This window comes from Mesocricetus auratus, unplaced genomic scaffold (genome assembly GCF_017639785.1).
Source record: "Mesocricetus auratus isolate SY011 unplaced genomic scaffold, BCM_Maur_2.0 Super-Scaffold_100007, whole genome shotgun sequence".
Taxonomy (NCBI): Eukaryota; Metazoa; Chordata; class Mammalia; order Rodentia; family Cricetidae; genus Mesocricetus; species Mesocricetus auratus.
Window position 1 is genome coordinate 29,178,222 of NW_024429191.1, and position 143,860 is coordinate 29,322,081.

General features: G+C 45.2%; 3 protein-coding genes, 1 long non-coding RNA gene and 1 pseudogene across 7 annotated transcripts; 4 read left to right on the forward strand and 1 right to left on the reverse strand.

The window, feature by feature from the left end:
• Window positions 1-7,597: 7,597 nt before the first annotated feature.
• Flt4 (fms related receptor tyrosine kinase 4) lies at window positions 7,598-50,881 on the forward strand. Its single transcript, XM_013114807.3, has 30 exons — window positions 7,598-7,731; window positions 22,443-22,539; window positions 23,033-23,277; window positions 23,518-23,630; window positions 23,721-23,883; window positions 24,083-24,222; window positions 24,508-24,676; window positions 24,959-25,076; window positions 28,459-28,613; window positions 28,707-28,869; window positions 30,030-30,156; window positions 31,143-31,251; window positions 32,101-32,463; window positions 32,758-32,904; window positions 32,991-33,122; window positions 33,271-33,377; window positions 33,680-33,815; window positions 34,309-34,413; window positions 34,737-34,850; window positions 35,050-35,138; window positions 35,267-35,417; window positions 35,831-35,925; window positions 36,277-36,399; window positions 37,772-37,883; window positions 39,570-39,669; window positions 40,677-40,782; window positions 41,535-41,683; window positions 43,048-43,168; window positions 44,850-44,935; window positions 49,104-50,881. The coding sequence occupies exons 1-30, from the start codon at window positions 7,674-7,676 to the stop codon at window positions 49,294-49,296; spliced, it is 4,086 nt and encodes a 1,361-aa protein (XP_012970261.2). The 5' UTR covers window positions 7,598-7,673; the 3' UTR covers window positions 49,297-50,881.
• Window positions 50,882-60,225: 9,344 nt separating this feature from the next.
• On the forward strand, window positions 60,226-61,706 carry Scgb3a1 (secretoglobin family 3A member 1). Of its 2 annotated transcripts, none has more exons than XM_040748515.1 (3): window positions 60,226-60,382; window positions 60,976-61,247; window positions 61,579-61,706. In XM_040748515.1, the coding sequence occupies exons 1-3, from the start codon at window positions 60,262-60,264 to the stop codon at window positions 61,600-61,602; spliced, it is 417 nt and encodes a 138-aa protein (XP_040604449.1). In that variant the 5' UTR covers window positions 60,226-60,261; the 3' UTR covers window positions 61,603-61,706. The 2 variants fall into 2 exon arrangements, with proteins under 2 accessions (XP_040604449.1, XP_005071932.2); XM_005071875.4 differs by having other exon boundaries at window positions 60,227-60,382; window positions 60,976-61,211.
• A 7,893-nt stretch (window positions 61,707-69,599) lies between these two features.
• On the reverse strand, window positions 69,600-113,809 carry Cnot6 (CCR4-NOT transcription complex subunit 6). 3 transcript variants are annotated; one of them, XM_013114789.3, is made up of 12 exons: window positions 113,677-113,809; window positions 103,750-103,863; window positions 85,960-86,146; window positions 83,631-83,716; window positions 83,078-83,167; window positions 82,901-82,969; window positions 81,525-81,682; window positions 80,638-80,792; window positions 79,793-79,947; window positions 78,465-78,695; window positions 76,543-76,745; window positions 69,600-73,484 (listed from the first exon to the last, which is right to left on the reverse strand). In XM_013114789.3, exons 2-12 carry the CDS (start codon window positions 103,859-103,861, stop codon window positions 73,272-73,274), a joined length of 1,659 nt encoding a protein of 552 aa, XP_012970243.1. In that variant the 5' UTR covers window positions 103,862-103,863; window positions 113,677-113,809; the 3' UTR covers window positions 69,600-73,271. The 3 variants fall into 3 exon arrangements, with proteins under 3 accessions (XP_012970243.1, XP_005071931.1, XP_012970244.1); XM_005071874.4 differs by having other exon boundaries at window positions 83,063-83,167; XM_013114790.3 differs by lacking the exon at window positions 113,677-113,809 and having other exon boundaries at window positions 83,063-83,167; window positions 85,960-86,053; window positions 86,142-86,146.
• Window positions 94,905-95,408, forward strand: LOC106021280 (annotated as a pseudogene).
• A 7,936-nt stretch (window positions 113,810-121,745) lies between the features above and the next one.
• On the forward strand, window positions 121,746-124,524 carry LOC121141314. Its single transcript, XR_005878187.1, has 2 exons — window positions 121,746-122,773; window positions 124,078-124,524. It is a non-coding gene; the product is annotated as an uncharacterized LOC121141314 (long non-coding RNA).
• Window positions 124,525-143,860: the final 19,336 nt, after the last annotated feature.

A 143,860-nucleotide genomic window follows, 5' to 3' on the forward strand; every position in this document is an offset into this window, starting at 1 on the left:
TGCCTCTTTTCCCCCCTAAGTAACCTAAAATAAGTTACATTGAACATTTCCTTTTGTCACTTGCTTTTTTTCATGGATATATCATGTCATTAGTACATGAAAGTCTAATCACATCCCATTACTAGACTCTCTGGTATTCCACTCTGGGTGGCTGTTCTAGCTCTCATTCTGTTGCTGTCATAAAATGCCCTGATTTTTTTAAAAAAAGCAACTTAGGAAAGAAAGTCTTTATTCAGCTTACAATTGTAGATCAAAGTTCCTCATAACAGGAAGTCAAGGCAGTGGGAATCTACAACAGTTAGTCAATCCACAGTCAAGGGCAGAGAGAAATGAATGTGTGCTTGCTTGTTCCTAGGCTAGCTGTCTCTACTCCCATGCATTCCAGGTGTCCCCAAACCAAGAAATGGTACTCATGTTCAAGCTGGGTTCTCCCACATCAGGGTTAACAATCAAGATAATCCCTAACAGACATGCACACTGGCCAGCCTAATCTAGACAATCCTCATTTGTCAAGTTGACAATTGGGACGAACAATTACAGTGACTTGATTAAGTTATTCAGACAAATCCTGTTTCAGAGCTTCACACACACACACACACACACACACCAATGGAAGGTTTGGATATTTACACACTATAATTCATAGGCACAGGATTACTCATTTCTACCCATAACTGAATGAAATGACAGCCAGGAACCGTTTCCCCATTTGTGAAGACTGTGTGAGGCAACAATCTATGCCTATATATTGTCCAGCTGTTCATATATTAAATCTGGTCCTGTCTGGCTGACTCTGGCTCTCTTTGGTAAATGTTTGGTCTTCCAAACGCCACCCCCATCTCCCCGCTTCCATCCCATGTGGATGCCGTAAAGGCTACATAAAGTTCCTCCTGCAACCTCAGCAGTACCCCACAGCCTGAGCTCTCCTCTGTTTTTGACCACTGGTATGCAGCTGACTGATTGGAGCTATGCTCTGCTGAAGCTTCCCATGGTGACTGTGGCTCTTCTAAGCCACATCTGCTGGGATACTGTGGGAACTGGTCCAGAGACTTCTCCTCAGCCTTCCTAGCTTGTACTGAGCAGGGCCCTCTCTGGGAAGCTGCTTTGGGCATGTCACTCTGAGCCCATTCCACAGGCTAGCTGGTTCTGTGGTCTTCCCTACAGGGCCCACATTATTCCTGACAACTCCCTCAGAGGTTGACTGCTGCCTCCACACCTTGAGGTATCCTCCCATGACCGCTCCTGCTCTGTCTCTTCATGAGCCAGGGACTGGCCACTGAGAACCCCCAGCCTCTTTGAAAGTGCAGGCCTCACTAGCTCCTGTTCAGTTCCTGCCTCATTCTCTTCCTCCTACCTGCCTGTGATACGCACCACTCTCCTTGGGGCTGGGGTGGAAACAGCTTCTTAGGTAGTAACTGCTTGCTTCCCTACTCCTTTGTGGCTTCATTTTATAAACACTGTGGTCTGGTCCTTCCAAGCTTGACTTTTCCCAAAGGTCAAACCAAAACTATTTAGCACCCCCAGCAAGCTCCAATCAAAATGCTCTTAGCATTTAGGGTATTTACTTGCTTTTGTGTTCTAAAACATTTCATCTGAAATTCTTGGCTGGTTGATGTCTTCATGGAGGTCCACTTCCCCTTCCAAACTTCCAACACGCTGCCATAGGCGTGTACACAGGCATGTACATCTCATGTTGGCTGCTGAGCTGCAAGAGTACTGAGAGAAAGTCTTCTTTGTGCCACGTGTGCTGAATTGGCACAGCTAAAGTAGGATGGCAGTCCAACTCATCATCAAAGAAAACACACTTGGCAGGACACTGCAAAAAAAATCATCAGTGAGTGGCCATGGACGAAGGAAGGAGTGTTAGTGGCCATCTTTGAAATCTACCACATGAACAGAAGAGAAAACACAATAAATTCCCTTTTAATATAAATAATATATACTACATATTCATTTAATATATAAATATATACCATATATTCATTTAGTATATATTTTATCATTTCATCATCTATGTTCCTTTAGAGAAAGCTGATTGACCCATTTTCAATTAATATTTGTGGATCGTGTGAGCTAAAGGTCCAACTAACTGTTCATGACTGCCCATTGGCACCAATCCCATTCACTGAAGAGGCCATTTCATCCCACAGTTAATGACCTTGGAAGTCTTGTCCAAGGATTTTATGGAGATGGATAATAGAGAAGCATCAGAAATCTGCCTCCCTGCCTAGATGACTGCACGGGCAGAGCTTGGCTGATGTCACTATTTTGGCTCTCTGGAGTCTATAGAAGACATCCAAAGGAAGGCCTGAATGGAAAATTGTGGGCCTCTTCGGTTCCTAGCTCAGCCACAGGGTGGCCAGCTACGCGCATGTTCCTGGAGTAGCAACCTACCGGCAGTTCTGGGAGCCAAGGTGAGCACGAATATGAATGTTTGGTCAGACAGCTGAAAACTCTATCTGATCAGGGATGCAGATGGAGAAGTGGCAGCCATCTTTGCTCCTCCTTCCACTGTTATAAACCCCACATCCTTGCTGAATCAACTTCTAGGATGTTTAAAGGAAGGTGGCATTTTTCCCTCCTTCGGTTTCTTAATTTTCCTCCCGTTTAAGCCGTTTAAGCCACTTAAGACCAGGACATGCAAAAGCAATTGCTTATATAGACGAAATTAGAAAGTCACCATATACCCCCAAGGGAAAGAAATCTACCACACAACCATACATGCAGAGGTATAACTGTCACAGTTCCATGAAGTACATGATGCTCAACAGTGATACAAAAGGGCTGTTAGCTTCTCGTCACTGTGGTGCGTTCCTTCGATATCTTAGTTCTCATCTCCGTTGCTGTGACAAACGCCATGACCAAAAGCAACTTTGGGGACAGGGTTTATTTCACTTTACAGGCTAGAGTCCACTGTCCAGGTAAGCCAGGAAGTGATGGCAGGAACTGGAAGCAGAAAACACAAAGGAATGAGCTTGCTTCCCCTGGCTTGTTCAACTACCTTTCTTATAGAGCCCAGGTCCATATACCTAGGAATGGTACTACCCATAGTGTTCTCGGTCCTCTTACATTAGTTAAAAACAAAGTGCTCCCATAGACATGTCCACAGGCCAATCTAATAGAGGTGATTCTTCAATTGAGGGTCCTTCTTCCCAGCTATGACCTGTTGACAATAAAGATTAGCCACCCCACACCTGTGTGTTGGCTAGTCTTATGTCAACTTGACACACAAACTAGAGTTATCTGAAAGGTGGGGACCTCAACTGAGAAAATGTTTCCATAGAATCCAGCAATAAGGCATTTTCTTGATTAGGGATTGATGGAAAGGCCCAGCCCATTGTGGGTGGTGCCATCCCTGGACTGGTGGTCCTGAGTTCTATAAGAAAGCAAGCTAAGCGAGCCATGGAAAGCAAGGCAGGAAGCAGCACCCCTCCATGGCCTCTGCATCAGCTCCAGCCTCCAGGTTCCTGCCCTGCTTGAGTTTCTATCCTGACTTCCTTTGATGAAGAACTGTGATAAGGAAATGCAAGAGGAACAAACCCTTTTCTCCACAAGTTGCTTTGGTCAAGGTGTTTCATCACAGCAATAGAAACCCTAACTAAGACAACCTGTAAAAGCATTTACCACGAGACAGTGAATGAGCCACAGCGAGCCAGCAACAGATACATGATTTTGCGTTTCTCGCATGAGTTTCTTATGCTTGATTTAATCTTGTTGTTTTGGTATCACGACCAGAGGAGAAATAAACTGTACCTTGTACGCATCCTAGACCCTAGATGTGAGGTTCGTGTAAGTATATGACAAAAGTCACTTGACAACAAGCTGCTTGGAGCACCCTCCCATCATTAAGTGATGCACGGCTGAGTGAGGAGCCTTTACAGATTCGCGGCAGAATGACGAGGGAGAAACAGGACGGCAGTACATGGCAGAGCATGTAACAATAACTAGCACATGTGTCAATACATGGCAGAGCATGTAACAATAACTAGCACATGTGTCAATACATGGCAGAGCATGTAACAATAACTAGCACATGTGTCAATACAAATAAAGCCAAGTGAAATGATTCCCACTTTGACTAGAATACATTTTCCTTTCTACCATGAACAGTTAAAAAGCAAGCCCTTTTACATGCTGGGTAGCAAATCAAGTAAGGCCTATAAATATCTCAACTTTCTGTCTAAGGGTGCTATCTGGATCAAGGAGATGAAACCTATGTGAAATCATGGTCCAGAACTTAACAAACCAACGAATTAAACTTCATATAAGCCAAAAACTGCTACATTACATATTTTTTAAATTTATTTATCTTTGGGATTGGAGAGATGGAGCAGTAGTTAAGAGCAGGAGTTGCTCTTCTAGAAGGCTCAGATTCAATTCTCGGAATCCACATGGCAGCTCACAACCACCTGTAACTCTAGTCTCCGTGGATCTGACCCTTGGCCTCCTCTCGAACTACATGCAGGTGGTACACAGACACACATGGAAACACTCAGACACATAAAATAAAAACACAGCTTTTAACAGTTTAAGAATCATTTTAATTTTATGTGTTTGAGTGATTTGACTATATGTATATATGCATATGTGTGCATCACACATACACAGCGCCACGGAGGTCAGAAGCTGGAGCTATAGGTGGTTGAAAGCTGCAGGTGGATGCTGGGAATTGAACCCACGTCTCCTGCAAGAGCAGCAGGTGCTGTTAACCACTGAGCCATCCCTCCAGCTCCCCCAAAAGACAGAAACTCTTAAGAGAATAGCAAGACATGCAGTTAGCGTTTATAAACCATATTTCTGAGTAATTATATTTTTGTGTCTGAATGTCCAATGAGCTCTTATTATCACTGACAAGAAAACAAACCACTTTTAAAACAGCAAGTGTTTTCAGATAAAAGTAGCAAATAATTAGATAACAAAATGTCCATGTATGTTTATCCGTGCAGATGCACAATGATGTTAACTATCTGAAGATAAGCCTAACAGTGTTCAAGAGCTCGACACCCAAAACTGTGAAAGGTGACTGACAGATGAATCTCAAAATGGGGCAATATTCGATGCTTGTGGGTTGGAAGGAAATCAGCTTTCCCAAATTGGTGATAGACAAGCTACTTAAATCAGCATCCCAGGATACCAAAAGTGTCTAGAAACTGACAGAAATGAGTCTGAAATATGATGAACAGAGATGTAACTTGCAGAGAATTGCAGTCACTTTGAAAAAGTCAGTTAGGAGGATTTATGCCTCCAGATATGAAGCAAAAGTTCAAACAGTGGATCAGTACAAAACTGGACAGCAAGACAAAAAGCCCAGAAACAGTCTGTTCCAAACAGATGCTCTGTTTGCAGTCAAGGTAGAAGCAAAGTGCAATGCAGAAATAATGATCTCTTCACAGCCGGTTGTGGAGAGAAAGAAGGTGAGCTTGATTGACCCTTCTCTACTTCACACCATTACGGTGCCTGGGGGTCCAAATGTAAAAGAAAACAATGAGAATTTGTCAGTGACAAAGGCAGTAAATGTCTTTGTGATACTGAGACAGAAAAAGATGTCTTTGAATGAATAATGACACTAGCCAAAAGGAAAGTGATTTACTTGTAAGGGTGCTGTGTTAAACTAATACCACTGCTGTCTCTCCAGTTCTAAGATACTATTAAAGGAGTGAGCTGGAGTCGTGGCATGCATCAGGAGACTTCGGCAGAAGGACTGTTTGAACCCAAGAGTTTGGGGACAGCCTAGGCAACAGAGTGAGATTCTATCTCAAAAAGAGTGAAAATAAGAAGCTGAATGGGTAAGGGGATTTGTTACCCCAGACACCAAGCGTGTTTCCCAAAGATGGCTTCCACAGTATCCTCCACCCCACACTTCTTGCTTTGCCCTGTCAAGAGGCAGGGAGAATGTCTTTCCCTCGGGCTCTATTTCTTCAGGACCACGTCATAAACTCATTTGGGGAAGCCACTGCTACATGTGAGACTGTCACACGGGAAAGGCCGTGAGTGGGTATACCAGTTAACATCCTCAGGTGAACTTCCTGCTTCGACCTCTGAAGCCTCCCCCTTCAATGGTAAGAGTCACAAAAATGCCCCCTTGCTGGCTCCTGCTTTCCCCAAACAGGAATAGAGACTCCCCCATGGAGGGCTTTACCCTCCCTGGGGAATTGGTGTGGGGTTGGGAGGGCTGGGTGGGGAGTGGGTGTGGAGGGGAGAGAGAGGGAACTGGGACTGACATGGGAAGCAAGCTTGTTTCTAATTTAAATATATAATAAAAAAGTGTTTTTAAAAAAAGAGTTGCCATTTCAAAGCCGGGTGTGGTGACGTATAACCTTCCCTTTAATCCCAGCATTCAGGAAGCAGAGGCAGACAGATCCCTGAGTTTAAGGATAGCCTGGTCTACAAAGCTAGTTCCAGGATAGCAAGGTCTACACGAAGGAAGCCCTGTCTCATAAATTCAAGGAAATAAAAGCAAAACCCAAAGAATTGACATTTTGTGCCTCACATTTTGAGGTAAATTGTTACACAGTCACAGCAAACAGGGCTGACCAAGGACTTACACACAGAATTTATTTAAAAAAAAAAAACCTCCTTGGAGATCGATAAGAAAAACGACAGGCACTAGAGCAAATGATTTGAAATCCAAATGGCCAGTTATTTAAAAATAAAAATGTGTTCAACCTCAGTGGCAGTTAGAGAAAAGCCAATTAATACCATAATGGAATTCCAGTACAAACTAAATAAAATGAATGTAGGTGCTCACGTTGAAGACATAACATATGTAGCATTTTCATTCCTATTCAGTTTTCTCGTGCTTGCGTGTGGGAGACTTTAAAACGGTCATCATCATCATCAGTCTGGCCTTGATTTTTGGCAAGGATGACCGGGGGCTGTGAGGTTGGGAGCGTGGGAACAGATTAAATAAAAGCAAGAGAAGTTGAAATCGTCATTGTCGTTCAAATTCGTTTTGAAATAGGAAAATCCTAGCAAAAGACCACAAAGAGAAAGGAAGTCTGTGCGAGAGCGTTTGCCAAAACAGAAAGTGAAGTGTCACCTGATAAAAAAGACTTATGAATGAGCTCAGAGCAAAAGTATTTGGTGGGGAAGCTAAAGCAAAAGCCAGTCCTCCAGGGTCGGAGGGCGTGGGGAGGCATTTTCTCAGGTGCCTGGTTCCATTCACACTGGAGAAAGCGAGAGGCTTTGGCAAGGTGCTCCCTGAGACTTAGCGAACAGCTGTCTTAACCTTATGTTTGCTGCCACTTTGCTCATTGATTGAAGGGAAATGCAAGGAAACACCACTGTCGGGTTTTGTTCACTCCCGGGCGCCACAGCGCGCACAAGGGATCCTGCAGTCACCTGCGCGCATCACCCGCTCGCAGTGGCCCTGGAGAGGGTGCTTGGTGGCTGTTACCTTGGAACTGGGCGCCCTTGGAGTAGGCTGTACCAAGTGGGCGCTCGCTCTGCTTACCGGGGCTGAATTCTGCCAGGGCGGCCAGCAAGGGACAGAGAGGGGTGAAAGGCGGGCTGCGGCTACGGTGACCCTCCTCCCCCCGAGCCCCGCCCCAATCGCCTCAGCCCCGCCCCCGAGCCGCTGCCCGGTCCGCGCCCCGTCGGCGCCTCGGCGCGCGCTCTCACTCCCAGCCCAGAGCTGCGGCCGCGCAGGACCCACCCGCGCCCAGGGGCCGGAGATGCAGCCGGGCGCCGCATTGAGCCTACGCCTGTGGCTCTACCTCGGATTCCTCCACGGTGAGCGCCCGGGCCACAACCCAAACCCCGGCATCGCTTAATAGCCCGGGGGCTGCCGCGCGCCAGGGACCAGTGGTGAGACCGCACCGACGGGGCGGGAGGAGGAACGGGCAGCTTGGGAGCCTGGGTTTGCGGACGCCCTCTGGAGCCTGGAGAGCCAGGAGGGAGTTGGGAGTCCGGACCGCGGGGAGCAGGAAAGAACGGGCGGGGACTGCAGCCGGGTCACGGACAGGGTGGCGGGGCTGTGACTAGGTCCCAGTCTTCGGTCTACGGTCCGGGGTGAACTGCATCCTTAGCCGGGCTTAGCGTGCCCTTGCTCGCTCCCCATGGAGTCTGGGGCGCACCACCTCTGGGTCCCGATCCTCCAGCGTGAATCATTTCCCCATTGATCCCCGCCCGACCCCGCACTGGGTGCGCACTTCCCGACGCCTTACGTCTGCGCTGGAGGTTGGTCCCCCGAGGTCCCCCAGAGGGCGCTCCTTCTCCTAGACTAGGACTGAGGACTCTGGACACCCCACCCCGTACCCCACTTCAGGCACCCGACACTAGCGCCATCCCGGGTGATCCTAGGTGCAAGTTGAAACCTCAGGCGAATCTGGAGTCCGGAACTCCAGACCGATCCGCATCGAGGCGAAAGGCCTGGGTTTCTGGGCTTTGATAGAAGGGACAGGAGACCTGAACCATAAAGCAGAGGCTGCAAAGAAGGAGTCTTGGGCAGGTTCAAGTTTGTATTGAGATCTTGGCTCTGCGGTGTTGAAGAGTAGCGGAGTGATTGCGAGGAGGGGACAGGAAGGAAACACTGGGGATAAGGCATGGGATGAGGGGGCATCCGCTCAGGATCCGCTGTCCCTGGAAATCCAGGGTGGTGGGGTCATTTCAGAGCCCCTGACGCTTGGTGGAGGAGTGCTGAGAAGCCTCGGAGAGAGAGAGAAATTTCTCCGTGCCACAGAAATTGACTTTTTGTGATTCATCTCTTACTCCCACAGAGTGTGAGACCTGTTTTATATATGGGGAAACGTATAACCTTACAAGGGTCCTCAGGCATGGGCAGGATGGGAACTAATCAATGCCAGTTTGGCTATCAGAGCCTTGCTCTCAGCTCCCACTCTGTACCTCAGATAGAGAAGTCGAGGGAGATGTGATTGGACCTGTGTGTAGACAATGAAGGATGACTGGCCTTGGGCTGTTTCTGGCTCCACTGCCCCAACCCTGGACCAGGCTTTTCACCGACGTTCTGAATGTGTTTGTGAAGTGAAGAGTGTGTGGGAGAAACAAACAGGGCTCTGGCTGGACAAGAAGGGTGAAGAATGAGACTTCCCTGTACCCAGGAGCCCCCCCCCCACCCATTCAGCCAAGTGAGGTATCTGAGACTCTGGGAGGTTAGGTTAGCTGGAATGTAAGCTGTGCAAATTCTTCTCCTTCCCACTGCTGGGATCCTGGGGCAAGAGGCCTAAAAGGAAGAGGGTGTCTTGGCAGACAGGTACTTTGTAAAGATGTGAGGACCAGTAGAGTCCAGTAGGAACGGGGAGGGGTGATGCTGTTCATTGAAGGAGCACCCATGACTCTGACCATCGAGGCTGTGAAGAGAAGGAGAGGAGATGACTCAATAGGATGTCCTAGGATAGATGGGAGTGTAGGAGGGGGCTGCCAGAGGAAATAGAGACCAAGCCTCCCTGAGCCCTGAGCCTAGTTCCTCCCACTGCTGGGTCAGGGAGGATCCAGGAGCTCCCAGCCTGGTGGGAAATGCTACTGCAAAACTATGTGCAGAGGACAGAGTAGACAAGTCAGTGGTATAGAAAGAAAATCCCCTAAGAGCAAGCAAGCCAGAGTGGGAGACCTGTGTGAAGCCTGGGAACCCTAGAATGAAGACCTCAAAGGCACTAGACTAGCACTTTTGTCTTATCTGTGCCCCGAAGTCCTCAGCCCACCTTCCCCCACTCAGCACCAATGTTTTTGCGTGCATTGTGGGCACATAAGTAGACATGAAAGGGCTCCTTGGACTTGGATGCTTGGTGTCCTGATCCAGTCCCTTAAGGCTGACCCCAGCAGTGTCCCTGTAGAAATGGCAGAGAGCATTTTCAAGAAACATCATCCCAGGACTTCAGCCTAGACGGAAGCTAGCTGGGGGCCAGGAGACTCTGGGCAGCTGTGCTGGCTTCACCTAAGGATCCTCTCTCTGCCTTGCCATGGCCATATCAAACATGGCCACCTATCTCTCTGATGTCCCTGCTCTTAGGTATGACCCAGGTCCAGGAAAGTGAAGTCTGCAAGTTCCCATGGCCTTTTGAGCCCAGCTTAGAGCTCTGGGAGCTGAAATGCAAGTGTCTCTCAGAACCAGTGTAGCAGAAAGGGCCCTGATCCCTCATCAGAGCCAGGCCTGTGATAGCATGGTGGACAGTCTGGCGAACTCCCCAGGTTCTCAGGGAGAGAGACTGTAGCTCTGTGAAGCCACGGCCATACATCACCAGCTCAGCATGGTGGAAAGGACAGGGACATGACGCCATCCTGCAGGGGTTTCCCAAGTGCCAGACTGGTAGGAACTCTGATGTGGCACTGGGTATCCATAATGTGGGGGTGAAAGTACTCAGAGAGACCCAGCTGCTGCCTGTGGGCTGCACAGGAAGACGATATCACTTCCATCTAGGGCAGTGGTTCGCAACCTTCCAAATGCTGTGATCCCTAAACATAGTTCCTCTTGTCGTGGTGACCCCAACCATAAAATTATTTTCGAGACTACTTCATAACGGTAATTTGCTACTGGTATGAATCAAAGCATCTCATATGCTGATGGTCTTAGGCGATCTCTGTGGAACCTTATAAGGGGTGGGGACCCACATGTTCAGAACCACTTATCTAGGGACTTCTAGGCAGGATCTAATGCCAGGAAAGGGGATTCTAAGCAGGGAGAGGAGTCCAGAGATAGGAATGCCCAGATGAAGACAAGTGAATGGTCAGCCGAGGCTAGCCAGAGCTTGGGGCGGCTGGGTATAGAGTGACAGAAGAGATGACAGGAGGCATCAACAACAGATGACTGTCCAGGTGAGGCAGTGACCTACCCATGAATGGGACATTAGTAAGTGGGAGGGGAGAGGGGGTGCTCCAGGACTCTGGCTTAAGCAAACAGGTGAAAGGCAAGGTCATCCATCTGAGGGGGACCCCAGGAGGAGGAAAAGGCATGGAGAAACATAGTCTCCAGATAGAAGCATCCAGCTGACTTTCTGGAAGATGCCAGTTCATGCAGCCAGATCAGAGAAGGAAGGAAAGTTGGGAGAACCTGAGTGCAACAGAGGAGGGAGGAAAGAAAGTTCTCTGTGTCTAGCTAATTGTTCCGTGTTTTCCTCTACCGGTCAGGTGTCTCTCCACCATGGCCTGGCTTGCACCCACACAACTTCTGGGAAGCTTCTGGGAGTGAAAGGCGGGTGGGAAGATGTGTCCAAACACCCTCTTGCCCTCCGTCAGGACATCTCTGATAGAGAAGCAGCCGGCATGTCCCAGCCAGAGCCAGGGATTGCTGAGTTTTGATCCTTTTCAGACACTGGCTTCCTCTGGGATCTCAGTTTTCCGGTCACACTGTGGGGACATGTCTGGGAGCAGGAAGGTGCGGGCACTCTACTGGAGACAACTCCAAGGCTCAGGGCTCTTGCCCTACCCCTCTGGGCGGTGCCAATAGCAGTCACACCCCCCTCCCCATGCTCCTTGACTGCCACCCTGTCCCTGATGGCCAGGCCTGGGCAGGCGCAGGTTCTGGTGGCAAGTCGGGGAGCCCCCTGCCACGTGGCCGGCAAGGTCAGCAGGGGTTCATGGGAAAGGACTTGTCGGCCACAAGAGAGGACATCCTGCCTGCATTTCCCTCTTCCTGAGGCAGGAGCTGGTGGCCCCGATTTAGCAGCGCTGGGGAGCCACCTCTGAGCCAGCTGGACTGTGTGATAAAGTGACTTGTCTTACCAGCCACTGAGCAGAGACCTGGCCCCAGGGGTGTCCAGGACAACTGGCTGGCACAGCTGGCAACACCACAGCCACCCAGTGCTCAGAGCTCAGGACTTGCTAGAGTCCCCTCCATCTTCTTCAGCACCCTAACAGAATATAGAGACAGCCTGTACTCCCAATCTCATCCCTGACTCTTGATATCCAGCACCTCCCAGATGTCTGCCATGGTGATTTCCCAAGGAACATCTCTGAAACATAAATCTAAATCTCCCAGAAGCCCCCAAATATAAGCACCAGCTCATGCCAGGGGAGCAGACCCTTCCTTCTGGATTCCAAGGGCACCTGGCCCAAGAGACATCCAGCCTTCACCCACCCAGCCCCACAGATCCCAGCCCACACCCACCCAGCTCCGCAGGTATCCTATACCTACCTAACCCTGCAGGCAACCAGACTGCACTCATTGCTTCCCTAACCCAATACTGATGATCCTTTCCTGCTCCAGACAGGCCCCTAGAGGGCTACTGCAATCTCCAGGAAGACAGGGGTCCATCAGGGTGGCAGATTCATTCCTATTCTCTGTGTGCCCAGGAGGACAGATTCCAGGCTGCCAGGTGGGGCTTAGAAAGAGCCCGAGTGCCAGCTTCAAAGCTTCCATAGCTTCTCCCAAGTGGAGGTTCATCTGTATTAAGCCACATGCCAATTGCACGTGAGTGTGCCCAAACACATACACACACACACACACACACACACACACACACACACACGTACATCTAGGAGTGTCTAGGAGTGATCTATACTAATACACCTAGGAATAAAATGATTCATCAAATCACTTCACATCAGAGCGTGTGGAGAGCTTACCCTTGTGATGTAGGCATCAAGGCAACCATTTTGGAGATTTGGAAGTTAAGGGTACAAGGGTGAAATGGCTCACTAAATGCTAGATGCCAGGAGTGAATTGGTTACAAGAAAGTGACAGGTATCTGGTCCCAGATGGCATGGAGGTCAAAGAGATAAGGGGAAAGCAGGGCAGGTAGGACAGCCTTGGAGAGGAGGGCTGTTGGACTCCTAAGCATCTGTCCTCTCAGACATTGCCATTTTGATATCCTCAGCATGTTCCCACAAACAGTGCTGGGGATTATATTTCCCGCAGGTCTAGCTCTGGTCTGAGGTGCACACCTCAGTGCATGGCGTCTCCACTTTGCCAGGTGCCGCCTCCCTCTCCTCTGCATGTACCCACATTTTACACAGTGTCCCCCAAAGCCAGCCATGGGTTAGCCATTCAGAAAGTACATTTCATCTCACAGGAACACTCTGAGGCTGCCACAATGAAGACAAATGAGAGCCCCCAATCTTGAACTAAGGAATTGTCAAGTGTGAGAAATCAAACTTTCCAAGAAGCTGCAAATGAGTGTGGGGACCCTGAAGGGAGCCTGAGGGGGGGTGGTGGGGGCATTGGGCTAATACATCAGAGTAGAGGAAGAGATTGTCACACAAAGATGACACAGGGAAGACAGCATCTCTGGGGCTGGAGAGAGATGGTGTGGGTGACTGGGGAGCCAAGAGCATCCATATTGCACCCAAGCAATAGGGAGGCACGAGATAGTTTTATCTGGAAAGGGAGTTGTGCTCCAGAAAGATCCTCTGGCTACAGGGAAGATGAGAATACGCTGATCCAGAGCGGGTGCCCTGAGCTAGTCCAGACTGCATAGTGGACAGGAGAGAGGATGGAGAGGTCAGCCCTACAGGCATCTGAACTCTGAGTGAAAACTTCAATGTCAGCATAAAGGGAGGAGGGAGCGGGACCTGGTGTTCCTGTCACGCTATCTTTGGTGTCCTCTTCCTGGTCTACAAAGCCTCTGAGAACAGGTGTGGTATGGAGATCCATTAGCCTTGGGAGATGTGTGGTTACCGACAACTGGTGGAATGACCGTCTTTGGGCCACCACCTAAGCAGAGGATGAGTAGTGACGCCACGGTTGACGGGAGAAAGCTGGTTCTCTCCGACAAACTGCAGAAGTGCAAGTAACACAGACATCCATGAAAGTTGGCATAATCCGGTCCCCAACGGCAATCAGTCACTAGCTATGAAATTTCAGGCAAGTGCCCCAGCTTTCCCTCTGTGATAGCCGTACCTAATGGCATGGGGCGCGTATAAATGGGAATACGGTGTGTGAGCAGTACGGTGCGGCACGGGTGCACAGAAAGGACAAAATGCGCATCTGCTTTTATTGTTGTAACAGGATGTGTTGGTATAAGCAGAATCTGGGGTCAGGGTGTGTGAACATTTATTATTGCTGTGTGAGCCGCTGCTTCTTCACATCCTTGCCACCCCAGGAAACGTGGGCCTTCAGCCCTTGTTCATCACATGAGTGGACACTCACGTGTTCCCAGGCTCCTGTGTATTACACGTGGCCTGGGGCTGATGGCTGGAGGTCCCACTAGGACAGAAACGCAGGAGAGCTGTCAGGGAGAGTAGGGGAACACAGAACAGGGTTGATGTCCCCAAGGTATTCCATTGTCCAGAGGACAGGGTGTATCCAGTAAGCAGGGCTGGGACCTGGGCCTTTTTCTATGGCCTCATCATACTCTCTGTCTCCCTCCCATCCACCTGATTTTCAAAGTGGGCCAATAATTTCCTCTTAGGTCAGCAAATTGCAGATGAGCTCACACAAACACCCTCCCTGGCCCCCATTGAGCAAGGCTGTGCCTAGCCCCTCCCATTGAGCAAGGCTGTGCCTAGCCCCCTCCCTGTGGGCTCCAACTCAACCCAGAGTGACGGGTAGGCATAGCAACCATAAGCCAAGCACTCAGCAGGCAGATGGTAGTAATGAGTCAGTCACTATTTATTCTAAACTTGTAGTGGTTCTGGGCATGTATTTCAATATTTGTGGTCTGCCACTCACAGTAATCTTAAGAGGAATCCACATCTCACAGGGGTATAATTTGGAGCTTGGAGAAGGGAAGTGCAATTTGGTCCAGGCCATTGTGGTAAAGAACCAGCCAGCTCCACATACCCAGTTCAGTACCTTCCAGCCCGGGCAGCTCCAGTCTTACAGGTGGGGAATGGGTGACTGATGGCAACTCGACCCTTGAGCTCAGAAGGCAAAAGATGTCAGCGAGCTCAGGAGGGCTCCAGGATGGAATATTCCTGCCATCTCTTTGCCAGGTGTCGGCAGTGTCAGGAGGAATGCAGGGGCAGCTCTGAGAGCAATGTCTAGTACCTGAGCTCCACCCGGCCAGATGTGCCCCTTTACATTGTCAGTGCTCAACAGCCTGGCCATTTTTGTCCTCCTGGGCATAGCTGCATAAGAGAATGCGTGTCACTCTGACATGGACAAACCTGTTTTCTAAGTCAGTCCAGGGGCAGAGATCCTGATATTGATCCATGTCAGTCATACTGGACATGAGGACGTACATCCACAGCTCCAGATGGCCTGTGGAAGCCAGGGACAGGGCCCTGAAGCAGCGGCGTCCCTCTGTGCTTAGAAGGAGGCTGCTGGGTATGGAGGAGCACCAGGCCAGGGCTCAGAGTGACAAGAGAAAGAGGGCAGAGGTTTGAGGAGGAGCATTGAAGGTGTGCCCATTGGTACCAAATTCCATCATGCCAACTTTCCTTGGCCGCATCCCAGGACCTGTGCAGCAGTTCCCCCAAAACCCCTCCAACCCCAAAAGCCCCTGTAAAGAAGACCAACACTTTTCACACTCTGGAGTCCTAGCGTAGCTCCTGGCACATTCATCCAGTGAATTACTGCCCCCCTCCCTTGCCTCCAGACTTCTTTGTCTCATTACCCTTCTTATAGACCTTAGCATCCTTCGGGTTTTCCAATCATTCTCTCTCTGGGCCCGCCTGGGCAGAACTCAGGGATATCCCCAGCCCAGGGACAACCACAGTTGAAGAAGAATCCCCACTAGCTCTCAGCAGTTCTTGTGTTTGATTGAGTTTCTCCTGACCCTCTGGGCAGGTGCTTTTGAAAACGTGTCTTGGCCAGGGATGAAGGTACACGCTGTAATCAGCAACATCTGGGAGGCCAAGGCTAGAGGACAGAGAACTTAAGACTAGACTTGGCTCCTCAAAGCCCTGTCTGAAAAGGAAGGGGAGGGAGCAGCTGGTGACTTAAAGGGATTCGCTGGCCATAAACTGGGTTGAGAAAGTAAAGAAGTAGATGAACAGAAAGCAGGAAAAAAGAGTGAGGGAGAGCTGTCAGCACAGGACCACAGGCTTCCTGCAGAGGCTTTCCTATGAAGGGGTCTCTAAGGCTTTAGGTGAGGGCTTCGGGGGAAGGAAAAGCTCTAACTAGTTTCTGGCCAAAGGATCCTTGCTGAATGCCTTAGGCTCCAAAGCAGGGATGGCCCTAGGCTCAGCCAGATTTGGGCTACCTTAAAACTGTTACCTGCTACCTCAGTCTCCTCTGTCTCCTCATTACCGACTGGATTCAGGATCCTCCCCTCCCTCTCTAAGGCTGTTGTGAGTACTAAGTGAGATGCAGATAGACAGGCCAGCTGCCCGTTTGCCTAGTCAGTGCCCAGAACTCATCTACTGGAAGATTTCCATACCACCTGCTTGACCCTCAGCTAGATGCCAGCTTTGCCCTGGGAGTGGCCGCACCACAGTCTCTGGAGCCTGACGCCAGGGTCTCCGTTGACCCAAGGCTGGAGGGTGCCCCCAGGACTGCTGACAGCACAGGGAAGAGGAGGTATGCACTCTGGCCTTGCTGACCCCTGTCTGGCATCTGCCTCTACTGCTCTGCTGCAGCCTTGGAGGCCAGGGACCTGCTGGCCAGGGAGGAAGAAGCCAGTTCCCGAGTCAGGAACAGGAAGGCAGGGGGAGCGCAGCAGAGGCCAGGATGACAGTGCTTCCTGCTGCGGGAAAGGAAGGACAGCAGAGACTGACAACAGCCAAGCAGGAAGGATGCACCCTTGTCAGGGTTGCATGTGGGGGTTGGGTAGCCACAGAGCCTCTGGACACAGCAGCAGTCCTCAGGCCCAAATGGGCCCAGGTGCTGAGTAATCTGGCTTCTCTTACCCCTTCAAACCTGGAAGCACCTCTTACAAAAGAACAGCAAGGTCCTACATAGTTCCAGCCCAAAAGAATAAAGCTGAGATCTGTTTAGTCATCTTCCATTCACCCATCCACCCACCCATCCTTCCATCAACACACCCATATTCACCTTTTCAACTATGCCTTTCAATCCATCTACCAGGCCATCTCTCCATCAACCTGTCCATCCTCCCATTCATAAGTTCACCCACTCATCTATTCCCACAACAAACTATGTCCTTCTGTCTATGTATAATCCATCCATCTACTCACCCACCTACCCTCACTTTTGGCTGGTTGTCTGTTCATCCGTCTGTCCCTCTATTCACCCATCCTTCCTTCCACCCATCCACTTAGTCACTCAGGAAGTGTTTATTTTGCCAGGAGCTGAACTAGGCATGGGGAGGGATGGAAAAGAGAACTATCTTGTTCCTCACCCATTGAAACTTATTGCAAATGGAGGACAATGGAAAGCAGGGACAAACAAATGTTCACAATTTGTCATAAGCAAGCACAGGGCTGAAATGGAACTTGGAGAAGGAACTCGGGGTTTGTAAAAGTGGGGAGATCACATCCAATCTGTGACCTGGAGATAAGCAGAGCATGAAGAGAAAACTTGTGTCGAGGACAGACACGGCCCTAAGGTAGAAATGAGCATGGCGGGCTGCTGAACAGCGCGGTGGCTGGAAATGTGGGTGTGGGCAGGGATGCGGTGTGAGATCATGAAGCCGGGTGTTGGTGGCGCACGCCTTTAATCCCAGCACTTGGGAGGCAGAAGCAGGTGGATCTCTGTGAGTTCGAGGCCAGCCTGGTCTACAAGAGCTAGTACCAGGACAGCCTTCAAAGCCACAGAGAAACCCTGTCTCGAAAAACCAAAAAAAAAAAAAAAAAAAAAAAAAAAAAAAAAAAGATCATGAGTGTGTGCAGAGGTGAGCAGGCGCCAGGCAGGCCTCCGTCAGGAGTTTGGATTTCCCCAGAAAGGCAGTGGGAAGTCACAGAAAAGATTCAAGGGCAGGTGTAGTATGACTTCATTGTGATACACACACACACACACACACACACACACACACACCAGACATGTGTTATTATATATTATAAAGTATATTTCACATTAAATTTAATCTATGTAATTTTTATGTGGTGAGTGTTTTGTACCACTTGCTTGCCTGGTTCCACAGAGGGCAGAAGAAGGTATCAGATCTCCTGGAATTGGAGTTACGGATGGCCGTGAGCCAACATGTGGGTGCTGGGAATCAAACCCAGTACTCTGAAAGAATAGCCAGTGCTCTTAATCACTGAGTCATCTCTCCAGCCCCTCGTTATATGCATTTTTTAATATTACTAACAAATGCATGGAAAAAATCTTGAGAAAAACAAGAGCATGCCCAGGAGGCCACTTTGGGGCAAGTGTAGCTGGCAGGCCCCCAGAAGGTGAGCATAGACCAAATATGTAATGCATGGAAACTACCAGGCATTATGGTGTATGAAGTAGAAAACAGGAGGTGGCCATCCATGATGAATCCCACTTGGAGACACCAAGACTTTAGAAGAAGGAGTCTTTGGCAGGGATAGAGGAGTCTGAGTCTAGCCTTTAGATGAGGAACATGAAAGTTGGAATGTCTGTGGGGCCAAATCCAATGCTCATCTAGATACCTTTAGCTGAGTTGAGAGAGGTGATCTGAGCTGAAGATAAAGATTTTTTTAATTACCTGGAGAGTAAAAGCAGGCAGTGGTAGGCAGAGGAGACCAAAGAAGATGAGGAGGGGTCAGGGGAGCCAGCAAGTATCCTGAGTGACAACTGGATCTGAGGTATGGGACTCCTAAGTGGTGGGGCTTCTCCCCAGAAGTGCATAAGAGGGTATGAGGGGAGCTTTGGCCACAAAGGGAAATATAAAAAGGAACAGTAGCCAGAAGCAAGTGGAGAATTGCTTCACTGTTTCTTGTATGAAGGCGGAAGGTGTTCCCATTGACAAAGACTAGTGATCAGAAGAAAAAGGAATTATCTGTGAGTTTTGGGTCCAGGGACTCAGAGCTTGGAACACACCAGTGAGTGTGGTTTGAGAGCAGGAGTTCCTGAAGCCCTTCCTTGAGGCGGGTTGGGCTTCTGATGGACAGTAAAGCATTCCATCTGATGTCTTGTTTGTGGATGCTGAGAGTGGGGGAGGAAGGGACATTGTAGACATATTAATCTGCTTACTCCGCAAAAAGTAAAATCAAGGGGGCATAGCCAGTATGAGGGGCTTCACTAAGCAGGGTTGAGTTTCTCTGGAATGTGGTATCTTGGCTTGGAAGAGAGGATTATAAGCAAAAGGACAATCAGAGTGATAGGCTATGAACAGGGGCAGAGCTAGGACAGGAGATGAAGACAAGAATTTATTAATGATAGATAAGAACACCTGAGCAAGAAAGAAAAGAAGTAAAACAATGGAAACCTAAGGTAACAGGCATTCGGAGATGGTGCGGTTCCTGGTGGTGACCACATCCAGGGTGTGCCCCCTGGAAGCCAGTGGCTGAGGGGGAGAGGAGGAGAGGATCTCAAAGTTGAGGGAGGGTGTGGATGAGTCATCCTGTGGATGTTGAAGTCATGGAGAATGGCATGACTTGGGGTGGGGAGGAGGATGGTGAGCCAGGAGCTATAGTCAACAGAGAATGAAAGGAAGTGAGCAAGAGAGAAGCCGATGATAGCTTTAGTGGGGAGAACATGCTGCCATCAAAAGCATGAGCCCCCAGCGGTAGCTACAGGGAGGGGAAATGGCCAAAAGGCATTCTCCATCTGGAATGTGGGGTGAGGAGAAGAATCCAGCAGAGGAAGTGGTGTCCTCAATCAGGTTTCACATAAGCAAGAGGAAACAGGATAGATAATCTTAATTAGGATGAGTTCCTACTCTGGGGGACACAGTATGATGGGGAGGAGGCTCTTTCAGGCTCTCTTCTTTCCTTCCATCTATCTAGCCAGGCTGCCCCCATTCATCCATTCATTTATCCACTCATCAATCTATGTACATCATCCATCCATGGGCCCAATCTCCCAATCCATCCCATTTATTCACCTGATGGTCCATCATTTGTCTTACCCTCTTTCCATCTGTTACCCACCAACTACTCTTACATCTATCTTCTGAATCTTTGCTTAGATAAGTTTAGGAAGATGAAAGCCACAATTCAGGCTAATTACTATTCTAACAGCAGGAGCCTCGAGGAGGACAAGGCGGAAGCCTGAATGATGATGACCGCTCCCTGGGGAAGGGACATATTGAACTCAACTAAAGAGGGATATCCCCAGAAGGGAAGGAAATGGGAATGTCCTAGACTGCAGGACAGACTAGCTGCAGTGCCTGTGCTTCTTAGGAGATGAAGCCAGAGGCACAAGGAGTAGCCAGCATGTTGGCTGCTCCTGTGCTGTGTCTCAGAAGCAAACACACACACACACACACACACACACACACACACACAAAAGAAAGCTGAGCTTTCCAGCTGCCACAGTCCTGCAGCTGGCAATTGCCAGGAGTGTGCACAGATGTGCACTCCCAATGTCACCGGGGGAATGTCCTCTCTCTGAAATGGGGTTGAGGTAGATGGGCACTGGCCATGGTAGCTCTCTTCATATGCCACATGTCACCTCAACCCTGACCTCCATCAGGGCCATCATAAGGGGACAATTCCCTCACTCCCACAGGTCAAGCCCCTTGCCCATCACGCCACCTCCTTCTGTAGCGCAGATTATAGACCACTGTCCACTCAGTCGTCTACGTGTTTGCCCAGCTGTTTACCTACTACGGCCTTATCCACTTTTCAGTGCTTAGCAGGGGGGAAAATCTACTTCAAAGCCTAGCTCCACAAAGCCCCTCTTGGATTCCTTCAAGCCCCGAAGTTGAGCCTTCTACAAGCTGTCTCCCCAGCACAGTAGACATCCCCTCAGACTCAGGCCCAGCTGACATGTACAGAATATCAGGTACCCACTCGTTTAGAGAGCAATCTGCAGATTCCAGACCCTTCTCGCCTCAGAACCACAAAGAAAGCTTTGTCCCAAGGCCAGGGCTGCAGGTCTTCCTATCAGGAGCTGAGCACAAAAGGAAGGAGGCCTTGGCAGCAGTCACAGCAGTTGGCAAACGGGCAAGCAGCTACCTTCATAGGACAGAACTTCAGTCCAGCTGAGGACTTAGTTACCCTGACTGCACCATGGGGCTAGATACTTAATAAGGTCCCAGGCAAGTTTGGCTGGGAGGTGATGGGGATAGAAGAGGGAAAATAGTTCCAAATTGTAACCAGAAGGGAAGGACCAGCAGGTACTGACTGGTGGCCCTGCTGTCTGTGTGATGCTGAAATGAGACCATGGTGTGTGGAGCATGTTTTCCTGGTACCATACCACTGGGTCAGGTGGCTTGTCGTCAGGGTGTGTAGAACCATCCAGGTGGGATGCTCCAGGCTCTCTTCCCCCTCCCCGCTAGCTATAAGGCAGGAATCTGGGACTACAGAACCAGCTGAGGAACAAAACTGTCTGAGTTACTGCTCCAAACCCCAAGGGCCTGTAGAACTAAAAGGGGCTAGGGGCAGGAGAGTGGACCTTGACCACCATCCCAGGAGGACAGGGAATAGGGGGAAGGGACAGGACACAGCCCTGGGCCTCCAGCCATGCAGTCCTCCCTTCCTGTTGTCTCAGGATGATCCTGGCAGGATGCATCTGCCAAAGTTCCAGGGCCAGACCTCCCCCAGGCCATGCTCCCCACTGCCCCCATCAGGAATTCACTCCCTCAAGTGCATGTATATGCAGCTGAGCTCCTGTCAGAGATGCACAACCACGCACATCACTCAGAGATATGCACAGCTGCACACCCAGGCCCACAGATACAAACAGATGTGTTTACACAGCAGACCCCATTTGTACACATGTGCAGACACATATATGTGCATGCGCACACACGCATCCTCCTAGAAGGTGGATTATGGATACAGAACTGTGTGAGCCACAGAGGTGGGATCCTGTAGAGCAGAGAGCCCTCACCTAATCAGCCCAGCCATGGAAGGCAGAAGGTGGGCTCACAGGCCAAAGCAGGTTCACTTGTGTATCCGGAGTGGAGCACCATGGGAAGGCCTGAGGATGTGGAAGAGACCTGGGCAGGCAAAACCCAGAGGAGGCTCAGTCAGGCAGGCAGAGTGGAGAGAAGCTGGTAGAGCCCAGAAACTGTGAAGAAAGGAACCTGGGAAAGGGCAAGGTCACGGGCAGAGCATGGATCTAGGATACATGAACCCCTCATTAGCAGCAGGTATGGATGTGGGATTCAGGACGGAATGGGATCTCAGACAAAACTGGGGGGTGGGTTTCCTCACTCTTCCCCAGTCCTCTGCTACCCCCATCCCATAGGAGGAGACCTGGCCTGGAGGTTCCTCCCCTTCCTGCTTCCTGCTCGAAGCTTAGCTCATTTAGGGTCAGAGGTCAGGGCAGCAGTCAAAGTTACTTGGGATTGGGCTCCATTTGTGGACAGAGACAGGGCTCTGGTGGGGACCGGTGGCCTTGACTAGAGCAAGGGACAGTTTGGGGCGGAGATTGACAGTTGTCGTGAGCCCTTTGGGTTGATGCTGCAGTCAGGCCACCCATGGGGAGACAAGGCTGTGCTGGCTGAAAACCACGCTGCTAGCCCTGCCTTAGGGAAACATCCCAGAAGACCCAGCTGTGCCTGGACAGTGTGGGAGCTGTCACGTTACCCCATGATGTAGCACCCCTATAACCTTGTCTTTCACCCCAGGCCTGGCAAATGGCTATTCCATGACCCCTCCAACCCTGAACATCACAGAGGAGTCGTATGTCATTGACACCGGGGACAGCCTATCGATATCCTGCAGGTATAGCTCCTCCCTACCTGGCAGTCCATGAAGGCTGCCCTAGACTGGGACAAGAGGTGGTTGGATGAAGAACCAGAAGGCCCCTTCTCCCCCAAACAGAGGCCTAGAGATGTGGTCTCCCAAAAGCCCTCAGAGAGGCACCCTGCACTCATCCAGCCTCCCCTAAAACCTCCTCCAGGTCACCTACATCCATTCCCAGCCACCTGTCACTAGCCTCAGGCCTCCCACTGAGGTCCCAGAGCCTCCTTACAGTACCAGCTGTTGAAGAAAGCTTGTGTTACCAGTCTGCCCGTTTATAACTCCAAGAATTATGCAGGAAGTCAAGGGCGAGGGAGTGGATCTGTAAAATATACCGCAAGCCACTGGGTTGCCCCGCTTCGGGAAGAGATAATGATGGGCAAAGCTCTTAGCACTTGAGGGAGGCTCCTTGGAGTCTATGGCCCTAGATTAAAACTGGGGCCGAGAGATCCTTACTTCTACTATCCTCTGCTAGGGGGCAGCACCCCCTTGAGTGGACCTGGCCAGGGGCCCAAGAAGTACTGACCACAGGTGGGAAGGACGGTGAGGAGACACAGGCTGTGCAAGACTGTGACGGCACCGAAGCTAAGCCCTACTGCAAGGTGCTGCTGCTGGCCCACACCCACGCCAACAACACAGGCAGCTACCACTGCTACTACAAGTACATCAAGGCCAGAATCGAGGGCACCACGGCTGCCAGCACCTATGTGTTCGTAAGAGGTGAGGCCTGTCTTGGGCAGGGTCCTGGAGAGAGCAGCTGGTGCCTGTGTCCCGCCTCTAGCCTGCTGACGCCAGGCTAGAGTGAATGTGGGACCGTAGTGTGCTCCGCACAGAAGCAGGATGCTAGAGCTTCACCACCCTGACCTATGGGGCTCCCCTAAACTCTCTCACCCCAGCCCTAGCCAGACACACCCCGGGCAGGCGCTACTGCCTTACCCAACTCCTACTCCATCTCCTCAGACTTTGAGCAGCCCTTCATCAACAAACCGGATACGCTACTGGTCAACAGGAAGGACTCGATGTGGGTGCCCTGCCTGGTGTCCATCCCCGGCCTCAACATCACACTGCGCTCGGTACTGTCCCCTTCCCCAGCCTCACCCCAGGCTCTCGCCCTCCTGTGCCATACCTGGGAGAGGCAGCTGACAGTCGCTGTGTCCCTCCAGCAAAGCTCCGTGCTGCACCCTGATGGGCGGGAGGTGCTGTGGGATGACCGCCGGGGCATGCGGGTACCCACACTACTGCTGCGCGACGCCCTGTACCTGCAATGCGAGACCAGCTGGGGTGACCAGGACTTCCTTTCCAACCCCTTCCTCGTGCATATCACAGGTAAGGGGCACCACTTCCATCTCATCCCAGTCACCGCTCTCTGCGCCCCCAGAGCAGGGCGGGCATCCTGTAGCCCTGCCCCACTAGCTCCCAGCCAAAGGGCTATTGGTATCACAGGTGGTCTTGTCACCCACTGCTCTGCACTCTGTGCGTGTTGTCCTATGAGAAGTGTGGGAGGTGACACTGTGTGTGTCACCAGGCAATGAGCTCTATGACATCCAGCTGTTCCCCAAGAAGTCACTGGAGCTGTTGGTTGGAGAGAAGCTGGTTTTGAACTGTACGGTGTGGGCTGAGTTCAACTCGGGTGTCACCTTCGACTGGGATTACCCAGGGAAGCAGGTAAGGTCAGCAGGTCCTCCGGGTAGCTTCTTCCCACTGCCCTGTCCTCCACACCACCCCCAAGACTCACCATGCCCATGCTACCTATACCTGGCAATACTGGGCCCCTGTGTGGAGGAGATACAGACCAGGAACCCAAATGTGATGGGGAAGCTTTCCATCCCAAAGCCAACTCAGAGGCTGGGCATCCAGAGCTACTTGTGTTTGGGCAGGGGTGTGTGCCTTTGCTGGGTTGGGTCTGCCCCTGCCTGCCTGCTGATCCTGGGCTTCCCCTGGGTGTGGCAGGCAGAGCGGGGTAAGTGGGTACCTGAGCGGCGTTCCCAGCAGACTCACACAGAACTCTCCAGCATCCTGACCATCCACAATGTCAGCCAGCATGACCTGGGTCCCTACGTGTGTGAGGCCAACAATGGCATTCAGCGATTCCGGGAAAGCACAGAGGTCATTGTGCATGGTATGACCTGGGAGGCTGAGGTCATTGTGCCCAGCATGAGGTGGGATGGGTCTAGTATCATAGAGCTTGGAGAACAAGGGTCCTTGTGTGGTGTGGGTCAGAGGTCATGATGCACCTGAGCAGCAGGGGCCAGCCGAAAGGAAGGAAGGGCTGTGAGGGGAAGCCCTACCCAGCTTCTACCAGCTGGACAGCAAGGCAAGCTCCAGTCTGCAGGGGGAGGCTGGGAAGCCTGGTGGGTGGTAACTCAGCCCCATGTTTACACTCTTGCCTCCTGTTTGGCAGAAAAGCCCTTCATCAGTGTCGATTGGCTCAAAGGACCCATCCTGGAAGCCACTGCCGGTGACGAGCTGGTGAAGCTGCCTGTGAAGCTGGCAGCTTATCCCCCACCGGAGTTCCAATGGTAACAGTCTGGGCCCCCTCCCCTTGCTGCCCTGCCAGGACCGGCCAAAGAGTGAGAAGGACATGTCCTTCCCCATCAGATCATTAGCCCTGGGTCTCAGAAGGGGCTCTGTCCCTGCCCAGCAGGCCCTGCATACTCTAAAACCCAGGTGGAACCCTTACAGAACAGGACCCCTAAAGGGAATGCACATATTCAGCTAGAAGGAAGGATTGCCCAGGAGCTGCTAAACCTCAGAGTGTTTAAATATCAGGTTCTGGTATGTGGAGTGTAATGGACACTATGGGGTTTTATATACCTGCTTCCTGCATTCCCCCAGACTTCTCCAAGGGCCAGCCAACTGGACCTGCCCTGTAGTGGCTTGATCTTTGACCTCCCTTCCTATAAGAGTTCCTCTCTGAGGACCTTCTGGACCACAAATTTGAGACGTCATGAGACCGATAAACTGTTATGGAGCCTGGCTCTGAGATACACGGTAGTGAGAGGCCTGCAGGAGAACTAAGAGTTAGGCTTTCCCTACAGAGTGTGCCCAGGGTACAGAAAGGCCCCTCAGTGATGGCTGCGTCCTTCTAGATGCTCCCAGGAGACTACAGCATCTTCCCAATCCTCCCTTACGCTCTGAGCTATGGCCTTGATCCAATCATGATAGATCCTACTCCAGCCTCCATCTACATTGTGCAGATAACATGGGCCAGAAGAGGGACAAGCATTCCCACCTGAGCCCCAGGGCTCCTGGGAGGAGTCCCTGTTCTGTCTTTTCTTGTCATCCCAGAGCAGCTCTGCCCTTCCAAGCCTGAGGCACCCGACACCTGGTAAGATTCTCAGGACAAGCAGAGGCCCCAAGGCCATGGGCAAGAAGCTGACTTCTGGGAAGGCTCAGGGTGTCCCAGTCATGAGCCTTGTGACCCTGAATCCTCCTCCACCTAAGGCTGCAGCTTCGAGCCATGTAGTACCAGAAGCCTCGAGGGGAGGTCCTGAAGCACAACAAAGTGAGGAGCATGTCTTGCATAAATGCAACTTTTAGAGTCCCCTGAACTCCAGGGCCAGCAGGACGGCGCCTGCCCTCAGTGTAGCTTTTCCACAGGAACAAGCTACCTCCTCCGACTTTTCTGTCTCCACTTAGCCAGCACCGTCCTCTCAGAAGTGTGCAGCTGTCCCGGAGCACTTGTGTTCGCCCACAGGTCACCACTGTTCAAGTGGCATAATGATGGAATGTCTAGGTCAGTGAATGATGGATGGTCCAGTAGACAGACGACAGACAGACAGACAGACAGACAGGCTGGGTCTTTGGCCTAAGGTGCCCAGCAAGGTGCTGGCACTGCTTCAGTGAGCCTTTGAAATTCTTGCAAGTGTACTGCTCCAGTTTCCAGATGAAGACACTGGGGTTTGGGACAGTTAAGGGATCTTCCCAGGGTCACACACCTGACAAGCTAAAAAACCTGGGGTGCCAGAAGCCTTCTGCACCACAACAAGGAAGCTAGCATGGCCTTGAATCTGTCCCTGTCCTACTTGTCCTGCTATGTGATCCCAGGCAAATCATATGCCTCTCTGTGCCCTGTTTGCTGTCACAGTTGAGGGTGGGATCCCTAAATCTACCTTACCTCAGGTCTTTCCCTAGGAGGCATGCCTTTTCAGGGCTGTAGAGTCGTGGCTTAGCTATCCAGAGGGGAGGGGCCTTGGAGAACCAGTTCCAAGCCCAAGACTCGGGCTGCAGGAAAAAGTCCAGAGTGTGAGGCATTTGCTGGCACGTGCAGCAGAGGTCTGGAGTGACCACACATGCCCAGTGGGGCATTGCGTAAACAGGATACAGCAATGGGTTGTCACTGTCCTCACCAAAGCCCACAGCTCAGTGAGAGGAGAGTCGACCAACAGGTGGCTCATGCCTTCAATCCCAGCACTCAGGAGGCAGAGGCAGGTGGATCTCTGTGAGTTGGAGACCAGTCTGGTCTACAGAGGGAGTTTCAGGACAGCTAGGGCTGTTACACAGAGAAACCCTGTCTCTAAAATCAAAAAGAAACAAACAAACAAAAGAAAAAAGAAAATCTCAGTGTGCCAGATAGGAGTGTAACTAAGTGACAGAACTCTGGCATGGGATGTGGAGGTCCTGGGTTTGATGTAGAGGAGAAAAGGAAGGAAGGATGGAAGGATGGAAGGAAGGAAGGAAGGAAGGAAGGAAGGAAGGAAGGAAGGAAGGAAGGAAGGAAGGAAGGGCAGGGCCAGATGACAATCATCTTTGAAGAACCAGTACCCCAGCCCCAGTGAAGGAAGGAGAGAGCCATGCAAGTTGTCATCTACAGAAAGACCATTCAAACTAATGTAATAGTAAAGCCAAAAGCCCTGTGAAAGCTCCGGTCTGGAGAACCCCTGGAAGCATCCAGAGCCAGGTGTCAGAGAAGCAGGCAATTGCCACTCGTGTGCTGGGTTGTCGCTGTCCCTTCACTCATCGACACGCACTGTGAGAAAGCGGAGGAGCCCACCGAGGACATCGAGTCTCTGATGCTCAAGGCCAGCAGATGTGGAGGAACGTCATGGAATGAACCAGCAAACTGCCTTCCTCGCCCCTAGGCCAAGCTCGCAGACAGGATGGAGAGAGAGTAGCTGCCCTAAGCAGAAACTGGGTGCTGGGTGCTGGGGGGATGTCAGAGGACTTAAGGGTGAGTCCAAAAGTGCCACTGCAGATCACATAAAGATCGCTGGCATTGCTGAGCTGGCCACATAAGTTGTGACGATGGGTTGATTCGGCCTAGTCCAGAGCTTTTGTCGCCTCTCCTGAGATCAGGGACTTCTGTGTACGCCATACTCCGGCTGCCCACCTTGGTCTGGTACAGGAGAGGCCTCTTGCTCTAGTCTGACCTATCAAGGCAGGCCACTTGGCCTTCTCTTTCCACATCTAGCTGTATGTGCGGGCCCTTCGTATATGTGTATTCTGCAGCCACGGAGTCAATGAACCTCGGATGGAAAATATCTCAATATCAAATGTGTAACAAGCATACAGACAGTCTGGACCTTTTGTTTTTGTCATAGTCCCTGAGCACGTGAATATCACAACCTTTTCTGTAACACAGTGTCTTGAGTAAATCATCTTAAGATGATTTACAGTGTGTGGAGGGGTGCTATAGCTTATGTGCAAATTCTATGCCACTTTACAGAAGAGTCTTAAGCTTTGGTTATTTTTTGTTTTATTTTGTCTTGTTTTATATATTTTTAATTAACATATACAAAGTATAGGATTCATTATGGAATCCTCAGACAAAATTTTATTCTTGTTGATGCGATCAGGTATTTTAGATTGATCATGTGAGAACCCCTCTGGTTGGAGGGCCTGCAAATGCTGACAGAGCTGGCATGGGGTCCACAGAGCTTCTGAATTCCCTTCCTTTGCCAGGTACAAGGACAGAAAGGCAGTGACTGGACGCCACAGTCCGCATGCTCTGGTGCTCAAAGAGGTGACAGAGGCCAGTGCCGGCATCTACACTCTCGCCCTGTGGAACTCTGCAGCTGGTCTGAGGCAAAACATCAGCCTGGAGCTGGTGGTGAATGGTACAGGCTGGAAAGATGGGAGAAGGGATGAGTCCCAGGGTGTGTGGGGTGGTGATGGGAGCCAGCCGACCGACTGACTGCCTATTCCCCCAGTGCCTCCCCACATCCATGAAAAGGAAGCCTCCTCACCTAGCATCTACTCCCGCCACAGCCGCCAGACCCTCACCTGCACTGCCTATGGGGTACCCCAACCTCTCAGTGTCCAGTGGCACTGGAGGCCCTGGACACCGTGCAAGACATTTGCCCAGCGCAGCCTGTGAGTATGTTCCCCCGCCACACCCATTCTCCTCTACTACACGCAAAATCTTGGCTCATCCATGTCATCCCTTTATAGGCGAGGAAACAGGACCAGTGAAGGGAGACAAATTTCCCAAGGTCAAAGCTGTAAGCAACAGAGCCTGCCCAAATGCTGAGCCATGCTCCCTACACCCAGCTCAATGTCAAAAGGACAAGAGGAGCTGGGTGGGTGTGGTGGCACATGCCTGTATCCCAACACTTGGGACGATCAGGAACTGAAGGTCATCCTTGGCTCCGTAGTGAGCTCCAAGCCAGAATAACAGAAAATGAAATGGACAGGGGAGCCTGGAAGCACATCCCGGGCAGAGACAAATTAGACACACAAAGAACAGGAGAGGAGGAAGGTACCACATAAACAAAAACTTCGAAGTCGTTAGGGAGCCAGTGAAGGGCATTCGGCAGGAGAATGGCAAGTCAGATTTGCCATTTAGTGAAAGATTCTGTGGTCACATGCTAGGGAATGAGCAGAAGCCAGGAACCCAGGCAGGAAAGGAGTCTAGCCCCACCTGCTGGCCCAGTGGCTGTGGCTCCAGAGCAGTCAGTGGGGAGCCCAGAAGTGGCCTGTGGGCCTGGAAGAGCCTGGCATATGCAAGGCTGGGACTCCCGTGAACCGCACGGCCTGCAGCTCACCCTGGTACCTCCACCTTGGCCTCTTTAGTAAGCCACTGTTATGCTCCGTGTCAAAATGGCATAGTCCTAGGATGCTCCCTCCCCGCTCTTCAGATAGGGGCACACAAGATCTCCCTTTGCCCCGCCCCCCCTCATCTCACAGAAGACTGAAGCACTGGGCATGCCTAGGAGGAGAGAGGAGGAGATGCAGCTGGGATGGGGTCCGTGGGACTGAGTGGTGAATTGTGGTCCTCCTGGAAGCGGGCTGAGCACATGGCCTCTGGGGAAGTAGAAGTAGGACAGAGCGGTGTCTGTGTGAGGGAAGATTTGCAGGGCTGCAACAGTGGTTCAGCCCCTCATTGCCCTCATTTCCAGGCCCGAGGGCCGCCTCCTAGCCCACTGTGGCGGGAGACAATGTCTGAGGATGACAAAGGTGTAGCCCCCATGCCCAACTTAGGTCTTCCCTGTCCTTATTCCTGATCTGCCCTTGTCCCTCTTGGTCCACGGCAGCCGGAGGCGGCAGCAGCGGGATCGCATGCCACAGTGCCGAGACTGGAGGGAGGTGACCACTCAGGATGCTGTGAACCCCATTGAGAGTCTGGACACCTGGACCGAGTTCGTGGAGGGGAAAAATAAGGTACAGACCATACGGAGAGACAGCCCCGGGTGCTGGTACTGAGAGCAGACAAAGAGGAGGGAGGCTGGGCGAGCTCCTTCTGCTTGGGCTCAGTTTCCACCTGACCAGCTGCAGCTGCCAGCCAGGTGACTTTTCTGCCCTCTCTGGGCCCCAGCATGTGAGCCAGGCCTTCCTAGACAAGGAAACTGAGATCCAGGAGGAGAACCCAGCTGCCCACAAGTCCCAAGGCTGGAAGGGGATGGGGTTGGGGGCTGACTAGATCTCCATAGAAGGCTGGTGAGCTGCTGACCAGGAGGGGGAGGGGGACTGAACAAAGGCACCCACTTCCTATGGTCACTTCCTGTTTTCCTACACACCTCCAGAGCCTCTTCCTGTTCCAGGCCTGGCCAGGAAGTGCCCGGCTTGGGGTGGGGGTGGGGGTCTTTGGATGGTAGGCAGGGCCTATGGACCTCTCTCCTGCCCTACTTTTCAAACTTCGTACTCCCTGAGGGCAGATTTTTTCTAGAATCCTGGGATACCTTCATACACACATATATACGTGCCTCCTCTACTACCCTGGACCTTGAAAAATGTTATGTGCCTTGGGACTAATGTGGGCACACCACGAAGACCTTGAACAGTGACCAGATACTAACCTTAGGCCATAATGTAGAAGCTGGCCGTGTTGTGACTCATTAAAGTTTGAATTTTAACTCTTGCTTAGAGAGGCCCAGTCACCGAACTGGCTTTTGACCCCTCAACATAGCCTCAATCTGAGACAAAGAAGTTCCTCTACTCCGACCAGCTGTCTACACACTGTGTCTTGGCTTTTCTGAGGTGACACCTGTCTACTGCCAAAGGACCTTGCCTTATCCTTTGGGCTGTCTCTAGACTTTGGCTACTGTCAGCCCAAGCTTGTTTCCCCATTACCATTGGGCACAATAGCCTTTTTGAAGAGGAGGAGGGTCTGGGTAGGCAATGAAGCCTTCTGCCTCTGTTCTGGGTAGACGGTGAGCAAGCTGGTCATCCAGGATGCCAACGTGTCAGCCATGTACAAGTGTGTTGTCTTCAACAAAGTGGGCCAGGACGAGCGTCTCATCTACTTCTATGTGACCAGTGAGTAACCAGACTGTCCCCAGGGAGTACCACTTCATCTAGACAGGCCTGGGTGCCAGGAATGAGCTTACTGAGTTTCTGGTGACCATGGGAGCACCCAGCCCATGGGACAACCACCTCCACCACGACACAGAGTGGAAGAGATACATTTAGGGATGCTCAGCCTACAGACTGGGGGCTGGTGTAGTGGGATGGAATGGTACCCTCTACCCTCAGCAAAGAGAAATCCCACCCTTCGTCAGTTTTAGAGCCCTGTGATTCATGTGTGCATCTTGGAAAAATCCCCATCATTGACTCAGATTTTCAAATGGGTTAGTGACCTCTAGGAAGAAAGAGGTCACAGGAGGTGGCACTTACTGGGTTCGGGAGTATGGGTGAAGCCACCTGAAAGGGCAGGTGGAAATGGAGAGAATGGTGCTGGCAAAAGCTAATGAAACCATTCCGAGGAAAAGCCAGGCTCAACGTGTAGTCAGTAGCAAAAGAGAGCGAGGTCCACTGGGTCTGGTGATAAAGAGTTTGAGGACCCGGGCTCCTCCGGGAAGTGTGTAGACAGCTCCCTGTTTGAAGCATAGCTAGAAGAGTCCAAAAGGTAGAGATGCTGGAGGAGCCTAACCCCGAGGGGTGGGGCTGACTTCCAAGACTTGGTGGCTCCTTTGATCAAGGAGGGGAAGAAAAAGGAAGGGAAGTGGGTTCTAGACAGTGTGAAACCCTGAATACGCATTGTGTACACCCTGGATTGAGAACTGATTGCGTTGCAAGGTCAGTGGCGAAGAAGGAGACCCACACTATAGTTGATGTAGGTGAGCAAACACAGAGTCGGTGTCTCTAGGGCTCCTCTCTCCTCCCCAGCCATCCCGGACGGCTTCAGTATCGAATCAGAACCTTCCGAGGATCCTTTAGAAGGCCAGTCCGTGCGCCTCAGCTGCCGGGCGGACAACTACACTTACGAGCATCTGCGCTGGTACCGGCTCAACCTTTCCACACTACACGATGCTCAAGGGAACCCCCTACTGCTCGACTGCAAGAATGTGCACCTGTATGCCACGCCCCTAGCGGCCAATTTAGAGGAGGCGGAGCCTGGGGCCCGCCACGCCACCCTCAGCTTGAATATCCCCCGAGTGGCGCCCGAGCATGAGGGTGACTACGTGTGTGAGGTGCAGGATAGGCGCAGCCAGGACAAGCACTGCCACAAGAAGTACCTGTCCGTACAGGGTGAGGTGGGCGTGGCAAGCCGGAGAGGGTGGGGCCACACTTCTCAGCCTTTGTCCCTTCTACCTTTGCAACCTGGTCCAGCACAAGCCTGGATCTTCAGGAGCACCCCTGCCGCCCAATCTAGCCATAGAAGTGCTCAGTCCTTCGCATGCTCAGTCCCTCAGCGCCATACCGTCCATCTCACCCTTGCATCTGCCACTACCCCTTCCCTACTTCCACCCCCGCAATGCACCATCCCGAGGTACCTTCTTAGTTTCTGAGCCCTCATTTAGTTCCCCCTCTACCCTGCCTCAGCCCTGGAAGCTCCTCGACTCACGCAGAACTTGACCGACCTCTTGGTGAACGTGAGCGACTCTCTGGAGATGCGATGCCCAGTGGCCGGAGCGCACGTGCCCAGTATTGTGTGGTACAAAGATGAAAGACTCCTGGAGAAAGAGTCTGGTATGGGGAGGTAGCCTTGGATGCCGGGCAGGGTCCGGAGGTCCCTATACCAACCTGAGCTGGAACCTTCATCCTACCGCTTGCAGGAATCGACCTGGCAGACTCGAATCAGAGGTTGAGCATCCAGCGCGTGCGCGAGGAGGATGCGGGTCGTTATCTGTGCAGTGTGTGCAATGCTAAGGGCTGCGTGAATTCCTCTGCCAGTGTGGCAGTGGAAGGTGCGTCCCGGCCTGGCTCTGTTCAACCCACCTCACACACCCAACTGGCACTTTCCTGTGGCCGCTTAGTGAAGCGGTATCCAAGCACGAGGGGCGCTTCCTGTTGGGTACACCCTCCCTCTCACCCAGCCACTGTCTACCCACTCAGGCTCCGAAGATAAAGGCAGCATGGAGATTGTGATACTTATTGGCACTGGCGTCATCGCTGTCTTCTTCTGGGTCCTCCTCCTCCTCATCTTCTGTAACATGAAAAGGGTGAGGGTCTTCCCCCCTACTGAGGTCCCTCTCCATTACCTAACGGGGTTTCCTGTTTCCCCATTCCAATCTCATCCCAGCAAACCCTTAAGATTCCCATCCTGGTTCATCTGTCAATGCCCTGCCCTGGGAATCCTCCCCACCCTTCCATGCTGGGCTCCAAACCGAGCAGAAGTTGTCCGTTGGCTTGTCCCCCTCCTTGATTGAGAGCTTAGAAGAAAGTGTCATTTGTCCTAGGTAAAATATATCCAAACCACAGTGGTATGTCCAAATCAATGAGCTGTCTCCACCCCCACCCCCAGCCTGCCCACGCAGACATCAAGACGGGCTACCTGTCCATCATCATGGACCCCGGGGAGGTGCCTTTGGAGGAGCAGTGTGAATACCTGTCCTATGACGCCAGCCAGTGGGAGTTCCCCAGGGAAAGGTTACACCTCGGTGAGGCCAGCAACCCAGCTTGCCCCACCCAGCATGCACTGCTTGGCAGAGACAGTGTCCGCTGCCATGGGGGTCAAGCAGGCTGAAGTGACAGAAATCCTTCCATTCTTAGAACTTGTGCCAGGATGACCCTCCTGGTCCCCACCTGGCCTCCACCTGGCCTGACCAGTTCCAGTTGGGCCTGAGTCCCCAGAACCACAGCCAGGGCTCCCAGTTCCCAGGCCCCCGGAGGTCATTTCCTGCTGCTCTGAGCAGGGTGGACCTGTCCCACCTGCCTGGAGAGGATGCTGGGGCCTTCCTGTCTGCCTCCTCTGTTCTCCAGCTTTCCCTCTCTGAGACTCCACTCCCTATTCCCTTCCTGTTTGGCAAAGAGGCTTCCATTTTCCTCCTGCCCCAAATTCTTGGGACAGGCCACCCCTGCTGTCCACCCTTCTCCATCCTCATCCCTCACCCCCCGTACAGCTCACCTGGAACTGGCCCCCTGCTTCCACAGGGAGAGTGCTAGGCCACGGGGCTTTCGGGAAGGTGGTGGAAGCCTCAGCTTTTGGCATCAATAAAGGCAGCAGCTGTGACACCGTGGCCGTGAAGATGCTGAAAGGTGTGGGGGCTGGTGGGCAGAAGGGGTTCCACAGCTAGGGGGAGGGGCAGGAGCTCTGGGAGGGGCGGTAATGCAAGAGCAAGAAGGAAAACACTGAGCTACAATCCCAGCCACGATTTGATAGAAAGGCATAGGGAATCAGATCCAAGCCTCTACCTCTGTAGGGTCAGCAGCATGTTCTAGGGACCCAGCGCAGACCGCACTCCCAGCACCAGTGCTGAACATGTCTTTGCTAAGTCAGTGTCTCTGGGGGGTTGAGCAAATTGGGAAAATACCACGGCAATTTGGCATCGTGTGCACTGTGCCCCCTTTGCCTCCTCCAGAGGGCGCTACTGCCAGCGAGCACCGTGCCCTGATGTCAGAGCTCAAGATACTAATTCACATCGGTAACCACCTCAATGTGGTCAACCTCCTGGGAGCGTGCACCAAGCCCAATGGTATGGAAATGAGATACCCTGGTGAAAGCCTGGGCAGTGGGCGCTGGCACTCTCACTATGGGTGGGAGGAGCCATGTGGGTTCTGGGGTGGGCCCACGTTGGAGCTTGGCAGGGTGCAGGAAGGATGGACCACAGAGACGCTGTGCCGCTGCTCTGCTGGCATCACCAAGTGTCTGGTTTCTGCTCCGCCGTGTCATAGGCCCTCTCATGGTGATCGTGGAATTTTGCAAGTACGGCAATCTCTCCAACTTCTTGCGTGCCAAACGAGAGGCATTCAGCCCCTACGCGGTAAGTGGGCACACCAGCCTGTTGCTGGAGCGCAGTTAGAGTGGGTGGACACCAGGGTTGACTAGGGATGGAAGTCCCAGAAGCAGTTGGGATGAGAGGCAGGCCAGCTTTGTACTTCGCTTTGGCAGGAGAAGTCTCCTGAGCAACGCAGGCGCTTCCGCGCGATGGTAGAAGGTGCCAAGGCTGATCGAAGGAGACCTGGAAGCAGCGACAGAGCCCTGTTCACTCGGTTCCTGATGGGCAAGGGAGGCGCACGAAGGGCTCCCCTTGTCCAAGAAAGTAAGAACCCGGCTTCCTCTTGCCAGATCTGTCTGGCCCAGTTAAAGTCTTGCAATTGGCACCCAGAAATAACCTAACCTGCCTCCCTCGGTGCAGGGGCTTCAATAGGAGAACTGTAATACACTCTGCTCTACAAGGGGGAGACACCCAAGAGTCAGGCAATGAAATATAACTTGCATCACAGGATAAACAGCAATGCATTGCAGACAGGGTCGGGGGTGGGGATACAAAGCCAAATAGCAGATGCAAAAGTGGGTGCCCCAGAGAACTTGAAGGTAAAAGGTATAAACAGGGGGCATGGTGCCTGGGGTCTCCGGGGCCTGGCCAGGAGAGCCGCGGCCAGGGGTGAGTGCACAAACGTTAATTTGGAGCTACTGTAGAAGCATCTTCTGAGCTCCCCTCCTTCTGTGCAGCTGAGGACCTGTGGCTGAGCCCACTGACCATGGAAGACCTTGTCTGCTACAGTTTTCAGGTGGCCCGGGGAATGGAATTCCTGGCTTCACGCAAGGTGGGTCCCCATAACACCCCTTGGAATAGATGTGCCCGATCGTAATTTTACTCCACAGTGGCCTTGGGATCCATTCAGATCTGTCTCATTTTGGAGGAAATTCAGTCTAAAGCAAGGAATTCCCTGCCCCAGGTCTCGATGCTAAGCACTGGCCATGGAATCAGCATGTCTGAGTCCCTAACTCACTGTACTGTTCTCAATTCATATGTCTTCTTCCATTAATATCTCTCCAAATGAGCAAGATGCAGGCAAGGCAGGGTATACCCTAGGATGCCTCAGAGCGCTATGCCGAGATGTCATCCTGAGAGTGGAAGCTAAAGTCATTGTCACCCCCGCTCCCTTCACCCCTAGTGCATTCACAGAGACCTGGCTGCTCGGAACATCTTATTGTCAGAAAGTGACATAGTGAAGATCTGTGATTTTGGTCTTGCCCGGGACATCTACAAAGACCCTGACTATGTTCGAAAAGGCAGTGTGAGTACAGATGAGGAGGGGCAGAGGACTTGGGGTGGGTGGGGCAAGGGAAACCACGGACCAACTGTCCACTTGGTCTGCCAGGCTCCATGCCCAGCTGCTGGGAGACTCGCTGTTCCTAGGCGCTCACCGAGTGTGCTGGTTGCTTGACTTATGACTTAGATAAAACACTTGATGAAAGCTTCAGGGGCTACAGTATATCATGGCATGGATGGCACAGTGTCGAGAATAGGCTGCTGCTCACGCGGTGTCAGTCAGGAAAGAGGTGGACACGCTGGTGCCCAGCTCAGCTCAGCCTCCTTCCACTCCTCAGTGTCTGCCTGGCTTCTCTCTTCTCCTCTTATTCAGCTTGAGACCCAAGCACACAGAATAGCACAGCCCCCATTTAGGCTGGGTCTTCCTGTCTCAACCTATTCTACAGGTCCAGACACAGTGGCGGGGCTAGAGCTCAGAGAAGGGTGCTTGAATGAGTGAGGGTTTAATGCTGGGGAGAGGAAGGATGACTGGAGAGAGAAAAGATCAGAGTGAGTCCAGGGTGTGGTGTGATCGCCACTCTACCCAGAGTGGTCACCCTACAGAGGGCTTTTGTCCTTCATGCTGACTCACAGGGGTGGGAAATGAATGCAGGTAGGGAGAAGGTGTGTATTTCTGATCCCACCCATAAGCTGTTGGGAGAAGGGACTAGGTTGGAAGCAGAGGTCAGTCTGGAAGGGCTCCCAGATGAGGCCATAAGACGGAGTGAGTCAGATGATGGGGAAGCATCATTAAGAGCTTGAGGGCAGGAGAGGGAATGAGAACTCTGCTTCTAGTGTGGAGACAAACGGAGTTGATGAGCGGGATGCTGAGTTAAGTCTCTGCAATTAGAGGAGCAGGTCCAAGATTCACCCTCAGGAGCAGGAGGTAGGGATGCATGTCTGAGCTAAAGAGGATGGGGCAGGAGGATCACAAGTTCAAGGCCAGCCTGGGATGTACAAGAAAAGAAGAGGTAGGGAGAGAGAGGAGAGGAGAGAGAAAGAACAGGAGAGGAGAGGAGAGGAGAGGAGAGGAGAGGAGAGGAGAGGAGAGGAGAGGAGAGGAGAGGAGAGGAGAGGAGAGGAGAGGAGAGAGAAAGAACAGGAGAGGAAGAGTTAGGGACAAAGATAAGAAAGGTAGAGGGAGAGATGTAGAAAAGGAAGGGAGAGTGGGGGAGAAGAGAGAGGATGAGGGAGGAGGAGATGGAGAAGGAGATGGAGAGGGAGATCTGGGCACCCAGGACAACTACAGGGAAGACACTTTGAATCCTCACAGAAGGAACTTGGGATTTTGGGTATCCTGGTGTCTGGCCTTAGCCCTCTCTCCTCCACCACCAGACATATCTCTTTCTGCCACTCAGGCTCGCCTGCCTCTGAAATGGATGGCCCCTGAGAGCATCTTTGATAAGGTGTACACCACGCAGAGCGATGTGTGGTCCTTTGGAGTGCTTCTGTGGGAGATTTTCTCCCTGGGTGAGTAAGGGCAAGGTGTCCATCCAAGAGGGGACCTGCCTCTGGGGGCTGGTCACACAACTGTAGCTGTGTATAGATGTATTAACCCAGGGCCTTCTGCGGCAAATGATGGGTCACGAGAGCCCACCCACTCACCTGCCTCCGCCCAGCCTGGCCTGACCTTCCAGAGGACTTTGCCCCAAAAGGGGCTCCTTTGGCACCACTTTGGTGCTGAGCAAGGCAAAACCTCATTCACATGGCAGCTTCCTCACCATGGATCCCAATGGGAGTTCAGCACTCATTCAGTCTTAATCACTGTTCTGTTGCTATAGAGAGAAACCATGGCCAAGGCAGTTCTTATAAAGGAAAGCATTTAATTAGGGGCTTGCTTACAGTTTTAGATGGTTAGTCCATTACTATCATGGCAAGGAGCCATGGCATGGCACTGGAAAACTAACTGAGCACTACACCCTGATCCTTATGCAGCAGACAGAGAAAGAGTGGCAGGGCTTTTGAAACCTCAAAGGCAACCCCCAGTGACACACTTCCTCCAACAAGGCCACGCCTCCTAATCCTTGTAATCCTTTCAAACAGCTCCACTCCCTACTGACCAAGCACTCAGATCTACGAGCCTTTGTGGGACATTCTCATTCAAAGCACCCCATTCGCACCTGCTTACACAAATCCCACACAGAAACAGGATGAAGGCCTAATGAAGGGAGAAGAAGACAATGAACAAAACATAAATGTTGCCAAATGGCAGCCATGAAAAACAATTACTAAAAACGGGGCACAGGAAGATCCTAGGAAGTTCAGGGGCCCGTGAGCCAGAGGACGGGGAAGGAGCCAGGCCACGTGAAGAGGGGCTGGAGTGTAGCTCAGTGGGTTTAGCATGCATTAAGGGATTCTATTTCTAGCAACACAAACAATTCACAAATAAACAGTAGACAGGTGGGGTAGAGGCAGGTGGCCTAGGAAGGTCAAGGGGACACCAAGACAGTGGTCCTTGTGAGCTGGAAGTGAGCAACTTATGAGCAGGATGATCAAGAGATGCAAACTGACTTTGTTGGACAGGCTCTACAAGGCTGTACCACTGTCCCAGGAACTAGTCTCACAAATGCACATTGACTATGTGGGTGCTCGAGGTACCCTAGCAAATGAGCAACCTCACCAATCCTATTTTAAAGATATATATTTTTAAATTGGTGTGTCTGTGTGTGTATGTGAGAGAGAGACAGAGACAGGGAGAGAGAGGATTTGCCCAGCTGTGCATGGCGTACATCTGCCTGTGTACACACACTTGGAGACCAGAAAATGGTGTTGGGTGCTCTGGCAGGGTATCTCCCAGAACTGGGGCTGCCATTTTCTTGGCTATTCTAGAAGCCAGCAATCCTCAGTGATTCTCCTGTCTCTGCCCTGATGGGATCTGGGGTTACAGACATGTGCCAGATGCCCAGCTTGTCACATAGGTGTTGGGACGGGAATTCTTGTCCTGACTGCACAGCAAGTGTTCTTAACGGCTGAGACATCTCCCCAGCCCCATTCATCCTCATTTAATTAGATGAAGAACTAAAATGGTGGGGGGGGGCAGCCCTGGGTAGTGACATCATACTGACACTGATAGCAATGCAGAAGAGAAGGGACAAGTTAGGCTGGGCCGAGCACAGAACAGGCTGTTCCCACCACCCCACACCTTTCTTCCATCAGGGGCCTCTCCATACCCTGGGGTGCAGATCAACGAGGAGTTCTGCCAGCGGCTGAAGGATGGTACTCGAATGAGGGCCCCAGAGCTGGCCAGTCCTGCCATGTGAGTCTCCGGGCTTGCCACACAATTGTTGGGGGACAGGCATCGAGAGATAAGTGTGCAGTCCCAGGGAATAGGGAGAGTTGGTGCAGAGCACGAGATGGAAGGCAGAAAGCGAAGTCTATGTGCATGGAAGAGGGTCTCAGGGCAGGCATGGGGACACCCAAGGGAAGGGGGTCATGGAGTTGTGGGGCAGGCAGTGGTATTCAAGCAGGCAGGAGATGACACAGGGGCATAACATCTCAGGTAGACACTGTCTCACTCCTCCACTGACACGCCCCTGACACGCCCCTGATCTGGACCTCACTGCTGTGCCAGCCTCAGGAAAGCCAGAGCCCATACAGCAGGCCAGGTCCAAGCCGCTAAGTGTACACGCAGATGGTAGTCACATAAAGTCAGGTGATCAGGGGACCAGAGGCCATGGAAGTGGCACCGGAGGGACTGGAGACAGCTGGAGAAGGATGGGGACAGGCAGGAGAGACAGCGGCCGGTACTAAATCTGAAGTGGGAACAGCAGAATGTATGAGGGACAGAGTTTTAGTCCATTTTGTGTTACTGTAGCACAATGGACACAGGATGCTTTATGGGGAAAGTTTGTTTAGCTCAATTTCAGAAGTTCAAGAACAGACACCCTCCTCTGTCTACGCAGTCCTAGGGAAGATCTTCTGTTTTATAGCAGATGTCATCATGTTGAGAGCACATGAAAGGGACAGACCACATAGTAAGACAGGAAACAAGGGAATTTATATACAACAGCCTCCTCTCAAAAGACCCCACCCCTCAAGGTCAGCATTAATCCAGTCATAAGCCCCTTTGACCTGTCAGTGGGCCCCATCTCTCAACAGTGGCCAACCACTCTGGGGACCGAGTTCCCATCGCATGAACCTTAGGGAACACACTGCCTACCCAAACTGCCATAGTGATACAGGGATACTGGAGTGATAGGGTCGGCTGGTGGGAGGGTCATGGTGCACTCAAACCAAAGGTCAACAGCCAGCTGCACCCCACAGACGCCACATCATGCAGAGTTGCTGGTCCGGAGACCCTAAAGCGAGGCCTGCTTTCTCTGAGCTAGTGGAGATCCTGGGAGACCTGCTTCAGGGCGGAGGCTGGCAGGTGAGCCCCATCTTTGTCCTTGCCTGCTGCAACCCATGGCCCAATCCTGGGTTCCTGCCTTGTTTGTCTTTCCAAGTCCCTTCAAGTGCTGGTCACCTGTCAGCTACCAAGCAAGGATCACACGTGTCTGACCCCTAGCCCACGAGCCTAACCTCCCACTGCCCATACTCCATCTCACTCAGTATGAAGCTGGGCAAACACTACCAGTGTCTACTCTAGCTGCCATACAGATGCTCAGAGGTCACCTTTACCCACAAGGAGTCCCAGGCTAGCCCACGCTGAGCCCGTAAGGCAATGCTGTCCTCAAACAAGATAGCAGTACATTCTTTTCCCTTCCACACCGCTGAGAACAAAAACGTTGGACTTGTGCATCTTCCATGCCTCCCTTCCCAGGGGTACTTCCTGAGGGTAGTGGCTTGGGGCTGATACCTCACGCTTTAGGACCTGAATTGAGGATGCTCAGCTGAGGCCTGTCCTGTCTCACTTGTCAAGACCTGATAGGATGGTTAGAAGAACTGAACAAGTCCAGCCCAACCGGCATTTAGCAACCTCCATGCTTGGCCTGCTGTGAACATTAAAGTGTGCTAAGGCCCGCCGTGGGCCCACTAAATTCTCAGAGTCCTGGGTCACACACACAACCCATCCCAACCCTGCGCCAGGGTCAGGACCAGAGTAGTCCTGAGTGCAGCATTAAGACCGAGTGCGGGCATGTGGTAGCCTCTGATGCTGAAAACTTCTCCCATTCTGGCCAGGAGGAGGAAGAGGAGAGCATGGCCCTGCACAGCTCTCAGAGCTCAGAGGACGGTGACTTCATGCAGGCGTCCACCACGGCTCTGCACATCACGGAAGCTGACGCCGAGAGTAGTCCACCCAGTGTGAACTGCCACAGCCTGGCAGCCAGGTCAGTTTCCCCCTCTCCAGGCCTGGGCACAGGTCTGATGGTGACAGCAGTTGGGAGATGGCATCTTTTATGAGTCCTCAGGGAAAAGCAAGTTACTGTGACTTGAGAGATCTCTCCCCGGGAGTGTCTTAGTCCACTGCTATAACAAAATACCTGAGGCTGAGAGCTTTATAACGAAAAGAGGTCCATTCAGTTCATATCAGTGGAGATTCAAGGGCATGGCATCAGCATTCGCTTATCTCTGGGGAGAGTATTGTGGCAGGTGGCATTATGATAGCAGAGGCACATGAAGAAGAAAGCATATGGTGAGAACAGAAGCCAGAAGAAGCCAGAGGCCCTCACTACTCTTCTTACATCTCAGTCTCTTGAGAACCAACCAGGATCATTAGTCCATTCTGGGACAGATGCTCCCATCCACTAAGACTCAGCTCAGTGTCCCCACAAGGGGGATGAGGCTTCTAGAACACGGACCTTGGGCACACTCCAACCATATCCAAACCACAGCAACTGGCCTCCTGCAAATCTCTGTGCTTCTCTCTCCTTCACTCGACTTTCAAGGGCATACCCATCCTTAGCGTTTTTTCCTTTGGGGACACAAAGTAGGGTGGGCTGTGTTTGGGCCAAGACCCCTCCCAGTGTCAATCGCTGTTCTACCTCCAGAGCGTGTCCCCAGGACCACAGGCAAGGCCCTAAGAGCAGTGAAGACCACACACTCACCATAGTCAGGAGTGAAACATCCTGTTTCTAAAATTCTGGATCCAGGGCTCTTACCCTTGGCAGTTTACACATCTAATACATTATACCATCCACGTTCTCACCAGCATGACAGAGGGGCTGGAGCTTCAGGGTTCCTGTCCCATGTGCTCTGGGCAGTGGCATGCCTGGGACAGAACTGCAAGCTGGTCCTGGCCAGGCTGCTTTCACCAAGCCCCCAACACACTGTGCACATTGACAACACTGCCCACACATGCATATATGGGCAGGCCAGTCAGTGGTTAATAGCAGGAAAATGGCTAGCCTTGTCTCAGTGGCCTATCCTGAGGAGAAGGTCATACCTGCCACTCTGCTCCATACCCCATGCCATGCTCAGCCTGGGGATAGCTACTCCACTCTCCTGCCACTGCGGAGCCCCAGCAGTGAATTCATAGTTCTCTTATGCAGCAGAGAAAATTCAGTGCAGGTTAGGAGTGAGGAGAGGCATACCAAGGTCAGCTAAGCTGTGTGATGGACACCAACCTTGGACCCAGGCCCCACCCATACTTTGCCACCCGGCTAGAAGACCTCCCTCATCAGGAAGAGAAGCAGCCTGAGAGGTAGGGGAGGTTAGGATGAATCCATCAGAGCCTTCTGTATCCTCCCCACAGATATTACAATTGTGTGTCCTTTCCCGGGTGCCTGACCAGAGGGACTCAGACTCCAGGTTCCTCCAGGATGAAGACATTTGAAGAATTCCCCATGACCCCTACAACCTACAAAGCCTCTGTGGTAAGAGAAGGTGGGGGGAGGAGGGATGTCCCTGGTAGACGGGGCCAAGGGAAGCTAGGAGGTGGGGCATGGTATCAGGTATTCCAACACACGTAACAGAAAAGCAAGCCAAACTTCTAAAATGTTTTATTTAATTTTTATTAATGTGTAAATTGTACATATTAATGGATGCAATGATATTTCAAGACATGCATCTAGAATGCACTAATAAAACCCAGCCTCCCTTTATCCACTTCCCCTCCCCCTTCCCAGCCTCTACTAATGGCTGTTCTACTTCCAGGTCAGCCATCTTTTAGCTTCCGCATGAGAGACCATACCATACTCATGTTTCCATGAGGCTTATTCACTTAATGTGGTGTCCTCCAATTCTATACATTCTCTGCAAAGAACAGTGTTTGATTCTTCTCTGCAGCCAAATAAAACCCCATTGTGTGCATACACCACATTTTCCTGTTCCATCCTCTGTTGACGGCACCTAGGCTGGTAGTAGCTCACCTACCGTGAACACAGTACAGAGTACCTACTGTAGGCCACAATACACAGGCATGAAGATGTAGCCTTGGGAAAGTCCTTGAAAATATCAAGTCCTGGGAACACCTTAAGCTCTTTTGCATCTCGGTGATCACTCCAAGCTATCCTCTCTCAGCTGCTGGTCATTCTCACACGTGGCCTCCCTGCCCATTTTATCCCAGCTGTATAGAAACTGTAGCTCATAAGGAAAGAGATGGAGAGAGGGAGGGAGGAAGGGAGAAAGAGAGAGACAGAGACAGAGAGAGACAGAGAGAGACAGAGAGAGACAGAGAACTTGGAGCCAATGAGACAGCTCAGTGGATAAGCTTACAAACTGAATTCAGTCCCTTCCACATGGTGGAAGGAGCTTAGTCCCAGTTGTTCTCTGATCTCCAGCACACACTGTGACATTCATGTATATTCATATATATGCATATATATGAATGAGTGCGTGCGTGAGAGTGTGCTCACATTCCAAGCCACAGTTGACCCTGAGGGTGGTGTTTGGTATCACCAACCTGGAGAGTACAAGTGTCACTCAAAGAGTTGGGAACAGGAAGCTTGCAGGATCCACTCAGTTGCGGACCCCTTATGTCCTCAGATCAGGTCACACACAAGGAAGCTTAGTGAAGCTCAGCAAGTGTGTCTGTTTGTAAGTGGTGAGACTGGCTCCCCAGGCCTGAGCTCTGGTGGAGTCAATGACGTGGAGTCAATGCTATAACTTCAGACCTAAGTCCACCCAATAGGGGGCATTGATACTAGACTCAGTTAGTGAGCTGTGGCCCAAGGAGGGTGGGTGATAAGGTCATTGGGGAGGAGCCCTTGAGCAGACCACAGATACCTAGGCTTATGTCTCCAGCACTCAATAAAGACCTTTGGGAACTGGAATCTCAGAGCCTATTGCCTTCCAGTCTGGAGTGTTCCATGGCCAGACACAGCTCCTCCCCTCCAGACCTCCACCATCAAGCCATAGTGTCTCCCTTTGTGTAAGAGATGTGGCCCTCTCTGCACATTCTGATGGGCTGGAACCCACTCCTCTCCTAACTCGGTCCGCATGGGTATAAGGCCAGCAAGGCTCAGGTTCCTCACCACCTGACCAGGCTGGGACACAGCTGCCCTGCAGGAGAACCTCACATGTGGCCCACAAACTTGGCTGGTTTTCTCCCCACAGGATAACCAGACAGACAGCGGAATGGTGCTGGCCTCGGAGGAGTTTGAGCAGATAGAGAGCAGGCATAGACATGAAGGCAGCTTCAGGTAAGGGCCTCCAGAAGTGGACACACCATCCTCGGGAGGGCCCTGAGCGGGAGCCTGTGGATGCAGCTGGGGCCTGGCACTCAGAAGAGTTTGTGCCTTCCTGTTTTCTCTGTGTGTTCAAAGTGAGCTTCCCCACCCAGTGCTCTGCCCCATTCCCCACCACCCACCATGCACCACCAAAGGTAATGATGACTGCTATGGAAACCCAAATCTCTACTCTTCCTTAAAAAACAGTTCCTTGAGGAGCTAGAATGATGACACTCAGCTCATGCCTGTGATGCACCTGAGGGTGTAGAGTGTGTGTGTGTGTGTGTGTGTGTGTGTGTGTCTATGTGTCTGTGTGTCTGTGTGTCTGTGTGTGTCTCTCTCTGTGTGTTTGTGTGTGTCTCTCTGTGTCTCTATGTATGTCTCTGTGTGTGTCTGTGTGTGTCTCTGTGTGTCTGTGTATATGTCTGTGTATCTGTATCTACGTGTCTGTGTCTCTATGTGTATGTGTATGTGTGTCTATGTCTATGCATCTGTGTGTGTGTCTATGTGTCTGTGCATCTGTGTCTGTGTGTGTGTGTCTCTATGTGTCTGTGTATGTGTGTCTGTATCTATGTGTCTATGTGTACGTGTGTCTGTGCATATGTGTCTGTCTCTGTGTATCTATGTCTATGTGTGTATGTGTGTGTATTCTTGACATATTGTGCTGAGCAGAACCAAGCCTGAGCCACAGCAGAATTAGTTGGGGATAGTCCCAAGAAAGCAATGTGTCACACAGTAGGTAAACAATGGAGAAAGCTAAGCTTACAGAGAAGGGCTAAGATGCTGGCACAAGTCTGCTGCTCCAGAGGCAGTTATCTTGGGAAGGAATTGTTTCTGACAGACTGGTGAGCTGGTAGGGGTTGCTGCGTGGTGATGCGGAAAGAAGGAAGTTCTAGAAGCTAATGACCCTACAGAAATAAGATAATGTCCATAATTCAGAGAAAGTTAAGGAGAGGGAGAGGCTAGAAGAGAAGGAGGAGGAGAAAGCATTTGTTCATTGCAGAAACAGCACCTCACCAGGACAGCAGCAGCGGGTGGTACTGTTTGCACAGGTTTCTCTGGAAATGCACCATGAGAAGCCATTGAAAGGAGCAGCAAATCACGGGGCAGATGCTGATGAATGACAGACTGTGGATGAGCAGAGTCTATAGGGGGAAGAGGGAGTTAACTTGCCCAGGTCCTTCCCCTCTCTTTTAACCCTTGGGCCACACTCTTCCCCTGGGACATCACCTCTTCCTCATTTCTAATTATATCATTTTTTCAAGCAACCATTCAGGATGCAGACCTCACACTCTGCAGAGCCATGTTCCTCCAAGCCTGTGTGTGGAAGGGGATCTTGAACAATGTAGGTTTGGATTGGGCAGCAAGACTGCAGGGAAAGTGACAGGTTGGCTGTGGGTGTTGGTATAAAGCAGGACAGGGTAGAGGCTTTGGAAGGGATGTGATCAAGGGGACCAGAGGTGACACCAAAGATGTGGGTCTGAAATGACGCTTTGGGACGAGGAAACCTAGGAAGCCACCAGCATTAGTTTACCATTAGTTTACCTTCTGCTGCTGTCACAGCAAACCTGAGCCCAGGTGACTTAGAGTGAGCAAAAGTGTAGTTGACTTGTGTCTCTCAAGGCTGAGAAGTCTGGAAGTAAGGTGGGGGGGGGGTCTGGAGGAGCATGGCCTCACAGCAATGGTAAGAGCAGGGTGGAAAGGTCCGGTTCTTATGACATCATTTCATTACATGAACCTCATCCCCTTGCCACACGGCTGCACTGACCACTGAGCTTGCAACAGAGGAACTGTTGAATCCATAACCCTTGTAGAGGGTAAACCTGCTACTTCTGACATAGGAAGTTCCAGCATGAGTCATCACAAAGAGAGAAACACATTCTCTCCATACAAAATTACTGCAAAAAACTAAAACAGGAACACAGCAGGATCCCCATTAAGAAATGAATGCTGAGGCTGGAGAGATGGCTCGGTGCAAGAACTCTTTCTGCTCTTGCAGGGGACCCAGTGGGGTCCCAGCACCCACACACTGGCTCACAGTCATCTGTAAATCAGTTCCAGAGAATCTGACACCCTCTTCTGGCCTCTATGAACACTTCACACGCATGGTATACACATACATGCAGGAAAAACACTCATACACATTAAATAAAATAAATAAATCTTAAAGGAGTAAATCAAACACAATATGTCAATGAGAATGAAATATGCAAAGAAGCAAACACTACACCAAGAATCAGAAGTTCTATACAAGTGGGTAACACAGGAAAAAAGTAAAAGATAAATCCTCTTAAAATGAAGACCAAGGCACTCCAGGACAATATAAGTGACCAGGTACATAATGGAAGAAATAAAAAGAACCAATAATCCAGGCAGTGATGGTGCACACCTTTAATCCCAGCACTCAGAAAGCAGAGGCAGGTAGATCTCTGAGTTTGAGGCCAGCCTGGTCTACAGAGAGAGTTCCAGGAGAACCAGGTCTACACAGGAAAAACCCTGCCTCAAAGAAAAAAATAAAAAAAAACAATAAAATTAAACTAAACCAAATAAAGAAATATAATGATCAGAAAAAATTAGGTGTAGAAAATAAGAAGTGTGGTGGCCAGTGTGAATAAATTAATATTAGAAGTATGTCTGGGAGCTGGAGAGATGGCTCAGCAATTCAGAGTACTTACTGCTCTTCCAAAGGACCTGAGTTCTGTTCCCAGCAACCACATGGCAGCTCATAAATTCCTGTAACCCCAGCTCCAGCAGCTTTGTTGCCCTCTTCGAACTCTGAAGGCAAACACACACATAACATACATAAACATACATAACATACATAAACATACATATCCACATACTACACACAAACTTAAAGTTTTAATTTAAAAAATTAAGTGTACCTAAACAAGTTGACCTAGAAGAGTAAACTCTGAGATATTTCCTATTAGAATAATCAGTTTTAAAGATAAATATTCTGGGGCCAGGAGATGTCAACAAAAACACACTAGGCTCAAGGACATGAGTTCCATCCTCAAGACCCACATGGAAGGGAACCACAAGTTGTCCTCTAATATCCACATGCGTATGTGTGTCTGTCTGTCTGTCTGTCTGACTCTCTCTCTCTCTCTCTCACACACACACACACACACACACTAAATAAATGAAAAAATAGAGACCAAGTTACTATGATGAAGAAAAGATACCAAGATTTTCTTTTACAGGAGTGCTGAGGATCCAAACTCTGGGCCTTATACTTGCACAGCAAGCACTTGATCTATTGAACCCTTCCCCGGGCCCCAAAGCTAGGATTTCATCCCAAGAGTGACCCTTGGAGGCAGTGGCAGGAGAGACCCCAATGTCACATCTAACCTAAAGGATCTCTCTGAATACCTTCCAGGAGGGAAGTGAGAATTGATTTAGAGATATAGGCCAGGGGAATTACCACTGAGTAGACAGTGATGCTTACCCTGGAGTAGGGGTCTGAGGATAGATGGGTGTCAGGGGAGGTATTTCTCAGTTAGACTCTGTATGGACTGAATATGAAGACTGAGGGCAATCAAGGACCACAGTCAAGTGCTTGGCTTGAGCTAGAGAGAACACTGACTGCATTTGTTGAGATGAACAACACAGGGACAGCTGTCTTAGGACCCCACTGTTTCAGAGTGGGCCATGAGCAGGAAGGCTGTGCTACACCTTAGGTGCTTTGTGGTGAGGTAAGAAAAAGGTGGAGGGAAAGTAAGAATCCTAAGGAAGCGAGTGTCAAAATTTCAAAGACAAAGAGGACTTTTCACCAAGGACCCCGCACCTCCCCAGAGGTGGCAGCAGAGGGCAATATTCTCTGTACTGGTTTTCCTAAAACCCATCAGAAGAAGATGAATGAATGCATCAGAATCACCTGCCCAAGGCAAGTAGATTCACTTGGTCTAAAGAAACAAGGTTGAAGGGATGAAGCTAGCCATTTTCAAGACCCTGTGTCCAGGCTTGCAACTGCAAAGTTGTCCCTGTCACATCAGATCAGCCTGCTGTGTGGCTGATGTCAAATCTGTGTCTCAGAGCCTCTGCGCTTGCGTCATGCTCTGCTTATGTCTGGTGATTCCAATCAGACCCTGACCTGGCGTCCTCTCACTTATTAAGACCATCCTCTCTGTCTTGGCAGCTGTAAGGGCCAGCACATGGATATTCCCAGAGGACACCCTGACCCTCAGGGGAGGCGGCGGCGGCCCACCCAAGGGGCACAAGGAGGCAAGGTGTTTTACAACAGTGAGTATGGAGAGGTCTCCCAGCCATGCAAAGAAGGTGACTGCTCCCCGTCTGCTGGCTCCCCCTTCTTCCCAGACAACAGCTACTAAGGAAACACTCGGCAAGGCCTCCTACCCTTGCTGAAACCAAGGTCTGACAACTGGGCAGGAGGGACACCCTCATCAGGGAAAGGCTGGAGGCCCAGGCTGGGAATTCATCTGTAGCTCCAGCCCTGGAGGAGTTTTCCATTCCCCTCTACAGCCTCCCTAGCCAGGAAGAGTCACGTTCAGACACAAGGGCTCCCTTGAACTCTGCACCATTCCTGTGCCCTTCATCAGGCAGTCATCCTCACCCTCGCATCCGGTTGCCTGGTAACAGCGTTCACAGATGCTGGTCCTCAAATAAGCACCCCGGCAGAGAACCTTCTCCAGCACCTGCTTTCACCACCCTGGTGGGTGACAGGGTTCTGATAAAGAACACATGTGTCTGAGAGTCACGCGGCGGAGCCAGGACACAGCCTCCCTGTCCTGCCCATCCACTTGAAGTCCCCTTCTCCCTGTGCTCCTGCCTCTTTCTCCTGGCCCTCCAGGCCTGAAGAGACCATTTCATTTCCATCTCAAAGCCCAGAAGTGGGAATGGAGGAGTCCTCTAAACACTTAACTAGCTCCTGGCAGCTGCTCGGATGCGACAACAAATCACAACAAAACAGCAGCACCTCCCCAGGTGTTGAGGAGATCCATGTTTTATTCAAAGATCATGCACTGCTGTGAAGAATTGACTCATCAGAGTCGTGCAGGAAAGAAGCCCAAGGACAGCCCTCCTGAATCCCAGTCCCCAGCAGCTGAAGGACGGTCCCGGCACGCTGCAGCTCTCTGCCTCCCTCTTGAAAGCTCCCAGGCTCCACATGCATGGCCTAGAACCTGAGAAACTTGCTGGTGTTCTGGACCTCCCTTGCTTGAGCCTTTCTTTCATCTAGAGCCAGGATCTGTGGGTTCTGTCAAGGAGGGCTTCTGGGGCCGGCACCGAGGACACGTGGCTGGAGCCATACAGCCATGTACCCCCAGGCTGCTTGGAGGTCCCTGCCCTCTGCTAACCCTGTATTTGTGCCTGAAACTGACCCCTGAACAAATCAAATCTTTGTCCTGAGAGACCGCTCCATGGAAGCTGTGGCCCTCCAGCCCAGAACCCCTCCAACCCAACTCACACTGCCCAACCATCAGTACCAGAAGAAAGCTGTACAAGACGAGTCCCATCAACCCCCAGCCCCACCCCCCACAAGAACGCTTGCAGGACAGGCGACCAGACAGCAAGCAGGGGCTTGCTCGGCAGACCCTCCCCGCCAAGTGTGTTGTTCTTCTATGATACGTTGAATGCATGTATGACTCTAGTCCCCCTGTGGCCCTCCACTGCCCCATTCCTACACATCTAACCTGACTGTGGGATTGAGTCTCGAGCTCGCCTCCTGAAAGCAGAGAGACTGTTCTCTCAGAGGACCAAAGGCTGCAATGGGGGCGCAGAGTCCTCCTCGACCCTCCCCCACGTGTGTATCACCTGTCTGTGTCACCTCTCTTGACTTGTAACTACACACATACGAAATGTACTGGGGAAGAAAAACATACTCTACCCTTTTAGGCAGTGTTCTCTGAAATGATCTAAGATATTTAACGAAAGATAATAATAAATTTGATGCCAGTCTTTGAGGTATAATGAATGGGTTCTAAACAAGGTGTCTGTCAAGTTCTGGTCCTAACTGTACAGTCCAAGAAGACCTCTGGGCCCAAAGGACACATGGCATGGTCCCCTTGGCAAGGCTGTTGAGCCTGCATCCCCATCCCTTCCTAGCTCAGCTCACATTCCCCAAAACTGCCAGCAGAGGGCGCGGATGAGGCATCAGGGTGCCTGCTCAGTTTTCATCTAGTTTGTCTTCACCAGCTCGCTACACACATGTTCTCCTAATACCTGCTTCATCTACAATGTAATGCAGTGCTTTTTTTGTCACCTACCAAGTCACGAGTAGCCCCCTGAGCACCAGCGGTGGTACACATGGAGGGCTCAGCTCCAGATAAGTCCTCTGCACCTGCTCCCTACGTACTCTTCCGATCAGACCAGGGAAGGATGTCCAGCACACCCCTGAGGCTGTCTCCAGGTCAGATGTCTCAGGAACCCAGGAGGGAAAGCCAGCGATGGCAGCAGGCCTGTCAGCTGGGCTAGGCTGGAGGTGGACGTAAACACCCAAGAACAGGCAAACAGCACAGTCAGATGGGCCCTTCGCCCAAGAGAACAGAAAAGAGCCCGGCAAAGGCCAGGGACAAGGGCAATACCTTGGTGGGCCAGCTGCACATTCTAGGCCTGCACCATGATTCCTGTTGTCCACTGGCTGTCATCATTCTGGTGGATAGAACCCCTCCCACAGGGGCAGCTGCTAGTGGTAGGGGTGCTTTGTTTTGTCATGGCTTCTATAATAAATCTAAGTCTGAACAGGAAAAAAACCACACTAAACACAAACATTTTGACACTCATTGTGTTATAATCAATTGCATTTGACCACAGAATTGTGCCACGTCTGCTGCACGGCCTGTGTCCGAGAACGTGCGAAGGGTGTCGGGGATTGACAACACAGAGACTCGTTTAAGGATATAAAGAAAACTTTAAGCAGGCCCCAAAAAGGTTCAAGAAAAACTTCCTAAGAAAGGCTCCCACCAGAGAAGCTTCTGCTCTCTCCTCTACCCTGGCTGGTTCTGCTCTGACACCAGAGGTGGATGTGTGTGGGTTTTTAAGGTGCGATTAGTCTTTGGACAAGGTCGAGGTCAGGGCGGTTTCCGTGGGAAGGCCTTTTCCAGGAACTTATTGTATCATTTTTAGTAAACATGTTTTTACTAAACATTGTCTTACAGTTGCCTACTCCCAGGCAGAAGGGGAAGTGGGTCTCTGCTCAAGGTCTGGTGTTCCCACAGAATTGGAGAGACTAGCCTACCCCTAGGGCTAGGTCTCCTCTCCCATTAGCCAGAAGGGCAAGAGAAGGCTGGAGAGTGGAAGACAAGTGACCAATAAGAGATGAGAGTAATCAAAAACCTGCTACTGAACTATTACATTCTAAGCTCTTACATCATTCTCACTTTGGGACAGCAGTGACTCCATCTTGGATGTGAGCAGGACACTGGGCTGGGGTTTGGGATGGGATTTCCCCAGCTACCTAACACACCAATTCACATGGTTCTCGGTCCTAGTGTGTGGAGGCAGCAGTGGGCACTAGCTGATGGGGAACCTTCCTGCCCTATGAGGGCACTGGGCATGAGACAAGCTTAGCCCTGATGCAGACCCCTGCTCAGAGGAACTCAGGCATCCCACTGATATTTACTGAGCTTTCGTCGACATAGTAAGGTAAGCACATTCACGCCTCACCACTCCCCATCCCAGTTAAAGGGCCACTGTGAGCTCTACCTTCAGTCCACGAACTCAGTAGGACCTCATCCTAGCCCACACAAAAATAGTCCACAGCCCTGCAGAGCAGCGAGAGCCCACTGACACCCCCAGGGAGGGCCCTGCAGATGGAAGGTCTTGTTTCTCTCAGCCCAAATCACTGCCTCTGTTTGGCATTGCTAGCTGTTGACAGGACAAACTTAAACAGGAGCAAAGAGACAGCTGAGAAATGCAAGGTTCAGTTGACATCCGTTGAGCTTGGACCAGTGGCAGAACCTTCCTTGGAATTTCAGTCACTGCTGATTGCATGTGCACAAGCATTTTTGCCACCTTCAGCAATGCCCTTAGCCCCTCCAGCGAGAACCATGCTCACAGTATTGTCCCACCCTCTCCCCTGCAGGCCCTATGTAGGGGGCCTTGGGAGAGGAAGAGGAAAACTGAAGTGCTTGAAAAAGCCAGATCAATATTGACCTAAGTGAAGGCATCGGCACAAATGCCAACAAGACACATTGCAGACGCGGCTGTAAACCCCACAGCCCATTTGGCTGGCCTATGAGGAAGGAGGAAGGAGGCCACTGAGGAGGGCATGCTGGCAGAGATTCCTGAGTGGCCCCCGAGGAGGGCACAGCACATCTATGTACCTGGTGGTGAGCCAGGGATTCCAGAAGAGCTCAGCAACCCTCACTGCTCTGGCCCTGCTAGTGGCCCCAGCCATACCAGATAGATCTGGCTTCTTCCTCAAGCCACCTTTACCTGGTGTTAAACAGAGTCCAGGGCTCTGCTGTGGTGGCCTCATCTTAGCTGCCAGTAGAGCCTGGATGTGCCCGCCTGGCCTTGTGGTGATTACTCAAGCAAGAGAGAGATAGATAGAAGGATCCAACCCTTGGCCATACAACTATCACGACCCAGAATGATATCATCCCTACAAAGGTGGCAATATTGGTGGGAAGGAAGGGAACCTGAGATCAGACATCTCCATAGACTTAAGAAGGTGCCCAGGATCTTGGGAAAAGGTTACACGCCGGCTCACCCCAAAGGCTGTCCATCCATCACCACCTCCTGGTGGGAAAAGAATGCAGAAGGAATGAAGAGAAGCTCAACACAGCCCATTTGTAAGCTTCAGCCTTCGTGGGTTTTACACAGAGATGGGAGTGATTTCTATGAGACCAGTCATACAGTACATAATAGTCACAAAACAGAGGTCTTACCTAACTAGTCCACAGCAAGGCAACATGGCAACAAGTCGTGGTAAAAACTGAAAAGGTCATCATGGAAGTCTCAGACCCGCCCCCAGACAACTCTGATGATGAGTAATGGTCAAGATGCCTGGTCTGAAGTTCAGAGAAGCTGGTCTACCTGCTCAGCGAGGGCAGCCATACTCCTCACTGAGAGATGGAATTGGGTTCATAGTTTGGCTAATAATGTACTTAGCTTGGGTATCAGAGAGGGCTCCAGGGTGGCAAGTGTTAGTGACTGGCAAAAATGAAAGTAGAAAAAATAAGAAGAGACCTTCCAGGCCCTGCGCCCCAGGTGCTCAGGGAGCTGTTTTGCTGGCAGTCTTGGCCCTCATCTAAGCTCCAGCTCTTCCCCCAATGGCAGCCACACTCTGGGCCCAGGTGTGCACACATGAGTGGAGGGACACCAAGCATCGACCAGAGCCTGGAGCCAGACTCGGCATTGAGTTGGGTCTGGGATAGGAATCTGAGCCTGGGGAAAGAATTCGGGCCTGGAGGCTTTTCAGACAGGGGTACTGTTGATAGACCTCGAAGGAACAGACAAGCCTCTGCTGTTGTCACAGGCTCAGTCCCTGAAAGCTGCTGTCTTTGTTCCCTGGGGCACTGCACTGAGCATCCTGCCCAGACAACCTCCCCCCTGATGCTTCTTGAAGCCAGGAAACACGATAGAGGCCCCATCTGCTGGAGCACCCAATCTGCTGGAGCACCCTATCTATCTGCTAGAGCAATCTATCTATCTGCTGGAGCACCCTATCTACCTGCTGGAGCACCCTATCTATCTGCTGGAGCACCCTATCTGCTGGAGCACTCTATCTGCTGGAGCACCCTATCTATCTGCTAGAGCACCCTATCTATCTGCTGGAGCACCCAGCTTTGTCTCTTCATGCTCCTCCCACAGTTCCAAAGTGGATATTTGGCTCAGGCTCTGAGCCTTCAAAGTCACTGTTTACGTCTAGCACTTCCTGAATTCCCAGAGGGTAGGCAAGGCATGAATGTTTGTTTTGGCCCATAGGATGTCCTGCAAACATGTCCTGGGACAAGTTGACCCTGTTATCTGAAGAAGTGCCAAGCACTTCCTCAGTATCATAGCCAGCACTCTGCCACCAGGGGACCGACATACAGGAACTGGGTGGAGAAGGACCAGAGTGGCTGCTGACCACCCCGTCCATCCCCCTCCCTGTCCCAATGCCACCCACTGGAGACACTCCACTGGCCTGTGAGAAAACTGCACAGATATGAAGGACCAGGTACACGGTAAAATGGGTCGCCAAATCTTTTGAATGTCACTTTCTCTGGAGGGTTGGCAATACAATTCAGTTCATTATTTTTGAGACAAACAATTCTCCTGGATTATCTAGGTCAGCCCTAAATGCAATCACGTGTAGTCATAATGGAGTGGCAAAGAGTTCACACACACACACACACACACACACACACACACACACACACACACACACACACACAATCTGATGGCAGAGACAGGCATTAGAAGGATGCAGCCAGAGCCAAGGAATGCCAGGAGCTAGGAGAAGCCAGGAATGGACCTTCCCATAGAGCCACTGAGAGAATGCAGTCCTAATAATACTTGGCTTGCACCCCAGTGATACTGGACTTCTGGCCTCCAGAAGAGTGAGCAAATAACTGTGTCCTGCCTTCAGCCACCAGGGACATGTTGACAGCAGCCTCCAGATAATTCAGAGGCACTTCATCTGGCCCCATGATGCAGGCAGATCTCAACTATCCCCATGGGCTAGTCCTGAGGATGGTCACAAGGACAGTTCTAAAAGCCAGTGTTAGGTGAAGGATTGGGCCTGACTGGGATAAGTCCTGGCTCGGATGATTGCAAGTGGAGAAAGTGTGTGGGAGGAGGTTATAATGACGGACATACTGTGAGAATGAAGTTTGGCAGTCATGTGAAGGCCTGTGGTCACACTGCAGGCTCATAGAAAGTCCTATCTATCGCCATGCACAAAACTTAAGTCTAAATGGATCAAAGACCTCAGCATAAATCCAGCCACACTGAACCTCTTAGAAGAGAAAGTGGGAGGCACCCTTGAATGAATTGGTACAGGAGACAGCTTCCTGAACATAACTCCAGTAGCACAGACACTGAGATCAACAATTAATAAATGGGACCTCCTGAAACTGAGAAGCGTCTGTAAGGCAAAGGACACAGTCAGCAAGACAAAAAGGCAGCCCACAGAATGGGAAAAAATATTCACTAACCCCACATCTGAGAGGGTGATCTCCAAAATTTACAAAGAATTCAAAGCAAGTCTCCAAAACACCAAAGGATCCAATTAAAAAGTGGGCTACAGAACTAGAGAATTCTCAGTAGAGGAGTCTAAAATGGCTGAGAGACACTTCAGAAAGTGCTCAATATCACTAGCCATCAGGGAAATGCAAGTCAAAACAACTCTGAGATACCATCTTACTCCTGTCAGAATGGTTAAAATTAAAAAACACCAATGACAATTTATGCTGGAGAGGATGTGGAGAAAGGTAATATGGTATGTACTCACTCATATATGGATTTTAGACATGAATTAGGGGAGTGCCAGCATATAATCCCACTGCCAGAGACTCTGGGAAACAGAACCTTCATCCAGTGACTGATGGAAGCAGAGGCAGACACTCACAGCTAAACACTGAACTGAATTTCTGGGATCCAGTGACAGAAAGGGAAAACTGATGAGCAAAGGGGTTAAGACTGGGCTGGTTTAACCCACAGAAACAGTTAACCTGAACAAGGGGGAGCTCTTGGACCCCAGACTGATGGCTGGGTGGACAGCATGGGACTGATCCAGACCCCCTGAATGTGGGTGTCAGTGAGGAGGCCTAGGTAATCTATGGGGCTTTGAGTAGTAGATCAGTATTTATCCCTGGCATACAAATGGACTTTGGCTGCCCATCCCACAATGAGGGATGCTCTCTCAGCCTGGACCCTTGGGGGAGGGCCTAGGTCCTGCCCTGGATGAAACAACAGACTCTGGAGATCCTCCATGGAGAGCCTCATCCTCCCTGGGGATCAGAGTGGAGATTGGGTAGAGGACTGGGGGGGCCTGGTGGGGAGGGCAGGAGAGGAAGCTGGGACTGGCATGTGAAATAAACTTGTTTCTAACTTAAATTTTAAAAAAGGAAGAAAGAAAAAAAACAAGAGATCACTCAATTTATTGAATCAAGAAGGTGGAAGGAGTTGGGGGGGGAGACTGATGGTTTTGCTTCGTTTTATTTTGTTTTTGTCATTTTTCAGCATTGGCCTTCCTCTTGTGAGGCAACTATTCTGCCAGCAAGCTACTGTTCAGCCCCAGGAAGGCTTGTTCTGTTTTGTTCTGTTCTTTTCTGTTTTGTTTTACATGGGGTACTATTATGAAGCCCAAGCATGCAACACCACATCCTGCTGGAAGGTTGATTTAAAGGCAAAGAATGCCAGGAAGGGTGTGCATGGAGGCCACTGGACTGACACCAGGAGTCCACGAGCCATTGGAGCCTCATGGATGGCAGGCCTACACCTCCTCTCGGCCTCTTAGGTCGTTCAGGGCTTTGTCTGAACTTGGTCCTAAGCCAGTATGGTGAAAAGTAGAGCCAAATTCAGCTCCTAGATGCCAATCCAATCACTTGGGCCACTGGAACCCTGCCGGAAGAGAATGCAGAGTGTACCAATTATGGAAATGCAAAATGGCACAGCTATTATGGGAAAGAATGGTGATTACTCAAAAATGGCAAACTGGATGATCCGACAACCCCACTTCTAGTTACAGCAGCCCCTGCTTACCTGAAGTCTTGATCCATGATATTATAGCAGGATCTAGAGCTACCTAGGGACAAGGACAGGAGGGTGACTTCCGAGGACCATGAAGAGGAGAGGCAGAGGAGGCAAGGGTTTCAGCTTTGTAAGATAACGACGGGCTCTAGAGACAGGTGGGGGCCATGACTGGAATCACACCTTCAAAAGTCATGTAAGGGCATACACAGATACCTATGTGATATGGATTAGATCTATGGTAGTTTTTTAAGTTAATGTTTAGATTAGCATCCAGGGTAGCTTATACATATGTCATCTTTATCCGTATGTGTCATTGTTCAGTGCTACTGCACACCCGGCCTTTCCCCCTCTACAGTTCTACAGAGAAGCTAGTCACTGAGACCTCCACCAAAATGTAGACATTATCGACCCTGACATAAGCACAAATCTCAGCAAAGAAACACAAGAAACATGGTGTGGGGGCTAACATGACTCTTCCAAAAATTCATAGCTTTTCAGTAACCAAGAATTCAAAGATACTAAAGTGGATGAGATGCTGGACAAAGAATATTTTCAAGAGATCCATGAATTTAAAAAACAAATTATTATTATCAGTCTAGTGAATTAAGGAGGACAATACAGTATATGAAAGTTGTGGTTCTCAACCTTCCTAATGCTGTGACCCTTTAGTACAGTTCTTCATGTTATGGTGACCCCCAACCATAAAATTATTTCAGTGCTACATCATAACTGTAATTTTGCTACTGTTATGAATTGCAATGTGACTATCTGACATGCAGGATATCTTGTATGCGACCTCCGTGAAGGGTCATTCAACCCTCAAAGAGGTCACAACCCAGAGGTTTAGATTCACCGCATTAGATTAACTGGATCTAACAGACATTACAGAATAGTCCATCCAGCAGCAGGAACATACATGTTGCATTTTTTCAGCTCCTGAAACTTTTTCCAAAATAGATATTTTACACTCTAAAGCAAGTAACAAATACAAAATAATTTAAACAATCTCTTGCATCTGGTCGGATCATAATAGAATAAAATCAGAAACCAACAGCAAGAGACATAACAAAAATATACAGACACATAGACTAGATGATATGCTTTTTCATGAATATTGCATGTTTTCTCTCATACAGGGAAGCAGAATTACAACACACACAGCTGAAAGCAGAAGAGGCAATACTAGGGTAGGGCAAGGGGACTGGGTGGAGGAGGACGGGCAAGAAGGCATTGGAAGAGTGAGTTGTGCTCAAGGCATCATCATACATGCTATGTGGAAATGCCACAGTGAAACCAATATGATAATCTGTATTGACAATTATAAATTTAAAGATAAAAAAGAAGAAAAACAAGGCAGGTTCATCTGACAAAAATCCTAAAAGAGTTGAGAATTGTTGCTTGTGGAATTCTCTGTTTAATGTTCTCAGGCTGCAGTTACCACAGCAAGTGAAGCCACGGCTAAGGTAGACACTGCTGTCAAGCCAGTTGGGCTTGGCCTTTCAGAAAGGTGGCTGGTCAGAGCAATGTCCATTTCCCAACTGTGCCCTCCAAGGAAGAGGTTCAGGGTATTCTGGGGGTGGCAGTGGGGCTCACCATCACAGTAACACAGATGGTCTTGTCACTGTCTCACAAGCGTTCCTCCCAGGAAACCAATCAAAAGGAGGTGCAGCCTCACTAGGTCAAGACTCATTTCCCACTGAAATTAAGTCTACGGCGACTAATAAAGGCCTCCCAGATTAAACAGCAAGGAAAGGTGTAAGGAATGCAGCAGGGCCAGTGTTAAGGAGGCATGGACTGAAAACAGGTGGGATTTGCCCACTGTGGATCTTCACCTCAGGTCAGGGGCAGTGGGAGACCCTTTCTCTCCAGCTATGAAGACCAAAGCATGCCTCATCGAAAATCCTGGAAGTCAGAGCTCCCCATTAATGAGTCTGCTGGAGGGTATCAATGTGTAGTTGTCTGCTACACTTCCACAGGCAGCAGAGAAGAGAGGGCTTTTTAGAGAAGCTCTAAACACACTCATCTGCTGCCTTTGAGAGTGATTTCAAAGACAGGGAAATGCCCCAGCCCCCCCTCCCCCCTTTTTTTGCATCATCAGCTAACCCATGGCCCAACTAAGGAGATAATCAAGAGTAAGGACTGGTCACCCAGTCAGGCTACTACACTTTGCCTTCTGGCTCAAACACACTGAGGCTTCCAGACCAGCAGGAGCTGGGAAGACTGCCACTGTGACATTTCCGTAGTCTGGGACCAGGGACCCAGAGCTCATTGAGAGCTCTGGGGTCCTGGGGACCTGCTGTGCTCTTTAGGCTTCCAGCCCCAGAGCCTGTATAATGGTTCAGCCCTTTCACACCCGTGGGGAGCCTGTTCCCACCAAGCATGGGCCCCAGACCTGAACTGTGGTGACATTGAGGTGGGGTCAGACCACAATATCTAGGTGTAGGCCTGGGTGGGTCCTCTGGAGACAAAGCACATCCCCAGTTCCCGCTCTCAGGAAGAAAGGCCCAGCACTTGAGTCCAGGAGACCCTGCCAAGAGGAAATCCCCAGGACTGAGGTGGGCTGTGCGGTCCTCCCAGGAAGTTGGCTGAAGCTCTGCCTATTAGTTGAGCAAACAAGACATTTCTCAGGAGGGTGAGGTTCCACCACTGGATATATGAGACCTTCAGGAGCAGGCTCCAAGAAGAGTGTCTTAGGAGCATCTTCTGGGTGTCATTCCACCATGAAGCTTACCGCCACCTTCCTAGTGTTCTGTGTGGCTCTGCTCAGTGACTCTGGTGAGTTCCCTTGGGGCTAGGCATCTCCTATGGAGGGACCTGCCATCGGTACCTACTCTTTCCTGGGCCCTGCTCCAGTGGCATTTGGCCCTATAGCCTCTCACTCTTGTGCAGTAGGCTGCTGATGGTAGCTTTTCTAGCAGAAATGCCTCCAGAGGAAGCCAGACACTCCTCCAGGGGTTTCCTCTCTCTTTCCTGTGGCCTTCAAAGCTACCCGAGCCTTCCAACTGCCTCTCACATGCCTACTCACCTTTAGCTTCTTCTCTTCACCCACCAGCCTGGTGACTGAGTCAAAGGCCAGCCCTGGCTTGAGAATGCCCACCCCATCTGTTCTAAGCCTGATTAGTGTCCCCTCATTCATTAAGGCCCCCCAACTCTGAAACCCTACCCATCCTCTATGGCTGTCTCTGCAGCCATCTCCCCCTGAGCCCACTACAAGGCCACCTCTCCTCATTTCTGTTGGTGTCCCCTTTGACACAGGGCAGTCACCAATCAGGAAGTAGGTGGGTGGCTGTGAAGTCTCCCTTGGGTACTCTCCCTGGAGGAGTTGGGTCTTCAGGCTCCTTGAGAAGGCCCTGTGTTTGTGTTTGCAGGTATTGCTTTCTTCATGAACTCAGTGGGCAAATCTGTGGTGGAACCCGTGGCTGACCTTGCCCCAGCTGCAGAGGCTGTGGCCAGGGCTGTACCCAGTCTACCATTAAGCCACTTAAGCATCCTGAGGTTCATCCTGACCAGCCTGGGAGTTCCACTGGATGCCCTCATAGAAGGTTCCAGGAAATGTGTCACTGAGCTGGGCCCTGAGGCTGTAGGGGCTGTGAAGACACTGCTGGTAATATGGGCATCCTGCATGGCTCTCCCTCCCTGTGTGGGTACACCTCCCAGTCGCATTCATAATCATATAGAAGGCAGCCCAGGCTGCATCAGAGAACCCTTGCTTCCCGATCTGCTCCAGCAAGCCATATCCTAACCAACCTGTCAAGAGTCCAAGGAGTTCATCAGGGCAGACCTTTCACACATGGCTACCAGCAGGCCATGACCCTTGTCCTAGGGCCCCTTCCCTATGGGCTTCACAGGAACGCTCCCAGGAACCAGCAGCCATGCCCCTCTGTCTTGAGTAACCTCGGGTACCCAGATCCTCTCCTCAGAAGTCCCTGGTAGCAGTAAAGGCACTCTGAAGCTTGGCTTCTCTTTCTCAGGGGGCCCTGACAGCATTCGGGTGAGGTGAGCCTGCAATGACTCTGCCTGACAAGATGGACTCTTCAAGGAGACACGGAAACCCTAGTGCTTGCAACTAACCGTTACCTTAATAAACATGGTGACAGCAGCTTTGCAGTTGATGTCTTCTTCCTATAAGTCAATCCTTATAGGAAGCCAAAGGTATCGTGTCTGTGCCGGAGACAGAGAGAGAGACAGACAGACAGACACAGAGAGAGAGAGAGAGACAGAGAGACAGAGAGACAGAGAGACAGAGAGACAGAGAGACAGAGACAGAGACCCAAAGACAGAGAGAGAGAGGGAGAGAAGGAGAAAGAGAGAGAGACACAGAGAGAGACAGAGAGAGAGAGACACACACAGAGAGAGACAGAGAGAGAGAGAGAATGTTTTTGCCTTCTGTGGGTGGTTTCTGGTGTCTTTGCTCAGATACAGATATTCTAATGTCTTTGATTCCCTCTATTCTCTGTTCTACCAAAGAGACCATGATGGTCTGACCCTAATATTCATGGAAAGGTCCCATAGAACTCGGACACTGATACTCACATCAAGGGAAATGCCCCAGTGAACTTCATTAATAACTGCATTATGCTTCCTTGGAAGGGGTTCACTCATTTGACCACCTACAAACTGAAACTACTTGGATTTTTTTTTATACTGAAACATAGGGCTTGAATTTTCCCATTATTATGATACGAATAACGGGGGATTTAAACTTTTCAATTCTGGGAGGTGATGAGCTCACAAAGGAGAGTAGAGGGAAAGGGCACATGGACTCAGGTGAGGTTTGAATCTCAGTTTCAATACATTGTCCCTACGATCATCAAGGGGTATGGATCTTTGTGGAAGACAGTGGTCTGAGTAGTCACCAACGGTAATGAGTTGTTTTTCATCTCTGGTGAAGGGGATGAAGACACCCTGACATATCCCTGGGTAGCAATAACGTGTCCAGACTCTGTAGATTTTCTGATAACCATGCCCTGAGATACATGGAAACGCTGTACACAGAAGCTCACTAGAATTGGGAGTGGGCAGGCTTGTACCAAATAAAAGAGTCATTCTGAGCCAAATCTGCTACCCTCCTTAACTTGTGGATTCTTCCCTGGGACAATGAGAAATGCTGAGACTAGACTTTAGGACCAAAGCCCAAGAACAGCTTCTGCAGATTCCTAGAGAAATGAGACCAGATTACCGTGAAGGGGCTGGTCCCCAAATCTGTTATTTGAGAAATGTGGAGAGTGCAAAAGGGGGAACTGCATTGGATGCTGCAGCATGTCACCCAGCTTCCCCTTCAAGAGGTCCTTTCCCTAGCTCTTGAGAGTGTTGGCACTGACAGCACCTGGCTTAATTGCTTTCTGAGAACTGCCCTCAAAGAACTGCAAGGTCACACTCTGATCCAAAGGAAGTCTGCATTCTGGTTGATGTGGGATCTGCTTACTTCTGTGTCACCAGCTCTTTGGTGTAGGTCATAAAGACCTGGACTCTTGGCTTCAAGAGGGAACAAATCAGAAGGGTCTTCACAGGACCAGGGTCTTTACACTCCCATGGAATCCTCCGGGGACTTTGTGATTCCATTACCTCGAAGCTTCCTCTTTGCCCAGTATTAGTTCCTCAGTTTTCTCCACACCACCACAGAATTGTTAACGTGTCCTGGAGGATGGCTCCCCATTAACACAGGTGTCATCTGCAACCTGGCGTCTGAATTTCATCTTTTCCTTTTTCCTTAAAAATGGTTTGTTTATGTGAGTATGTATATACTTGTGAACGTGACAGTTCAAGGAGGACAGAAGGAGACATCTGATTCTTTAGAGCTGGAGTTACAGGCGATTATACTCGGATTCTCTGTAAGAACAGCAAGCACGCTTAACCATCTATCTTTCCAGCTTCCAATTTTCATCTTTCAAAGGTTACACCATTTCATCTTCTCCAAACCTGTGTCTCAGAGAACTCGCCGTGAGACAGGTTCTATTTGTTTAAGAAAGGTGTCTCTGTTAAAGCAAACCAAAACTATACAGGCTAAAACAGGAACCTACCAAAATCAATCAGGAAGAAAGAAAGAACTAAAAAGCTTTGTTTTCTTAAGTAAAACTTGTGCTGCTAATTTGTCATTGTAACTATGAGAGTACTACAGAAGCCAAACAAATACTTTTAAAGGCCATCTCTAAAACTTGACCTTAAGAAGTAAATCTAATTTTGTTTCTGAGGGCAACAATAGAGGTAATCCACACAATGGAAAGATGGCAGGAAACAGCTTTTCATATCAGTCAGGAAGTTACCAGTAACTATCATAACTACCTCAAAATACATGGGCCAGAGATCATAAATGTTAATAGCTGAAACACACACACCTCACCCAGTGTGTTTAAATCCATGCTGTCAGATAATCTTGTGCAAAAGGATACAGGAAAACCTATTATTTTGAAAATGGATAAAAGAAGTAATCAAGAATGTGTCTAGCCTTTCTGAACCCAACCCAAGAAATCATTTGATGAGGGAAATGTTTTTACAAAATGTAAGCGAAATGGGTTAGCTTTTCTTATTTTTATGTTACTTATTAACAAATGCTAGATATAGGATTTGAGATAGGGGGCTCACTATGTAACTTTAGCTGGCCTAGAACTCATTATGTAGACCAGGTTGGTCTCAAACTGAGAGACCCACCTGCCTCTGCCACCCAGTGCTAGGGTTAAAGTAGTGTGCTACCATGCCCAGTTAATTGTAGGATGTTATCAATGACTGCTAATATTACAAAAAGACAACTATCAGAAGCTGAAACACTAGAACTCTTGGTATTGATGTATCATTGTCTATTTTTCTTTTAAATTTACATTTTATGTGTATAAGTGTTTTGTCTGTACCACATGTGTGTGCCTGGTGACTTGAGAGACCAAGTGTTGGATCTCTTGCTGAAACTGGGCATACAGCCAGCTGGTGATGGAAACTGAACCCAGGTCCTCTACAGGAGCAGCCAATGCTCTTAGCTACTGTCAACTGCCTTTACTTTTAAGTGTGTGTGTGTGTGTGTGTGTGTGTGTGTGTGTGTGTGTGTGTATACACTCATATGAGAGCAGGTGTTCTTCAAGACCAGAAGTACCAGATGACCCAGAGCTAGAGATACAAGTGGCTCAGTTGATGTGGGTGCTGGGAACTGAGTTTGGGTCCTCTGCAAGAGCAGTCCATGCTCATAACCACCAAGTCACCTCTGTAGCCCATTTTGTCTGTTCTGGTACTCAGTGCCATTATTTGTTAGATATCTACTCAGAGTTTAAGTCTCTACCCCCTTTTTAGATGTACAACATTCTACAATATTCCACAGTAATCCTCTCTATTCTGTAAGGTTGGTAGTAATGTCCATTTAGCATCTAATTTTGATGTGGGATAATGCTCTTATTCCCTGTAAAGATTTGTTGCTCATATTGGTTTAATAAAATGCTGATTGGCCAGTAGCCAGGCAGGGCTACCAGACTAGGAGAGTTCTGGGAAGAGGAAAAGCAGAGACAAAGTCACCGGCAAGATACAGAGAAAGCAAGATGAGAATGCTTTACTGAGTAAAGGTACCAAGTCACGTGACTAAACATAGGTAATAACTATGGGTTAATTTCAGTTGTAAGAGCTTGTTAATAATAAGCCTGAGCAATAGGCCAAGCAGTTTGTAACTAATTTAAGCCTTTTTGTGTTTATTTGGGACTGAATGGATGTCGGATGGGGTGAGACAGAAACTTCCATCTGTATAATTTTAGTTAACTTTTTTCTCTTCTGCTGACTTGGGACACTCATGAATTTTACTCATTTTTCCAAAAACACAGAAAACGCAAATGTTTATTTTCCATTTTCCTTATTCCGTAATTATATTCCTTATTCTGTAATTCTCTGCTCTACTCATTCCTTCCTACTTTCTGCTTTGCCTCACCCTGTTATTAGATCCTTTTCTTCTTTAATATCTTTGTATTGCAACTTCCCTCAATGCATTAATTTCACTGCATTCCTTTATTTTCTTTTTCATTCATTTCAGAGGATGTTTTCCTTTTTTTTAATCCATTAGTTATTTTGGTGTAAAGTTTCACTTATTCTTCAATTCCCCAACTTAATTTCATGTCACTAGCTACAGACTAAATTTTGTATTAATTCAAACTATTCCATGTACAGTTGAAAAGACAAGCACTCTATTTACTGTCTCATGCATTTATTAGATCTAGTTGGGTTACAGTGCTGTTCAATTTCCTACTACCTTATATTCTGCCCAGTTTTGTTTTTGACATGGAATCTTGCTGTGCTGTTGAGTAACTGGTGGTGCTGCCCATAGTCACGTTCAACTATGACTTCCCCATTGTGTTGGCTTTAGTCCACTAGTTTGGAGCTCTGTGGTCTGGTGTGCTCATTTACAAGCAACCCCTTAATTTCTAGTAATGATTTAAGCTTGTGTTGTCTGATTGGCATGGCCACTTGCAACTTATGTTTATGTGACTTTTTCATCTGCTTATTGTCAACCTACTTGTATCTTTAACCCTGAATCAGCTCCTGTAGACAGCATATAGTAATGTGGGTGTTGTGGGTCTGAACTTTCTGTTGGCTATCCTGATTTCGTACAATTACCATCTACTTCTTGTGTTTCTCAAGACAGTGTTTCTCTGTGTAGCCCTAGCTGCCCTAGAACTCACTCTGTAGACCAGTCAAACGCAGAGATCCGCCTGCCCTTGCCCAGGATTAAAGGCATATGCCACCACTGCCCAGCATAATCTTTTTGATCCTAAAGTATTATAAGACATATTTTGGTGAAAATATCAATACTGTTCACATTACTGCCTGTAATCCTACCATTTTATACAAAGCCTTTTCTTTTACTCTGCTGCAGTAAACTGTCTTACCTGTAGATTTTTTGTGACACACCCAGTTTTCACTATTCCTGTTGTAATTAATAGCCCTGCATACCCAAGTTCTAGATCAGAACTAACTCTAACTTGCCCACTTTTCTTTGACACTGACTAATGGGATACTTGTGTGTAATATAAATCAACAACATGGTTCCTTACCTTGCACAATGCAAGAGGTCCTATAACGATGAGCCAAGGCACCAGAGATGGCCAAGCAGTTCAAAGCAGTTACTGCTTTCAGATCAGAAAACACACACACACTCGCTAATTTTTATTTTATTTTTGATGTAGTTTCACTTATTCTTCAATTCCCCAACGTAATTTCATGTCACTAACTACAGACTACAGGCTGGCCTCACAGAAATCTGGCCGCCTCTGCCTCCTGAGTGCTGGGATTAAATAAATGTGCCACTATTGACAAACGTAATTTTTTTAAAATTAAATCTTTTTAAAAAGTCAAGCTTCATAAATAACAAAACCTATTTCATGGTACCCATCAGAGTCAGATTTCAGGCGCAGAATAAAACCCATTGGTGGCTAAGGCCAAGAGTTAATCCCTTGCAGAAAAAAGTACATTTAAAATTCTTGGAGAGTTTTGCTCAAGTTTCTGTATGGCGGAGACATTCATTGCAGCTCATCTTCTTTCAGGTGAACCATACTGACACTAGCTGTTGGTCACTGAGTCTCCTTGTATTCATGTCTCCTCCACAGTGCTGCTTACAAATGTTTCCAGAATACAAATCTGGCAACACTACTCCCCATTCAACCCTCCATAGGCTCCTTATACCACTCATAGGACAAAGTTCAAACCTTCCACATGGTTCAGGTTCCAAAGACACCATCATGTCCCAGATGTTTCACTAGTGCACTCCATGAGCTTGGACCACAGCATATGCCAAATCCACCCCTTGTGGCCATAGACAGTCCATAAGGGTTTTTCATAGAACTCCTGTTGTTCACCTGGTAAGCAAGCTCTCAGTCATCTAAAATAAAGCCAGAGTCACCTGGCCCATGCTTGGTGTATGTGTGGCATTTACTGCAATAGGTTATAAGGACCAACAAGGTACAGAGATGGTACCTGTAAATCTATTTCCAAACTAGGCTAACATCTGTAATTCAAGATGAACATTCACCAATGAAATGAAAAAAATAGCCTAACTCCATCATTCATCAAGGTGTATCAATAACACAGATTCCACCCCACCCTGTTTACTGAGTCTGAGCCCAGAGGCTTAGACTCACTCTGCCAGCAGGCTGGAGAACAGTAGCAATAAAAGCTGTTGAAGTTTGCCTCAGGTCACAGTTGACAGAAAAAGCAATTTGTTTGGATGGGCCAAAATAAATTTAATAGCTATGGAGTAGATTATAGAGTGATTTAAGTTTGCAGCTCAAGGAAAACAAGAACATTCATATGACTAGAAGTGCTCCTGGAGACAGGGTTCTGACACCACTGTTACCCAGCAGTTTCCCCATTTCCTAGGTACAGTCAGACTAGCAGGTTATACTCATTCCAAGAACCAAGAACCTGACTTGGGACAAATGTACTTATAAACAGTCCCCAAATCTGCCAAAAACTAGTAAGAGCCGCCTTTTACAACACATATTCTAATATGTGTTAGGTTAAACTTGTCTCCGAAGTCAGGAGTAGTAGAGATCACCTCTAATCCCAATGGCTCTGGAGGGAGGTTGAGGCAGATCAGGGGATCTCTACAGAAAGCCTTTGGAGTATTTCTAATAGCTTATCTTAAAAATCTGAATCTTGGATATACATTAATACTGCTACATAAAAGCTGAAAATGTTATTTATATTTTCAGTTCATATTTTAGGTAACTGTTCCCAAAAAAACCACTAGAAACTATAAAGTATACTTAACATTTACACTTCTTTGCTTTTTAGCAAATATTAGACATAAGATTTATGTGGCATATTGATATAATGCTCTTGTTCACTGTTAAGATTTGTCACTCATATTGGTTTAATAAAACACTGATTGACCGGTAGCCAGGCGGGAGGTATAGGCAGTGATACCAGACTAGAAGATCTATGGGAAGAGGAAAAGCAGAGACTCGGTCATCAACGAGATGCAGAGGAAGCAAGATGAGCATGCCATACTGAGAAAAGGTACCAAGCCACATGGCTAACATAGATAAGAATTATGGGTTAGTTTAAGTCCTAAGTGTTTGTTAGTAATAAGCCTGAGCAATAGGCCAAACAGTTTATAATTAGTATAAGCCTCTGTGTGTTTATTTGGAACTGAATGGCTGAGGGACTGTGCAAGACAGCAACTTCCATCTATGTGTATGCTTACTCTAATAACCTAACATCGTTTTCTGTCTGATTTTAAACATTTGGTTTTTTTCAGCATGTATGTAAAGTTTACGGAGTAGTTCTTCCTTCCTCTTTTTTAAGACCGGAACCCATGATCCACCTGAGCCTCCTAAGTATGGAAACAGAAATGTGTAATTTCTGAAAAGGAAATCTATGTTTTGTTTTTAAATTATAAACCCACATATGAAAACTTGGGAAATCAAACCTTTTAAAGGTTATATGTACAATGCAATTTATAATTATCATATCCCCAACACAATGTCTGCTACTGTATTTAAAAGCATTTATTTAAAATACATGTCAATGTAGCCGGGCGGTGGTGGCACATGCCTTTGAACCCAGCACTTGGGAGGCAGAGGCAGGCAGATCTCTGTGAGTTCGAGACCAGCCTGGTCTACAAGAGCTAGTTCTAGGACAGCCTCCAAAGCCACAGAGAAACCCTGTCTCAGAAAAACCAAAAAATTAAAATTAATAAAATATATGCCAATGCTCTTCCATAACACGAGCCCATTCTTATATCATAAGGTATATGATAACAACAAAAACCCTAAATGCAAAAGGACTATCTGTAACCTAAATATAAAACTGAACTTCGGCAAAGAGATGAGTGTTACACAGAGTAACACAGCCAATGAGGAAAGGTATTCACATCATTTCACTGCACTATGCCTGTCCCCAACTCACTCCTCACCCTGTAAGAGTGAGACCTGCCCCAAAGGACTCTCAACTGTAATGTGTGGTCTCCTGATTAACACCTGCTTTGAAGTTTCAGCATTACAGCTGTACAAATTACACTTTTAAAGTATTTGAAACAGATATTGAATTTATTGGTTGGCTATGAGTAGGAAAATACATTGGTAAGGAAAAGAGACCCTGTATATAAATATAATACTAGCTAGTTACAATTTGACCAAGAAGATTCCACTGAAAAGAACAGTAAAAGCCCTTGTTACCACCAGTTTATATGGTGTAAATTCAGCTTCTCATCACCCTTATCAAAGAGCTGCCTAGGCAGATGTGACATTCTTGAGCTTAGTGCAGATAGTGTGCTGGGTTTTGTTACATGAATGGTAAACAAGAGTTAGTCCAGTGCATTACATAATATAATGTACTGTGAATAAAGACTACTCTATTTTAGACACTACATCAACATACCAGTTAAGATTTATGTAACCAAATGGAACAAAGTGAACACCTTAAAATACTGCTTACAGTTGAAGGACACCTGCTTATGTCCTCTGAATTACCTGCAACACTGTACTGGATACTGTGACTGATTCATCTCAAAAAAAAAAAAAACTCCTGTAATTGTCTTGCCTGGGTTGGCTTTGTCCTATGACATGAACACCAAACTTAAAAATCATGATGGAAATGCGTTCTGTAGTTTAAATAGTGAAAAAGTGGAACTCTACTTTCAACTATAATTCTACCCAATTTAATTATGTCTTTAGGTTTCAAAGTGCTATTACAAAATAAGCTTTCCTGGTTGTCACCAAATCAAATAAAAGCACAAGCAAAAACAAATTTCTTGGAGATGTTCTTCTTCCTGTGTTCTAGGATTATTAAAGTTGCAACCAACAATTTACTTCTACAACTTCAGTTTATACTATGCCATAAATTAATTTCAATGAACATTATTTAAATTCTCAAAGCATAAATAAGTCCAACACTGTAAACTGTGCTTCAAAAGATTTACAAGGATTTGAGTGCCTCCAACCTTCTCATCTTTAGAACAGGAAACATATCCCAAACATTTTGTAAAACACTCCTAAAATGTATTTATCAGCAAGAACACTGAAATTACATTATAGCAAACATTACATATATTTATTACAGAATTTTCCAAAAATAATCTACATTATGAAAACAGACTAGTTTTATGCATTTTAAGGAGTATAGGTTCTAGGAAATTATTTTGGACACAAAGCATTTAAAACATAAAGCCTTGCTTTAACAAAAGTATCAGTCTATTTTGGTGTGAACTTTTATTCTCTATAGATTCAAAATATTTTTCTTTTGAAGGTTATACTTGTAAATCTACACTCTCGGTCAACTTATCACTATCTAAACAAGGTGGAGGAGATGTCCAAACTGACTCACAGAATGCAGTATGCCCAGAAGGGCAGAACAAGTACTTTCAAGACATAATAAGAAATTGTATCTTACTATGCTGCCCCCCAAATGCAAATATATTGCAGACAATAATGAATACAGATGAAACATTTTGTGTAAAGCTCAAACCTTTAGCATCTAACAAGTGCACTCTAGTTCCAGCATCCATGGAAAGATTACATCTTCCACTAACAAATGCAAAAATGAGTAAGTGCTCCTCTCGGCTCCTCACACCACGCTCTCTGGATCTGTGGTTCTCTAAGCAGGTCACAGGAAAAGTGGCTTCCTCAGTCCCATCAGTTCAACCAGCTCCAGTTCATTCTCACTGGAAATTGTCATGATGCACATTACCAACACAGTGTTTACGAAAATCAAGTCAATTCATCTTATATTCACACTTTACAAGAGAGACAGAGAGACACACAGAAGAAACAAAAAGCCATCAGAAGTTATGTACTGGGTCTATACCGTGTTGATTACAGACTGGATGTGTTTGGTGCCAGCACAACTTGAACAAAGAGAAAACCCACAAACGAACAAACAAACCCACCATCATAATTAAGATTAACAAACAAACAAAACAAAAACCTTAAAGGAAAAACAAGGTCCAAGACAGACTCAAGATCAAGACCTTTTACAGAATTTCTTAAAAAGAGAAAAAAAATCATTTATTTAAACAGTATGTAATTTTATTTCCTCTTAAAAACAGCATAAGCAATTAAATGTTTTCTCATAAAAGTTTGAGTCATCCAAAATGGCTCAGTCTCTGTATAAAACTGTTACTATTCAACAGTTCATTTTAGTGCCACATGGCGTCCTTCTGCTCCACTGCCTGCAGTTGAAACAAAAGCAGCCAGACAAGTTCCCTCTAATTCATTTGATTTTGAGAGAACCAATGACTGAGAACAGAACATATACAAGTTAACTTTGTAAAGTTAAAGGTGACTTTAATTTCTAATATACTAATGGCACTAAAGGCAAAACATAGGGTACAGTATAACTTTCATCTTGGTTGACATATTAAAATTCCTTACTCACTTTAAAAATGATCCGAACAATTGTCTTAGGGAACCTGTTTTGAAAATCCATCTAATTTATACTGCTTCATAAACAGAAATTACTCTTCTTTTAAAAAAGGAATGATTTTTAAAAACATAGGAAAATAAGGAATACACATGATAGTGGTACTCTGGGTGCAATGGCACCAAGAAGCAGTGCTTGGATCTATGAGCAAAGACCCAGGACCCAAGAACATGTTCCAGAATGTGCTATCCAATGCTTCACAATGAGGAAAAGCCACAGCTCATACAAAAGCATTTCCATAAAAGTCTCACAAATGTTAGTTTTTAAAAAATATAAAAGATGCACAGATTTTCTCTGCATGCACAGGCAGTGCTTGGTGAGAACAAATTTAGGCAGGCACAGTGGAGACAGAACAGACAATGTCTCAGAAGGGACTTAGAAGCTGTACCTAAGCAGCTGTAATATTTTTTTAACTTAAAAAGTTAAAGATTTAAAAAATACCAGAATGTACATACGTCAGCTATCATATTCAATCCATAAATACCTACAGATCAGCTTATCTGTCATGGTAGAAAGTTTCGATAGAAATTCAGGAATTCATACATAAGTTGCCTCTGGTCCAAGAAAATATCCCAAGGTCTAAGCAAACACATTTAAAGAGTAATGTTCTCAATTTAAAAATAAAGTAGTACAAAAGGGCTAACTAAACCCCAACAGTGCAAATCACTGCAGAGAAAGTCTGTTGCAACTTTGTTACCAGCTGGCCTTCAGAACATAGGACACAGGTTAAAAACAAAACAAAAAAACCCAAATCCTAGCTTACAATTGTTTTCAAATTTGTTTTTTCTTTTTAGTACAAAATTTCATAAATCAGGTTTTCTGTGGATCATATACAATCATAAAGGCTAAATTGAAATCCTACATTTTACAAACAAGTCTGAAAAAAAGAGGAGGAGTAAAGTTTGGAAGAGTGGTCTCTGATGTGACTACTGGCCTCAGAAAACAGTGCTGTGATTTCTGTGCAAACAGCACACTGCTCACACGTCTTCCTATTTCAAGGCATGACAATATACATTGGAGAGAAGAAACAGGAAAATTACTGGTAACAATTAAAAGATAGGTGTAAACACACCAGTCCCTGTCTAGCAGTATATAAAGCATACTGGGCTCAGAATTTGTCTGTTACTAGCACCTGGCTTTCATACTATATCCTTTATCAAATAATCAGACTGAAAATTCAAATGATCACTGAGAAAAATCCCTAGAGGCCACACCTCACTCCCCTATATTCAGATTTTTCATGAGTTTACAAGTAAATCTGAGGTCCTCTGAAAGTACTTGACTACCTCCTGCCAGGAAGGTGAATGCCATTAACTTGGGGCAGGAAAGGCAGTAAGAGCTCCAATTGTGCAAAAAGTGAGAAGTGGTCAGAGGGAATAAGAGGATGTGGGCAGCCGCTGATATTATTTTCAACCAGCCAATGGTGGTCCAGAGGTCCCAGGATGGCTAAGGTATTCAGCTGAGGTTTAGAATAGAAGATGTAGTCAATTATACCCTGAAAAACAACAATAAAAATGGTTAAGGCCCAAGCAAGAAAACAGAAATCACAAGTATTTTTAAGACATATCTTAGAAGTCATATTTGGTAAACAAAAGCAATTTTCTAGCTTGAAGAAACAGCAGTATGTACAATCCCCAATGTCACATAAGAAAAACAGAAAACAAACAACCCTGCCAAACTCAAACTCAGCAGAAGCAACCAGTTATAGCATGCTTTTTCCAACTGCCAGCCCCCAAATCATGACATGGAGACTTCTTATTAGTTACGGATGCTCGGCCTTAGCTTATGCTCATTTCTAGCCTTTATAACTTAATTTAACATGTTTGCCTTCATCTATGTTTTGCTTCAGGGCTTTTTATCTTTCATTCTGTGTGTCCTATTTTCCTATTTACTCTATGTCCATCTGTCTGGCCCCTGGTACCTCCTTCTCTTTCTACCCTCACTCCTTCTCTCCAGAGCCTAAATTCCTACTCCTACTTATTCTCTCTGCCAGCCCTGTCTATCCTCCCTCTGGCTAGCTTTTGGTCATTCAGCTTTTTATTAGACCAATCAAGTGCCATAGGCAGGCAAGGTGAAACAACATATCTTTACAGAGGTAAACACATACAGCATAAATAAATGCAACACATCTTTACATAGTTAAACAAATATTCTATTCTACAACCAGTCCTGTTTCAGTAAGCGCTTTCCTAACGACCTACACATATTCATTCATGTTCTTCTTGTCACCTGGCTAACTCCTTTTTTTTTTTTAAGATTTATTTATTTATTACATATACAGTGTTCTGTCTACATGCCAGAAGAGGGCACCAGATTGAATTGTAGATGGTTGTGAGCCACCATGTGGTTGCTGGGAATTGAACTCAGGACCTCTGGAAGAGCAGTCAGTGCTCTTAACCTCTGAGCCTCTGACCATCTCTCCAGCTCCCTGGCTAACTCCTTATAACCATCAAATCCTGCTAAGTCCAGCAGTCATCTTAACCTCCAGCACTGTCCCCTTCCCTTGCTAATAATGCCCATGCTAAGATGTAAGGGCATGCTCATCTATATGGCTAAGATTGACTATAACCTTATTAAATGTCCCCCAAAACTCCCAAGTGTTAAAGGCTTGGTCCCCCAAGTAGCGCTACTGGGAGAGTCCAAGAACTTCAGAAGGTGGAACCTTCTGGGAGGTCCTTAGGTCACCAGAAGTATACCCTTAAATAGGATTATGGAACCTCAGCCTCTCTTCTTCCCTTTTCTGTTTTTCCTTGCTGGCAACTGAAGTGAACAATGCATTGTCAAATGCTCCCAACTATGATACTCTGTCCTAGTACGGAGGCCCACAGCTATAGTAGTACAACTTGATCATGTACAAGAATCTTCAAAACTGAGAGCCAAAATAAACCTTTATAAAAAAAAATAGCCAGAGTGGTGTTGATGCACACCTTTAATCAATCCCAGAACTTGGGCGGCAGAGGCAGGTGTATCTCAATGAGCTCTAGGTCAGCCTGGTCTACAAAGTGTCCAGGACAGCCACTGCTATTACACAGAGAAACTGTCTTGAAACCCACATCATCCCCCCCAAAGAAGGTAATCCAAGCATTTTGTTGCAGTAAGAGGAGACAGTAGTTATGCTTTTTAAAGCCAAGTATGGTGATGTACACCTGTAATGCCATCACTTAGGAGGCTAAGAGGACTAAGAATTTGGTAAGTGTGGGCTTTGTGGGATGACTCTGTCTCAAACAAAAATAAGATGTCTTTCCCATTCGATTGGAGCGCAGGGCTATGTCTGTTTTATACATCTTCAGAAGTGCAAGGTACATCTAGCACACAGGAATTGATCTGTTGATTTGGGGTCTCTCCTCCATTAACTTCACCCTCCTTTCTCATGTGCTCTTAAGGACACTAAAGCATATGCAAGTACCTTTTTCTATCTTTGCATCAGCAACAGAAATGAGGGGGTTATAACACACACACACACACACACACACACACACACACACACACACACACACACACACACACGAATTTCTTCTCTATTTTGGCCACTAACTACCCTTATCTTCCTGTCAATCAACTTGCCCTTAAGAATCTAAACCATTGTCAGTACAAAAATGATAGTCACTGACAAAAGGTGGCCATGCTGCAAGCTGTTAACTGTGTAAGACTGCACATGACATACTTTAGAAAAAAGGATGAGGGACAAGCTTAGAAGAACACTTGCCTAGAAAACAGTGGATCCTTGATTCAATTCCCAGCACAAAATGCACACACACAAAAATACATCTATTGGGCTGGCAAGACAGCTTAGTGGGTAAAGGCACTTGTCACTAAGCATGACATCTTAAGTCCAATTCCTAGGGGCCCATAATAGGAGAGAACTGACTCCTCCAAGCTGCCCTAACATAATACAAGCACTGTGGCAACATGAGCACTTCCCTCCCAAAAAAAAGTAAGTAGTGTTTAAAAGTGGCTAAGATTAGGGGCTGGAGAGATGGCTTAGAGGTTAAGAGCACTGACTGCTCTTCCAGAGGTTCTGGGTTCAATTCCCAGCAGCCACCTCTTAACCATCTATAATGAGATCTGGTGCCCTCTTCTGCCCTGCAGGAATACATGCAGGCGGAACACTGTATACATAATAAACAAATAAATCTTGTGGGGGGGGGATGTGCTGGGGGGGGTGTTGAGCCAGGCGGTGGTGGCTCCCACCTTTAATTCCAACACTTGGGAGGCAGAAGCAGGTGGATCCCTGTGAGGTCAAGTTTAGCCTGGGCTACAGCAAACTAGACATCACAGTATCTAGCTTTCAGTGACCAGTATTCAATAAACAAATACCCGAAAGGGTAAAGAATAACCAAGGACTGCTTTACTGTCATATTTCACCCAAACTTCTCAGTATAGAAACCACTCTGCTGGATTATCTAGAAGAGCAATAGCCGCTGTCTGTTGCTGGTAAGTTAAGACTGCACGCACAGTTCCAGCTAGAACATATGCTGTTGTTTAGGACTTAAGAGGTTATATGACATGCTGATAAAAATAAGGTTTTGAAAGCTTACCAATATAAGACATACCTTGAAATCAAATGTGTAATTCGTGTAAGGCATCAGGCCATTCTCATAGGCACTCTTTAACTTGAAACCATGAGTGATCCTTCCATTGGTCATACCATTCTTCCCATTACAGCTGAAGTTTGTAAGACTTTCATTGTACCTCAGTTCCTTAAAGTCCTTATGATTTGTTTCTACCCCGCCAGTGCTCAAGTACTCTACAACACCTAAGCAAACAGAAACACACTTGTATTTGTCAAACATACAACACAGCAAACAAAATATAATTTTAAGAGTATGTAATAATTAAAAAGTCACAAAATTCATATTCTCTAAAATGTTTTTCTTATGTAATTATAATACCCAAATATTTTACATTTTGGTTTGTTTAAAATTAGCTGACAAATATATGTGTTTTCCCAAATTCTTTAATGGTTAAATAAAACAGCTGGCTGGAATATGCCTGTTAAACTTTACGTTATCACAATCAAAATAGCATGCAGGTTTCTTCATATCCTAAATTAACTACAGGGTTTGCAACTTTTTTTTTTAGTTTTATGTGTTATCTTGCCACACTACCAAACTATGGAATGGAAAGCCATTAAGTGAGAGAGTAACTTAAGTATTTTTCTTGAATTCTTAATCATAAAGTGGGCTCTACAAACAGACTTTAACTTCTATTACATTACTTAGCAAGATCGAGCCATTTCCCCCCAATGCTATTAGAAATCCCCCCCCCACCACCACCACACACACACACACACACACACACACACACACACACACACACACACACACACACACACACACACTTTGTAGCTAGCGGGTAGAACAGCATATGGAGAAGCTGCCTGAGTCTCCTCAGCTGTTCATCAGCAGTAATCCCCGGGACTTTTTGTTGCCCTTGAAAACAAATTTTAAGTTTCTTCTTCATGGCTCTATCTACTGTGATAGCAATAAGGTGGTATCAAGTTCATCCAAAGTCCAAAGCACTATGGGATAAGAATACAATCAAAGAGGTAGAACACATATGGACTGTCTAGTCTGCTACTGAAGAGATATCGTTTATCCTCTGTATATCCACAGAAAAGTCTTTAAGATCAGGCTTTCCAAATCCTTCTACTTTATGACAAAAATAAGACCCTTGCTCTTTTTGTTAAGATCACCACACTTGTGTGATAGAGGGTCTTAACTTCTACCTCAGATGTACTTTGTATATTTCATAAAAGTCACCAGAAGAAACAAAATTTGGGATTCTGTAATATATTGTTGGTCAGATTTAACTGTGATCATATTTTATCATGAGCTGGAATCTCAAAGTTATCTAAACAGCTTAGAATCTAGATTATAAATGCCTTGGGGGTAAATTTAAAAAGAGAAAAAAAATTAGGTTTTTAACATTTTAAGTTATCAGCCTGAATCTGGAGGTATGGTGACATGTGTCCTGTGGTTCTACCTACTCGGAGGAGTTCTTGAGTCTAAGATCCAGCCTCTAAAAAGAAAGGTGGTGCAAGGAATCACACAGGAAGAATGAGCAATATCTACTATCACCTCCCTAGGTTTCTATGTTCTTCCCCCTTGCCCACCTTATAAAAAATATATAAAACCTGTTCATGGATGGCACTACTAAATGAATTTTCCTTTAGACTAAATTCTGAATTACCAAAACAATATAATACATTTCAGGGCTGGTGAGATGCCACAGCAGGTGAATGTGCTTGTCCTGAAAGTCTGATTACCTACCTTCTATCTTTAGAACCCATGTAAGGTAGAAGGGGGAGAATTAACTCCATAAAGTTGTTCTTTAATCCCCATGCAAACCATGACATATACACACATTTGTGCAAGTGCTTAGTATATGTGCATTTATACTAAGTTTTTTACAAAACATAGAAAAAAACATAAAGTCAGAAGTACTATTCCATATAAAGTATTAATTTTCTCACCAGAGTCTGGCAAAGAATTCAGATCTGCACATAACACAAGCGGAATAGTTCCACATTCTCCCAATACAGTGGATTTGAGGCTCCGAGAGGCTTTATCAATAATATTCTTCACTTCTGAGAGGAACATCATAGTTTGTACCAACTTCACATCCGAGTATTCAGGGTCCCAATGCATATGAGCATTAGCCACAAGAATAAGTTGTTTTTCTGTTCCCAGATGTGGTTTTCCAGCTATAGTAGATGAAAATAAAACGGACAAAATCTGCATTGGTCTACAGCTTCTTACAGCGTCTGAAAGCAAGTGAAATTTCTCAAAAGCATCTAAGATGTATCTAGTGCTTTCCTACCCAATCAATGAATCCCAAGAAGTCTATCTGTAAATCTTTTTGAAACTTCCAGCAGTAAAGCCTACTTGGACAGAGACAGCCCATGACAGTTATTTTTAGATACCCTAAAACAAATCTCTCATATTTGAATCTAAACTCTTATATATATAGTTTTTAGCAGCTATTAATTCTTTAGCTTTTTTTTTTTTTTTTTTTTTTTTTTTTTAGAATTACAGACCTAGTCCAGGCTTTGTGCATACTCTGCAAGTACTAGCACGGAGATACAATTTCCAGTCACCAGGTTTTATCATTACTTTAATCTTTCATTAAATATCCCAAGTTCCACAAGTAATTGAAGTTTCAGTTCTCAGCATTCAAGTCAATATATACATACTCTGAATTTTTAAAAAGTCACCTTCCCCAAACTCAAGACGCTTACATAATTATTATAAGTCAGTCAGGAAAACTGACATAAAGTTAGCTTTAACAAACACCCTTGCTGACAAGAAATCTTGGAAGAATATTGAATTCTTATCCCCGAGCAGTTATTTCAATCACTATTTACCTCAATGTCTCAAAAATATTTTTTATCTTGCCGGGCATTGGTGGCGCACACCTTTAATCCCAGCACTCAGGAGGCAGAGGCAGGCAGATCTCTGTGAGTTTGAGGCCAGCCTGGTCTACAGAGTGAGTTCCAGGACAGTCTCCAAAAAACAATACAGAGAAACCCTGTCTCGAAAAACCAAAAAAAAAAAAAAAAAAAAAAAAAAAAGAAAGAAAAGAAAAAAAGCCTGTATAAGGCAATGACCTTTTTGAGCAATGATTTCTCATCTTTAGCTTTGCAGTAGAGAAAAGGATGTATGATATTTTAGAAAAGAAAAATACTCACTGAATTTCTTTAGGTATTAAACCAGACCATTAAATATTTATAGTGAGATTTCTGTTTTGAAGATATCTAATCGGAACTACTAAATTGGGGGGAGGGATGGGAAGATGACTCACATGACATTTCAATCAATTCCTTTCGAAGTTCTAGCAGTACTGCAACTCCAATGTTATCTTTTGTCATGACTCTATTCAGCATAGCTTCAGACCCTTCTGAATTCGCCATTGCTAGTTGGTTAAATTCAACAGTGTGTTTCTGAACCAAAGTAAATCTGAAACAAATCATAAACATGTAATTGGGAATATAAGACATTAGTTCTGAGGGAAATGTCTTTCTCCCAAACTTCATTACCAAATAAAGTCACTTCAGTCATACCTCGGGAAATCCTCCATGGTACCAAGCTCCCTAAATTCATTTAAGGTTGTTTCTAGTCTAAATTGGCCTGTTTCTGTGTTACTGAAGAGTGAGATCTTGTGCATGTTAGGCAAATTCTCTACCACTGATGTAATCCCCTGACCCTAAACACTGATGTATACTGCCAGACATAAAAGCTGTTTTTAGCTTATTCCTGGTACAAATAAAACCTGGAAATACCTTTAAAAGTATAGTCAGTCATCTTTACCATTAGTTCTGGAATATTTCATTTCATAATTTTTAAACAATTAACTTCCAAAGCATAGGTTTCTTAGAGGGATATTATCTATATAATATTTCAATAAGCAGTTGGAATTAAAGCCCTAGTAAGCCACCCAAAGATACAACAGCACTTTTAGCATGCCCCAAAAACAAATTATTTCAAAAAACAAAAGCCTTTAAACTTTAAATAGTTGCTTTTCTGAATAATATAGCACTTCATTCTCTTATTTACCAATTAATTGCTACATCCTTGGCCCCGCCCTGCAAATACTGAGGACATTATCCTTAAAAACAAAAACAGCAACAAAAAACCAGATAGGCTTACTTTTCTGTCTTGAAGAATATTGCACAGCCATCAACATGCTTTCTTTCTTGTTCCGACATTGTCCTAGCTCTAGACTTAGGGCTAAAGAATCCATTATAGCCACGTTCTTTCAGTTCTACCAGAAAAAAACTGTAATACTGCTCCGTTTCAACCTCCTGAAAAATCATAACCAGCAAAGTTACTTCAAAGACAAAATTTTGTCTTATCATTAACCCGGTCTGAGATATTTTTTCAACAGACAAGCTACTGATTAAAGAACAGAACATCTTCAAAATATAATTTATTTAAAACTAATCAGAGGACTTTATTGCACCAGATGCCAATGCCAGTTCTTTGTAGTTTAGGAGTAAAATGAAAGACATGTATACCTACACATGTAGATTTGTCTTAGAACTGATGGAATGAGAAGCATACAAGAACGAATTAAGTTGTCATGTATTTTAATTCCAGACCCATGAAGAGTAACAAATTGACCAAAACTGTTTAAGTTATTATGAGAGTTGGGCTAAAAAAAAACCTAGGTTACTGTGCAGACAGTCCAATCTTTTTCCATTTCAAACTAACTTTACTAGTAACAGTGCTGGTAAAACAAGAATATATCCAGATAGTGCCACGATTTTAGTAACTTTGCCACCCAACTCAAATACAGTACACAGACACCGCCTAGCTTTTCCATTTTTCTAATTATTTTTTACATTCCAATCACAGTTCCCCCTTCCTCCTCTCCTCCAACTGCCCCCACTTGCTCCATGGAGAGGGTAAGAAAAGGCCAGAATTTTAAAAGCTAGCTGCTGAAGCTAAGATTTCAAATATAATAGCATAATTGTTTTTTGTTTTGTCCTAGTTTGAAGAGTCATGAAACTTGAAAAGTCTTTTGCATGACTTACCTGAAGACTTATAATATCAGCATTGCAGCTCAAGATTTCTTGAATAATGGCCTTTTTCCTGTAGTCCCAATTAAGTGCCCACGATGGACAATAGCCGTATAACTGCCGGGTCGCATATTTATCACAAAGAACATTATAGCACATGACAGAAAACAAGGCTGTAGGAAAGATAACTGATTCACACACATGGCAGAAAAAAACCCAACAACCTTAATTATTTCAGTAATAGTCCTCACTACATTAAGTCTGACTTCAACCATTCAACCTATTGTCACTGAAAAGCTATTACTCTATGCCAGCTTGGAGACAAAAAGAAAAATAAGTAATAGAAGGACAGATAAAGAACCAACTAGAATACAATGTGCTTGCATGTATAGAAGTTAAAAGACAAGTTCTTGAGTATTAACCCCATAAACCAAGACTCCTTACTTCTACACCACCAACTGTTAACATAGGATATGGAAACTTGACAGTTTCTTTAACAGGTTGCCCAACTTTTTAATTCTTATAGAGAAACTACAGACTAACTTGAAGACAGACTGTTAAGTTTGGCTCCAGAACACTAAAATAGTGAGTACTGCAACAAAGTAAATCACAGAGGTTATTGCTGGCTTCCTGGTGCACAAAAAAAGTTTTTCATTATAATCTATAGAACAGCACTGTCTTAAACACACAGACTAAGAAATATGTTATTGAAAAAAAAAAAAAACTATCTGAGCTACAGGAAAAATGGCAACGGCAGACTGTATTGACATAGGATTGCAACAAAAATCCATAATACATTTTAATTTATCTATGAAGCAAAATAAGACAAAGTAACATGAAATAAGGTAGTCTGTGTGTTAATTCATGCAGAAGTCAGGTATACCATCAGCCAAATCCTGTTAAAAATATCCTGAGAACTACACTATTCACATAAAATTTAGGTTAAAAGTAGATCAGAGGTTATCAGTTCAATTTTTTCCTCTCAAGTAAGAAAACTATCTTACAATTTTGCTAATATCACATTAGCACACGGAAATCTCCAATGTGGAAAGATTTTAGTGTATTTATTCAGCGAATCTAATGCCACAGATCAGGTGCTCAACATTAGCAGTACTGACATTCTGTGTAGTTAGTAGGGGCTGACTAGTCCAGGCGCTGCAGTATTTCTCCCACTTTAACAATCAGAATTGTTAAAATTGATACATGTCTCCTGGATATAAAACTGTTCCTGGCTGAGAAGCAATGCATTAAATCTTCATCCCTATTTCCCAAACTAAATCAGCCCACACCAATACTATCTTCAATGTTGTTCAGTACCTGAAGCATGTCAACAATACTTTCAGGCTTATCAAGACCTGGCCACATTAATTGTTAAAAATAGGGCTACTAACCAGTTGGCCTTGTTCTGTCTGGCTCTTGTAACATGATCCAAGATCTTGGAGGTGGTTGTTCTGTTGAAACTGGGTATATGTATGTGTAAAATAAAATAATAATAATTAAGTGATATTCTTACATTTCTTCCTAATAAAAAGTCTAAACAAACAGCCACTTACTTCTTTTTGCAGTACCTGACAAATTATCGAGCAAGTAGTTCAGTAGCCTTCTTGTTCCATCAGGTTCCAGACAGAGGTTCAATATATCTTGGGTAAGTGGATTTCCTGGGGAAATGTTAAGTAGGTAAATTGTTTTAGACTTAGAAAAATTTATCAGAATAATCACCTAATATCACAAAAATCATCACATTACAACACTGTTACAGTTGCTAAAACTTACCAAATAAAAATATCACTTTTGAAATTTTATATAAATATTTGCTTTTTAAATGTTCTCCTTTTAAAGCTTCGTTTCATGTGTATGGGTATTTAGCTTGTGTGTATGTGTTTGCATTATGGGTCTGCCTATGCCTTTGGAGGACAGAAGAGGGGAGCTGGATTGGCTGAAACTGGAGTTACAGATGGTTGTGAACCACCATGTGGGTGCTGGGAGTTGAATAGTCACAGGAACAGACAACTGCAGCATAGCTAAAGCAAAAGACCATGAGGTGACAACACTGCCTGCCAAAGCATCTCCTGGTAAGAACTCTTACAGCTTTGACACCATAAGAAAAAAATGAAATCCTACCTTTCAGGCTTAAAGTCTGCAACTGAAACAGTTTTCCCAGCTCAAAAGGTAGAACTCGTAACTGGTTGTAATTTAAATGGAGCTCCCTGTTGATATAAAAGAAGGCATGTTAATCTTAACCTTAACAGCTAAAATCAACAATGTTATTTCTAGGAAAGTATGTACCTACGCATGATAAAGCTTTCTATATTATATTCCATTACCTAGCCTTGGCCTTCCTATGTAGTTAAACAACAACAAAACTGCCACAGAGCAAACCTTTGGTAATACACAGGAAAAAAACTAAAAAAGAAACAAGAACAAAGCATGATACAAGCTTGTTAAATTCATTAATACATAAAATTACTCTCAGCTGAAATACTTACCTCACTATAGGCTAGAAACATGGCTGGCAAGCAGCAAAGCAGTGCTGGTTTGGCACATGTATGCGTAAAAAAGCAGAAAGGATCAAACAACAGTCTAAGAGACAGATCGCAAAAGTACAACTGTGAGGTACTTCCAGAGAGGTTAAGCTGAGAATGACTCAGCCTCAATATGGGTAGTACCACAGCACAGGGTGAGGGATGTCTCAACTTCACTTCCTGATGGTGAGTGCTATGTGATCAACTGCAGTGCATTTCTGTTACCCTGTCTTTCCCACCATGATGGACTGTATCCCCTCAACCTTGAGTCAATGACATAGCCTCTCCTTTAAGTAGTTTCTTGTCATATATTTAGTCACAGCAGCAAGAAAATAGTTAACAAGAAGCTATCATGAGGACAGTTTGATGAGCTTTAATGATGGCTACACAGTTAAGCTTACGTTTAATAGTTCTCCAAATTTACAAGAAATTTCAGTTTAAAAGTAAAAGCTAGATAAACAAAAGATTAATGTTTTTTATAACCACAATACATCATAAGAATCTTCAAAGAAAAAAGGCAACCAAGTCCCTAACACAAACTGAGATACTGTCAAGTTCCTACATTAACCAGATTTTAGATGAAAAGAATGATTTCTACTATCCTTGTTTCTTTACAAATCTTGTTTGCTTCTGAGAAAATTGAACAAGGAAACCAAGATCTGAGTAACTGGTTCCTATTTATTTCAAACACATTATACGGGGAAAGAGGTTCTCTATACCATTTTGTTTCCAAGGATGAAAAATCGTCATAGTAAATACTCAATAACTAAGCCTAGAAAAAAATGTTAAAAGGTTGGTGTAAGAATTTGTAAAGACAAACTTCCATAAGGTCTTTATTCCTCACACTAGAAGATATCAGGAAAGTCATGGAAACCACTGTGCAGGTATGCTGGGCTCAGCTTTTATTTTTATGTAGATCTTATCTACCTTCAAAGGTTAAAAAACAAAAACCCAGTAATTATCATTTGCTGAAACATTAAAGCTGGACAGAGTTAGTTGTTTTGAACTCATCATCACCAATATTCCTAACCTCTGGCTAAGAAGTCTGTCCAAGATCACATAATTTATAAATGCCAAAGTAAGATTCCCAAAGAAACAACATCACTACAAATTTTACCCATGAATCTACAAGGCTTCTAAACACAGTTAACTAATTCTACCTTTGTTCATGCCAGAGCTTTCCTACAGGTTCTGAGGACCAGTGTTACTAAGGATGTTTGTGTGGCACCAACTGCTGGCCACAGGCTAGTACATCAAATAACACCGTGCTTTACAGTGTTTTAAATTTTTTGGTTCAAACCAATGACTCATTGCAATGAACATTTTTCTGGTGGAACTAACTAAACAAAAGGGTATAATGCACAACACACCACAGCTCCCAATGAATAAAGTGGTATTGAAAAGACAGAGGAGGCAGATGAGGGTTTTTTGTTGTTGTTTGTTTTCAATTAATTGGCAGGGGAGTCTGGCGGGGAGAATGCTACAGTGGAGAGCAGGATTGGGATGCATGATGTGAAAGTCCCAAAGAATCGATAGGGAATGGTATTTTCAAAACTTTTTTGATTTAAAAATAAAATACATAACACAAAACACAGAAATAAAAAACCAGGCAATGTCAGGAAGTGGTGGTACATGACTTTAATCCCAGCACTCAGGAAGCAGAGACAGGGGGATCACCTGGTCTACAGAGCAAGGACAGCCAGAGATACACAAAGAAACCCTGTCTCAGAAAAAAACAATTAACAACAACAAAAAACCCCCAAGCAATGGAACCTGCTTAGTTTTTAATATTGGACATTATTACCAAAATTCTTTCAATAAAAGAAACAGTTATGATGCCTCCTTTCTTTAAATATAAAATGGCTTCATTTTCTAACAAGATATATGCAGTCTTTGTTTTGGGGAACCTAAATATCCAGTTTGCATACCTGAGTGATACCATGTTTCCGAGTTCTGCCGGTAAACTCTGGATTTGGTTATGGGACAGGTCCAGATATACCAGATTGTGAAGCTTGGCAATGTCTGAAGGAATACAGGACAGGGAATTGTCACTCAGATGCAAAGCTGTCAAGTGAGTTAGTGACCACAAAGATGAGCTTAAGCTTCTTACTTTTCCTGCAAGACAGAAAAAAAAAAAAAAAAAAAAAAAAAGGAAAGGATTATATAGTGATCTCCGAGATATTTGGTCCATGTATTACAGAAAATTCAGATGTTTTAATTAGGTACTTAAATTACTATTTTAAAAACTTCAAGAAGGCTTATCGAGGAAGATTTCATCTATTTTAGAACAATTCACTGCATGCACTGAATAATTAACTCTAATTAGCAGATTAAAGCTAAAATCTAAAGTTTTAAAGTGAAGTGTCAATACTTGAGACTATCTCATTTTAAGAGCACACTGGAAAGAATTTATCCTTTAAATGACCTCAGATGTAATAAACAAAAATATAATAATTCACAGCAATGCTAAATCTAGAACTTGGATATTACAAAAGACAAATTTACATAAGACAAAATCAAATACTAATGTCTGAAAAACTTTATTCTATATGCCAGAAAATGGGAATTCTTCCTAAAAAAAGGAAGTATTCTCAAATTAGTTGAGATTAGGAACAAATTTCTCAAGTGATAACTGTATCATAATTAAAAAAAAAAGAAAGAAAAAGAAAACCACCCAGAATCTGTGTAATGTGGGGTCTTGCATGTCTTGCATGTGATGGTATAAACCTTTAATTCTAGCACTGGAGAGTCAAGGCAAGCAGATCTCAGGGAGTTCCAGGTCAGCCTTGTCTACACAGTGAAATCTTGTCTCAAAAAAGCAAAACAAACAAGAAGAAAACCTGTATTGTTAATGCACAAGTGAAAATACCTGCCCAAGAACCTTTCAGATACTAAGTCAAGTAACAGACACAGTACTCAGTAACAAAAAAATGCACCACTCTTTCAAGCAGTATTAAATATACTCTTAGGCATTTCTTGATTAAGAAATCAACAGTTTCTACATCCATAAGAACTTTCTCTACAATTTCTGTAAGGTTTCAGGCCTAATGGCTGGAAAAGCAACCTTAGACCTTTACTTCTAATCAAGATAGGTTAATAAAGCCTTAATTTGTTATCTTACTGGAAATAAATGTTCCAGACATCAACCAAGGTAGTAGTTACCCAGGAGGAATGGGAAATGAACAGGTGGTTCCTTCCTACAGTTGTCTCAGTGTACTTCCTGGACAGTATTTGCAAAAAAGCAGGGTGGGGACAATCACGTTAGAACAGAGTAATCTGGGTTCTGGAGACAAGAGCACTAACACTGTGGTGGTTAGAATTCAGGAAATAGTACAGAGAAACAAAGTGATCTTTGGGTATGAAGAAGGTTACCCTTAAGCACTGAATGTGAAAAACTGCCTGAGCCAGAGGAGGAAACACTCAAATGGCCAAGGCCACACTGTTCCCACATGCTGATGGGAGAAAAAAATTCTTTCAGCTCAGAAAGCATAGGTTCAAAATTCAACTCCACCCTAACAACTGCTCTGGTCTCACCTAGAAAAGCTAAAGATCAAGGCTCAGAATGAAACTGCTTTCCGGTAACTTCACTGCACCCCATAACAAGGGGTTAGTTGAAGCAATACTCAAACATGCCCCACCCAACAAAGAAAGGCAACAGTTTCTGGCACCAATGAAAAAACAAACAGAAAAGTAAAAAATGTATAAAGAAGAGAAAAAAATCAATCAAAGCTAAAAAAAAAAAAAAGGTAATGAGTATACTGACATCAAAATTCAGAATGGGGGTGGGGAAAGCAAAATGAGATTAACACTAAAGAAAATTACTCTATTTGAAGGCAGGGCAAGAAAAACCTAAACACACACACACACACACACACACACACACACACACACACACACACGAAAAGTCAGAACTTCAGAAATGTCTGGTACAGCTTTTAACAGTGGAATGCACATGTGGCTGACTAGAGGCTCCACAGAGATGCAGGAGACAGAAAAAAAATTAAGAAATAACAGAAAGGTACAACTAGAAGAATGAAGATGGAGGCTGGCAAGATGGCTTAGTGGTTCAGAGCACCGGCTGCTCTTCTAGAGGATCCAGGTTCAATTCCCAGCACCTACAAGGTCAAAACCAAATCTGATGTCCTCTTCTGGCCTCCTTGGGCACAGGCAAGCATGTGGTGCTTTGCAGATACAGATCAAACATCATACACAAAAATTCTAAAAAGTTAAAAAAGTCAGTTCCTTACTTTACACCATATACAAAACTCAAAAGCATGCACAATTAGAGAATGTTGCTCACTGATAGGGTACATGTCAAATATGCACAAAACCCTGAACTTAACCTCCAGAGTGTGGGAGAAACACACAAAACTGAAAGTGTACAGGCTACAGGCTATAGATTAGGCAATGACACTGTAACAGCACAAGCAAAAAAAAAAAAAAAAAAAAGTGATCCATTAAAATGTTTTGAGCTCAGGATGGTGGTAGCACTCATCTTTAATCCCAGCATTTGGGAGACAGAGGCAGGTGGATCTCTGTGAGTTCAAGGCCAGCCTGGTCTACTGAGCCAATTCTATATCAGCTAGGTTACACAGAGAAACCCTGTCTGGAAACACAAAACAAAACAGAAAAAAATCTTTGTGCTTTAAAAGGCAACATTAGAAAAGTACAAGACAAACCTATAGAAAAGGAGAATATTTGTAAGTCATAAATCTGCTAAGTCCTTGATAGTCTTAAAACTCAGGAGAGGCTAGGGAGCTGGTTCAATGAATGGGTAAAAGCACTTAGCAGGCAAGTATGAGGGCCTGAGTTCCAATTCCCAGAGTTTACATTAAATACCAGACAGTGTGAGCATCAGGAAGATGGAAAGCATGGACAAGAGAATCCGTAAAATCTCTTAGAAGCTTGTTGTCCTGGCAAATGCAGGGCAAAAAAGAGAGACCCTATCTCAAACAAGGTGAATGATGGTTGTCCTGACTTCCACACAGCACAGTAGCACCTGTGTACCTATACTTACATACAAATGAATGCACACCTGACACCAGCTTGGGCTATATAGTGAGTTCCAGGCTACTCAGGGCTACAAAATAAGATCCCATCTAAAAAAAAAAAAAAAACTCAAAGAAAAAAAGTATAACTATTTCTCCAAAGAAGATACAAAGATGAAAAGATACTTAATATCATTATTCATGAGGGAAATGGATATGTAGCCCACCCAAATTACAATGATGAATGGCTCACTTAAATCAATACAGAGACAAACAGTATTTGTAACCAGAGAAACTCAAACCTTATATGCTGCTAGTGGAAATATAAAGTGGCCCAGGCACTTAATCAGCATGGAGATTCCTTAAAAAGTTCAATATGGAGTTAATAAATGGCAGTAACTTTTAGGTACGTACTCGTATGTCCACATAAATGATTACGAAAGAATGTTGTTTAGACTCAAAACTGGAAACAATCCAGATGTCTGACTTGACAAATGGATAAACAAAATATGGTATGCTCATTACCATACAATATTGTATGCAAAACAAATATTCACCCAAACAAGGACCAACCTTAAAAATATTAGATAAATGAAAGATCACATATCATACAAAATGGAAAAATGAATGCTAGTAAATAAGAGTTCTCAAACTGAGCTAAACATTGCACAAATCTGTAACTACACAAAGTTCACTAAAGGTTTATTCTAGGTTGATGAACATGATGCATGAAAAGAGGCAGAAAAATATTACTTATGCAAAGAAAACTATTAACCCAGTGTAATAGTTAATCTTGACAGTCAATTTGATAGAACTGAGAATCACCATGGAAACAAATCTCTGGACATGTCTCTGAAGGATTATCTAGGTTAGCTGAAGTGGGAAGTGAGTGGCACCATTCTATGCTTAAGATCTCAGACTGGAAAAGAAATCACAGGGCTGGGCACCAGCATTTACAACCATCTGTTTCTTGCCTATCTCCTGCTCCTAACACTATATTATATGCTTCCAATCATGATAGACTGCATTTCCTAAAACTGAGAGCCAAAATAAACCCTTCCTTCCTTTAGGCTGCCTTTGTCAGGTATTATGACAAAGAAATGAGACATTTAACTAATACACCACAGACATAAAAAGCTCAGTAATTTCAAACACAGAGACTAGCAAGAAGGGGAAGTTGGGAAGAAGGAAAGGGAGACAGAAGGGAGAATATGAGTGAAAATGTCCTCACGGAAGCCCATCACTATGGAGATCGAGCATATACCACTGATTATAAATGAAAGCTAATTACCAAGATTTCTCTAACCAGATAAATTATTATTTTTAACAACAAAAAGAAAATTGCAGAAAACTGTATAAAGGCACATGGTAATCAAATGGCTTAAATAAATAAGACAAAAATATAAAAGGCAGACATATGGAGAAAATAGATATTTTATAAAGAACAAAGATAAAATGTCAGTAAATATCTAGTTACAAAAAATGACTGGAGCAATCTTTATGCACTAGGGGGAAAGATCCTGTCAACACAGTATAAATAAAATTTTTCAAGTGAAGGCAATTTTCTTTTTTGGTGAAGGGAAGTGGAAAGACAGTAGCTCTATAAGGTAGAAAATTCTTTAACTGCATAAAAACAGTATTACCAGATGAAAATTTATCAGAACTTCTGAGATTTTTAGATTTGGAATTACTGGCATATAGACATTGCCAGTGAAATTCCTAATCTGATAATCTCAAATTCGAAATTTTAGAACACGGATACTAAAGTTTTAGCCCCCGGGTCCTTCAGATTAGGAATGCTCATATCTGTAGTAAATAGATGGGTTCACAACATACAAACTTTTAAAAGTATTTTTAATTTCTCTATAAAAACAATTGTCTAATGTCAGGTGTGATGACACATGCCTATAATACTGTCACTTGTGAGGTGAAAGCAGAAGGATTAGGCATTCAAGCTCATCATCAGCTGTAGTTAAGTTCAAGGCTAGTCTGGCTACATGTGACACTATCTCAAAATGAACAAACACAGACTATTTTAAGGCCAAACCGATAGAACTGTGATATTCCGGGCAGATACATGTAACATAAACAAAAGCAAAAAGATGAGAAAGTTCAGTGTGAGGTTCTAATACAATATAGAAAGTGGCATGACAATGTACATTAAAATTGGTCAAACATTCACACATCAATTTATTTAAAAAAGAAGTAGGAAAACAAAATATAAAACACAACAGGGTAATTAAAAACTAATAAGATGGTAGGTTTAAGATCTAATCAGTCACATTAAAATGTCTAAAATGCAAACAGTTTGCGTTTTTTAAAAAGAAACCAACTAAACAGCATATTCAAGAAATGCATTTCAACTATAAATACATAGGGATGGTAGCACAAAAATAATGCTAACACCAGAAGAAAGCTGGAGTAGCTGTGTTGCTAACAGACAAAGGAACCAAAAGACCAAATCCTATCATAATAAAGAAGTCAATTTAATCAGGAGTATAGACTACTAGGTAATATGGGACTTCTAAGAATGTCACAAAAACACTTTGGCAAAACCTGGCAAGACTATAAGGAGAAAGCAATCAAGAGATTTCAAAGACAAAAAGGATATGGAACCCAAGCAACGTAACTTCACTGGGTTAATGGACCACACAACAGCAGCAAAGACAACTTATGTCAAGTCCAGATGGAATGCTTACTAGACAAGATTCCACAAACTCAAAACGATTAAAATAAAAGAATGGTTTCTGTCAAAATCATGTTGGGATTAAACTTAAAAATCAGTAAAGACACCTAGAAAATGCAAGAAATTACCTCACTGGTCAGAAGCAATTAAAAGACTAACTATTCTATATTGAAAGAAAAGAAATAAGTTTCAAATCAATGAAGGAATGGATTTGACTTCTGTATTAATAAAGTAGAAAAGAAATGTAATCCAAACCTGTAATAGTAAGAGAACAGATTAAACCAATGAACTAACAGCTGGTACTTTTGAGAAGTTAAACACACCCACACCCACCTCTCTAATCAGGAACAAATATGAGTCTGAGGCTAACACAGGCTACAATGAGATCTTGTCTTTTTTTTGGGAGGGGGGGAGGTATACAGTGTTTCCCTGTGTAACAGCCCTGGCTGTCCTGTAACTTACTCTGTAGATCAGACTGGCCTCAAACTAACTGAGACCCGCCTACCTCTGCCTTCCCAGAGCACTGGGATTACAGGCGTGTGCTGCCGCGGCCGCCACCGCCACCACCACCACCACCACCACCACCACCACCACCACCACCACCACCACCACCACCACCACCACCCAGCAAGCCCTTGTCTTAAAAAAAAAAAAAAATCGCATTCTGTTGTGGGTAAAGCTCACAAAGCCTCTAGGTTCGATCTTCCAGCACCATGTGGGAAAAAAGAGAGAAATGGGTCATGAAATGAAATTCCAGAAGTTTACAATAGTTTCAACAATTATTTCCAAAACCAGGAAACCATTAAGTTGTCCAAGAAGGAAATGGATGATGTAGGCACTGGAATGCTAACAGTGAGCACTTACACAGCTTTGAATACTACGTGAAAAAAGCTGGGTTTTGATATATCAGGCCAGCAGGACATGGTGTATGTTCAGGTCACCAGCACTCTGCTCTCATGAACAGAATGATGTTGATATAATGGGTAAAAATTCATGAAAGTTTATTCTCTTCTCAACGTCCCTCACACACGGTCTCTTGCTATGCCATGCTTTCACCTATGCTGCACACATAGAAAGGACCTTGCTAGATACAGTCCTTTGGTCTCAGCCTTCTCAGACTCTACAATTGTGGTTCAACCTGTGAATCTAGACCCCCTTGGGGGTCAAATGACCCTTTCAAAGTGGTCACCTGAGACCATTGGAAAAACTAGGTATTTACATAACAATTCATAACAGTAGCAAAAAATTATAGTTATGAAGTAGCAACAAAAAATAATGTTATGGTTGGGAGTCACCACAACATGAGGAACTGTATTAAAGGGTGGCAGCATTAGGAAGGTTGAGAACCACTGGTCTAGACTCTAAAGCTATAAATTTCCAACTGTTTATAAATTATCTAGTTTGTGGCACATTTAAAAAAAACTAAGAAAATAAAAATACTCTTTTTAAAAGTACAAGATTTAAACAAGCACCTCAGCAAAAAGGACAAATGACAGTCATACTGAAATATGCTTTATAGAAGCAATAATTAAAGAACACTTATTAAAGTCACAATAAGATAGCACTATACTCTCAGAAGGATAGCTAAGTCTAAAACACTCACTATACGCCACTGGGCTAAGGGTGACAATCAGACCCCTAGTGGAGGGAGGGAGGGAGGGAGGGAAGGAGGGGAGGAAGAATGGCACAGAAACAAAGGATCACAGATTCTCAGAAATGATGGGTACACTAAAAGGCACATCTACAGGTAAGAATATATCACTTTATTACAATATTTATAAATGCTGATTTAAAAAAGAACTTATTTTTTGCTGGGTGTTGGTGGCGTACACCTTTAATCCCAGCACTTGGGAGACAGAGGCAGAGGCAGAGGCAGGCAGATCTCTGTGAGTTTGAGGCCAGCCTGATCTACAGAGCAAGTTCCAGGACAGCCTCCAAAACAATACACAGAAACCCTGTCTCGAAAAACAAAAACAAAAAGACCACCTTATTTTTAATTATGTATATGTGAGTGGATCTCTGTGTGGGCATGTAATGCTGCAAAGGCCAGAAAAGGGCACCCAATCCCAGGCAGCTGCAGCTACAGTTGTTTTTTAACCACCTGATGGGGTCATCTTCAAGAGTTGCATGTCACCAAGCCATTTCTCCAGCCCCCATACATGTTGATTTTTGCATGTCAATTACACTTGGGTAAAACTGTGACTACCTTGATCCAAGATCCTTTCTCTAAGGTTAAGTAGAACTGTACTCCTTAAATCTCAGCCTGTCTTAAGCCACTAAGTCTAGTAAGAGCCACATTCTATAAGTGACTTCATTCTAATGCTCCCAGAGTATTTTATTGCTAAATATCAGGAGGCAGGAAGAATTATTCTTCCCTGAAATCAGAGGGTGGTGATTAGCAAGCTATGGGACTATGTATAATTAATGAACCTACTAAGAAACCCAAATAACTAAACTATATATTTATAAAGATTCTGAAAAAAAAACTAAACATCTAACTGACATTTAGAAAAAGGTGGGAATTACAGCAGATCTTTACTGTTTCCCAGTTTAGTACTTTGATTCTCCCACAAACATCAAGTCAGCCATTCAGATATGTGAGAAGTGGACAAAAAGAAGTTACCTAATACACACATTCACAGCAGTTCAGTAGTTTGCCTGCAAACAAACCCTAAGGGACTAGGCATAGTGAATCTATCAAGAGATCAAAGCAACTAACTCAGAGATTGACAAATATTTAGAAAACAGTTCATAGCATGACAAAGAACATTCCTGTTAGCATATAGAATACATATAAAATGGAAGACCCTATTTATCAAACAAAGGGTAAAATAACTAGTAGATATAAGTATGTAAAACTGATGGAGAAAAAGTTAAGAAAAATCATCATAACCTCTTAATTTATACAATAACATGACCAAAACAAAAAAACTTCAGGATGATACTGTTTATTATAAATCAGAGCAATATAAAATAACCTACTGTTACCAGGCAGTAGTGGCACGTGCCTTTAATTCCAGCACTTGGGAAGCAGAGGCAGGCAGATCTCTGTGAGTTTCAGGCCAGCCTGGTCTATAGAGTGATTTCTAGGACAGCCAGGGCCACACAGAAAAATGCTGTCTCAAAAAACAAAACAAACAAACAAACAAAAAAAAAACCCCAAACCTCTCTTCTTGTTCCTCAGACACTTCAGCCTGAGATGTTGATGCCTAAGAACCAGACCGCCATCTACAAAGACCTTTCTAAGAAAGTAGTGATGGTTGCCAGAAAAGTGGTCCACATGCCTAAACACCCCGAGCTGGTAGACAAGAATGTGCCCAACCTTCATGTAATGAAGGTCATGAAGTCTCTCATGTCTCAAGGAGTAGTTTGCCTGAATATTTCTATTGGTACCTTATGAACAAAAGCATCCAATATCTCTGAAATTACCTCTACCTACCCCCAGTGAGGTGCTTGCCATCTGCACAGCAGCTGTATTGAAACTGGCAGGCCTCAGCCCAAAGTTCCAGAGGATGAGTGACCTGCAAGATTCACGAGAGGAGGTGTACAGAGACACCTACAGAAGCAGTGCTGTGCCTCCTGGGACTGAGAACAAGCCGAGGCGGGGGCTGGCTCAGCAACTGAATTCCAGCTTAGAGGTGGCTTTGATTGTGGACATGATCAGCCACATCAGAAAAGTTGGAGATTGCATTGTGTTGAATAAACCTCTTAAGAAAAAAATGTGGGAGAAAAAACTATTCAAAATACAATGTTAAGTGAAAGTTAATAAATACCTATATAGATATACTATTTTGCATTAAAAAGAGGTATGGAATAACTTGCTTATGTGTTCACACAAAGCAACTCCAGAGGGATGCAAAGAAACATGCAGAGAGAAATGATAGAAAGCAGACTTTTGTTATGCTCTTTTAAAAAAATCAACATACTTTTTATTGATTCTTTGGGAATTTCATACCATATACCCCAACCCCACTCATTTCTCAGTACTTCCATATCTACCCTCTATCCTTGTAGTGTACCCCCAAAAGCAAGCAAACAAAAAAACCACTTGGCTCCTTCTTTCCTGTCTCTCCATCACATAATTATCTGTCTCAGTGGTATTGGGAGCTGCAGTGTGTCAAGAAGTATGTATACCCTTTTGTCCAAAAAGCTTACTTGCAAATGTTCATTGCAATGAGTTGTTGGTCTTGTTCAAGGCCTGTCTTCACCCAAACTTCTCTCAGATACCCTTGCTGTTGTCTTGGGTCATGAAGATCCTATGGCTATGGTTATATGGGACCAGTACCTTCATCCACTCTAGCAGATCATACATGGGGTAGATGTTGGGCTGGTCAACTCAAAGCCCTGGATGCAGGACTAGGTGGTAACTGAGTTGGTCAATGGGCCTCAACCAGAACTGCTTACCGAGGCAGTGCCAACTCTCCCCAAGCCTGAATCACCTTGGCAGCAGGCCAAGGGTGGAACCAGCTCTTCCAGGGCTGATGAGGGGAAGGGCTGGCTCTCTGACCTTGCTGGGTACCTTTAAAAGAATATTTTTTTGTGTTCCCTTTCGTAAAGTGCCCTCATCTCGGTTCTATTTGGCTTATACGGCCATCTCAGTACTCAGATAGTCTAAGGTGTTTTCCTTAATCCTGTCAAGTTAGTACAACTTTCTCAAAGATAACACTTCTGTTCTGTATTTATCACAGTTTCACAGAATCTTGCCAGGGACTCCTATAGTTGTAAAATTCTGGAAATCTTTGTATTTAATTGCATACTCACCAGTCAGGAATTAATGAATGAATGGCATATAAATAATCAAGCAAGTGATGATTTAAAACTACCACTCAGCAACTGCTGTCTCTACTTGGAGTTTCTTTCTCTCCCATTTTAGTCTGACCCACTCTTAATTTCTATAAATAAAACATTGGAAAGAGAGCAGACAAACCTGGGAACAAAATGAAAGCTACCTGATTCTCAAGTTATACTTAATAGCTATCAAAACAACATCATATAATATTCTTTTTAAAAACTGTTAAGTTTTGAATTCGGTATTTTAGTCAGTCTATTATTCTCCACAAAAAAGTAAATCTGAAAAAAAATTTCTCAATAAACTCAAAATTTTACACAATATCACAGATAAAAAACTAATGTGTGGGCTTCAATCAGTGCCAATAAGTTCAGATCCAAGCATGTATTTCCTGGAAGCTTCCTGCATATAGTCCTGGTGAGTGTGCTTCTTCCTGCCCTACAATGGAATCTTAAAAAGGCCTGGAACAAATATCATTGTTGAACACTACAAGTGTACCTCAAAAGCAGGTAATCACAGTACTCCCCACAATACTTTCACAAAAAAGATGTGAAAGTAACTTGGCGCCAGGCAGTGGTGGCACACACCTTTAATCCCAGCACTCAGGAGGCAGACACAGGCAGGTCTCTGTGAGTTTGAGAGACCAGCTTGGTCTACTAGAGCTAGTTCCAGAACAGCCTCCAAAGCTACATAATGAAACAAACAAGCAAACAAAAAGTAACTTGCATCTTCAAGCAGAATTTTTTTAATACACATCTAATTTCAGATTCCTATTAACAAGAGTTTGTTGGTAGTGGGCAAAAAGTGCCACCCCTAGGTAAGAAGTTATCGGCATTTGCTTGCTGCTGGGTCGGGGAAAGTCAGTTGTCTTCAATGGAGTGACACTTGGCATATCAACATTCCAGGGCAAGCCTCACATTCAGGAGTAATTGGTCAATACAAACTGGACTCCATGTCTTGTTTATTTTTTAAGAGAAAGAAAGAGAACATGAAGTTGGGAAGGTGGGAAGGTAGGACAAGACCTGGGAAGGAGTTGGGGTAGGGAGTGAGTATGATGAATATGTATTATATGAAATATAAAAATAAATAAAAATAAATTTAAAGCACCTGTTTAACAACATTGCTGTTGGCCAACTGTTGCACTGGAAAACAACAAAGGCAGCAATGATATGACAGGAAACCTGGAGAACAGGGAAGCAGGGAAAAGTATGAAGGGGGATACTCTCCAGAGTATCAGTTCCAGACTCACAAACAACAGTTAAGAAGTAAGTTAAAGTAGATGCTGAGGCCAAACAGAATCCAAGCTGTCTTACATATTCAAGAAAAGGAACTCTGAAACCCTGAGGCCAGTTAAACCAAGATTGCAGCTGGGAGCTATAAATGGAAGAGGGATGATCCAACAGACATAGATTCTCACAACCAGTGAAATCTGGCTCAAGTCAGATCAATCCCTGATTAAATCAAGGTCACCCACCCTTTCCATAATTAGCTGAAAAATAAACAAGTGGATTTACTCCTAAGTAAAAGAAGGACATGAAATTTCCATTTCTAGCAACTATCAAAGGACTGAAAACCACAAGAAAAAGAGAAACAATAGAACAAAATCTCCAAGAGACTGGGGGGAGGAGGGAGCATTTCCAGATGGTGGGCACTAGGCAGCACAAGGCAGCAGTGACAGGTGGGAAAGAAGTCAGCTCATATAACTGTTCCAGTCTTCTGCCTGGTGTACTGAAACAGGACAGAACCCAGGCAGAGTCTGATGGTCTATTTAAGTTGAGATGAAACTGGAGTCTGGAGAGGTTAAGGCAGGAGACATTCACAGGATGGAGTGCTGCCCAGAGATGTGAAGAAAGCCCTCTGTGACTTTTCACATAAGGAATAACCTTGACATGAAAAGAAGAGCAGAAAGAAACTGACAAGAATAGAGAAAGCAATCTTTGGGATCTCAAAGATCAGAACAATCTGATTTTTCACCAGCCAGCATGGAAAACCTTTTAAACAGAGAATACCTAGGAAAGTACTACTTAAAAGCAAGCTTCAAGGAAATCAAATTGTTTCCAAGATACTGAACTCTATCTCAGAACAAAGCTAAAGAGTATTTTTAAGAATATAAAATTATCCAGAACCCAAAAAGTAAGCCTCTGTACTTTCTATATTCAAACAAAAATTATGAAGCATGCAAACAGGAACAAATGACTTTAAATCAATCTAGAAATGAAAAAGCATGACAGAAACAGTGCCAAAGATGATAAAAGTTATACTTGATATATCCTTTTAAAAAAGGAGGAAATGTTATATAAAGGCATGGAAAACCAATTCCCACAATCTCTAGTGTTGAAAATATTAGATGATATCAAAAGGAAAAAAATTAGTGAAAAAAAAAAGAAAAAGAAAACAGTAAATGAAGCCTAACTAATCTAAAAGACAACTTTAAGTAAGCTAAAATACAAGTAACCACACACTCCAGAGGGACAGGGGAGGAAAGCACAACACAATTATCTGACAATAGTGGTGTAAACTGTAAACCCACAGATCCAAGAAGCTTAACAAAGTCTAATCACCAAAGAAAGTGTGAGGGGGACACTACACCAGACACACCATAATCGTGGTGCTTAAAACTAGTGACACAAGGCTGGGCAGTGGTGGTTTACACCTTAACTTCAGCACTCAGAAGGCAGAGGCAGGAGGATCTCTGTGAGTTTGAGGCCAGCCTGGTCTACAGAGTAAGTTCCAGAACAGGCACCAAAACTACACAGAAAAACACTGTCTTGAAAAACCTAAAACAAGCAAACAAACCAAAAACCCAGAAACCCTGTCTAAGAAAAAAACAACATTGGTAAACCTAGGTGAACAAAACAACTTATTATTTGGTATTTAATGAAACAGTATCAACATACAGTGAGACTTAGAACTGTAACACATGGATAAAATTTAAAAAACCATAAAGGAAGACTTAAAGTCAATCACTCGGTTTGATATGCCTAAATGAATAAATGGAATTCAAAGTAAAACCACCACCGTTTACATGTGCACTAAGAAAAAGATACAAAAATGAGGAAAAGTATGAAATTCCATAGAAAGAAATCAAGTAACAAACAACGAATAAGTGAAAAGACAGCCTATGTTCACAGCTAGAAAGACTCAATATTGCCAAAAATGTCAGTTCTTCCCAACTTAATATACAGAGTCAATGCCATACCTAACAAAATCCATTTAAATATAAAAATGTCTGCCCTCAACTATCAAGAGAATGAGAAGACAGGCCATAGACTGGAAGAAACTATTTATAAAAGAGGACATCTGGGCAATGTAGTTCTATAGAATAACACACTTAACATGCATGAAGCCTTGAGCTTATTCTCCAAAGTGAAAACACAAGAGTGAGACAGATATCTGCTTGTATTAGTTCTTGTTTTGTTGCTGACAAAGCAATTTAAGGGAAGAATGGGTTTGTTTTGGCTTATTGTTCTAGTCCAGTGGTTCTCAACCTTGCTAATGATATAACCCTTTAATACAGTCCCTCATGTTGGTGACCCCCAACCATAAAATTATTTTTGTTCCTACTTCATAACTGTAATTTTGCTACTGTTATGAGTTGTAATGTAAATATTCTAGGAGACAGAAATCTGTCAAAGGGGTCACAGCCCACAGTTTGAGAACCACTGTTCTAGGGGCTCATTCCAGCACAGTAGGAAAACACAGTAGCAGGCAGAAAAGGCATGGTGGCAAAAGCAATAAGCCAGTACAGCATCTCAGGAAAACAGAATGAACAGAAAATGGAACCAAGCTAGATATAGTCTCAAGGCCCTGCCCCAATGACCCACTTCCTCCAGCAAGACTAAACTTCCTAAAGCCTATAGAACTTATACCACCAGCTAGAGACCAAGTGTGCAAACACAGGAACCTAAAGGAGGACATTTCACCTAAATTTAAACCACAACAGAACTGTTATTTATAATATATAGAGATCTATTAAAAAGCTAAACAAAGGAAAAAAACTTATTAAAAATGGTCAAAAGATCTGAACAGATACTTTTTCAAAGAAAACACATCAATGACAAGCATATGCAAAGATATTCAACACTGTATGTCATTAAGAAACTTTGAATTTAAAAGGAGATAACCACCATATACCATCATGATGACAAAATTCAAAGCACTGAGGACACCAAATCTTTTTTTTTTTTTTTTTTCGAGACAGGGGTTCTCTGTAGCTTTGGAGGCTGTCCTGGAGGACACCAAATCTTAAAGAGGAATTCTTGTTCACTCTAGTGGAAACACAGTACACAGCCCTTCAGAAAACACTTGAGCAGTTTCTCGTAAAAGCCAAGCATACTCTTAACATATGAGCAATAACCATGCTTCTCTGATCCTTAGCAAAGCCTACAGGCAGATAGATGTTCAGAGTAGCAATATGTAAAAATGCCAAAACATGGAAAAATCCAAGATGTTCTTCAAGACATAAGTAAGCAAGAGATGATGGTACTTCCAGATAGTGTAGCATTATTCAGGGCTAAATAGAATGAACTACTGAGTCATGAAAATGCATAGAAGTCTTAGAGGCTCATAATTCAGTAAAAGAAGACAATCTGAAAAGGATACATACTGTATGATTCCAATTATTCCACCTTCCCAAATGAGGCGAAACTATGAAAACAGAAACATCACGGTTGCCAGGCATGGAAGAATGAATATTCTAAAACAGAGAATTTCTTGGTCAGAGAAACTATTCTGTGTGGTACTATAATGATGAATCCAGTGGTTCTCAACCTTCCTAATGCTGTGACCCTTTAATACAGTTCCTTGTGCTATGGTGAGTCCTAACCATAGAATTATTTCATTGCTACTATTTTAAATCATAATGTAAATATCTGGTATGTGAGCCCAAAGGGTTCCTGACCCACAGGTTGAGAACTACTGCTCTATACAATTATACAGAACATCAAAGGAAATCCTAATATAAACTACAGACTGTGAATGATGATGTGTCAACCTATTAAATGTTGTAATAAATGTATCACTGATATAAGATGTTAACAATAGAAGAAGCCTATTGCAGGCAAGGATATAGGAACTTCAGACTTCACTCAGTTTTGCTTTTCAGTAAAAGACCAAGCCTCAAAAAATAAGGTGAACAATTGAGGCAGATACCTAGTATCAACCTCTGGCATACATACTTATAAAAACACACAGTCTTTCTTTCCTATACAAAATGTATTATCAGTGTGGTAGTCTGAGTAAGAATGACCCCCACAGACTCATATTTGAATGTATAACAAGTGGCATTAGGAGGTGTGGCCTTGTTGGAGTAAGTGTGTCACCGGGGGGGGGGCAGTCTACTTTGGTGTTTCTCCTCTGTCTCTCTCCCTACCTCCCTCTCATCCTGCTGCCTACTGATCAAGATACAGAACTCTCAGCTTCCTCTCCAGCACCATGTCTACCTGAGTATGGACTAAACTATAAACTATAAACCAGCCCCAAGAAAGTTTTTTCCTTTATAAGAGTTTCTGTGGTCATGGGGCCTCTTCACAGCAATAAAAACCCTAACTAAGACAATCAGGCAATAAAAAGTAAATAGAAGAACGTCTCTTTTTATAAATGTATCTCAAATAATGAAAAAAATTATAGCAAAGAATCCATACTCCAATCCTCAAAGAATTAATGGCTTTGGCCAGTAAACAACAATAGGAAAGCTTTCAGGTCTTACATTGCTCCTAAAGAAAACATACTGTATCATCTGCATGATGCCACCCATGACATACCATCTTAATTTCTGTCCAAAAGCTTAAACCTCAGGTCTGCCCTAGATTCTGGACCACCCAGCCATTCATCTGTAGAAAACACCTAAGATGAAGAGCATACTGAGCTGCATTTTGAGCATGCAATTTGAAAAATACAGGTTGGGAAAACAAAGTGCTTGATTGTCAACACAAACAGCAAGGAAAAGAAAACTTGGAGGGGGAACCTGAAAGATACTAGATAAAGGAGGAGGAGGAGCTATTCTACAATGCTTAAAAAAAAAAAAAAAAACGTAATTTAAAACTACAAGGACTGACCAAGGATGAAGCCTGAAGAGTGCTGGCAACCAAACTGCAGTCCTCTGGAAAAGCAGCACATACTCAGAAGCAGGGAGCCATCTCTACAGCCTCCTACAGAACTTTTAAACATACTGTCTTTATAAGGAATTTATGCCAGACAGGCGGTGGTGGCCCAGCCGAGCAGTGGTGACGCATCATGCCTTTAATCCCAGCACTCAGGAGGTAGTGGCAGGCATTATCTCTGTAAGTGAGGCCAGCCTTATCTACAAAGTGAGTTCCATGACAGCTAGGGCCACACAGAGAAACCCTGTCTCGGAAAAAGAAAAGGAAAAAGAAACTTGATGGGGAACGTTCTTCTGGGTATGTTTGTCTTATTGCTTGATGAATAAAACACTGATTGGCCAGGCAGGATGATAGGTAGGACTTGGAAACAAGGAAGATTCTGGGAAGTATAGGCAGAGGGAAGTCATCATGTGATCCCAGAAAGTGATATAGCTGGGCAGAAACTGCAACTAGCTAACCATAGAGGTCTGAGGTCTGTACAGACAGGCAGGAAGTGAAATAGCTGAGCAGAATCAAGATATAAGCAGGCCGGGTGGTGGCGGCGGCACATGCCTTTAATCCCAGCAGTCGGGAGGCAGAGGCAGGCAGATCTCTGTGAGTTTGAGGCCAGGCTGGACCGACAGCCTCCAAAATAATAGAGAAACCCTGTCTCGTAAAAAAAAAAAAAGATATAAGCAGGAACAAACAGGAAATCTCTCTCTTTGCGGAGATGCTTAAGAGGTAAGGTGTACTGTGGCTTGCTCCTTCTTTCTGATCTCTCAGCATTTCCCTCTATATCTGACTCTAGCCTTTTATTATCTAGAACAATTAAGAACTCCTTTTACAAAACTTATGCTAAATTATCTCTATGAAAACAGCCTCAGTTTTAAGACTTCAATTAGACTGTTTCCACATACAAGCTTATCTATTACAGACCAAGACAACAAAGTGATCATGTTCATAAAAACCCTAAAATCCAGTCCCTATCCTTAAGAGCTCATGAAATCTTAGGAAGTGAGAAGAGTGTGCACAAGTAGAAGTAGTGGGCAGTCAATGAGATTTAAATTCTGACTCAAATACAATTGCTTTCTATGTGTATTAGTGATTAATAGAAAACCCAATTTTCCACCATACTTTTAATTTCTATACCATAAATCCATACTTCCATGTCTTACCACTTATTTCAAGCTCTGCCCAATGTGATTTCTTTCCATTTGCTGCTTCCTCAGAGGACATAATTGTGTACATCCTCCGAGGGTCAGGGGGCTCGTATTTTTCTTTGGGCATGCCTGTTAAATAAATGAAAAGAAACTAATCAGTACATACTGAAGAACCAAATAAATAAAAACATCATTTCTTAAAAAGAGACACATGGGGGCACTGACTGCTCTTCCAGAGGACCCGGGTTCAATTCCCAGCAACCACAAGGGAGCTAACAACTGTCTGTAACTCCAAGATCTGACACCCTCACACACATGCAGGCAAAATACCAATGTGTAAAATAACAAATAAAAAAAATTTTAAAAGCAGACACTTAACATTAGGAACATTAAATAGGATTTGCTACCAAAAGGAACTAGGAGTTCCATGTAGAAATGGCGATTTTTAGTTCCAGAATACAGCTGATTAAAACCAGGAAGATAATAAAGATGTGACAGCTGAAGAAAACATAGCTGTTAGCCTAAAAAGGGTTCCACTGGCTAAATAGAAAAAAACCTGAACTTCACATGCGTTAACAACAACTGAATCAATATAATCTGCGTGAATTCATTTCATTGTTAAGTCTTTTACATTTATCTATGTGTATGTGCACACACATGTGCTCGTGTGCACATGTACACACATAGGTGCCATGCATGTGGAGTTCAGAGGGAAACTTACAGAAGACACTCTCTCTACCATGTGGGTCCCAAGGAATCATGCCTTCATGTCCACATTGCATACACTTAGTAGCGGTTTAGAATATACTGTCACAGTATCATTGTGCCTGTATTTAAGTATCTTATTTACTAATATCCCCACATACAGGAACAATGACCGCTCAGAATTTAGAAAGCAAAGATATAGTAAAGTGTTTTCTTAAAATGTGAATGTTCTGGGCTGGAGAGATGGTTCAGCGGTTAAGAGCACTGACTGTTCTTCCAGAGGTCCTGAATTCAATTCCCAGCAACCACATAGTGGCTCATAACCACCTTGAATGAGATCTGGTGCCCTCTGCTGGCTGTATTTATACACAATGCATAAATAAATAAACAAAATACTTTAAAAAAATTTTAAAAATGTGAAAGTTCTCAACTTTAGGAAAAATAAATTCCTGATAGATTTACTGTCCATCTGTTATTAATCTCTCTGTTGTGTTTAATTTAGAAAGCGAACATTATGATAAGTGTGTGTGTGTGTGTGTAAAAGTAGGCATATGATATACATAGGATTTGGTACTATTAAAGCTTTCGGCATCCACTGAGAATCTTAGAATGTACTCTACTATCATATGGGGAAACTTTTGTTTGTTTTGTTTTTCAAGACAGGGTTTCTTTGTAGCTTTGGAGCATGTCCTGGAACTTGCTCTGTAGATCAGGCTGGCCTCGAACTCAAGAGATCCACATGCCTCTGGTTCCTAAGTGCTGGATTAAAGGAGTGCACTATCACTGCCCTACTGAAACTTCTATACTCTATAGATATAAGCCACTTATCCACCAAATTGCTAGTATCTGTACTGTTGTGCCTTGGGGCCACTTAGTAAAATAAGCATTACTTGAACACTAGCCACTGTGGTACCATCATAGTTCATCTAATATGCCAGACCAAATGATTAAGGGACAGGCAGTATATACAGTATGAATACACTGCATAAAGGCATTATTTCCTAGGTGTGGTTTTTATGGGGGAAAGCAAGAGTGTTCGGGAATGAAATCTAGGGTCTTGTGCATGCTATTCTACCATTGAACTACACATCCAGCCCAAAACAGTGATATTGTAAAATAGGAATAAAAGAAATTAAATTGTATATATAAAAAGCTTCCTTATTTTTTTGTTACAAAAAAAAAAGTCACCAAATCACTACTCTAAAGCTCTTACAACCCAAATTAATTTCTTTTGGAAAATAATAAAGCGACCAACAACTCACTCATAGGTACATTAAAAAAAATTTAGGTAAAAATGAAGACTTATCTACTGCATTGTTTCTCCCAACACACAAATGTCATGTAAACACAAGAATTAGGCAAATACTATTTTAAAAGATGGAAATAGTCTGGAATTCTGTATTAAAATTATGGCAGGACACCAGGTCTACCACATTGTCCATAGGCCACACCTGCTAGTAGACCAGATTGGTGCCTAGCCCAATTGTCATCAGTGAGGAGGCTTCCTCTGGCGGCTGATGGGACCAGATGTAGAGACCCATACCCAAATGTTAGGCAGAGCTCAGGAACCCTGCAGAAGAGGGGGAGGAAGGATTGTAGGAGCCAGTGGGGTCTAGGACACAAAGAGAACATGGTCCACAGAATCAACTAAGCACGGTTCACAGGGGGTCAGAGACTGAAGCAGCAACCACGGAGCCTCATGGGTCTGTGCTAAGTCCTCTGGATACATGCAGTGCTTGTTTACCTCGGGTTTTTTGTGGGACTCCTGGGAGTAGAGATGTCTCTGACTCTTACCTGCTCTTGGGAACCTTTTAATCCTCCTGGGCTACCTCATCCAACCTTGATATGAGAGGGTTTGTGTCTAGTCTTATTGCATCATTATGATGTGTTTAGTTGATATCTCCAGGTGGCCTGCTCTTTTCTGAAGAGCAGTGGACCACAGGGGAGAGGGGAGGTAGGGAAGGATGACTAAGAGGAGGGGAGGGAGGGCTGTGGTTGGGATATATTGTATGAGAGAATAAAGTAAAAAAAAATTATCTTGTTTTAATGCACATATTAGTTGTATTCTAAAAATTAAGACGATGTCTTGGCAGATAGTCCTAACTTACTCATAAAGTAAGTCCAATTTGGTTATGCACTTTTACTCACCTTAAACCTAAAATCACCTTGACTCTCAAAGTCATCTCACTGCCCTATGTAGTGCTGAAAGCTTGTATTCCCAGCACTTGAGGGGTAGAGGCAAGAGAACCAGGAATCTGAGACTAGTCTTGGGAGAGGAAAAAAAAAGTGTATCACATTTGTTTTCTCTTCCAGGCAGGTTTCCATCACATACTTTACAGATACGAAATCTCATGCAGGAGCTGTCCTCAGTGGAACTTTTAGTACACTAGTGACACTAAGTTTTCTAAGACAAAAATGAGTATTTCAGACTCCAATTCTATCATAAATTTCCCACCAACTCTGCCTTAAGTCCTTCAGCTCTTATCTAAGTTATCCACAGTCTCAGATTCATTTCTTTGTTCTACTCTCCTCCTACCTTCATCCATTCTAGGTATCATCTTTGGTGACTGCCCCCAAAATACATTTTATTTGACTCTCACTGAACCTGAGACAAAGTCTTTAATACAGTTGTCCCAAAGTGTCTGCCAGGGATTGATTCCAGAATAACTGGCTCCAGGAACCCAAATGAATACATAAATTCCAGGATGTACCCTATGAAAAGATCAGTCTATCAATGGGCAGTGGTGGTGTACACCTTTAATCCCAGCACTCAGGAGGCAGAGGCAGGTGGATCTCTGAGAGTTTGACGCCAGCCTGATCTACAGCTCAAGTTTCAGGACAGCCAGGGCTACACAAAGAAACCCTATCTAAAAAAAGCATTAAAAAAAAAAAAATGAGGGCAAGAAAACAATCTGTACATTTTGATACTGGTATTTTTTTTCTAATTTTATGTCCATGGTTTGTTGAGTCTACAGATATTGAAAGCAAGCTCTACATGAAGGAACAAAAAAAGCCAGGTTCGTTGTTAGAATGAATAAAATGTATTTACAACCTACTAATTCCCTCTGGGCTCATCACAAATCTCACTGCCCACTTAACCTCTCTAAGGAACCTCTGTGCCATAGCACATGCTATTACTTCTGCCTGAAATGGCCCGGATACCTCCATAGTCCCTAGACTTTGTTCAAATGCCAAGCTGGATATCTAATTTCAAAAGGATGGATTATCCCTCCCCAACACAGGAATTCACTGTCTCTTGTTCTGAATTATTCTTAACCTTGAAAATTTGGTCCACTGCTGTATTCACTAATCTCACCTTAATTTATACCTACCTATTACAGTAAGCACTCTTGATTTTATACTTTTAAATATTTTTGTACGTCCAGTATCTGAGCAGTTAGTTACTCGGCTAATGTTTATGTGAATTCAAGGGGGAAAGCTATGATAGTTTAAACACACACACACACACACACACACACACACACACACACACACACACACACACCAGAATATGAAAAACTTAGTACCTAGATTTCAATTGATGAAGGCAAAAATCCAGAGAAACCAGACAAAAGAACCCTATTACTGTCCAAGGGAACTGAGATTACTGCTTCTAGGATAGCGTGGAGTAAGAAGCAAAAAGTCAAACCAAGCAAACATCAACAGCCATAATAACAAAACTAAGTTGCCACTTTTTTTGCACATTCACTACTTTTCAGGCCTATCAGGCACTTCACATGCAATGAAATGGTAACCCTCAAGCCAAGTGTGGTGCTGCAGTCCTCTAATACCATGCAGAGGCAGACTGGACTACATAGCAAATTCCAGGCCAGCCAAGGAATCTGGCTCTACATAGGGAGAATTTACCTCAAAAATATGAATAAGCAAATAGTTTTTTTAGAACCCAAAAAGATTAGCCTTTGATACAATTAGCCCTTGATACTCAACATTATTATTCTACACATACAAAAAAGGAAAATCTAGAAAATGAGAAATAGCTATTATATAGTATCTGTATTATTTTAATTCTCATAGCAAGCCATGAGATAAAAGCTGTTCTTTTTTTTTTTTTTTTTTTTTTTTGGTTTTTCGAGACAGGGTTTCTCTGTGGCTTTGGAGGCTGTCCTGGAACTCGCTTGGTAGTCCAGGCTGGTCTCGAACTTACAGAGATCCGCCTGCCTCTGCCTCCCGTGTGCTGGGATTAAAGGTGTGCGCCACCAACGCCGGACAGCTGTTCTTTTTTTCAAAGAGGAAACTGATACACTAGAGTTTAAAATAAAGCATATGCCCAGTGTTGCACACTTTCAGTAAAGCTAAAGAATTTCTGAACCATTGCTCACTGCTTGTCTGTAACTAATTCCAGTACTTTCAAAACCGTTGTAATAGAGTTTGCTAGCTTCTCTACCCTCTATTAGAGTTGATGCCCATATCCTCTGATTAAGACCTAAATGAACTTTCTAATCCCAGTATCCTGACCCCTTTCATTCAAACTCCCTATTTTTACTACCTGATTCCTAAGAATGTCACATGCAACATCTCTCCACCCCCACTCAGTGGGTGGGTTCCTGACTTCTACTCCTATCTCTCATCCTTGTAACCTATGCTGCATAGTCCAAGTTGTGCATGACTTACTGTAGACAGACTGCTTTCTCTGAAATACCCTATTCAGCCTGACAACCCTTACTAATCTTCTTACTGCAGCTCAAAGATCTCTGAAGTAACTCTGTCAAAGTTCCCAGGCAAAATGAGATTCTTCCTAAGGACACACAAAATGTTCCATATATTTCTAATTACCATATAAACTCATTATGTCTATTTTTCATTTATCTTTCTCTCTCCACCACTACAGACCCACTTTGAACTGAATAATACTGTTTTCAAATACTGTGTTCAAGTATAAGCAGTTCTTCTAAACACCATGTGTTTGGGAAAATGTGAATCCGTTCCTACACGACTGACTTAATACTGAACAATTTGAGTACACTGTAAATCTCTCTGCAACATTGGGACATCCATCTTCAGTCTACAGACCTAAAATATCTGACAGACTCTTCTATGAAACAGGAATTTTGAGAGACTGTCTCAACTTAGTCTTTACAAAGTTCAGCAGTTGCTTTTGTGCCCTGCCTGTCCAATTTGTTAGCAGTCAAGGTAAGGGCAGTATCTTTGCCCAGTGGCTAACTTTGCCACAAATGAAAGCAAACTCCATATGAAGGTTTTTGAATGCCCATCTTTTTTGAAGTAGGTTGCTGCTGTCAGGAGCAAACATTTCTCACTGTCACGAAAAGCCTTATGTTATTAAAACACCTTAAATGCCATATTCTGTAGGTCTCTGAAGTGTTTGAAGACTGTCTATGTAAAATATATCTCTGTTAGATCTTGAAAACATAGCTAACAGGGCTGCAAGTTTGATTGTTATAGATGGCTACTAATTTGTATTTAATTATCCTAAATAATTTGTAATAAAGCTTTCAAGGAGCAGAGCTATACATTACATTTTAAATGAGCGATACAGGTACAATACCTTAAACAATAGAAACTATATAGAGTGCAACAAAATGAACTTAAATTTGTATCAATACACAGAAAATTCATACCAATATAAAATGAGATTAATAGTTGCTTTTTAGTTTTAAAAGTAGATTCAATAATCTATCTTTTTATCTTATGATTCCTATACCTTTTGTTTTGTTTTTTTGAGACAAGGTTTCTTTGTGTAGCCCTAGCTGTCCTGGAACTAGCTCTGTAGACCAGACAGCCCTCAAACTCACAGAGATCCGAATGTCTGTCTCCCGAGTGCTGGGATTAAAAGCATTCCCCACCACTGCCCACCTCCTATGCTATTCTTAACAAGTTCGTGTTCTTTTTAGTGATTTGGGTGTTGTACCCCAATTCCACTTCCTCCCAAGTCCTGAGATTTCCAAACAAAACCTGTAACAACAGCTTTACTAAGAGTTCTATGACAGGGCAGTGGTCGTGCATGCCTTAAATCCCAGCACTCAGGAGGCAGAGGCAGGTGGACCTCTTTGAGTTCCAGGACTACCAAATATCAAAAAGGAAAAGAAAAATATGATAATAAAAATAAAGAGTTCTATGACTTCAAGGTCTCAATATTTACCCTTCCAGGAATCGAGGAAAAAACTCATCTTTCCCCCAAAATTTCACAAAATACTTACTATATCCTAACAAACTATAATATTTCTAAACAGCCTGACTACTTTGATTTCTAGTTGGTCTCAGGGTAGACTATTCCATTTAAGTTCTCTAGCCTGCCTGAGCCTCAAAGAAGCAAAGTTCACAAACCTCAAGTTTCCTGTTTTAGGGCTTTCACTGTTTTGACTGCTTTTAACATCTTCTAAAACACTAACATTCTGATTTTACATGGTCCTTTATTATAAAGCAATTAGGCAGTCTTCAAGCCCATTACAAAAGGAGCCACACACCATATCAAAGTCAAAAAACAACAACAAAAAAAAAAGAAATACACTTAGTCACTAACTCAGTATTATTTCAAGTATGATTTGAATTTTACTTGCAGTCTCTAGTCCCCACACTGATGCCAAGTTACCTTTAAATCACTTTGTTCCTTGCTTAAAAAAAGAAACAAAAATTGGAGCCTCCTTTGCCTCAAAAGAAAGGAATAAACTTTTAGCTTAGCAAACACAGCCCTTCAAAATCTAGGCTAGACACACCTTTGTAAACTTGTTCCAGTGACATCTTACCATTGGCCTTACCCCCAAACCTGACACCTTAGTACACTCACTGTTCCCTTTGTTTCTCCAACTTGGCAAGCTTCTAGTCAGTGTTACTTTTTTTAAATTGGCACCACACCCTCCATAAGTTTAATCATTGTTCCTTGAAGCACTTTGCGCATCCATTACTCCTACGCAGAACAGGAAGGCAGAAACTGAGTATGGTACCTATGAATTCTCATCAACTACCACAGGACCATCACATGCTACTCCCTGATGTGCAACTTAATCATAAAAATATAAATGGACAAAAGAAAAGTAAAACCCCCGAGGGGAAAAGGCAGCCTGAATCAGCCTCCATCTTGGACTCAAATAAACAATCTTTTCTTCTTTAATTACTTATTCAAACACCAAACTCAAACTCGATTGCATTCCACTGTACTCAAAAGCACATATGCTATGCACATATAGTTAGATTATACTTGGGTTTAGTCTGCACTTACAAGTAGTGTTTATTAATCACATTTCATTGTAACAGGGTTACCTCCATAGCCTGATAACAGGCACAATTAAAGCAAAAGTGTACATAAACCAAAGATTTTGTAGAAGCTAAAAAGTTTGAAAAACATTAAAACCAGAACTTTCTTCTCCACAACAAATAGCACTGCATAATACTTATAATCTAAATCTTAAGTATACATTTTTAGGTGAATATATGTGGGCATTCTCAAAAGTGACAAAACATCTAAGTCAGAGTTTCCTAACCAGGAACTTTCCATATAGAAAAGGGTTGCAAATGAACTGAAGATTTTACTCTCTCACCACACAAGAACCAAAGAATGCAACTATAAGATGCTTCAACCATTATTTCAGTATCTTACATAGATTACCTTTCTGGGCTGGACTGTATAAAAAAACTTAGAATTGCACACCTTTAATCTCAGCACTCACAAGGACTATACAGAGATCCCGTCTTTTTTTTTTAAAGTTAATATGGGTACAGGAGATGTCTAAACATTAACCAAAATACTAGTTAAAACAGCATGTATAATATTTACTTGTAATCAGGATCAAGTTCTGTACACCAACTTCTGTCTGTTCAAAAAAAGAAAAAAGCCTAAAATTTCCCATCAAGCAGACACATCTGAAGTTACACAAGGATTGATTTCCAAGGAGACAATTCCAGTCACACAAGAAAAATGTCTTTCTGTCACACACTTTTTGTCCATGTTAGCAAGCACCTTGTGCACTTACTAAGACAAGGTCACATTGCTCTACCTTAAATAGTATCTATTGGTTAAAACCCTTCCTTCTCAAAAAAAAAAAAAAAATACGTACGATAGCCCACGTTACTTGTCTTCACAAAAACCCAAACCTGATGTTTACCCCCATAACTGCAATATCTTGGTCGAGTCACCTTATTCTTTCTAGGTTCAGTTTCTTCATGGGTGGCGTAAGAGAATTGAACTAGATCACTAGTTCCATGTAATTTCAACTCTAAAATTTATTCCAGAAAGCATCAAATTCAAAAGGCTGGCAGCAATTACAGAAAGCAAAATATGTATTTTTGCCTACAGAATTGCTGTGGAATGGTGGAGAATTCTAGGGAAGTGTGGAAAACGGTGCTATTACAAACCAAATTGGTTTTCGCTTAACTCGTAGTTCCTCTCTTCTCCAAGAATTTAGCCCTAGCAATAACCGGGCAGTCCACCTGCAAAACAGGTTTGCCGGTACTCAAATTCAAGCAGGTTATTTAAACGCAGTAACAAGACATTGTTCACAATGTTGTCCCTTGCAGTTAACAGTTAAAAGCAACGATTACAGTTGCTTGTGAGCAGACTCTGAAGACCTTGTCAAAGCAGAGTCAAAGCGGGGGGGGAAAATGTTACCAAAGAAAACAACCACTGGCATCGAAACATGAAAAGGGTAGGTTCGCTTTGGTTAAACTCGGGAAAATTTCTTCAAGGAATCAGGACTGGAGTCCTGAGTCCAATAATCTCTACATCTGATAATTACTTCTTTGGCCACGTACGTAATCCGCTCCGCCCTAACAGTAAATATATGCGTTAAAATGGCTTATTTAGAACACTTTCGGAAGAAAAGGGTGAGCGCCAAGTTTTTCCACGGAGTGCCAAGTTCCACGCCGCACAGTGCGCCACCCCACACAGCCACTTCACCAAAGTTGCCACCGGTCTCAGCCCGGAGTCCCGGGACACCCGCTCCACTCCAGGTGCGCGTGACCACAACCGGGGGGGGGGTCCGAGAAGCTAGGGCTCACGCCACCGCCCCTCAGTACGCCACCACACTGCCGTCAATCAACACCCCCACCCCCGGCCGAGCCCCGGGACTCCGCGCGGGGGCGCGGCCCGGGGACCGACGGGATCGCGACTGCCGTGTCCGGGAGGGGGACCGACAGACGTCACTCCGAGAACTACTAAGTTGTGCGTGAGTGCGCGCTCGAGGTCCCCAGGGCACGGCCCCCGGGGGATGGGAGAGCGCCGGCAGCCGAGGCTCGGCGGGACTTGGCGAAGCCCGTCGCGCTCACCTCTCGAGCTGCGCCGCCTTCCTCCGCCGCTGCCGCCGCCTCCTCCCGGTGAGTGCAGCGGGGTCTGCCCTGTGGAACCACCATACCAGTCCCGCCCGCTGCTGCAGCGCCGCCGCCGCCGCCGCCGCTCCTCAGCCGCCTCAGCCGCCGCTCTTTGTTCCCCCTCCTCAGGCGCCGCTCCTCAGCCGCCCGCCTCGGCCGCCCGGACCCCACGAGTCGCCGCTACGCTCTGCCGCCCTCTCGGCCCCCGGCCTCGCCCTCCTCGCCGCGCCCGCCGCCTCCTTCGCCTTCGCGCCGTCGACGCCGCCGCCACCGACGCCGACGCCTCCTCTTCCGCGCCCCCCTCGTTTTCATTGAAAGCAAACAAGCATCATGGCGGCGGCCGCCGTCCCCCTCCCACCCCAGCCAGCAAGAGCCCCGCTCACCGCCGCCTTGCCAACATCCTGGCGTCCCATTGGCTGATACTGCTGAGCGCGACCATTTAGCGTCGGGCAGGGGGGTGACTCTTCGCAGGCGTCGCTTAAGCCAGGTCTCCGTCCCCCCGCGCTGCGGAGCAGTGAGCCGGCCCGGCGCGCTCCTGCCCTGCCTGCCTTCCCGCTCTCTTTGAGCCTAGCCTTCTCCACGCCTACTATCTCCTCCTCTTCCTAACGCCGGTTCAGCTGCTCTCTGTTTGCTTCTCGCTCAATTTTATCTCCACTTTTCCCTTGATTTTTCCTCCTCTCCATTCACTTTTCTTTTCCTTGACCTGTCAGTCACTTGGAAGCACAGATAAGCGCTCAGACTTTTAACCTATCCAGTATGTTGATCTGCCCAGAGACAAAACGTTCAGTCTCGAATAGTCGTCTAATTGTTTCTGCCCTAACTATGCAGAAAAAAATTAATCAGTAGGAGTTTTTGACAATGAGGTCCTAGTTTTAAGTAACGAACCATAGCCGCTTTCAAAGGCTAACACAGTCTCTCTCTTCTGGGTTATTACCTGCAGACGATGGTTGCAGGGAAACCAGGAAAGAAATGGGCTGATTAATGATGTTTACATCAGGGAATAATAGTTGACTGGTATCTTGGGCTCAGGAATTAATCAGACTCCAACTTGTCTTGAGTCAGCGTTGCATAGTGTATGAGCAAGAGTAACATCCGGCAGACCAACTACACTGGCAATACAGGGTATACTGTGAAGGAAAATAGCTACCCCTTACAGCCCAAAAGATCTGAATGTCAAAAGGTTTCCAGAAACTAACAAGGAAAAGCATAAATGCATGTCCCTCACCAAAGTCTGTGGGAAATGGGCGGCTATTGCCTGAGGCAGAGAGAGAACTGGGAGAGCAAAGCTCTGAGGGACAAAGGCCCTTCCAAGAACCAGATGTTCTGTTCAAGACAAACAGTCTGTGTTTGCGTGGTTCCAGCATTGCCTTGAGATGGTTATTGCATGCCACCTGCCAGGACAGCGGTCCCAGGGTAGGCTGGGATGCTACACAAAGTTAAGACGATGCTATTGTCCGCCATACATGAGGGATTAGTGAGAACAGGTGCGTGCTAGCTGCCTGAAGATAATTCTCCATAATTCCCAAGCCTGACCTGCTCAAGTTGTTCAGTGCCTATTTTATACAAAGGGTGCCAGACTGAGGGGTCACTCATTCTGCTGGGCCATTCCCATTTCCACTGCTGTGTCCTGGTAACCTGTGCTCCAGACTAGAGAAGCAGGTTCCTTTTTGTAATTCATTTGCCTAATGGGAACTGCCTGTTTGAGGGTGACTGTATGCCTCCAGAAGAGAGGTCTAGTTGTGTAACAAAAACCTTGGCTTCGTTAAGCAATAATTCTATTATAGTTCATGAATTAGACGCTCACTTGTGGTCTTTTGTGCCAGTGCCTCAAAAAGGTAGATGGATCTTAGATACCTGGCACCTCCATGTCCTTCGATAAAGCTCCTACTTCTGTGCTGGGAGAACTTCCCTTGTGGATGCAGTCATCCTAGGTCACTAACAGGGCAACTCGGGGCTCTAGAAGGAAGAAATAGAAGCACTGGGGTCTTCTAAAGTATGTCTCTTCCTCCGGGTTCTACCCACCAAGCAATCCCAAGTCCAGTGTAGATTTAAGAGGCTGTGCACACAGAGAGAGTGGTGGACTTACTCAGCACCATTGAGGTAGACTAGCCCTGCAAATACTGGGGTCCCCAGAATTGTATGTTATTGTTAGAACTGATTCCAGTGACAAAAAATGCCATGAAGACTGCCCAACAAAGCTGATCAATAAAGCTGCCAATCGGAACTGCTAAGGAACCAGAATGCTTATGATAGAAGATGCATGGTTCTTCCAGTGGGTAAGTACAGGGAAAGCCACGCTGTGCTAGACACCAGTGCTCCTAAATTATGGATCCTGGTTAGCTATTCAACTCTGAAAGTCTGACATGCCCTCTGGAGAGCTGGAGGCTTGGTATCCAAGGACGATCACTGACAACCCGAGTTCTTTTCCCTTGTGTAGTACTAAGGATGTTATATATCCTTGCCATCCGCCTCCATTTCTCTGGGCTCAAAGCCACGGTTTCCTTCAGTGAGAATCTGGTATTAAAAAGTTACAGGTCTCCATAGATCTTCCTTATATTATTTACTGTCTCTAGTTGATGTGGTAGTTTGAATGTAATTGCCCCCCCATAAGCTCATAGGGAATGGCACTATTAGGAAGTATGGCTTTGTTGAAGCAGGTATAGTCTTGTTAGAGGAAGTGTGTCATTGTGAAGGTGGGCTTTGGGGTCTCGTATATGCTCAAGATACTGCCCAGTGTCTCAGACCGTTTCTAGTTGTCTGCACAATATGTAGAACTCTCAGCTACTTCTCTAGCACCATGTCTGTCTGCATGCTGCCATGTCCCACCAGGACTAAACGTCTGAACTGTAAGCCACCCATTTAAATGTTTTCCTTATCAGAGTTATCATAGTCCTGGTGGCTCTTAAGAGCAACAGAAACTCTAACTAAGACAGTTGGCTCAAATAGCTCTAAAGACTGGAAAAATATACTCTTCAGGTGTGGCTTGATCTGAGGATTAATGACTTTTAAGCTCTACTCACTTCCATGGTGACCATATCACCAGGAGCCATACTGGATCAAAGTAAACACCATCTTCTAAGAGTCTGTCCTGGATTGGCTTTCGTTTCCATTCCTGAACCAAATACCATGTTCAGGGGAATGCAGTGCCCTGGCCAGAAGAAGTCACATTCCAACCCATCCTACCCCATCCCATGTAATTGAGCTGGTTCCAACCTCACCTAAAGAATATAAGGAACAAACAGAGAGAATGGGCAGAGTGGGAAAATGGAGATGAGATGATGTTGTTGGGAAAGAGAGAAACAGAGGCAGAAAGACACAGAAACCTAAGGTTTATTCTTTGTCAAGTCTCCTACACAGAGACCCCCTGCTAACATCTTCTCAACATACCTCATTTGTCCTGTCTTCACTCCTAGTAGGAGGAACTGGGAGAAGATACCTGGAAACCTTATAGACTGGGAAACAGAGCTTCCATTCTGAGCTCAACATGCTCCCTGAAGACTCACCTTAGAGGATCAACCAGAAGGGGACAAGGCAGCAGCTTTGTTTTGCTTATAGATAGATAGATAGATAGATAGATAGATAGATAGATAGATAGATAGATACGTACATACATACAAATGTAAGATGCCAATGACTGTGATGTCCATACGTATGTCACAGTTTCCAAGAATTAAGCTAGTTTTCCATTTCTGTACAAAAGTTATTAGGGACTTGGAGGACACTTCTGGTTGCAGCACTTGTCCATTGTGTACAAGGCTCTGACTTGGATCCTCTCTATAAATAAATAAGTAATAAAAAGTGTTAGTCATGAATTTGGGGGGAAAACTTTTTTTAAAAAGAACAGAAAAGAGAGCTGGAGAGATTGCTCAGTGGTTAAGAACACTAACTGCTCTTCCAGAGGACCCAAGTTCAATTCCCAGCAACCACATGACAGCCCACAACTGTCTGTAACTCTATTTCCAGGGAATCTGACACCCTCACATCAATGCTCATAAAATAAAGTTAAATAAAGTATTAAAAAGAAAAGAGCCAGCCGGTGTTGGTGCATGCCTTTAATCACAGCACTCAGGAGGCAGAGGCAGGCAGATCTCTGAGTTCGAGGCCAGCCTGGTCTACAAAGTGAGTTCTGGAATAGCCAGGACTACACAGAGAAACCCTGTCTCAAAAAAAACAAAAACAAAAAAATAAAACAAAAGCAAGCAAACAAACAAAAAATCCAGAGAAACATGATGAAAGTGTGGTTTACCCTGGTTCCCACCTCAATCATACCCCTAAAAGACAAGCATTTGGGTTAATTATTGATAGACTTCAAGCTTAATCACCAGATAAAAGTACTTACTCCCAAGATGAGAAGTAGACTCACCCTAAATCTGGATCATTTGAGGTTGGAAGATACACCCTCAATTTTGACCACACCTTCTGTGGCAGTTTATATAAAGAACATCAAAGAATGAAGTTTTGTTTTTTGACTGCTTGCCCTCACTTTCTCTGGCAAGTTCATCTGAGGCATTCCTTTGCTGGTAGTAGAACCTACTTCAGGATTCCAGTAAAGATTAAAAGACCAGCTGAAACACCCAGCCTTGTGGACTGACCCACTACCAGATTCTTTTTTTTTAAGATCTATCTATCTATCTATCTATCTATCTATCTATCTATCTATCTGTCTTGTATAAAGTGTTCTGTCTGCATGTATCCCTGCAGGCCAGAAAAGGGCACCAGATCTCATTACAGATGGTTGTGAACTACCATGTGGTTGTTGGAAATTGGACTCAGGACCTCTGGAGGACCAGCTAGTGTTCTTAACCATCTCTCCAGTCATCTCTGAACCATCTCTCTAACCCTCTTCCACCAGATTCTTGGCCTTTCTGTCAGGAGACAACTATTGTTGACTGGACAAACCACGGTTTGTTAGCCACTCTAATAAATCCGATATATATATATATATATACATATATATATATATATATATGGGTATTTGGGGCTGGAGAGATGGCTCAGCAGTTATGAGTACTTATTTTTGCAGAGGATCCAGTTTTAATTCCTAGCATCCACATGGAATCAAAACTGTCCATAAATCCAGTACCATAAGATCCAACTCCCTCTTCTGACTTCCTCAGGCACCAAGCACACACGTGGTACACAGACATAAATTCAAACAAAACACTCATACACAAAATTAAATAAATCTTTAATATACTCATTCATTCATTCAGTTAATCAGTTCTTCCTCAGAGCCCTGACTAATACACTAAGCATGCACTTAACCAACTGAGCCCACAGACACAGAGTTTTTAATCTTGAATGTTTTATCACAAATACATGATGTCGTCAGCCAAATGGCTCTTCTGCTTAGGTTGACACATTCATATGACTTTCCTTGTTGATCTTCAAATACTGAAACATCTTGTGTAACTGGGATGAAACCCAGTCAGTCAGGGCATGTCATTCCTTTTGTACATTCTTAGATTTGATCTGCCAATGTTTTCATTCATGTATTTACATAAGTTTAGGAGAGATATAGATTTGTGGTTTTCTTTTTTGCACTGTCTTTGTAGGAGAGGGAAACTGATTCATAAAAATCAGGGAAGCACAGATCTTACATTTGGCGAAGTACTCCATCTCAGCTCGGGATTCCTTTATCTTTTCCCAGCTGTTTATTTCCTTGACTATGCCAGTTTTCTGTTGCCATGAGGAAGCTAGTTGAGGTAACTCACAGTGGCCCGTGGTTTCAAAGGTTTCGGTGTATGGCTACTGGGATGAGGCCCACCACAAGCATGAGGAAGGGGACACCATCCACATAATGGTGGCTAAGAAGAGAGAAAGAAGAGTAAGGGACCAAGATACGTCTTTCCAGGGCACAACCCAATGACCTACTCCCTATAATGGATCCTTTTACTACCTCCCAACAATGTTGTCACACTGAGAATCCACGAAAGATAAGCCCATTGCTTAGTCCAGAGTCCTTAGGATCCAATCATTTCCCCAAAGCCTACCAGCCACCAAGCCCCGACTATAAGAGCCTGTGGGGGACGTATATTCAAACTGTAACAGTTTTATTTGTGTGTCTTATAGGTAACACAGAGTCACATATAAGATCTGCCAGCAAGGGGGACCCAAGCAAAGAAGCAAGCCCCAAAAGAGATGAGAATGAAAACTCAGTTCAGACTGACTTAGCCATCCTGGATCAGACTTTGGGGAGTCTAGTGTCAAGCATTGCCAGCAAATTTAAAAAACAGTACAATTTGGAAAAAAAGTTTTCAGGTAACAATAATTCCGATTCCAGGTTTCCAGACAACAATCGTTCCAATTCCAGGTGCACAGTAAAGCTCAAGGTGTTACAACTTACAGACTCCTTCACGTGGCCATGAAGATGGGCTCTGCAGCTGTAAGGGCCTAGAATCTAGTGTGGTCTCTGACTGAGATGGCATAGAGGTCAGCAGGCTATAAAGTACATGATATCCCTCCCACCCCCAAGGATGGGTTCTATTAACTGGGAGCTAGTGAGGGAAAGTCTGGGATAATCATTCTGGGGGATTTGTATGAGGTCTGCCTCCACAGAGGGTCAAAAGTTACCAGGTCATTAACAGTATCCACTCCCAGCCTTCTGGGTGAGAAAACGGGTGTTTTATCTCCTCCACTGAAGAGAGGCCCCTGTGCGTTTAACATTACTAGTTCCCGAGCGCTCTGTGGGCACAAGGGACTTTGGCCCCCAACACGCCAGCAGTGCATTCCCTTTCCCCTTTGCTCAGGGTGTCCTCTTCCCATTGAGTCGCCTAACAAATATTTGACCTGTATGGTCTGGGGAATCTTGGTTCTTCAGAAACCTGAAGGGCGTCACTTCCTCCTGCCTGGCATTTCAGATGAGAATCCTACCAGTCTCTAATTGTTGCTCTTCTGTGGGTTGCCCCCTTTCTCTTCAGCTGCTTTAAACTTTTTAAGTTGTTTTTGATTTGAGAAGTTTAATTACGATGTGTCTTACGGGTTTCTTAGGACTTCTATTTGAGAGTCACTCCTATTCTTGGATCTGCAGATTTACATTTTTCACCAAGGAAATAGTCAGTCATTCAGTGAGTACTTTTGTGCTCCCACAGTCTTGTCGTCACCTTCCAGAATCCTTATGATATGAATTCTTTCCTATATAGTTTCTCCTTTTCTTCAGAGTTGTGTTTCCAAGACTTACAGCATGGATGTGTAAAACTACAGTTTATCTACTGTGTTTTCCCTCCTATACATGCATTTCTACGGTAAAACTTAATCTATAAAGAAATCAAGGTGTTAACTAGGCACAATGAGGTAAATAAAAGAACGAACAGCAAAATTGGACAGTTATAACAAAATCATATAATACAAGTTTATATGTTGGAGCCATTACTAATTAATGTAAGGGTTGCCTGAATTGCAATACCACAATAGTTGATCTGATAAGCAAAATATCTGCTAAGTGACTAGCAGACAGGTAGGATATGAAAAGGGAATGCTTCATACCCTGGATGGTCTGGACCAGGGTGGCATGCAGTTTCACCATGCCACTTGGAATGGCATGTAGTTTAAAAGTTATGAGCTGTTTCTTTAAGACATTTCTCCCAAATGTTTTCACACTGCTCTTGACCACAGGGTAACTGAAACCATGGACAGGGAAATAACAGGTAAGGAAAATTGATTTCAAACCTCAAGTCTCAGCTTATTTTTCTTTTTCAGTCTGTTTTTTTTTTCCTGTTATTCAGACTGAGTAACTTCCTTCAGTCTGTCCTCAAGTTTAAAGATTCCCTGTCGCCCATATGGGGTTTTGAGAACAACTGAAATGAAGTAAGCACAGTGCGTGGTGTTTGTCATCTTCATGTGACTAAGTCTGTCCTGTAAGCTTTGAAGTTGCGACTCTTTGCATTTTCCAGTTTTATAATTTCTATCTTTTAAAGTGTTTCCTTTGCTGAGATTTTTCTTTTTCTTCCTTAATGTTTCAGTAGAATTTGTAAATGACTGTTGATGTCCTTTTATGATGGATACTTTAAATTCCTTGTCATATCATCCCAACATCTGATTCATGTCAGTTCTGGCATTGGTTGTCGTATCTAAAGCAAATTGTTGCTTTCCCGGTTCTGGGTACGATGAGTGATCTCTGCTGCACTCTTCATATTTTAGTCATTGGCTGAGAGAACCCTTAGTCCTCATCCAGGTTAGGATGTACTTCTGTCTTCCTCTGTGAGCTTTAGCTCTGATGAGAGCTTAGCTTTTGAGCTCTTGCAGTGCCGTCCTGGTCTATTTTGTTTTTCTGATATTGCCATGCAACCTGCTCTCCCAACCCCATTCTGTTCTTGCTCTTGTCATCTGTGACAGCAGAAGGCACCCATCTACTTTGGTTCTCTTCTAGGTGGCCTTTGGGAGAAGAGAGGAAGAATCTGCAGTCTCTTAATGCCACTGTGAGGAGAGCAGAAGACATGGCTTTGCTGATGGCACCACCTTAGGTTTATTTGGTTGTAGAATAGGGTCTGGGACCCGCCAAGGTTCTGCTACCATTGCTGCTGAAGACAGTGGCCTCAAATAGTGCCATAGCTAGGGCTCTGGCTGTGGAACAGTTCTATGCCCTTATACAGCGTGGTCCTGGAAACCTGACTAGGAATGGTGAGAGAATAAAGAAGGATACGGACACGCAGACACAGGTACAGAAAAACTGGGGTCAGGAGGGCTGTGCTGATTGATGGAGGATCCACAACAGGACGGAAGCTCAGCATGTCTATTATATACAGTTGGACAGGGAGGAGGGTTATTATATAGAGCTAAACAGGGAGGCAGAGTTATATACACAGATAGCAAGGAGATGTTTGAACATTGCATACAACTGAACAAGGAGGCAGATTCAGCTAGTCTCTGTAGGAACAGTCTCTGCGATGGAGCAGTCTTCAGCCCATCTGGAAGAAGAAAGCTACACTGGACATTTTCTTCACTGTCAACATGCACACTCCGACCAGAGGAAGGCTTTGCCGTTTCTCTAACCTCACCCATGGAAAGCTTTGCTGCTCCCACGGGTCTGAGGCACTGAGATCCTTGATATGGCATGGTGAGTGATTTTTACCACTCTGCTGATGCAAGTGGATTATATAGTCCTGGCTGTAGTAGAAGGTGTGTGTGTGTGTGTGTGTGTGTGTGTGTGTGTGTGTGTGTGTGTGTGTGTGATGTTTGTTGCATAATAGTGTGTGAGTACGGAGATCAAAAGAGGACATCAGATGTCCTCTCTCTCACTCTCTGCCTTAATCCATTGAAATAGGGTCTGTCATTAAACCTGGAGCTAGGGCAGCAGCCAACTAACCCTTATGTCATGTCTGTCCCCCAAAGTGCTGGTGTCATAGACTCTTGAATGGGCCACACCCAGCTTTTTACATGGGTGCTGGGGATTTTGAACCTACCTCCTCACACTTACCCACTGAGACATTTCCCTTGACCAAATATATTGAAGTTTTAATCTGATTTTTCAGCTTTGTTTATATGATCTGGAGTCGAAGACAATTATGACTGGTGTCTGCTTTTTAGCCTTTATATTTTTGCTTTCCCCCTTCCATTCTCCCTGTTTGGGGAGAGGGTTGCTCTCCTGTCTTGATTCTTTTATTGTATTTTCATGGGGTTTTTAAAAACAACTGAAATTGTGTCAGCATAGTCAACACTCCACCTTAAACAGAATTTGCAGAATCCTTTTATAGATCTGTAGCTGGCACCCAGGCCTTTTATGAGAAGCAGTGTTCCACCCAGAACTCTACACCCAGGCGTCTTCCCGCGTATCCGTGCCCACAGTCCTTTCCTCAAACCAATATTGCACACTTCTGCTTCTAGATTTACTCTCCATTTAAATACTGGGAGTCCAAGTTTTGTCTCTTTTGTTTTTATTGGAATTTCAAAGCAGCTTTTATTGAGGTCACATTTGGTTTGTATTTCATTAGTTTCATTTCATTATTATGAAATTTCTCCTCCTACTCTCTTGGTAATTATTGTCCTCCTCATTTTTTTACAAGTGAAAGAAAACCCATCTCTTATTTTTAATTGTCTTTTTTTTTTTAAACTTAGCAAGACAATTTTTTCCTGGGTTTTCTTGGGGTTTTGTTGTTTGGATTTTTTGTTTTGTTTTTTGTTTCTTCAAGACAAGGTTTCTCTGCGTAACAGCTCTGACTGTCCTGGAACTCACTTTGTAGACCAGAACTCACAGAGAACCGCCTGCCTCTGCCTCCTGAGTGCTGGGATAAAAGGCAAGTGGCACCACTGCCTGGCCTTTCCTGGGTTTTCTTTTGGGTGTACTCAAGAACTTTGAACATGCAACACTGTAATTGCCATTACTTTAGGAATTATTATTACACCTTGTGTTTCTTCTTATAGTTATTTATGCCATCCATAAAGGCACCTGCCTTTTGTCCCAGCATTCAGAAGGCAGAGGTAAGTGAATCTCTGAGTTCAACGTCTACAGTCCAGGATATCCAGAACTACACAGAGGAACTTTGTCTTGAAAAAAAAAGCAAAAAGAAGAAGAGAAGAAGAAAATAATTACTTGTGAGACTTAAACTTCTGACTGGCATTAGACTTATGAGTAGGAGGCAAGAAGATAAAGATGGAGCATAGTGAAGCTACATTTTGTATCAATTTCTCAGTTATTGCTTCGTGGTAGGGAAACATAGAATAACTCCTACATTTTTTAATTCACTTAGATGTCCCTATGGCTGAGTAAAGTGATTATGGTAATAGCTTCCTGCATACTCTTGAAGAGAATGATAGTCTTGAGGGACTCGCTGTGTTATATAGATAATAAAGGAAAGAACCTCCACTGAAGCCTTGAAGCAAGGACTTGTACTTACTGATTGGGTAATGCACTCCCACTATTTGGGCTTTGGAAAATCTTTCTTGTAGGGGCTACCCTGTACGTCATGGAATGCTTAGTAGCATCCTTTGTCTCTAACCTATTGAATGCCAGTAGCATCTCTACCAGTTCTTTACCCAGAAATATCTTCAGATGTTGCCAATAGCCCTTTGAGTACAATATCACCCCAACTTGGGAGCCATAGCTGCTCTAAGGTTTCACATCTATGAATTACATTTAATCCACAACATGGGAGGGAAAGGATTGCTAGGGTGTGCTTCCTTCTGGGTTGGCTTCAAGTTCAGTGAAAGACCCTTTCTCAAGATAATAAGGCAGACTGTTAAAGAACAGAACACCCAGAGTCCTCGTCTGGTCTCCACATGTGCACACACCACAGACACACATGCCATCATAAGCACACAGAGAAACAAACACACAGAAAGAACCCAGAGTCAACTTACATGCCCTTCAGCACATAATAAACGTGAACACAAAGAAATGTGGAACAAATTAACTGCTTGACTTATTTGTGATGATTAACTCTCAGAACTAATGCTGAGAGAAAAATTAAGGTGCAAACATCTTTTAGCTAAACAGAATAGTTGGCGTCACTCTTCTCATCTCTCCGTGGATTCTAATTAGCTTATTAGCTTTCTTTGTTATTTATTTTCTACACTTCTAGATCTGTCCCCATGACTGTGAGGGTCATGGCTTTGAGGTCCCCCCTTCCCTTTGTCCTTCCTTTTTCAGGAAGCTGGTTTTCCACAAGTGTCAGTGGCTGGCTGTCTTCCTCCTGTTTGTATTTATGTGGAAGAAAGAAGCAGGATGTTGGGGGAGGATTTGTTGACTGACAACTGTCACTACAGGACAGAGCAGGACTGCAGGCAGTAGACAGCTTTCTCCCAAGCAGCAATTGTTGAGCATTCCAGGCAGCTGGGAATGATGCCAGAACTGGGCTTGGTTGGATGGCCTTGAAGACCTTAAGGCTGCTGCCACAGCCCTACTTACCCACTCTCCACATCTCTGTGGGGTCCTTTAGCTGTTGGCACCCCCTTTACTTTGTGTTGGGGATCCTAGGGCCTTTATGCCTGGACTTTCATTTCTGTGAGATTTTAAGAAAACAGCAGAAAATTAATGCACACAGCTAAGTCAGTTGCCGCTCAGGTATTGCTGGTGTTTCCCCTTCTTTTTTGACCATGCTTGTAAGTTCATGTGTGTGCAAAAGTACACACTCATCCATCCACAGTGCAGGCGGTTGGTTACAGGACCCCTCACCCACACCCAAACTCAAGAGACCTTAAGCCCTTTTATAAAATGGCATATAAATTCATGTGTGTGTGTGTGTGTGTGTGTGTGTGTGTGTGCGCTCTCTCTCTCTCTCTCTCAAGCACGTGCACTTACGCACACACGTGTTTACTCATGTATATTCTCCCATAGACTAAGTTAGCTCTAGACTCCTTACAGTATCCAATACAATGTAATTACTGTGTAACTGATTGTTGTAGTATATTGTTTAAAAAATAATGAAATAAAAATAAGGCCTGAAGGGTTGTTCAGAGCCTATTCCTTGTCCAGGTCTCCCCCTACCCTGGATGGCTTCTTCCAATCTTCACCTATGGTAAGTACATGCTTGCTTAGGAAGCCAAAAATTCTCTTTGTTACCTAGGACCCTAAGAGAGACACACATGGATCTGCCTGGGAAGGGGAAAAAGACAAGATCTCCTGCGTAAATTGGGAGCATGGGAGCGGAGAAGAGAGAAGGGAAAGGGGATGGGAAAAATGCATAGCTCAATAAAAAATGGCAAAAAATCCTACCTGCATGTGAGTTGTCCTAACAGCCTCACCTCCAGTTCACAAAGGTTGCCTGCGTGGTTTTTACTTATCAGCCAGATTCATACGCCATTGGCACCGACAACAGAGCTGGGATTTAGTTCTCTTCGGCATCTCAAATGTGGGATTTTTAGAAATGTCACCTCAACAGTTTGCGCCTTTCCCCATTAATGAAACAAAGTTGAGAGTCTCTCTGCAGAAGTGTTGGGAATTTTAGAAGAGATAGTATAGGTCCAAGAAGGGGAAATCTCCTTTTGGAAGGTGGTGTAACTACCCTGAAGACCGCCAGGTGGCGCTATTGGCATCCTTGACATAGCAAAGCGACGCTCAAAGGAGCAGACAGCTGCAGCTTCTGCCTCATTTCTGTTTTGTTTTAAAATGATGGCTCCCTCAGGGGAGACAGAATCCAAGTCTTTGGTGTCAAAGCAATGCTCACTTTAAAAATTATCAAATAATAACTGAGTGTTTACAGGGTACAGCTTGACACTTTGATGCATGTTTACGATGGGGAATGACTAAAACAGGATAATTATGAAATCTATCGCTTCACATGCTTATCATTTTAAACATTGAAAACACTTAAAATCTGCTCCTTTAGCAATTTTGAAATTTGTGATACGTTATTATTTATCCTCACGATTTTGTGCAACAGAGCATGTATATTTTAACAAATGATGCTAGTCCATGCTATAATAAACTTTTCTTTGTACATTGATTGTCTCAGGCATTTTGTCACAGTGACAGAATTCTAACATACCACACTGATGCCTGCACCTCCTACCAGATCCCTGCTTCTGCATATGCCTAGTTCCTGTAAGACGCTGCTACTGGGTGTCGTCAGGCTTTCAGAGTCCTAAATGGAACTCAAATAGTTACACACACACACACACACACACACACACACACACACACACACACACACACACGCCTGTTCTTATTCCTTCTCCTCTGTCCTCTGCCAGAATCCCGGTTAGTTATCCCACTAAACCCAAGCTTTCTAATCTTGAAGTTATGCACAGACCACTACGTGTTCTTTCACATTCTGAACATGTGTTGAGGATAGTTGGAGTGAGGTGGTAGGAGAAGGGACTCAGGAAAGGGACTGAGGCTATGGGGACACTTGGAATTCAGTGTCCTGGGTGACTTGTGTGCTCTGTGTAGGTTCTTCCATGGAGTTGCCAAACCCCATGGTGAGTCACCCACTGGTAACCCATGCTTACCATCCCCAAATGAGCTCATGGCCTTCTCCCCATTCCTCCATCTGCTGCCTAGGTTCCCTCAGTTGATTGCATGCTATATCAGGCATGTTCAACCTGCTTTGAAGATAACGTCGTTTCAAAATGTCAAAAGGTTAGACATGCCGCGACCTGTCACTTACTTCTGCTAGAATCCTAGGCATTCCTCTTTCTTGTCTCCCAAGTTTTGTTGGTGCTGCTCCTTAAATACATCCACTTCTCATTACCACTTCAACGGAAGTGGTGTCCTGGGATCTGGTCTTGACTCCTTCAACCCACTCTGTCAGAGAGATATTCTCCCAGTGTAGCTATGTGACAACATGCTTTCAGAGTGAGTGGTGGCTTCCTGTTGCTTTGAGACCACAACTCAAGCTTGTCACCAGGTCCTCAGCACATGAGACGTGGGGCAGCTTCTCCTCTGGGCCACTTCCAATGTCCCCCACAACAGCCCCCTAGTTTTTCTCCTCCATCCCAGCAAGGCCAGCTCTCTTCAGCTCCAGAATTTCCTAAGTGTCTTGAATCACTTTCTGTGCCCAAGAGGCTTGCCTACTCTAAGAATACTGAGTTCTACATCATGGATTAGGCCAACCCTATATTTATAATATTCAAAACTTTTGTCTGTACCCAACATATACAGATTATTTTCTTGTTCTTGTTTCCTAAATAATACAATATAATAATTGTTTATAGGGCCAACAAGATGGCTCAGCAGGTAAAGGTGCTTGCTGCCAGGCCTGATGACCTGAGTTCAATCTCCAGGACCCACGTGATGGAAGGAGAGAGCTGAACTGACTCCCTCAAGTTGTCCTCTGATCTCCACACACATGCCATGGCACATGTGTATCCACTCATAATACATACTCTCACAAACAATAAAATGTGTTATTGTGCTAGATATAAGTCATGTAGAGATAATTTAAAGGATATGGGGTGTATATAGGCTATATGCAAACAATACACTATTTTATAAGAGGGATTTGAGCATCTGAATATTTGGGAGAAAAATTCTGACATACAGCACCAAATGGACCAAGAGAATCCATTGTGAGCTCAGATCCAAGGAGAGAGGAGCTCAGACCTAATAAGAGTCAGGTTGTGGGCTAAAGGGTCAGAGCCTGGACATTCTTGAAGGAAGGGTCTTGTTTGGAGTCCTAGAGTCGATCCTCTAAGACATCGATGGCCAGTGTGTTTCCATCATCATTGATGTCAGCATTGTGACAGTGAATTTGATCATTCCCATGGCTACTGTCTGACTCTCCCCAATGACTGTCAGTTCCATGCATCAAGGACACCAGACACCATTTTCCCCAGGATGGCTGGGGCCATATCCTGGAATTCATGCCTGCGTTGAGTGACTGGCCAATGTGTTCCAGGCTCCAGAGACATTCCATGTCCCTCTGGCTGGAATGCTTAGGAAGAGCTTCCTGGAGGGCCTTCCTGAGATAAAGCTGGGAAGGGGACAGGCTTTGTGTAAGAATAGACTATTTCAGGCAGGGTCTGGTATGAGAGATGAGACTGACATGTGCTTACAGGAGACAGGAGAGACTGGCCTCTCTAAAGGGACGCCATGGGAATGGTTTCAGGGGTCAGGCATATCAACACAGAAGGCCTCACATGACAGGGACAGGGGGCTGGACCCAGGAAGCCCCAGAAGCCTCTGAGCAGAGTCACAGTGCTGCTGAACCACCTAAGCTCTGGTTTTGATGCCCTGATCTTGACCCTGTGTTCTGGGCCAGCTTCAGCTTGGCTCATGCTGGGAGCCACCCAGGTCTGATCTCACCCTGGCTTCTGCCTCGGTCCCTTTCGTGTTGCCCTAACAGAACACCAGGGATTGAATCATTTCTTGTGAGCAGTTTATATGGCTAATAGTTCTGGAGGCTGTGACATAGGGAAGACCTACATCTAGGGAGGGTCTTAGGTGTACCACATGGCAGAAAGCAGAGGAACCTATTGGGGGAGTGGCTTTTATATCAGGTCATTGTAATGATAATGAATCCACCCCATGATAATAGCATCCATACATATATGGAAGCTAAACTTTTATGACCCTAGAGACCCCACATCTCAACACCACCACATGGAAGTTGAAAGATTTTGATTTTTCAAAAAAAAAACATTTATTTGTATGTGTTTGGGGGTTGTATACACACATGACTCATGTACACATGCAAATAGAGGTCAAAGGACAACTTGCAGAAGTCAGTTCTCTCCACCCTGTAGGTTCTGGAATTCAAACTCAGGTAAACAGGATTGGCCTTTACCAGTTGAGCCATCTTGTTGGCCGGGGAGATGAAGTTTCTAACACATGAACTTCAGGGGCCACTTTGAGATAGTTGTGACCTCTCTGCTCTGACCCCTATGGCCTTCCTGGACTCTCCACCGTCTTGTTCCCTGTCCCAGCACAAGCTGATCAGGCCCTCCTTCATCCAGTTCAGAGTCAGTGGTTGGGGACCCTGGGTTCCTCCCAGTCTACTCCCGCTTGCCTGATTCTACCGATACTTTACCACACTCCGAACCTCAGCTTTTTTGTCCGAAACTGCGGAGAGGGCGTTTCTTCTCTGACCATGTGAAATGTATTCCACATCTTCCTCGCCTTCAGATTTTCTTGACCAATAGGGGAGAAGGACCAACCTGGAGAAGTTCCATAACCACAAAACAGTCCCCTCTGGGCTGAATATGACCAAGTCAAGCCTCTCTCCTTGCATCTTTCTGGATAGGCAGCTTCCTGACTCACTATTCCTTTAGCCCCTCAATTCTTTTTAAGTGTTTATCATATATATATGTATATATATATATATAGTGTGTGTGTGTGTGTGTGTGTGTACATACACCCAACTGGAGTGACAGGTGGTTGTGTACCACCATATGAGTTCTGGGATTTGAACCTGGGTCTTGGCAACAGCACCAAGTACTCTTAGCCACTGAGCCATCTTCTCTTGATTCTTTTTTTTTTTTTTTTTTTTTTTTTTTTTTTGGTTTTTACGAGACAGGGTTTCTCTGTATTGTTTCGGAGGCTATCGGTCCAGCCCGGCCTCAAACTCACAGAGATCCGCCTGCCTCTGCCTCCCGAGTGCTGGGATTAAAGGCGTGCGCCACCAACGCCCGGCTTTCTCTTGATTCTTGAGTGCGCAGAGCAGGCATGGCCTTATCTTGGAGCCCTAGGATACCTCTCCTTCCCCCTTAGTTTTCTCAGTGCGGCTCAGTTCTCTGCTGAAGACAGGGTGTACCAGCTGTTTGTAGCACCCGCCCAGGGCTTCCCCGATGTGGCCAGCATAGGAGTTCAAGACTGGAGAGGCAACACACTCCACCCCAGTTCTCTGACTTCTGGAAAGCCCTGGGGAATTCCAAGCTCATCTCTGGTCCCAGCCCAAGCCACCACACCCTGCCTCCCCTACAACTGCAGCCTCGCCCACCTGAAAGCACCCTCTGCTATTGGTTTCTGGGTCCCAGGCCCAGCTTCCTCCTTCAAAGCCTCCCCCACAAACCCAAAACCCAGGAGTGGCTAACATCCAGCTTATACACAACTTCATTCATGGAGTCAGTACTTTGTGGGGAGCGTCTCCCCTTATTGTTTGCCCAGTGCCTGGTCCCCGGGGATGGCATGGCTCTTCCATGCTCCCTAAGCACACAGAACAGGAAGCTCAGCTGAGTACTGAGCAACCTCCCAGGGTCTCCCTGGATCAAGGACATGTGAGAGCTGTCATGCTTTGTACCTGTGGCTAAGGAAGGAGTCTGGGAAGCCTCTAACCACTAGCCTCACTCTTCTAGAAGTGGTTAAGACCTAAAGTTCAGGATCTGGGACAGGGTGTTGATTATCCATAGAAACTGCTGCAAATTCCTAGCCCCTGCAGACTGGAGGATGGGGCTGGGGGAAGTAGAAAGGACTCTGCAAATGGGTGTTATTAAAGGCTGTCTGGAAAGAGAGTGTTAGAAGTCCACTGAGAGAGTTGCTTCGCATAGAGGGGCCCATTATGGCTCCTGGGATGAGCCACTTGTGAATTTGTCTCTTCTCAACTCTCAACCCCACACTCCAGCAATCCCTCTGCTTATCCGTGGCCTTTCACACACGAGGGTGTGTCTTGCCAAAAAACGAACATCCAGCTTATACACTGGGTGCAGGTGGGCACCCAGTCTGTTTGGTGGAATTCAGCCCAGAGTTGTGCATCTGGAAACCTGGATCCAATCCACATCTTCCAAACTACAGAGGGGCTTGTGCAGGGCATCCATCCACAAGCAGCTCACATCTCCACGTTTTGCTTGGGCTGGCTCCAGCTTAATGGCAATTTCACTTAATGGCTGTTTTACGTCACAACAGTGTGGGAGCAAGAGGCTTGCGGTAGAAGGGATGCTTCCGGCCTTTTCCTGGGCCTTTCCCGGGGCTAACCACATGAGGCTCACTCATCTCTTGACACTGGGAAGTAGCAATGAGCCACAGCTCCAAGTCCAGAGTGAGGAGTGGGAACGGATATGCCTCCATAGTCTGTGGTCGTGGCCAGTGTTCTATTGCTGTGAAGAGAAACCATGGCCACGGCAATTCTTAGAAAGGACAGCATTTAACTGGGGCATCTTACAGTCAGCCTCATGGTGGGGAACATGGCAACACACAGGCAGACACAGCTGGAGAAGTAGCTGAGAGTTCTACATCTGGACCCAGAGGCAGGAGAGAGAGAGAGAGAGAGAGAGAGAGAGAGAGAGAGAGAGAGAGAGAGAGAGAGAGAGAGAGAGAGAGAGAATCAGCTTTGTTTGGGCCCCTGAGAATCTCAAAGCCCACCACCAACCACCAGTGACACATTAACTCTAACAAGGCCACACCTAATCCCTCTCAAGTAGTGCCATTCCCAGACCAAGCACTCAAATGTAGGCATCTATGGGGCCATTCTTATTCAAACTACAACATCTGTGTTGCAGAACCCCAGCCTTCTTTAGGCGCACTGAAGGTGGGCTCAGCTGAGGATGCTTCACCAGAACGGAACTCCAGTGTGACTTGCAAGGCACCTTAACTCTCCAGGGTGCATGGCCGACATAGTCTGTTCCTTTGCCCTCTCGACGCCCCCTTCAGTTGAGGGAACATTCACGCCACGCCCCAGCTCTCTCAGGCTTCTCTCAGGCTGTGGTTGAAGCAGGAACTGGCAGTCGGGATAATCCAACCAAGAAGTCCTACAACTCAGATGGTGTGCCTGGTGGCCTGGCAAGGAGCCAGGGCCAGGCCTGGCAAGCCTGTTGTTAGCAGTGGGGATGTGGGATGTGGTAGGGCAGCCTACAGGAGACACAGCAAATTTAGGCATCCTTTGTGATGTACCTGCTCCTCCTGCCACCCCAGCATCCAGTCTCTGTTAGGAATCTTCTCAGCCTCGGTCTTCGTATATGGGTTTCCAGCAAGATGGCCTCTGCCAGCAGCCCACACCGGATGCAGAGAAAAGATCCAAAGGTTGACTCGGGGTTCTATTGCCAGCTAGAGTTGTTGCCGCTGAAGTGGGCAGGAGTTCAGATCAGCAGGGTTCCAGGACTGTGGAAATTCTTTTCTGTGGGTTAGTAAACCCACAGAGAAGGAAGTCTGAAGTGCTGGAACCTGAACAAGAGTAGAGAAAGCACAGAGCATCAAAGCTAGGTGACAGGTGGGCTGGCAGGAAAGTGTACATGTTGGAGGTTGGAGACCATGACCAGTGATGCCTGGGATCCACAGAGGGTTTCTGCTAACCCAAGCAATGCAGAGTCTTTGTCTGGGGTCCAGTTTTCACTGGGTTTCCAAGAGGAGTCCACTGAAGCCCAGAGTCCTAGGGCTAAGGCCAGAGCATCATGTCCTAATGGTGCATAGTTGTGGGAAGCCACGGAGGATAGAAGAGTGGCCTTGGAGGTAGCTATATGTGGTGCAAAGGGACTAGAGTCAGGAATCAGAGCCAAGAAACTAAAGAAGTTGTCAAAACCCGGAGCCTGAAGGAGAGGTGCTAGAGAGGCCCAGAGGTTCTTTGATGCCAAACACACAGGTTTCCATCTCATCTGATGGAGCTTAGCTGGCAGTGGACAGAGGAGGGGATAAAGCAGAATCTCAGGAAGGTGGTGCTGATGACTTCCTGGGCGAACCAGCTTTCTGGAGAACTGCCGACATTGCTGATGCAATACGCAAGCAGGCTCACCCCTAAATCCAGGTAACGGGACACAGGAGCTGGATCAGACTCAGCTCTGCCCTTGTCCCCTGAGATCACAATGGGAAGAAGAGACAGGCTGATGATCTTCACACTAGCCACCCAGTATCCCTGTCAACAGAGTTCAAGGCATACTCTACCTAGGTGTTATGATTGGGATGACATTTCAGTATGCCCGCAAAGCATTTGTGTGCTAGAAGCTTGGTCCCCAGTGTTGCAATACTGAGAGGTGGTGGCACTTTTAAAAAGTGGGATGCAGTACAAGGCCATTTGGTCACTAGGTTCTATCTGGAAGGGATTAATGCCGGTCTCTCAAAGTAATTTAGATCTCATTAGTGAGTGAAACAATGCTGTGTGACTGGTTCCTTCCGAACCCAACTGTTTCTCTGCTGCTTCTCCACCACACTGTGATGTAGCCATGGGGACCCTCACCACATCCCACAAAAGATGGGCCCACCTCATCTATGGTTTTCAACCTCCAAAACTGTCAGCCAAATCGACATGTTTTCTCTATAAATTCCCAGAGTTAGTTACTGTGTTACAGGAACACAAATAATCTAGTATACTAGGACTGTGCAGGAGCTGACTACCCCAAGATGAAAGTCAACTTCTACTGTTGCAGGAAGGACAGTCTGCCTCAAGGAGGCACCATCTAGGGACATATATGGAGGTAACATGGCAGATGGCTCTGGATTTGGGGATCTCAGAAGAAGTCCTGACCTGGAAAGAATGCTGAACACCAGTTTGTGACCCCCACGCTCCACTTCTAAAACATTCCCTGAGCTTCTTAATAACCTTTCAGGCCAGGCTAGGCAATAAAGAGGACCTCAGGGGAACTGGGACACCAGTACACCTGGAAACCAGCAATACCAACAGGCATTGGGGGAGATCTGGGAGGAAGGCAACTTGTAAGATACCTAGCAACAGCCCTCAGCAGACATAGCTTCAACCTGGAGTGGGGAAGGAACTGGAAGGGCCACTGGTTTGATACTTTTTCTAGAGCATCTGCTGGACTCCTTCCCTGGCCAGCAGAGCAGTCAGACCAGGTAACAGCTCCCATGGAGTTGCTCCATGACTGATAGAATGAGTGGCATAAATTTGCGACTTACCATGAACTCATTCTCTTGCAGTTTTTGAGGTCAGAAGTTCAAAATCAGTAAAAGAATCAGAGACAGCCCCTGCTCTCAGTTGGGAGTCCCCAAGAAAACCAAACCACACAGCTGTCACATACATGAAGAGGGCTTAGGTCAGTCCCAAGCAGGCTCCCTGGCTTTTGGTTCAGTCTCTGTGAGCTCTTATGAGCACAGGTTAGTTGATTCTGTGGGTTTTCTTGTGATGTCCTTGACCCCTCTGACTCCTACAATCTTTCCTCTCTCTCTTTAGCAAGATTTCCTGCTTGGCCTAATGTTTGACTGTGGGTCTCTGCATTTGCTTCTACCAGTTGCTGGATATGGTGGCTTGAAAGAAAATGGCCCCTAAAGGGAATGGCACTAATAGGAGGTGTGGCCTTGTTGGAGTAGGTGTGTTCTTGTTGGAGGAAGTGTGTCACTGTGGAGGCAGGCTTTGAGGTCTCATATATGCTCAAGATACCACACAATGTCTCAGACCACTTCCTGTTGCCTGTAACGTATGGGACTCTCATTTCCTTCTCCAGCACCATGTCTGCCTGCATGCCACCATGTCGCACCATGATGGACCTCTGAAAAAGTAAGCCATCCCAATGAAATGTTTTCCTTTACAAGATTTGCTGTGGTCATGATGTGTCTTCACAGCAATAGAAACCCTAAAACAGCCATACCTGTAAAGTCTCTCTGTTAAACCACTTCAGTGCAATATTAGTCCAGTATGACATAAAATATGTCCTTGACACTTCTGCCCACACTCAGCGCAGAGGGCTGAGGTGAGCACCGGGTCCCCATCTTAGACCCGATTTCCTCCTGCTCACCCTCTCTCGGATCCCCCTGTCTGCCAGGTCGACCCCCCAAGAATGGATGACCAAGCGACCAGGAGCCTGAGAGAGAGCTGGTCCACTTCTGCCCACACTCAGGGCAGAGGGCAGAGGACAGACAGCAGAGGCCAGAGAATATTGGATTTGCTTACACCCATCAAAAGGGAACCCTGGTCGCCTACACACCAGGAGAGGAACATACTCTTTCTACACCCACCGGAAGAACTGATGGGGAAGAGGCAATATAAGAACACACTAAGCAACAGAAAAACAAATATGACATCACCAGAGTCTAGAGATTCTACACCAGTAAGACCTGAACACCCCAATGCGGATGAAGCAGAAGAGAATGACCTTAAAAAACACCTTCATGAAAATGATGTGAAAAATCACTTAAAGAAATGGAAAAAAAACTAACCAAAAAATGCAAGAAATAGAAGAAAAAGACAAACCAAAAAATCCAACAAATGCAAGAAAGTGAGAAAAACACAAGCAAAAATTACAAGAAACTATTCAAACAGTGCAAAGGTTGAAAGCTGACATGGAGACAATAAAAAAACCACAGTCTCAAGGAATGCTGGAAATAGAAAAACTGGGGAAATGTTTAGGTACTACAGATGCAAGCATAACCAATAGAATACAAAAGATGGAAGAGAGAATCTCAGGTGTTGAAGATACACTAGGAGAAATAGATTCATCAATCAAAGAAAATCTGAAGTCCAACAAATATGCAAAAGATTTTTAAAATGCAACTGGCTTAAAAGCCAGTTCGAATAGCTATAGCACACACAGGAAGGGCAGGAAGAGGGTCTGCCTGTCTTTCTGAGTCCTGGCCAGAGCCTAAGCATGCCTCTGCTGGTTCTGTGGGCTTCTTATTCTCTCTCTAAAGCTCCTGTCACTACCATGTGGCTGCTTGTTCATCATGTGTCCATGTCAGCTTAACTCAAATGTCCACCATGTGTCCATGCCAGCTTAACTCAAATGTCCACCATGTGTCTACTGTGTGTTTACAATGTACCCATGCCAGCTTAACTCAAATGTCCACCATGTGTCCACGTCAACTTAACTCAAATGTCCACCATGTGTCCACCATGTGTCCACGCCAGCTTAACTTAAATGTCCACCATGTGTCCACTGTGTGTTTACAATGTGTCCATGCCAGCTTAACTCAAATTTCCACCATGTGTCCATGCCAGCTTAACTCAAATTTCCACCATGTGTCCATGCCAGCTTAACTCAAATGTCCACCGTGTGTCTACTGTGTGTTTACAATGTGTCCATGCCAGCTTAACTCAAATGTCCACCATGTGTCCATGTCAACTTAACTCAAATGTCCACCATGTGTCCACTGTGTGTTTACAATGTGTCCATGCCAGCTTAACTCAAATGGTATGGCCTTTTCTCTTTCTCCTCTGTCTCCCTCCTAAAGCCAGCTGATGGGACTTACGGCTTGCCTGCCCTGGGATTCTTCTTTTAAACTCTAATAATATTGTTGCCAAGGTTCCATTTGAGTCCATTCTTTTATTAATGAAACCAAAAGAGGGAACCCTAATTTTCTCAGTATCAATATCACAGTTAAAAAACAAAAAACAAAAACCTCACAGTAACTTTCTCTACCTCCTACCAGAAAGCTCTTCCTGTCGTCATCAGAAAATTCTTCCTTCTTCTTTAAGATCTAGCTTGAGTGTCAACTTTTTAAAGAGTCATACCCCAGGAGCTTCTGCGAGGGCTCCCTTAGTTTGCTGGAGTCCTGAAGGCCTTTGGAGCAGAGTTGCTAAATTCCCAGTGTCACTTCAAGCCCATCACGGTGTCCAGGAAATGGCAGGACTCCAGGTTCCACAATGCTCACAGCATGGAGTTGACACAACGCAGGAGAGGAGCCTGGCAAGAACTTTAAAAACTGTATATAAAACTTTCATTTTAGTAATGCCTTTAAAGGTAATGTTATTTATTTGTTTGTTTAGTGTGTGTGTGTGTGTGTGTGTGTGTTGTACACATGTGTGGAAGCCAGAGGAGGACATTAGGTATCTTGCTCTATTGCTCTGCTACATTATTTAAGAAACTATAGAGAAACAGAAGGGGTGTGTGTGTGTGTGTGTGAGAGAGAGAGAGAGAGAGAGAGAGAGAGAGAGAGAGAGAGAGAGAGAGAGAGAGAGAGAGAGAGAGAGAGAGAGAAAGTGCTTGGTCTGACCTTAGGTAGGACCGTGTTAATTCATGGCAAGAAGGCACTTTTGCCACCCAAATGTGCAGATGTCCAAAATGCCCACAGAAGATGGGACGTGGACCTTATAGAGATGGAAATGACTTCCGTAGTCTACAAGGGAAGCTGGGAAGTGGAGGCTTTCGGCAGGAAATTATCGCTCCTAACTCAGAGAGAACATGATGATGCAGAGCAGGGGTGTTACAGCTGTTCTCTGCTGAGGAGGGTCTTTTTTGGAGTGGGTAGTTCTGGGTCCATTGAAGAGGTGCAGAGAGCAGAGTCTTAACTCATATGGGCTGCGATGGCCCAGGTTGATTGCCATCGTGTTCTCCTGAGGAGACTGAGGGCTGTAAGCAGATGATTTTCTGGGAAGGTTGCAGGAGGGGGACGGAGTGGAGGAGAGAGAGACAGAGTGCACTGCTGAGAGACAGTGGGCATAGAGTTGATTCAGGGTGACAGCGACTGTTCCCATTGCCAGAATTGTAGTGCCAAAATGAGCTAGCAGAAGTAGCAGGGAGCTACCGAACATCAAAGGAAGGGAGCAGGAGAAATAATGTAAAGGAAATGTAACGAGGAGACTAACACAAAGAACTGTACCTGGCACACAGTGAAGGAAATGAAGTTCAGTTTTATCTAGAGTTTCTCCGTAGCCTATAAAAGGTCTTTTTGCAAATATATCAGGAACAAATGGAGCTGTCGTAGGGCGAGAGGTATGGGGAGAGCTGATGTGGGACATTTTGTTTGGCTGTAGCATGAAGTTCAGTAAGTAAAACATTTATAAGACAGGGTTAAAAACTTAAGTGTGAGAATAATAAAGAAGAAAGGTGTGATCCAGGAGAGGAACCATAATGATCCAGGGAAGGAGACCAAAGTGATCCAGGGGAGGAGTCAGAGTGATCCAGGGGAGGAGCCAGAGTGATCCAGGGGAGGAGCCAGAGTGATCCAGGGGAGGAGTCAGAGTGATCCAGGGGAGGAGCCAGAGTGATCCAGGGGAGGAGTCAGAGTGATCCAGGGGAGGAGCCAGAGTGATCCAGGGGAGGAGTCAGAGTGATCCAGGGGAGGAGCCAGAGTGATCCAGGGGAAAAGTCAGAGTGGGAGGGAATCAGAAGCCTATACAGAGAAGGAAGCTTGTGGTTGAATTTTTTCTAAGCCCTTCCTGTCCCTAGGCCCAATCTCAAACTAGATAGGATTGGGTGGCCTGGAAGTGCATGTTCTCAGAGGAGAGCACAAATCCCATCCCAGCAGTCAGATCTAGCCCTTTCTAATTGTGGAGTACTGTAGCAGTCAAGGAGTCAAGCTGGCCCTGAAGGATCTTAAGCTGATCTGAGCTGGTGAAACAGAAAGATTAGTTGCTGCAAGGAAGGCTTCACTCCAGCTGTTGTAGTTCTGAGAACTAAAAACAATGTCCCGAGTGGCAAGGAGAAGAATGAGTTGAGCTGCCCATTAGACCTCTTTTCAGATCATTCGAGTTGATTTCAGAGGTTTGGGGCTCTGATTTTTTTCTGTAAACTGCATCATGGCTGACAAAGGATGACGAGAGGAGCATCAGTTAGAATGCCTCAGAAGAGGGTCCATCCAAGGGGCCTGGTACTGGCTAGATTTATGTCAACTTGACCCAAGCTTGAGTCATCAGAGAGGAAGGAGGCTCAACTGAGAAAATATTTCCATAAGATCAGGCTGTGGGTGAGCCTATAAGGCATTTTCTTAATTAGTGATTCATGGGGGAGGAGCCCAGACCATTGTGGGTGGTGCCATCCCTGGCTGGTGGTCCCAGGTTCTACAAGAAAGCACACTGAACAAGCCATGGAGAGCAAGCCGGTAAGCAGTACTCCTCTGTGGCCTCTGCATCAGCTCCAGCCTCCAGGTTCCTGCTCTGTTTCTGCCCTCACTGCTTTTGATGACAAACTGTTACATAGAACTGTGAGAAAAATAAATCTTTTTCTCTCCAAGTTGCTTTTGGTCATGGTATTTCATCACAGCAATAGTAATGCTGACTAAGACAGGCCATAATAAAACTTAACTTTTGGCAAACATCCAGAACATAAGTCAGAAGGTAATAACTGTACAACTTTGTGAGGAACATTATGAAACAAAGTTAATGAGGGAAATCTTACATCAAGAGTAACATGCGTTCGTATAATATAAGGATAAATATAGAGTTAACATAGGTTAAATGCAAGTGTACACGTGGCTCACATACCAGAGTTCTGTAGAAGGATGATGTAACTGTAACCAGCTATTTGTTTACACCAGAATCTTGCATAACGAACAAGCACCTGGAAGCTTTGCAAAACCAGTCAGTTAAAGTCAGCATCTAAGGGACAAATCTGAACAGAAAGTGTCTAAGTGACATTCCTTGCTTCCACATATGATGAACTTTGTATATTTATTTCAAATGAACAAAACCAGAATATCTCAACTAAAGCACAATTTTTGGTTAGAAACAATTTGATAAGGTAAATTCTTTAAAAAATAGGATGACCTTATCTGATATTTGGAAACATGACTTAATATATATTTTTGCTAATATCAAATTGTTATACCTAAATACAGTAAATGTATTTTACATTGTCAGGCTACATAAAGAGACAATTTAATTCTAAGTTGTAATCCCCCCCAATGAAATGATTTTTAGATAGGGAGATCGGAATGCATCATGTGAAATCCACAAAGAATCAATGAAAGTTGAAAAATAAATGATTTTTAACTTTTAATCTAAAAATACTCCCAGGAACAATTACTGCCTTGTTTTCTCATCAACAGGGCACTAGATTCTCTCTAGAACACCCTAAGTCACTACCCAAGTCAGTGACTGTCAATGTCAGAAATAAATGATTTATTTTCCAAAGCTTTCTTAACCTATTAAAAGAACTTTTTGAAAATTATCTACAACATTTTCATTCCATACATTCAACCAAAATGTGAAAGATGGCAGCAGTCAGTCCTGTCAAATCTGTAATAGATAAGTTACGTAGAACAGGGACTGAACTGACAAAAACTAAAGACAACTCTTTATCCCTGTAGGCTTCCAGGTGAGAGCACAGACAAGGGAGCTTGAGCTCTCTGTCCTGGCAGGGAGACTAGATTGTACGGTCAAGGCACCACAGGAGAGCCCAGCTGGAGAGAATCTCCTCCAAATAAGTCATCCCCTCCTGAAGAACCCGACAGCTTGGGATATCACTTGACAGAATGACTTGTTGACTTACAGATATGAAACCAACTTGCAAAGACACCTCTTGGATATTCTCAATAACTTTCCAAAGTTGTGAGTTTGACGACAGAGTATCTGGCATCCTCCTTTAATGAGGGAACATGGGTGGTTAGGGTGTGGACCCTGGAATTAGCTTTGCTTAGAGGAAGAACTGGAAGCCAGGATAGAGACATGATCAACTGAACCAGCACGCAGGTCCCTTACAGTGCTTATGTATGAGGCTCCCCTGTTTATGGCATCCTTATATGCCAGTTCAGAAAACACTGAGGGCAGGATCATTGCTATTTGCCTCTCTGAGACATTTAGGATGTAGGTACAGACTGTGAGACCTTCCACTGAACAAGAGAATCCACCCCCAGTCATGTGAGGCATGAGGAATAATTCATATTTACACATGGCTGGAGCTGGGCTCTCTCGGCCAGGGATGGGGAGCATATGAGGGAAGTTTGGCCATGATTGAACTTGAACCTCCAGTTTTCTCACCCCAGGTTTTGGCACCATATGTTAAATTATTTAAGGCACTTTATATAGAGAGACAAAAGGTGGAGAGGGTTGGCCTGACCTTAGGCAGAACCATGTTTATTCATGGCAAGGGGGCATTTTTGCCATTCATACGAGCAGATGGCCAAAAAAAAATGCTGACATAAAATGGGATGCTGCCTTTAATCGGGGTGGAAATGATTTCTGTAGGGATTCCAAAGGGAATCTGGGAAGTGTAGTCTCTCAGCTCATCTCAATATAACTAATTTTAAATTTCAGTTTGAGCACTGAATTATGCATTTGCTCAATGGGAAGACAAAATCCCGCACAAATCTTACCATGAACAGCAGTCTCTCCATCTATTCTTAGATCTTTCTTGTTGACCCTTTGGCATTAACTTTCACATCTCCAAACTCCATGCTTATTTCATTACTTCTTGTTGGCTTCCATCTGAGCCTTATTTCTTTAGTTTCCACAAATTTATCTCTTTCTCTCTGTCCCTAGCCCTCACATCCACCCACAGTTTTATTGTCATTTGGATTAGATTGCTATTCAGGAGTAATGCCATTGTGGCTATGTAAATTACATTCACGATTGAGCCATGTTTTGCTGTTAATTACTTTTCCTCCCCAGAACAGCTTTTCGTTCTCATTAGCCCCGGAGGTCATTGCATGTCTCTGTATATTTATCATCAATTTCATCCTCAAACTTCTCCCCACTTAGATAAATTGCTTTGGATTCTGTGGAAACATGTTTAGACGTGTCTGGAGCGTAAACTCACTTTCTCCTAGAGCTTACGATCTGCTTCAGTCTGGTGGCTCACCACTCAAAAGCCAGTACTTGGGGTCTGGAGAGACAGTGCCACAATAGTGCTTAAGAGCACTGGCTGCTCTTCCAGATGACCAGGGCTCTGTTCCCAGCACCACACAGCAACGCACAACCATCTGTAACTCCAGTTCCAGGAGAGACAATGCCTTCTTCTGGCCTCCTCAAGAAATACATGCATGTGGTGTACCTAGTTACATGCCGGCAAACACTCGTATTTGTAAAATGATAATTAGATATTTTTTCTAAGCCAATACTTGGGAGTTGATGGGAAAGAAATCAGATTTATTTCAAGGGCCATCCTTGAAAGACACAAGGACTATCAACCTCAAAGCCATGTCTTGGAGGACTCAAAAGTACATAAACAGTCTTCCATGGGGAAGGTAAGGATGTGTGGGGGCAACACCAGGAAAGTCATAGGTTAAATGCTGACCAGGAGCTGCATCTTCTAGAATAGTGGTTCTCAACCAGTGGGTTGCAACCCCTTTGGGGTTGAACAACCCTTTCACAGGGGTTGCATATCAGATATTTACACTATGATTCATAACAGTAGCAAAATTGCAGTTATGAAGTAGCAACGAAATAATTATATAGTTGGGGGATCACAGCCTGAGGAACTGTATTAAAGGGTCACAGCATTAGGAAGGTTGAGAACCACTGCTCAGTATTAGTATGTTTCTCCATTTTTTTCCACCCTCAAAACTGACCTTGCCCTTCTGAGGTTAGTTACAATCACATTACTCTTCTGCAAGTTAAACATCACAGCTACTAACATACTGTGTGTTAGCTGACTCACAGGATTAAAGAATGAAAAGGCGCATTGCAGTCTGAAGCTATCCGAAGGACTATAGTTCTAAAGAAAGAGTATTTAGCAGGTGACATTTTAACCATTTGGGTGTGGTAAAGAGAGGAAGCAATTCTGCAACGGGCAACCCTCAGAGAGCACTAACTGTAGACTCAGGAATGGGTCCTGGTGCCTTAAACCTAGCTTTCATCCAGGAGCCATCTTCCCGGGGCTCTCCTGGGCTTAGACTCAATCCTGGATCCCATGGAGCCTTTTTCTTGATTGTCTTCCTTATATTATGCACAATGCAAATCAACCTTTAGAAACTAGAAGCATGTAAAGTAATTACTTTGAAAACATGCATTCTGAAAACGTGTAATCCAGACTCTGACACAAGTACTGCTGTGTCATTCTGAGGTGCTGTTGAAAGAAAGTGAGACTGCCAGGCAGTGTTGGCACATGCCTTTAGTCCCATCACTAGGCAGGCAGAGGCAAGCGAATCTCTGTGAGTTCAAGGCTAGCCTGGTCTACAGCATGAGTTACAGGACAGACTCCAAAGCTACACAGAGAAACCCTGTCTCAAAATAAATAATAAAATAAAATAAAGAAAAAAAAAAGAAAGAATGAAACATTGTGAGACCAAAACAGAATA

Bases quoted from the DNA above. Each gene is read 5' to 3' on its own strand.
- Flt4 (XM_013114807.3), top strand. From the start codon at position 7,674: ATGCAGCCGGGCGCCGCATTGAGCCTACGCCTGTGGCTCTACCTCGGA. The intron at 31,252-32,100 runs GTGAGTAACCAG...TCTCCTCCCCAG, and splicing joins CATCTACTTCTATGTGACCA to CCATCCCGGACGGCTTCAGT. The intron at 35,418-35,830 runs GTAAGAACCCGG...CCTTCTGTGCAG, and splicing joins GGCTCCCCTTGTCCAAGAAA to CTGAGGACCTGTGGCTGAGC.
- Scgb3a1 (XM_040748515.1), top strand. From the start codon at position 60,262: ATGAGACCTTCAGGAGCAGGCTCCAAGAAGAGTGTCTTAGGAGCATCT. The intron at 60,383-60,975 runs GTGAGTTCCCTT...TTGTGTTTGCAG, and splicing joins GGCTCTGCTCAGTGACTCTG to GTATTGCTTTCTTCATGAAC. The intron at 61,248-61,578 runs GTGGGTACACCT...TCTCTTTCTCAG, and splicing joins GCATGGCTCTCCCTCCCTGT to GGGGCCCTGACAGCATTCGG.
- Cnot6 (XM_005071874.4), bottom strand. From the start codon at position 103,861: ATGCCCAAAGAAAAATACGAGCCCCCTGACCCTCGGAGGATGTACACA. The intron at 81,683-82,900 runs GTTAGTAGCCCT...TCTTTCCTACAG, and splicing joins AGACAGAACAAGGCCAACTG to CCTTGTTTTCTGTCATGTGC. The intron at 73,485-76,542 runs GTATGTCTTATA...GTTGTTTTTCAG, and splicing joins ATTACACATTTGATTTCAAG to GGTATAATTGACTACATCTT.